The 131,968-nt window shown below is 40.4% G+C and overlaps 1 protein-coding gene across 1 annotated transcript; it reads left to right on the plus strand.

Moving 5' to 3' along the window:
• The first annotated feature begins 4,577 nt into the window (after nucleotides 1-4,577).
• FAM107A (family with sequence similarity 107 member A) lies at nucleotides 4,578-86,232 on the plus strand. Its single transcript, XM_063426864.1, has 4 exons — nucleotides 4,578-4,993; nucleotides 75,198-75,372; nucleotides 81,835-81,991; nucleotides 83,329-86,232. The coding sequence occupies exons 1-4, from the start codon at nucleotides 4,912-4,914 to the stop codon at nucleotides 83,434-83,436; spliced, it is 522 nt and encodes a 173-aa protein (XP_063282934.1). The 5' UTR covers nucleotides 4,578-4,911; the 3' UTR covers nucleotides 83,437-86,232.
• The last annotated feature ends 45,736 nt before the right edge of the window (nucleotides 86,233-131,968 follow it).

Below are 131,968 nucleotides of genomic sequence, written 5' to 3' on the forward strand. Positions count from 1 at the left end.
TACACAGCGTGGGAAAGTTCTTTGGAATTTTCCCACGCTGTGTAAAATGACACAGAGCACTGTTATTGGATGGATTTCAAGCCATCCAATCACAGTGCTCTGTTTCATTTTACAAGCGTGGGAAAGTTCCTTGGAATTTTCCCACGCTGTGTAAAATGACACCAACTTAAACCAACCAATCAGAGTGTTCTAAGCCTAATTGCAGGGCTTGACCCGCCCTGCGGAGCTCAGTACGCGGCGTGCCCTCTATGGGTGAACATGGATTCATTTTTTTTGGCGCTTTTTTTTTTTTTTTTTAAAGTGCGACGGGTATGATGGATTTTTATTTGGCCTTTTTGGGGGCTGAAGAAAGAAGAATTTAGAAAAAAGAAGACGTCAAATGGTAAGTTGAATTTTTTTTTTTACAGGTTAGTTATTTTATTCCCCCCTCACTATTTTTAGGGTGAGGGGGGTAGGTGCGGGGATAGAATGTTTTGGGTGGGGGGGGTGTGACTAGGGGCTTGGGACCCCTAGTCACCTTGATGGGGGGGGGTTCATTTAGGGCCCCCACCCACCGCTCAGCAGTGGGGGCCAGGGGGGGGGAGGACAGTAGGTCCCCCCTTATTGATTTATTAGGGCCCCCACCCACCGCGCAGGGGTGGGGGCCAGGGGGGAGGACAGTAGGTCCCCCCCATCTTTAACCCCCGCGCAGGGGGGTATTAGGTATTAGGTTTTTGTTTTTGTTTTTTTTACAGTGAGCAGCCACAGGCTGCTCACTGCCTACTAGACATGCCCCTACTCGCGGTATAGCGAGTTGGGGCATATTATTTACGAATACTAAGTAATCTTTACTTAGTATTAGTAAATTTGGCTGAAAGACCAGTTTAGGTCTTTCAGCCTTTTAGTAGATAACTCCCTGATACCGTGGGAATTAGGGAGTTATCTACTAAGCGACTGCAAGATGCAGACGCGGCAATGAATAGGATCGGAGTTTCATTCATTAGAATGAAATTCTGATACGAACAAAGTACCGAATTGCATCCTAACACGAATGGAGAAACTCTTCTCATTCTGTTAGGACGCAATTCGGCAGTTTTGCCGGCGTTCTGTCTAAGTGACAGGACGTTCGGCAATACTGACAGAAAGCATTGTGGGAACAGGGAGGAAAGCTAGGGATCATGGGAAAATTGCTCTGACCAGCGGAAATGAAGCACACTTTGCTCCTCCGCTGGTCTGAGCTGGTCAAGTGGAGAAATCCTCCATAAGACAAAGAGTCCCTACTTTGTCTTATGATTTTAAAGAAAACTAAAGAAGGCAGGAAGAAAAGAATAACAGATCCTGAGAGTGGGGGAGAAGAGGAAGAGATTGAGGAAAGGTAAGTTCGGCATGACAGTGCCGCTTTAAGCTGTAGTTGTCCTGGTGACTATAGCATCCCTTTAAGGCTGCAAGAGCATTATGGGAGATGTAGTCCACAATATCTGGCGTTCCAAATATAGCCTACCACAAACATAGGATTTATAGGGCTTAGACTTATATGGGTACCATTCCTCTGGTATATATCAGAGGGACTGTATAAAATGAATGAAGTAGGGGTTGTTTGCAAATATATATGCTGGTATATTTGTCTGATTTGAACAGGTAGCTGGACAGACTCTTTTGCAGCTAGTAAAATGATGTTGACATAGAAAAGTCTCTTGAAACAGGTAAATATGAACATCCAAATACCAATCGGTTGCTGTTCAACACTGAGTAAACCAAAAAAATAAATTTGTAGAGTTATTAATTTTATTGTGACTTAATAATTAGCATTTAATTTTCCATCCAGGGGCGGGGCCGGGCCGCCGAGCCGAGCGGTCGCAGGGAAGAGCAGCTCCTGCAGACCGAGTGATATACACGCTATAACCCGCGATTTATGGGGCACCCAGCGACCAACTACCTTGTATGCGGACTACCGAAGTCGGGGTGAGGCTCGCTCTTGAAGTTCCAGTCCCCCGGAGGCGGGATCCCTGCAGCACCAAGCGGGACCTGACCTGGCGGTGAGTGAGGTGGACGGCCGCCACCTCGCTATCCTGCCCGACGGAGCCGATCAAACGCACAACACATCGGCAGGTCCGGCCCTGTTCCCCCCCCACCGGACCGGGGGGGTGATCCCGGTCCAAGCCTTATGACCACACTCGGAGGCACTACTTACCCACCGAGAAGGCCTGAGACCCGCAGTCAAAATGGCGGCGGCCACGTGTGCGAGGCCAGACCGGCAGACCCAGAGGCAGACTACAGACAGGACCCAGCATGGAATACAAAGCTGCAATCCTGTGGTGACATATACCGGACAGCAACATCTAAACCCGGTAACTCACTGGCACGCATCACTCTACTCCTGGAGACGGAGCTACCTGTGGGACCACACACCCCTCTTCTGGGCTGGGCGCTCACCAAGAGGATCCCTTCTACAGCCTGCCATATCCCCCGGGGACAGACCGCAACCCGGCGGAACCCGGGGCCCACGATCCTGTTGATGGGATCAATGGCGCAAGGGCGCGAGCGCCTACGAAGGCCCCAGGCCGAAGGCTGGTGACCCATGGTGCTGGCAATGTCACAACGCCGGGAAATCCTACGACCAAGCAACTGAGGTACCACCGACCACCAAATATGGACTCCCTATAAGCCTACCCATGTTCTGGGCCATACAACCCGGATACCGCCCACAGGAACCTGTCTATGGGCTGCTTTGGACTACCTGACAGCCTGACCACACTTGACCCATGGTTCAACGGACAGAACCCATACACCCCGGAGCACAGCAGGCATATTCCACTGGACGATACACAGTAACAGAAGGGACATTTTTATTCCAGGCAGTCACCATGCATGCTGCCCTATATTTCAGCGATGTAATATATGTCTCCTCTATATGTCCAATGTCTCATGTATACCCTTTAACCAGTCCTGTCCAGCGATATTTTTAAGCTGCTTGCTGCTCACACTAAGGCGACTATGCTGGTGTATTCTGTTAGGCTCCTAACCCACATATATCTTACTGTTACTTGCCACCATACGGTGCAAAAACCATAGGCCACTCGAGCGGTACCCCTACTGGCGAACCGACTTGCTAATAGGCTGCTGAAACCAGTGTAAACCCTCTATCCCGGTCTGGCTGACATAGGCCGTTAAACACCATACCTAGGCTTAGCTGCACGAGACACTAAGTGGCATTTCATGCGATATACTGGCCTACCTGTTATCTGTTAGCATAACTAAACTAAACGACTGTTATAATCCTGTGGTCTCAGTTTAACTTGTGCCTATCTTGGTCTCCACGGCTCAGTTTTAACCTGAATCACTCACTTTAGATGCTCCACATGACAATACCCTTGAATGTAAAGCTTTGATTTGCTGTATTGCATCTATTTCTAGCTTGCTTACAATCGTCTTCACCGAACGACCCATAAGCGTACTTAAACTAATGTGTTACTATTGTAAAGCCCGATCTCTTTATGTTTTTACACAAAATATGTTTGGATGTATCAACGTCATGTTAATTAAGCAGGATAACCTAGACATACATTATAACACACATGTTAGAATGGCTCAATGTTTTAAGCTTGTTTATAAAAAATATATAAAATGAGGCGGATAACTCTTGGAGATTTTGTAACTTGATATGACGATATTAACCTGTGTAACCCCTGCAAGTCTCCCTCTCTTTATTCTGTATCACCATAACCCTATGCCTCAATAAAAGAAAGATTTAATTTTCCATCCAAAATAGCAGAACTGGAAACCACTGACTTAAAGGATTTTTTTTTTCCAATTCAACTATTTTGGTAAAAATTAGAAAATTCACTTTTGTCACCAACAAATCACAATTTATTGAATAACACTTTTTTGGAATGATTATACCATTGCATACTCAAATCGTGTTATTTGAAAGTTTCAGTGAGATGCATTACATCATACCACCTCGCTTGAAAATCTATAGCTTAAGTGGCATTGGGCAACACCTCAGCAACTGCTGATGCTTTAAAAAGAAAAGACAAAATACTGCAAATATGCAGATCTCAAACACTCTCAAAAAAAGAGCTAAATTACACACAGCAAATCAGGCATCCCAATCTGTGCCCCCAGTGTAAGAGAGATGAACAGCAAGTTTTCAGAGATCCCCTAGAACAGAACATTTAAATATTTAACTGCTTGTCTACCTGCCTGATATCATGCTCACCATCCCCCAATCGTACCTAAAATAAAATTAAATGAAAAAAAAAATGGAAATGTCCTTACATCATAATATAGCAGGGCATGCCTGACATGCTCCTGAGTGCATACGAAGGTGAGCAAAGCATCACATAGCATTCCCAGCACTCAGATGGGCTAGAGAAGAGAACCTTGAATATTCTCTGCATATATATGATTATATGTTTATATCACCCTTTATGGAGGCTCCCCTCTTGCTTTTTCCCCTATGATAGACCTGAGCATAAAGTCATCAACTCCTCTGGTTTATTATGTAAAGTAGCTGTGTGAGAAAGTGGGTGTGTTCTGCTACAAAGTATCAAGCACAGATAACAGAACACAAAGAGCAGCCGTTGGTTTCAGTAACGTTCTACACTCCACTCTCGCGGCACACAGGGTGTTAATTCCTCTGCAGTGTTGCAGGGGCGGCACGCAGAGTGTTAATTGTTCTGCAATGTGCAGGGTGACTGAGATATGGTTTGGCTTCAGCTGATGTTCTGTCAGCAGGGGAGGAGGGCACCACCAGCTAGAGTGGAATGGGAGTCACGTGACGCTCTCTCTCTCTCTCACTGAAAAAGATCTTGCAGAAGTGAATGCTCTTCCAATGGCAATGCAGGGCTGCAGAGCAGGATAAGGCATTGCACAGCACTCGCAGTCAACATCGTGGCAGTCTAAAAAAAAAACAGAGAGGGAGCAAGCACCATGTCTCAGAGGTGGTTTGACCGGGTGAGGGTGCCTGATACTGCACCCACTGGAATGCACAGAGCAATGTTGGTAAAGTCTGGTAAGCATGTGCCTCTTATTACTTCATCTAATCTCCCAAGGGGGGCAGGTGACCTGGGCATGGGGTGTTTCTGCCCCCCACCCTCTCCTCCTCCCCTCCCTGTGTTGGTGTGATTGCCATGACTTGGGTCTGTGGCAAATACCTGCATCGCCCCTTGGAAACAGAGAGAGAGACCTGTTAATCATTGTTGTGGTAAATCAGATCCTGCTGAAATGAATAGAGGGCACGCATTGGGACATCGTTTGCTTTCAGCATACATCACCCCATTTGCCTCTTGAGTGTGGGGTTGTTTGTTTTAGGATTTTATTTTTCATTTTAGTGGAACATGGCTCTAGATGATTATGTCAGGGCTTGTTTGTTGCTTTTGGATTAGTACAAATAGAAATATCTTACAAAGGTTAAACTATGTCTTGTCTTGTACAAGCACGTCTTCTGTATGGGGGGGGGAGGGGGATAGGATTTAAGAGGTTCTGCAGCAGCGGCACTGTTAAACCTATGTGTACATTATAGAGAGAGAGAACCTTTCTAGTGACTAAGGGGTTCTATATTGGCAAGTTTCACTATGAAGTTGGCAGTCCAGAAATCTAGATAATCATAGGAGTGGATGGATTATGCTGGTGACTGATTCCACAAGAAGAGGGCTATGAGATAAAACACCCTATAGATGTTGTATTCCAACTCACCGCCTATGAAATGGAAATTCCTATTCTCGGGATTACATACCATGTACTTTAGGATCATCTGTGAGACTATTTCCTGACCAGATGATGACAACAAGTGTAATTTGTTAATCAATGCAGAATAGCCATGCAACTAGCACTTAAAGGGTTACTCAAACCAAAAAACTGTGTTTTAAAGGGACACTACAGTCACCAGAACAGCTACAGCTTAATGTTTGTTCTTCTGGTGTCTACAGCCTGTCCCTGCAGGCTTTTTAATGTAAATACTGCTTTGAGAAAAGGTAGTGTTTACATTACTGCCTAGTAACACCTCTAATGGTAGTCACTCAGATGGCCACTAGAGGGGCTTTCTGAGTCAGTGATGTGCACATTTAGCATCTCCACGCTGTGCATGGAGGCGCCGAACGTTTCTCATAGAGATGCACTAATTCAATGCATCTTCATGAGGAGATGCTGATTGGCGCAGCATTTGCCACAAATGCTTAATAGCCTCCCAATGCTTTCCTATGGGAAAGCTTTGGATTGTCTGAGATCATCACGTTTGAAGGTGGAGCATGGTTAGAGTCAGTGACGATCGGACCTGCGCGAACATGGAGAAAGGTGAGTTTTATATCTTTTTAACCTGAGCCGAGAGGGGCTTGAGGCCTAAACTGTGGTTTCCAAACTATAGTGTCAGGAATAGACGCTTGTATTCCTGATACTATAGTGTTCTTTAAAAAAAACAAAAAAAAAACAATGATTTTGGCTGGTGTAACCTCCCCTAGCATTGGTCTGCCCCCTTCAAAACGAAATGCTAAAACCTACCTTGGTTCCAGCGGGGGAAGAGGCCAGGGTTGTCGGAAAGATGAAAGGAAAGGGATGGCATGGGCTTTCTGGCACCAGTAAGCTATACATGTTGCCAATTTTGTGCAATTTTGCACAGAATTAGCATTTGTTCCTGGCTAGCTATTGATGCTACCTGAGGTTGAATTACGCCTAGTAGGAAAGATGATTTGCAAATCAATTTACATCGTTTTATTAAAAAAATATTTTTATAAAAAATCAGCAACTTTGAATTAGAAATATTATGGGAAGCTAATACAACTAAAATAGATGCTAAACATTAACACAATTAGTTATTTGCATTTAGATTTAGTAACATAGTAATCTAAGCAGACAGTGTTCATAACATTTCATAACTTTAAATATATTCACAAAACTGTTTTAGTTACATGTTGACCAGATGGTAAAAACTTCTTTAAACATATGATTTTGTAAAAGTGCAATTTTATTAAGTATTTATCTTAGTAGCCCAATTATGCTTTAGAGTTTATGTAAAGGAATTTTGTCCCCCTTGTCAATGTAGCGATCTGGGTGCAGGGTCCTCTAGTTTTAACCCTGCAATATAAACCATTGCAGTTTAGTAAATACGGCAATGCTTATATTGCAGGGTTAAATACACCCTGTAGCGGTCTACCTGACACTCATTAGAGGCCCTTCCACTGTGAGACCTGAGTTGCGCATGCACTTTTAGTGCCCATTGGATTGAACCGTTAGATCCATCAGCGTGATGTCATAGGGGGCAGGACAAGCAACTGCAGGGAAAAAAAATAAAGAAGGACCCTGAAGTTTAATAAAGAGAAGAACACTGTAATGTTAAGACTACAGATTTGTATTACTAACGCCATAGAGTTGCTCTGTCACCTACTAGTCACTTAAAGGGACACACCAGACACCAAAGCAACCTAATCTAAGTTACGTTGTTATGGTGCCCAGAGGCCACTGGAAGCACTTATCTCAAGTGGTTAAATTGTTCTCAAATGGTTTAACCGCAACATTGCCACCAGCGGAGATGACCACTCACCCCCACCACCTTCCCCCTTCCACCAGCAGCATCCGGTTTCTGAAATTTCAGATTCAGGAGTGCTGCCGGGCAGAGGCTAAGAGCCCTCAACTTATGCTCTCAAGCAATCAGTGACTCCCCATTCACAAAACTGGCTTGAAAAAGCTTGTTTCTTTTCAAACCAGTTTTGTGAATGGGTAGTCACTGATTGGCTGAGAACATCAGCTGACCACTCTCAGTCATTCAGTGGTGCCCCTGCCCAGTGGCATGCCACACTTGCTGAAATTTATATTTCAGAAGCCGGATGCTGACAGGAGGGGGGGTGCTCATCGCCGCTAGAGGCAACTTAGGGGTTAAATTGTTAAAGAACGGTTTAACCGATTGAGGTAAAAGTGCCTCTGGGGGCCTCCTGGCACCATAGCAGCATCATTTAATGAAGTTATTGTGGTGCCTGGAGTGTCCTTATAAGGAGTATTTCAGAAAGATAGAATTTTGATTATGAAATACTTATGTTGACTGTGTTGGAATTTCTTTGAAATTCAAAAAAATATCATATGAAAACGTAGAGACTACATTGTTTTATGGGATAGGATGCAAAGAGAGTCAACTGTCACCTTTTGTTGGTTCCTATAGTGGTCTATGAATCCTTATACCTTGATTAGATAATTAAAATGCAGAATACTAAAGATTTGCCTTTATAATTTTTTTTTCCCCAAATAACATGCATAATAAGCAGAATGTGCAAGAATACATATAATCTGCATATAAAGAAACAATTGTTATTTTTGGGAAGGAAGTTTCTGATTCTGACAGTGCAATCAGAATGTAAGCACCCACACACTGTTGGCAGGGCACATCATGTACCTAGTGCCCTTGCTACCTCCTCCTTCCCAGAGTGCTTATCAACATTCCTGTACATCAAGCATGTCAAACTCAAAGGCTAACACGGGCCAAATAAACAAGGTTTATGTTTATGTGGGCCGCAAAAAAACAAAATCATCAGTTTTCATAGAAACGTAGGTTTATTTAGAAAAGTATAGTATAAAAAAAGTTGCCTAACTGACATTGGACTTCCTCATGCTTGTAGGGCTTCAAAGTAAACAAAAGAGCTAATTTATTTTAAGGAGACGTGTATTTGCATATAACCAGCGTTTCAGTCCAACTACCTTGACATATTAAGAAATGTTTGTTAATGGAACTGAAATGGTGAATGTATGCTGTTGCACAGCTGTAAAAAACAAATTACGTTATCTTGTTTATTTTTAAGTTCTATGAGTGTGTTCTTCACTTTGTCTGAGATCATCAAACTTGTAATACACTGCCCCTCTCCCCAATGTAATACACCGTCCCTTCCCTCTCTTAAATGAATACACTGCTCCCTCCCATTCACTGGCGTACATACCGTGGTCGCAGGGGTCGCAGCTGCGACCGGGCCTGGCCCACCAGGGGGCCCGGCCGCCCTTTGACCGGGTATGTATGCCAGTTTGCCAGCCTCTTCTCCTGGGGGGCCCAGGAGCTAGCCACCTCAGGGCCCCCTGAGGCTGGCAGTGCTGTCACCGGACGGACGGGCGGGCGCGCGAGGGACCATTCTCCCCTGAGTGCTCTCTACCCAGGTCCCTCGCGCGCACCGCACTGATACCGGAAATGAAATATGATGTCATTCCGGCTACTGTATCAGTAAGTGGCGCGCGAGGGAGCTGGGCAGAGAGCGCTCAGGGGAGAATGCTCCCGCGCCTGCCCGGTGACACCACTGGACCCCAAGGTATCCCCTCAGCACTCCCAAAGGTAGGGAGGCTGGCGGATTAAATAATAAATAAATAAAAATATGAGTGTGTGTATATATGTGTTAGTGTGTTTGTTAATTTTTGTGTGTCTGTGTGTTACTGTGTGTGTTAGTTGTGTGTCTTAGTTGTGTGTCTTATTAAGTGTGTGTCTGCTAGTGTGTCAGTGAGTGTGTTAGTTTTTTTGTGTGTGTTAGTTTGTGTGTGTCTGTTATTAAGTGTGTGTGTTACTGTCTGTGCCTGTTACTGAGCGTGTTAGTTTGTGTGTGTCTGTTATTGAGTCTGTTTGGTGTCTGTTAGTGAGTGTGTGTTTGTCAGTGAGATTGTATGTTTTGTGAGTGTGTATGTCTGTCAGTGAGTGTGTATGTATATATATAAAACAAAATACAAAATCCTTTCACTATATAGCTTAGTGGTAATACAATATCACCAATGTGACCTTGCACCAGGTGTGATAAATGAAGAAATGAATAAACGACTTTCCTCTAAATAGTAGATTTTAACCCGAAGATATCCTCAGATCTTCCATATAAACATGAAACCAAAATATGGGTCAATCCAACTATAGGGAAATAAAAAATAACATAGTGCAACTCTGTATGAAATTATTTAAAAAGTGATATGTGCCAAGTGGGTCACTCACACTTTTTCAGTGAAAATAAGGCGTATCACAACTCCTTGTTGTTCTCAGGTGTTGCTCTGCTTTCCAAATTATTCAATCTCATTGATGGAGAGAGATGCAAAAAGAAGAGACATCCAGAGTGAGAAAACCAGAAGAACTTGTGCAAAGTACAAAAAGCATTTATTACTCACATATAAGTTAGAATCAATCAGCTTAGGATAAAAGAATTAAGTCCACAAATAGTCCAACGCGTTTCTTCCCACTACAGGGACTTCCTCAGGGACCTTGCGACAGTGTGACAGGTTTGACAATGAGTGTGTATGTATGTCTGTCACTGGGTGTGTGTCTGTTAGCTAGTGTGGATGTGTCTGTTCGTGAGAGTGTGGTTAAAACCCTTTCAGCACTTACCTTTCTCCAGCGCCGGGCTCCCTTGGCGCTGGGGATCTCTCCGCCTCCAAGCTCCAAATGCGCATGCGTGGCAAGAGCCGCGCGCACATTCAAACCGCCTATAGGAAAGCATTACTTAATGCTTTCCTATGGACGTCCAGCGTCTTCTCACTGTGATTTTCACAGTGAGAATCGCAGAAGCGCCTCTAGCCGCTGTCAGTGAGACAGCTACTATAGGCTGGATTAACCCTCAGTGAAACATAGCAGTTTCTCTGAAACTGCTATGTTTTCAGCTGCAGGGTTAGAACTAGAGGGACCTGGCACCCAGACCACTTCATTGAGCTGAAGTGATCTGAGTGCCTATAGTGGTCCTTTAAGTGTATGTATCTGCATGGAGTGGCGTACATACTGCGGTCGCAGCCCAGCGACAAGGTGCCCGCCGCCATGTGCTGCGGCCCCGGCCCGCGAAGAGTAAGCGCGGGGGGGAGGCCACGGAACAATTTTCGCACCGGGGCCCCATGGATCGTGTGTACAGCACTGCTCCCATTAATACACTGCCTCCCTCCCTCAAACCCCTCTTCTACCTTACGATTTGCTGTCTGTCCTCCAGCTCCAGATGCTCCTCTGGCACTGCGAGCAGGAGGGAAGGGGGAGTGGTTGCTCTGGTCTGCTCTGCAGACACATAGCCACACTGCCCTCTTGTGGCTCGGAGAGCAAGAATCAGGAAATACTTTTCCTGTCTTGCGGCTGGTCGCAGTCACAGCTGAAATCGTCCCCAGGACAGCCGTGCCACAAAAATTAGCATTGTGTGGGCCACTTGTTTGACATGCTTACTGTACATATTGAGCCTGTAGAGGCTCCAGCACGCTGCATAAATTGGTGATATCCTTTGCACTCAGACAATGACTAGCGTGCTGGTGAAACTGTGTGTTTAACTACACATTTTGGGCCACTGCAAAAGTAAAGAGGAAAGCAGTTAATTATTTAATGTAATGTTGCTTTGCAATATGAAGCAAAACACATCAAACAAATGAGTGTGTGACAAGTAGGTGGAGTGTAAAAAAAAAAAATCTGTGAAATCTTAATACCTAAAGAGGAATCGTCACAATCTAAATTTTAGCACAATCTAATGGCTATCTAGAAGTTAGCAGTACAGGATTTTTCCACCTACACAAGTAGAAGCAACTTTTTATTTTTTATTTTTACCACCGCTGAATAATTAACTCAAGTAATCAATGAAATAGCCACTGGGGTGAAGTAACAAGGGAATGTCACTTCTTTGGAAGTGTCAGTTCCTCTTGCACACCATAACAACTTCATTGTTAATAAGTTGTTATGGTGGTAGCAGTGCTTGGGTACTGTCTTACTGCCAGGGCTTTAGCCCTTTACAAATGGTTTACCTCTGAAGTTGCCCTGCTGGGCACCATTAGCCCTCAGTCCTCCTTGGCTGCCACACAGTACAGGAAGGATTTGTCTTGGCAGCCAATGATAAACTGAGGGCGTCAGCCAACAGTACTGTTATTAGCAATGTGCGTCCAGTTATAGGCTGACAACATAAGGTGAAACTCTCAGCCCATCACTGAACAAACAGGAAAAAAACGTCTCTACTGGAGAACAGTTTAATCCCTAAAGGTAAGATTACGCCCATTGACTCTAGCCTCCATAACAAAGTAATTGAGATTAAATTATAGGGGCTTAAAAAGTGTTTCTTTCTCCAGTGTACAATATATGAACAAAGAGAAAACAAACAATAGTGAACCCTGTGTAACACAATTTACAGCCAAGGTCACAAATTAAAACTCAAATAAAATAGACCCATTAAAACAACTGGCTCTGGTTGAATAAATTACTGAACCAACAATGTGGTCTCACAAGTGTTGAACCTTAAATGGAAATATGTATACAGGATCTCACAGTAAATAGGCTGGAAAACAATTCAGCAGAAGTCATCAGGTACCCAGAAGAGGTGTATGGGTACACTCACATGTGTATGAGCCCAAAACACAGTCTGAAACTATTCACACAAAATTTAGCAAAGTGTTCAGAAAAGTGGTGTTTTATTTTATCATTGTTTTGATTATGTTCATAGTAAATACTATCATCAGTTCCAAATAAAGACTTCTGAATATAGAGTAGAGAGAAAACAAAGAACACTTTAAGGTAAAACAAACTCAGACTGAGTACAAGCCATTTTATTCAGCAACTGATTTATCAGAAATGATGGTAAGGGATCAAGAGGAGAAACAATGAAAAAATATAATATAACAAATAGCACAAAAACACTTAGTGAAAATTAAATACAAAAGATTCAGTAACCGTTTTCCTAAATCTGCACCAATGGTGCGTGAAATGTATATCTGCCACTCATTTAAAATTCTCTTTACATGGTTTTATAATTACTTTTTCTTGTTAGTAGTAAATGACTTCTAAACTATACAAATACAGATTGTTTTACTGTATTTTATCATAGCTAATGTCTTCAGAAGTATGGAGGGTGTCACCCTTATTGACACCATGATATTTTCTGTTCGCGCTGACGTTGTGGGCTCATACAAATGTGACGTGAGTTTACCCTTATATCTCTTAACCATCCTACTGAATGTTTACAGTCTATGCTATGTAATTCCATACATGTGTTACCATGTATGGTCCAGTCCACCATATGTCCAATGAGTGCAGCAACCTTATTGGCTCATATATCTAGTGTTTTATTGGCTCTAGTTTATATGGGTGTTCTTGTGACTTTCACTACATATATAAAGTGTTATAGATGCTTAACTATGGTTTGTTTATGTATTGTACACTGGAGAGCACTTCACCTATTTGTCATGTTTTTTGTTATTGGTGTTTTAGTGCTTATTGATCGTACTACTTGTTCAAATATCACTATTTTGTATAATAATTTTGATATCAAACCAAATCTTAACGTATCTATACATGTTGTTGGATGCAAAGTTGTTAATTTTCATGTGCATTATCATTTTCTTTTGATGATCCAAATGAATGATTCTGTGTAATTAACACCCCTTTGAGATGGTTTATACCTTGCAAATGAAGAGTTATGACAACTTTATACAGCTTGTCATGGCAAGTGACTTTTTTTTTTTAGATAAAGTGCATAAAGTGGCAGCAGGAGTACAAGAAAAAATTAGAAAAATACAATAATGAGAGAAACTGAATACATAGTGGACTTCGAGAATTTTTTCTAGTTGAGCTTCTTATATTAGAATTTCACTTTTAATTCACTTGACCCGAGAGTTCTCACTTTAGTTTAGCCTAGTAAGTGTAAGAAATTAGAACTGTCACTTTAACAGAAATCCCCTACCCCTTAAACCAGGGGTCCTCAAACTGTGGCCCTCCAGATGTTGCTGAACTACAACTCCCATAATTCTCTGGCTATTTATGTAATTCAAAGAATCATGGGAGTTGTAGTTCAGCAACATCTGGAGGGCCACAGTTTGAGAACCCCTGCCTTAGACTATGACTACAGTTATGCCCAAAAGTTTGCAGACCCTTGGAGAATTGGTAATACATGTTCCAATTTTAAAGAAAATATGAATGAGTAGGCAAAACACATTTTTATTTCTTATGGAATTCATATACAACTGTAGGGTATAACAGAATGGCACAATCATAAAACAAAACATGGCAACAAAGAAAAAAATGAAATGTCTTCATACTCTTCGTTCTTAATATTGTGTATTGCCCCTTTTAGCATCAATGCGAGCGTGCAGTCTTTTGTAATAGTTGTCTATTAGGCCCCTAATTCTTGCAGGTGGTATAGCTGCCCATTCATCTTGGCAAAATGCCTCCAGGTCATGCAAAGTCTTTGGTCGTATTGCATGAACCGCACGTTTGAGATCTCCCCAGAGTGGCTCGATGATAATTAGGTCAGAAGACTGTGATGGCCACTCCAGAACCTTCACTTATTTCTGTTGTAACCACTGGAGGGTCAACTTGGCCTTGTGCTTAGGGTCATTGTCATGCTGGAAAGTTCAAGAGCGTCCCATGCACAGCCTTTGTGCAGAAGAATGCAAATTGTCTGCCAGTATTTTCTGATAACATGCTGCATTCATATTGCCATCACAAGATTCCCAATGACTTTAGAGCTCACATCCCCCCAAACATCAGTGAGCCACCACCATGCTTCACAGTGGGGATGGTATTCTTTTCACTATAGTCACAAAGCAGAGGGTAATAAGCGCTCGCTATAGTAAGTGATGGGCAGGCAGCAGTGTACAAAACAAGGATTCCCAAAACCTTGTATGTGAAATAGAAATCGGAAGAGAGGAGTGTATACCGCGCCTAGAGGTATTAGTATAAAAAATTATAAAAAATTATACATACATATAGTCGATGTAAATTTTGACAATGGATGGTAACCTCAAAATAAAAAGCAAAACATAATAGTGCAATACAGTAAATAAACAAGAAAGGTCAAATAAAGCTATACACAGTCCACTCACATGGGGATGAGCTATAACAGAGCTCAGCTGTGATGCGCCTGGACGGTATAATCCCCGTCTCGGGATATATGGTGGTATTGCTTCAGGGATTTTCCAAGGTGCAGTGGTGCGTAGATCATAAAATCCAAAAATAAAAATATGGCAGCATATGGTGAAGTACGTACTGATAGAGTAGTAACAAGTATAAAAGGTATAAAAATTATACTTACAATTTCTAGAGCATATAACCTGCTCTAGTATAGACAGCCTAGGTGGTATAATCCCCACCAGGGATATGCAGGATCCAGGGAGTAGAAGGTAATAATAATAAAAATATATATATAAGTAGGCTAAAAGAAGTACTTTAATATATAAAACAAACAGGTATAATTACAAGTATAAATAAAAGTCCACTTTACGCGTTTCGCCTCACAGGGCTTCTTCAGAAGTGTGGATCATCTCCCTCATGGATCCGTTTATATATGGCTGTCAATTAGGAAAGTTAGTTGGTGGTATAGTGGTTTCTAGTTCCGGATTCGCTGTCCTGGAACGCTCGTTTCCATTTCCGGGTAATGTCTGTGGAACGCAGGTGTCGCCAGAATGATGACGCGGCACTCGCGTCGTACCGGAAATGACGTGATAGATGCGTCATTCCGGAATCTTGGCCAGAATGATCGTGACGCTTAGGTGGAACGCACGCAACGTCCGAAAACAGCGTGCGTTGCGTTCCAGAGCGTCTGTATAGGCAAATAACTGCAATAGAAAAATGAATGTGGGCACAGTAATCTGAATGCTTAACCACCATATTGGTTATGGGCATTGAGTATATTATAAGGTGTTACTAACATTTCAACGAATATTACATTAACTTAAAGCAATATAAAAGTGGGGTACTCTCAACCTTAGGGGTAATTTGATATATATATATATATATATCAATATATGGTGTAGCATAAGTATATAGAGCTAAAATTGCTTATAATAAATATAATGGAAACGTAAAATTATAAATCAAGGTCATCCTGTGTTATATTATTACAGGCAGGGTAATGTATATAAAACCAAGAATCATGCAGAACAAGTGGATATATAGAGGGGTGCTGATAAATGTAAAAAAGATCGAACGAAATGAAGACAAATAAATAAAATAAAATAAAAAATTGTTAGAGTAAAAATGTATATGAAATTAAAAAATAAAAAAATAAAAATAAGCAGATCTTTGAGAGGATTAAAAAACCATTAAGAGCTAATAAAAAATATATATAAAAATATATATAAAAATATATAATTATAGAAAATTGTAAAGATCAAAATCTGCATTCAGCCCATTAGGGTGTAGGGTGTCGAGCTGGTACACCCACTTCATTTCTATCTGGCCGATCTTTTTGACAATATCCCCTCCCCTCCAATGTTTTTTTACTACAGCTATACCAGTAAATGAAAGGTGCTTGGGGTCATTGTTGTGCAAGCAGAAGTGTGTGGGTACAGAGTGGGTTTTTAAACCTTTTTCGACGTTTCTACAATGCTCTGCTATTCTTATTTTTAAGGGTCTAATAGTTCTGCCCACATACTGGAGGCCGCACGGGCACTCCAGTAAATAAATGACATTTTTGCTGTTGCATGTAATGACGTCTTTTATATTGTATTTCTTGCCTGTATTATTAGATTTAAATTCTGTCACCATTCTTTTTGTTTTTTTAGTTTTCTTGCACGCTATGCAACAATTGCATTTATAAAAACCTTTATTATCCATAAAATTATTGGTTTTATTAGGACTATTCTTTGTAAAATTCTTAGTTAAATGCATCTTTAAATTTGGAGCACCTCTAAATACTATTTTCGGTTTATCTGGGATTATTTTTCCCAGAATTTCATCTTCTTTTAATAAGTGCCAGTGCTTGGTTAACATTTTTTTCAGTTGTTTGTTTTTATTATTATAATCTAAAACAATTGGTAGGGTAAAATCTGGATTTCCCTGGTTTGGCAGGGGTTTTAATTTATGTATTAGCTGGTTTCTATCTATTGCAGCTGTTTTCTTGATTGTTAGATCTATATTTTTTGCATCATATCCCTTTTGTGTAAAACTCTCTTTTAGTGTGTTTGCTTGTTCCAGAAAAGTTAATGTCTCTGAGCAATTTCTTTTGAGTCTCATAATTTGGCTTTTGGGGATGCTATCCAGCCATATCTTGTTGTGGCAACTGTCTGTACTTATATAGTTGTTCACATTTACATCTTTAAAATGAGTTTTTGTGTGTATTTTATTGTTCTTAATGTAAATATTTAAATCTAAAAAAGTAACCATCGAATTGCTAAAATCTGCGGTTAAAATGATAAAGATTTTCACTATAGGCCTTTGTGACAGTAATCACCATCACTGGGGATGGAAGGCAGACACTATGTGTGGGTCCCTAGATTTCTTTTGGGTTTTAGTCACCCTGTGCCCTTTATTGGTGCAGGGTATGTTGAATGTATTGCTCGTCTGTGCCTCTCCCCTCCCCATTTTTCCTGTCCTATTGTTTCCTCAGCAGGGCATTGTCCCAGGGACACTGCCAGACCAGTTTGACCTAGCTGCCCTGTTCCTCCTCAATCTCCCATCAGCCCTTGCTATTGCCTTACCCCACCCTTCCTTGTACTATAGTGCTCTTATCAACCTGTTGTATGTAAATTAGACTGTTGGTGGCTTAAAATATGTGTACAATATTCATTAAAGTTAGTTGTTGTTTTAACCTTCACCAAGTGTTGTCTGGTATTTGGGGAAATCTGCTGATGGGAAGTGCATCAAGGGCTATAAAAACAGTAGTCTGGTCCAGGGTGGAAAAGGCCCTCAGTGATCCCAGTCAAGCCTCGGCGACTGTGTCTGAAGTGCTCCAGGGTCCCTGATAGCTACGAGGAAGCAGACTTGGCGGAGGTACTCAGAGTACTGGACCTCTGTCCCAGCCTTGTTCACCCCTCTCCAAGCATACCGGTTAGGGTTGTTACCATAAAGCTTTATTTTGGTCTCTCCACTCCAAATTACATTGTGTCAAGGTGTTGTCGGGCATATTGTAAGCGGACTTTTTTGTGGCATTGGCGCAGTAATGTCTTCTTTTTGGTAACTCGGCCATGCAACTCATTTTTGTTCAAGTATCATCATATTTTGCTCCCTGACACAACCACATTGTCTTTTTCCAGAGCAGCCTGTATTTCTCCTGAGGTTACCGGTGGGTTTTTCTTTGTATCCTGAACAATTCTTCTTGCAGTTATGGCTGAGAACTTTCTTGGTCTACCTGAGCTTGGGTTGGTATCAAGTCATCCCCGAATTTTCCACTCCTTATAAGTAATTGAACAGCACCGACTGGCATTTAAAAGGTTTTGGATATCTTTTTATACCCTTTTCCATCTTTATAAAGCTCCATTACCTTGTTACGCAGGACTTTTGACAGTTCTTTTCTGCTCCTCATGGCTCAGTATCTAGCCTGCTCAGTGCATCCACGTGAGAGCTAACAAACTCACTGACTATTTATACACAGACAGTAATTGCAATTTAGAAAGCCACAGGTGTGGGAAATTAACCTTTAATTGCCATTTTAACTTATGTATGTCACCATGTGTGTCTGTAACAAGGCCAAACATTCAAGGGTATGTAAACTTTTGATCAGGGTCATTTGGGTGATTTTTGTTATCATTATGATGTAGAAAGGAGCCAAGCAACTAAAGGATAATAAATGGCTCCATATGATCACTAACCTTCAAAAAAAATTTTTATTTTTTTTTGCATGTTCAGTCATATTTTTAAAATCAATTCCAAAATATCACAGTTTCTGCCAGGGTTTGAAAACTTTTGAGCACAACTGTATATAATATTTTGTGTCAGAAATGCCTCTGCAACATGTTCTTGGAGGGGCCTGCTTGCCAGCCTCCTGCCAAAAGACTATGGGCCCTTTAAAAACACATGTGATTTATGTACTTTTGTACTCCAGAAAGAGAGATCGACCGTTGGCCCTAATTCCCTGGAACTGTTGACTTCCATGGAAATCCCGAACCCCTGAACCGATCTGGGTGATTTTTGGATATGTTGGTTCCCCAGATTGGTGCTATCAGGGGATATGACGTTTGTGGGGTTTCCATGTGTTTTGGGGATACTTTTGGGTTATTGTAAAATATGTTTTCTGTGCCTGGAGATAATTGAGTTTAGTACAGTTCCTGACTCGATTATCTCTCAGGCACAGGGGAGGGATTATCCTGTTTAGTGTGGGAGTATCCTGGACCTGAGAGCCAATGTATTTAATTACAGTGAGTACTTAGTCACAGTCCCCTCTCAGGTCCAGTGGAAAATGCGCCTGGAATATGTTATGGAAAACCCCTTGCATGGGGACTTGCATATAAGGCCAGTTGTGGCTGCCATTAAACAGTTCAACTTCACCCTCAACAAAGAATCTCGTCTCATGATTGTAGGGAACAGCTATACCAGCTATATTACTAGCTCTTGTAAGAGCTATCCTGCTATACTCTCTGGAGTAGGAGAGGTCTACCAACTGGAAGCTGGATCCCTGACTTGGGTATTGATTGGAAGGATACTTGTACTTTTATGGGACTCGTCTGCTAGAACCAAATCATATCAGCCTGTCTACATTCTTAGCTGGCATTTTCTGATACACGCAGACACTTTCCCTGGACACATTGTATCACTGTTTATGTATCCAAGTATACTTATTTATCCAGGACTGAGACACATGATTCCAATTTGACTTTTATTCAACACACTTAAGTTGGGTTTTGAATTTTAGCAGATGCATTTTTGTGCCATGTTTGCACCTCTTCTATTTTTAACTTTATTCTGAATTATATACATTATATTTATTGTCCCCTATTGTCTACATTATTTTACATCACTGGTTCATTACTAGAGTTTATCTAGATGCTTTTTCTCGTTTACAATCAAAAAGCTTCTTAGTGAGCACTGTTAAGAATTTAAATTAAAGTGTGTGTGTGTGTTTAATTATATATTTAGACAGCCATATTACAGTCCTGTCGTCCACCCATGTGTATCCTATTAAGGGTTTATAAAAGTGTAGCGGTTTATAAGAGTACTCCTGTCTCAGTGCCTTTTAGCTGAAAGCAGCCAGGTGAATAGTTAGTGTAGGATTCGTGGGAGGGGCACCAGGGCAAGTGCTTGCCCCGAGCAGCCGGCCTACATGAGCAAGAGAAGAACCAATGTTTTAGGCTAGCCCACTCCCTCAGCAACGATCCACACACTTTGCTATCCTGCCAACATTTCTCCCATGAGTTTCTCCCATGTGGTGTAGAGACCTATGTAGCTTATGAATGGCAGCAGCATTAGACAAAGGGTGAGAGTAAGGGTAAATTTTTATTGTATGGCTCAATAAATGTGTGTGTGTGTCCGTAAGTGTGTATGTGGATCAGTCCATGTGTAAGTCAGTCTGTGCGTCATTGTGTATGGATCAGTGTGTGTATGTGTGACAGTCAATGTTTGTGTGTATGAGTCAATGTATGTCTATATATGTCCATGTATGTGTGTATGTCAGTGAGCAGGTGTTTCAATGATTGTGTATAAGGGTCAGCATAATTTGATTTATTATTATTGGCATTTGTATAGTGCTTACTTATATAACACTAACTTCTATAGTGCTTTACAGAAATGCTATTACAAATTTAAACAGAAATGCTAGGTTATGAGGACCATGCGCGAACATGCTTACAATCTAAATATGATGTCTTTACTATAGGCCATCAGACTATACATTTTAAGTTTCTTATTATTATAGACTATCTTTAGAAGAAAAAAAAATCATATTGACGGTGTTAGAATTTCAACTAATATTCCAAGACACATTCTAAGACCACATAAGGACTACTTTGTCTTTTAGGCAAACCTGAGGTTAACCAAACTTGACAGATTTTGGCAGTTCGCACATCTGTCACTAGCAAGAGGTGTGAATACACCGCTGACATGGCTCCTGGCAGATGAAGCACCGAATGCTAAAGAAAGAAGATGGCAGCACCCATGAGGAAGAGCTTCAGGTATGGATATCTACGGTCCAGTGCTCCCCCAGGCCACCACACCCCAAGCAGAGATGTCAACCCTGGAGTTCTCTGCAAATTATGCAAAGACTCCAGAATGTGTAGAGATTCTTAACTTTTATAATATACATACACGTATATACATTCAGAAATCACACCAATATAGAAAGTAATAAGTATTTCAAGCTCTACAGAATTATTCACTATATTCCAAATTATAGACATGATGAATCCTCTGTTTTGACCTAGGTTTGGCTGAATTGTTTTAGTTTCTGTGATTCAGATTTTCATTTACTAAAGTTAGGAGATTAAGGAATAACCTTAGCCTGTTTTACAGTCTGTTCCCTTGGTGCCAAACTATCGCTCTATGATATATCCAATATGAAGTAGTGCAGTCATACGACTTAAAATTAACCCAATAACTTTTTCATTTTAAGAAGGCGACAACATACAATGTTTCAGTCCCTCTACCAAACATTTAGCAGCAGGTCCAGATAATGGGGCTGAAACAGTGATTGGAAGCTGTATGTTTATGCTTATAACAAAGCAGTTCCTTATTTTGAAGTATTTTGAGTGTTTTTTTTTTTTGCAATGAATTTTCAAACTTTTTTTTATATCCACGCATTGCATTATGCACTGGCTGGTATCATTTTTTTTAGGGGGGGCGGGGGGGGCTGTATTTTATTCCCAGTGAAACTAGCGAGATAGGGAGAGATATGGCTGCCGGGACAAACAGATTAGCCAGAGAGTACAAAGAGATGGGTTTGAGGAGACAGAGAGATGGGGAGAGATAAAAAATATAGAAAAATGCGACTGGGAAAGAGAGAGGATCTATTGGGCTCAAAGTAATGTGCAGGACATGTCATTGTATTACAGAGATCCATGACCATAAAATGCACAGGAAATGAACATAACACATTGCCTCACAGCAATAAAACAATAATTTGCATGGTGATTGTATAAGCGCCAGACATTTGTTTTCCTTTATGCTCTAAAAAAACTGTGGCAGCGCCCCTGACGATTCCAGTCCCTACAAGTGCTCCTCGACTCCCTAAGAGTCCAGGAGCGCATTGACATGGCAGGTGAGCTTACATTTTAATGGCCATCGGAGTTGTTCTAAAACAAATCCTGTTATATAAGTGTACCCCTGGAATTCGGGATAATGCTCCTGCAACTTTTTTGGGTTATTGTGCATTGATTTCAGAACAGACTTCACTCTGGAGCTTTAAAGGACACTATTTTGAAGATGACCCATTTTATGCAGTAAGTCGGATCTTTAATTTTAGTTCCCTTTCTCTCTGTCCCTACATCTGTCTACCAATTTCACCAAGTCCCTCTGTGGCTCAATCCTTCTCCCTGGTCCCAGTTTTGGCTAGTTGTATTCCAAAACTCACTTTCTACCTTATCCATGTCAGAACACTTACCTGTGAAGCTCTGAATGTGTCATGTTCTGTTATTTGAATTATATTTAATATTTAGTCAGCTGCACACAAATTACTGTGGTCGAAGAAAAGAGGTGCAATCAAAGAAATATGCCCTTGAAAAGATTCTGAGGTAACCAGCCCCACAGTTGGAACTTTTGGCCGTAAAGCCCCCTCCCCTCCAACCGCCTTTGTGCTAATGTCTTTAAATGGCTTAGACTGCCATGTTTTGATTGGTCCTTCAACAAATCAACATTGACAACTTTTATGTAAGCAAAGACTGAGAGCCATGCTCCTGTATACCAACACTTTCACTACAACTTCCAGAACACGACGACGTTCCAAACAGCTGTATTATTGGAACAAAATCATTAATCGCAAGCTATGCAGCAATTTGGTGAAGCTTTTATTGCATGGAACAGATCAATTGATCCTAAAAAGTTAATAAACCCATTTTGCTGCATTTTTATATATGGGAACTTAGGAGGAATGCAGGGGAACAAAACTTTTGTGGACTGTCTTGGTATGATATAGTTTATGTACACTTTGTGCACTGTGCAAGGAATTTTGCTTCTTCGATCTCTCTAAAATCCTTTTCATCATGTGATAGTGTGACATGTCTACTCCCTGTTACACTCACTGTATCCACCTCTTTCCCTGTCTCAGGCTGCATATCAGGAGAAAAAGTTGTTAGCAAGAAGCGAAGGAGAGGAGTGGACGAATAAGTCCTGAACAGATGGGATTAAGAGTTTGATTAGTGAGAGAGGAGCGGGGAGCTGTGGTGCTTTAAGATAGACTTGGTTGAGAGATGGAAGGGAGAGATTGGCATAGTGTATTCTTAAAATCCTGTAAGTGTCTCTCCAGTATCATCTCCGCCAGATACAAGACACTTGGGAGGTATGGCTGTTATGGTGCTTTGTACCAGAAAGATTCTGTAATTCGGTCCATTGTAATCATCAAACATTATAGGCTCTTAATCCATCCCTGCATTTAGCCCTGTCCATAGATTGCTTCACTGGTCTGTGGAAGATCCCAGTTAGGCTCAACACTAACATTTTGCTGCTCTGCAGATTTTTGTTAATCTCATGCACTTCAGGTTAGTTTGTCTCTTTAGGGAAACAACTCCTATGTTGTTACACATTGCAAAATAACAGAGTGCTCATACTGACAGTGTTTTAAGGAACGCCTATATTTCTAGGATGCCTACAGGCTTAGAGTAGTAGAGGAAGGAATGAGCACTGCACAGCAATTAATCTGGATGCCAGCCCAGGGAGCTTCCTTACAATAGCCACCAATAGCAGAAAAGTAAATAGCTGAGCAGCAACTCCAGATTGATTAATGGAGGAGATTGCAAAGCTGGCTCCACTTTGGTGGAATACAATCTCCTTTATTGATCAATAGGCTCAGAGCAGGCTGCCTCACTGTGGTACTAAGCTGGCCCCATTAGACCTGGTTATGCAACCTTTTCAGGTAGGGTGGGTGGCAGTATGAGGTATGTTACATGGGATCATGCTGGAATAATGTGAATTAACTTCTAAAAGTTCCAGAGCAACAGAATGAACCCCCTTACGTTCCATATCATTAATAAAACGGTATATTGAGATGACTATGAATCTTTTTAATATTGTAGGTGAGTAATAAGCACACAGTAAATTATTAAATATTGCAACAGAACAAAGTGCTGGTGAACTTGTTCAAAAATTATTTTCACTTAATGTTCATGAAAGCACTTATGAATGTGTACTGTTCAGATGCTGCATTCTCTCTAGTTGTTTCTGTGGTAGTTAATGTATGACAAAAGGCACTTGAAAAATCACATTTATTTGGAAAGATTGTGCAACGTGCCTATCTGTGCCAGAGCTTGCTTCTTGTGCTCATTGTTATCCACTACAACTGAATTACTTTATAGTCTAGGTCCTCAGTTCTGCATTTAAACAGTTTACAGAAGCATGCACAAACATAAACTATCACCTAGATGGAGATGTACCTGTTAAAGGGACACTCCATTGCCCAAATACAAAATACATTTAAAAAAAAAAAAAACTTTAATAGATATATCCCAAATGAAAACTTGCATGCATTTATTTCTATATATATATTTTTCATTGGGGTTGTATCTAAAAACAGCTTGTAAAAGCTGAAGTTCTCTTGTCTGCAGCCTTTTCAAGCTTTCCCCTTCTAACCCCGCTCAGACTATCTGTGGCTGTCCAATCACAGACTTCCCAATGCAGCTGAATGAGAATTCTTTGTAAGGCAGGTGCTCTGGGCAATTGCTTCCTCTTGAGTTCAGTGCAACTAAGCTAACCAAACCAGGAAATACCAGGACCAGTTACTGATTGACAGCCAAAGTTCATGTAACCCGGTTGATTTCTGAAAGTGTAATTTTCTATTGAAATATGAACTTTTGAAGTTTTTGCAAAAATGAAAAAAAAAAGCACACATTCTTCACATGTAAAGTTGTTTAGGTGTTTGGAGTGACCCTTTAAAAGGTATGAACTTGTCAAATTATTGATTGTATTGGTCCACCTCACGGGTAAGCAACAGGATTTACTTACTCGCCATCTCTAAATAGGACGTTATCTGAAACTGTTTAGATCGTTGTGGTCTTAATCAATAGAGAAAACTACCTCAATAAAAGAGATAGAAAGTGTTTCTTTACAGTGCCCAAAATGTAAAAGCTGCTCAACACTAAAAGTGGAATACCCCTTACCCACAATAAAAAACAAATATACAGAAATAAGGTATACAAATTATACCAAACAAGTGGAGCGCTCTAAACAGTAGAGGGGTTTACTCACCCCTTTGGTACAGTGACAGTCTTGAAAAACTTGAATGTACATATAAAAGGAAACAAAAAAACAAGAAACAAAAAAATATAGTGCAGATGTTCCAAAAATGGATAATTGGTAGTAAGTAATGACTGAAACCACTCACATGGACAGGAGCCTATATGGTATTGGCTCCGTAAAAGGATCCTTTATGCTCTTAGGGCAGCAACACACCCCTTTATCCCAGGTAGTATCCCTCCAGGAGTCTACAACGAGAAGAAAAGCAGAAAAACAAAAAAAACTGTGTAGAATTGCACATACAATAATGGTATTACGAGATGTAAATAGTTGTGCTCACCTTCTGCAGAGCCCTGAAATCCCGGCTCTGAGGTTGATAAACAATGTGCTACTTTAGAGAGGGAATAGCACTCTCCCCAATGGAGTTCCTGATAGCTAGAAAGGACTTTGGACTAAAGTATAAAATAGTAAATATACATTTATTAACAATGCATTAAAAACAAAATAAATAGGTACTTAGAAAGTAAAAAGATGCAATAAAAGTCCAATAAAAAGTCCGGAATAATCAGCTAAACGCGTTTCACTCTATGAGCTTCCTCAGTAGCTGCATGATAGCCTCAGGAATCCTTCTTTTTAAATGTTTGAAAGTCCTTGTGGATCCGCCTCTTGAAGTCACATGGTGTGGAATTAATCACAAATTGGAAAACAGGTTACACTCTACATTATATGTTACAAGAGAAAACATCTGTGGTAGAGAATTTCCATTTGTTGACAAAATTGTCAATCATCAGTGATACACACACAGGTTTTGAAACCTTTCACACCATTGGATATTTAAAATTATGTTACTACCAATGAACATTACGTAACTAAACATCACTGATGATTGACAATTTTGTCAACAAATGGAAATTCTCTACCACAGATGTTTTCTCTTGTAACATATAATGTAGAGTGTAACCTGTTTTCCAATTTGTAATTAATTCCACACCATGTGACTTCAAGAGGAGGATCCACATAGACTTTCAAACATTTAAAAAGAAGGATTCCTGAGGCTATCATGCAGCTACTGAGGAAGCTCATAGAGTGAAACGCGTTTAGCTGATTATTCCGGACTTTTTATTGGACTTTTATTGCATCTTTTTACTTTCTAAGTACCTATTTATTTTGTTTTTAATGCATTGTTAATAAATGTATATTTACTATTTTATACTTTAGTCCAAAGTCCTTTCTAGTCATCAGGAACTCCATTGGGGAGAGTGCCATTCCCCCTCTAAAGTAGCACATTGTTGATCAACCTCAGAGCCGGGATTTCAGGGCTCTGCAGAAGGTGAATACAACTATTTACATCTCATAATACCATTATAGTATGTGCAATTCTACACAGTTGTTTTTCTGCTTTTCTTCTCGTTGTATACTCCTGGAGGGATACTACCTGGGATAAAGGGGTGTGTTGCTGCCCTACGAGCATAAAGGATCCTTTTACGGAGCCAATACCATATAGGCTCCTGTCCATGTGAGTGGTTTCAGTCATTACTTACTACCAATTATCCATTTTTGGAACATCTGCACTATATTTTTTTGTTTGTTGTTTTTTTGCTTCCTTTTATATGTACATTCAAGTTTTTCAAGACTGTCACTGTACCAAAGGGGTGAGTAAACCCCTCTACTGTTTAGAGCGCTCCACTTGTTTGGTATAATTTGTATACCTTATTTCTGTATATGTTGTGGTACCCAAACTTTGCACACTCCATTCAATAATGATAACATGCATATAATATGACTAAATGGGTATACAAATAGGGGAAATCGCTGTCTGAACCTATAAAAAATTAATAAAACATAGTGAAGACTGTTACAAATATGAAATAACAGACACGTTCTTGAGTGCACTCACAAGATGTAGGAAGGCAAATCACTCTGAAATAGCCACCACCTACTCCTGTAGGGGGGTCACACTGAGAATTCACTGGATTTTGTAGATATTAGAATCCGGAAACCAAAAGTAGAGCAGGAACAAAGTATGGTAGAAAAAAGTATTTATTCTTAAATACAATAAAAGGCACTGGTCCAACGCATTTCGTTCAAACAGAACTTCATCAGGGACCTTTCAAGTTAAAAATAATCATACAAATACCATACATAAAAATTCCCGCTGTACCCTCCCTTATCCCACAGTCCCAATATAGAAGACATCTACTAATCCCATTGGTGGTGTGGTGGGTGTGTTCGAACTTGGTTCCGGATTCCTCAATCACTTGCCGACTCACAGCTGATCGTCAAATTCTTTTCCCGCTTCTCGGGTTTCCAAAGTGTCGCCGGAAGTGACGTCTGCGTTCCAAAATCACACTTCCGTGCGTTCCATCTGTGATTCCACGTCCGCGTGAAAAGTGGTCCTCGTGAGTCCCCATAGTTATGCATGCACATGCGTAATCGGCAGAAAGCCAAACTTAGACAAAAAATGGTCAGTAACTTGCTATTAACATAGCCCATTGGAAAAAAAAGAAAAAAGTATCAATATCAAGTCATCAAAATGTATCAATTGCAATCATTGCTTCAAATTTAATTAATATAGTGTCTATTTTCAATAGTTTTAAACCCTTTGATCCAATGTATAAATATTGAAAGATATGTATAATAATAATAATCATAATATGCACTCTGAATATTCAATAGTACGTGAATGAAAATATAAATAAAGCTAATAATAATTAACATAAAATCAAACAAAAATACTCCATACAGCTCAAACAATAATTATAATACTACAAATCCCTAGTCATCAAGAAAACAAATCAAATCAATGTCCACATTTAACCCCTTTGGCTCCAGTGTCTGTAAACAGTGTATCCAATAAGTTTCTTTCTGTCGAAGTCGTTTTAGTCTATCACCTCCTCTCCAGTGAGGGGGGATATATTCAATGCCCTTACACAAAAAATTCTTAAAATTAAATGCAGGACATGACTGACAGTGTAATGGAACCGAGTGGGTTGTGAGACGCTTTTTAATATTATTTAGATGCTCCATGAATCTGACTTTCAGCAATCTCTTGGTGCGTCCCACATATTGCCTGCCGCACGGACACTGCAGTAAATATACTACAAAATCCGTGCGACAGCCAATCAGGGATTTAATGGGAAATGAACTCCCTGTGGTGGTACTCTGAAAGGAATCAGAATCTAGTAGAGAGGCCGTGCCACATGCCACACATCCTCTACAGCCTCTAAAACCCTTTATAATAGTATTCGGGATTGGTTTATTAATAGGTTTAATATAGCTTGGTGCTAGCATATTCTTCAAATTTTTGTTCTTCCTATAAATCATTTTTGGATTGTCCGGCAACAATTGTCCCATAACGGGGTCATTTTGTAAGATAGACCAATGTTTCCTAAACACTTTTCTAATTTCATTATGTTGGGTATTGAATCTTGTCTTAAATGCAAAGTTAAATTTAGATGTTAAATTCTTCTTAGATTTATCCGTGTCCTTAAGTAACTCTTCTCTCTCCCCAATACCAATAATTCTCATCTCTTTTTCTATACTATTTTTGTTATAGCCACGTTTCATTAATTTTTGTTTAATATAGCCCGCCTGTGTTTGGAATTCTTGAGGTATAGAACAGTTGCGCTTGACTCTGATTAGTTGACTTTTAGTTATTCCTCTCAGCCAAGGCTGGTGATGGCAGCTGGTCTTATGTACGTAGCTATTGCCATCTGTTGGTTTGAAATAGCACCTAGTGTGAATCTTTTCTTGTTGACTAAACAGGACTAAGTCTAGAAAATTAATGGATTCCTTCTCCCATGTTGGAGTGAATTTCAGGTTTAGATTGTTACCATTTAAATACGTAGAAAAAAAGTCAAAAGAAATCCTATCGCCCTTCCAAATTATAATAACATCATCGATGTATCGCCGCCAGAGCACCAGGGATGCCCCCCAGCCATGACCAGCCTACACGCAATGATCTTCCCACTTCCTCATGAATGTGTTGGCATAGCTGGGGGCAAACCTGGTGCCCATGGCGGTACCTCTAATCTGTAAATAAAAAGAACCCTCAAAGAAAAAATAATTTTGTTCCAAAATAAATTGAACTCCTCTGATTATAAATTCTTTAAGGTCATCCGAAACAGTCTCATCTTTATCCATGTAATACCGAATAGCCTCAATTCCCTGATTATGATCTATAACTGTGTAGAGGGACGTTACGTCCAGAGTGGCCCAGCTATACTCATCTCGCCATTGAATATTTTCCAATTCTTGTAAGAGAGACTTAGTATCTCTTACGTAAGATAAAGCTTCTTGTGCATATTTCTGTAAATATGAGTCTATAAAAGCCGAAAGGTTGGCTGTTATAGAGTTGATACCACTGATTATAGGGCGGCCCGGAGGAAAAAATTTTTTTTATGAATTTTGGGCAAAAAATAAAAAATAGGAATCATAGGGTTTTTCTCCAAAAGAAAATCGAAATTTTTTTGGGAAATGACTTGATCAGTCACGGCTTTAATCAATATAGTTTTTAGAATCTCATTAAATTGTTTCGTTGGATCATTCTTAAGTTTACGGTATGTTACTTGATCATTGAGAATGTTTGAAGATTCTTGTAAATAATAAGACCTGCTCATAATCACTATAGCCCCTCCTTTATCGGCCTCCTTGTAAACGATATCTTCTCTTTTCATCATGGTTTTAAGGCAAGCCCTTTCTTGGTATGTTAGATTATCCCTTTGTTTCTTTTTCTTATTAATGGCTTTAAGATCTTTCTCTACCATTGTTTCGAAAGTTTCTAAATGTGACCCTTTATTAAACACAGGATAGATAATATGACTAAAATGGTTGTGGCATACATAGTTACTTTACCCATACCCAAAAAATAAAATAAAAGCATTACATTTACAATTCCTCTATAAAGTACATCATGTGAGCAAGCTGGTTTAATTAAAGGCTATGATGAAATGATTGGCATTGTTTAGTAGAATTAATTTAGCAGTATCTTCTTGCCAATCATCAGTAATAATGACTGAATAGAGATAAAAAAAATACAAAGTATTCGATTCTGTTCATGCTGTACTTTACTTCAGTTTTGGATCCCTATATAAAATGTATTGCAGCAGTTTTGTGTTTTGTAAAGCAAAAGGTATTTTCTTCCAGATTTCTCTATTGAATACTTCATATAATGGACTGTACCCAACAAGGATGCCCCATGTCAATTTGTCTCATTTGCTAATGGTCTTCTGCATTAGAACGTCTGGCTGTGAGTGGAGAGGACTCAAATATGCAAACTTTCACATAAGATCTTCTACTTGACTGGCCCCAGTGTGTTTTTTATCGTTCATGCAGAACCTTTTTTCATATTTGTATCCCTCTAACAAAGCATAAAGCTTTTATATTCATAATCCCTGTGTCTTCCATTTAAACCATTTCCAACCATGGCCTCTTCACAAACATATTGCATGAAATTCCTACACTTTCACCCTCTCTCTAGTGTCCAAGCCAAACCTACCTAATCAGCATGGTGGCCATGGGGAGGAGGATTTAGTGCAGGCGGGAGCCCAGGGACACAACTTTGCGGTAAACCACTTTAAATTGTTTATCCTTCTAGGATAAAGCATCCAGGGACCCCTGCACCCATACCAACTATAGATGCAGCTTTAATGGGGGTGGATTATCCTTTTAAAATCTCTTAATTCAGGAAACATGTTTCTTCACTGTCTATGTTCTAGAAGCACACCTGTATACTTCTTTAACTATTCCTTAATTTCTTCCACACAGGCAGCCCCTTACAATGCAGTTCTGGGTTCTGCTTTTTTTTTTTTTATAATGGAACTGAACAATGTAGTTAAAACCATTTAAGTATATCAATTTGACCTATCAGATCTGTTGACCAGCAGGGAGACAAAATGTTGGCGCCAATTCCAATTCTGATCTGGTATAAATTAATTCATTAGCTATCAAATTACAGTACTTTTTGCAAGATGGGCGCATTCTAATGCTCAATATTTATTAAGATCTTTCAGTTCTACTCTGACATATATGCTGTAGAAGTAGTTCAATCATGAGTGATATATATATATATATATTTTTTGGGGGGATACAGAAATTGTTCATTTTTTCAAACAAAATTGTATGCATCAATTTTGGCTCACTTGAGCAGAGCCTTCTCAAAAACCTCTTGTTTTGGGTATTGTTGAGTGTACGTCAGATTTAAATTATACTGCTATATCTCTCACTTCTACCAATTATTCTAAACTACTTGCAGCTCTGCAGGATATGTTGGCTTTTTTGATGATATAATAAGTACTAAGAGCTATTATAATGCATATGGCAACATGTTTATAGATGTTTACAGAATAAAACAGTAAAGTACAAAATAAAAAATTCTAAAAAAACATTAGATATGTTAAGATGTGAAGACATTCTTACAGGAAATAAATTATTGTTATTAGGTTAACTTAGTTCACTTTGCAAAAGATCCTGAGAACCGAATAGAAACACAGTGGGTATTATGATGCCTCCCGTGAAGTTCTGCTAGTTAGTACCCCTTCACACATTTCGATCTTTTTGTTTATCACCATAGGAGACATCCCATTGTTTTTCGGTTGCCAAACTCATTTCTCTTGCATTGTGTATGTGTAACAGATATGTGGTTTTTACAGCCCAACTGCATGAGAGAAAAGGCTTAGCCAAGTATCACTAATGTATATTAGCAACGTGGTACTCTAAGCATGTATTGGTCCTTCAGTAAGTGTTTGCTGCCTTGTGTCATTCTCCACAAATGACTTCAATATGATCGGAGATAATTTTTGCTTACGCCACTCCTTGCAAAAGAAAAAAAAATAAAGATTAGTAAAACTGTTCGAACGAGCCATGAACACAAGGCAAATAGTCAGGGATAAACCTTGTGTTACCATGGAGACATCTCACTTGTTACGCCACTCACCAGGAATCTGTTATGTGCTTTTCATTATGCCTGCTTTGCTTACAAGGTTGGCTGGGTTCTAGGTATCTATATTTGTCACAATAGCTATATTTCACCAAGTGCCCAGCAGGAAAGACTCTGCCCGAGATAAACATTCTCTTTTCATTTTATTTGTTCAAAAAGTTCTCACTTGTTATTTTCTGTGCCACCCGAAAAGGGATTCTTTCATAGGTGGAAGAAGCTGGCCAATTTCTCACTTTTTGTGCAGAGGGGATTGGACACTTCTTGGCACTGTGTGCTGGGTAGCAGTGCTGGCGGGAGTTGGATCATGTATCTCCCTGGCACTATGGGGGCATATTTACGTGACCAAGATTTGGGGTTGTTTTATCTATATATGGGACTAGGCGCTCCTCCTAGCAAAAAATAACAACAACAAAGGGTAAAAGAAACCCCCCACAAATTTCTGAGCTTTTGCCCATTTTCAGAGTTCTTATATTCTAAGTTAAAAGGGTTATCCATATATGGCCGGGATCAGTCTGATATGCAAATGGTATAGGTCTCTCTGTAATGGCACAAGTGAGCAATAACATTTTTGAGACCTGAGTGGAGACTAACTGAAGTATATTAAGAAGACTGCGAGAGCCTCCATAGATATCTTGCGATGATGCCTTATTCCCACAGCAGTCACTAGCGATGGCTGTGGAAAGTGACAAAACTTGGCGGTGGTAGCTCCACATCTTGTCAAGTTTTGTCATGAAATTCAAACAAAGTTTTTTTGAGCATTTAGCAAAGATTTTATGACAGACGCATTAAATGATTTCAACTCTCACACTTATTAGTCAAGAAGTGAAGTGGGGTTCATATGGTAGATTGTTCATTGGAGATGTGAGAGTCTTTAAACCAATTGTGTACCACGATTAGGATTTGGGCATACCTGTGGCACTCAAGAAGTTAAGCTCATGCTAGATAGTCTATCTACCAATATTCAGGATGACATTTCGTGGACACAAGCCATACTGCTACTCTTACCTTGGTTTATGGATTTATGACCAAGATAAAAGATAAATATGAGTTCATATGGTATCTCATTGTGCGATACACACTCAATTTCAAGTGGCTCATTTTTATTTGTGCCACCTGTTTTAAACACAGCTTTTGGGCATTACATTGGATGAATCTGTCTGCAGACATTAACGATAGTCCTCCAACTATTTGATATATTATATATGTGAAATAGATGTTACAAAAAGAAAAAATATATATTTCTCTTTTTTGCGTTTGACGTCAATATTTCAATAAGAATTTCTCTTTAATCCTAATGTGTAGGCACAAGTCTCCAGACACCAGTAAACAGTACAAAAAAATGTAACCTGTTGGGCTATTGTCAACCGGTTTAGTGTCAATAATGGCAGTTTGTCAGCGTGTACTGTTAGTCAAAGGATGATGTCATAAGTGGAGGAGGAGTGGGAGTAAAACAGGAACAGCACCTCTGCGTGATTTATTAACTAACTAAGTGCTAATTGCAAGCATACATCCCTACTCTGCAGCAGTTAGAAGATATTTGTGCACAAGATCCCTAAGCCCTGTGCTTCAGGCACTCGGGGGTTAATTGTCTCACGTACAGTGTGTACCTTAGAGAACCGATGAGTGAAATAAATTAATAAACATTAAGAACGATATATGAAAAGGAAAACACTACAAAAAATGTTTTAAGAAAAATAAAAATTGTTCAGACTAGCATGAAATTATTCCGGCTATACATTCTTACATTTTGTGATATTCGTATAACATGTCTATTTTTTTTTAATCTTTTTTTTTAATCTTTTTATCACAATTATTTTATTTAATTGCATTTGAAAAACAGATGCAATGCAGCTCAGTAGTTTTCCTTTTAAATGAATGAGACTGTGAAATAATTGTATAAACAAAATTATTATAGGGCATTTCTGTGTAAATTAACATAATTTGCAGTTTTTTTTAATTTTGGTAATTTGATCTGTTTTTTTTTTTCGTTAAGATTTTGTACTTACATATTTTTTAAAAACATATTCGTAATATAAAAAAAGAACAGTACATAGTACTTGATGGACGCAAGTCTCTTTTCAGCTATGTAACTATGTAATATCAGAAAATACAGTGATTTATTTCACTGAATTGTAGTAAATACAATGATTTTCAAAATTAACCCCTTAAGGTCACCGGCGACCCCACGCCGGCGATCGCGTTGTAGGGACGCACCTGGCATCCTAGGGAGTCCCCCTCCTTCCTTTCCGTTCCGTAGAATGATATTGATTAAATATATATATTTATATATAATATAAAATACATATGTATGTAGATACATTAACCCCTTAAGGACCGAGGACGGTTCAGGACCTGAACCGTCCTAACGGTAAGATGTACTTACCCGATCGCCGTCGTTCCCCCGGCGGCAATCGGCGGTGCTCCCGTTGTGGGGAGACTGCCTGCAGCCCAGACAGTCTCCCCGCGGCGGATTAGGACCCTTGGGGCCATGTGATCGCTCAACAGAGCGATCACATGGTCACAATAGGTGTTCATGTGTCTGCCTGCAGGGGGACTGTCTGTGCTGACAGGCAGTCTCCCTGCAACTGTAAAATCAAAGAAAAAATAAAGTTAATGTTAATAAAAAAAAAAATTATATGTGTGTATATATATGATATATAGACATATATTATATCTATATAATATATGTCTATATATTATATGTCTATATATATATATATATATATATATAAAATGTCATACCAAGTACATATGTACATATATTAATATAAAAATACACTTCTAATTAAATTACATACATATATATATATATATATATATATATATATATATATATATATATATATATATATATATATATATATATATATATATACATATACAGAATCCGGAGCCAGGCACTCCTCCTTGTCAGAAAACTCTCAAAACTCTCCTGTTTTGAAACACTAATATTTGTGTTCAGCAAAGTCTCCTGAGTTTGACAGTACCCCCCATGTACAGATTTTATAGCGTTTTTTAAAGTTACAGGGTCAAATATATGGGTCAAATATTTTTACATTGAAAATGGCCAGGTTGGTTACGTTGCCGTTGAGAGCAGGGACGGACCTGGAAAAAAATTAGGCCCGGGCATGTTTCAATCAGAACGGCCCCCTAAGAAGGGGGCAGGGCCAGAGAGGGTGTGTTTTGTCATCACTAATTACAAGCACGCCCCCTCTCAAAGTGAGCATGTTGGTTCAATGCGCAGAGCCGCGCTGAAGAGCTCTGGCATTAGAAAAAGGCCCTGAATTTGTTCTGCGCAGCGCAAGCAAATTTAATAACATGCTTGCGCTGTGTTTGCTTTTAAATTGTCTCTGGTGTCTCCACAAGTGGGATACCAGAGGACAAAAGGACCAGGAAAGTGTATGGTGCATGTGTTTGGAGCCTGCTTGAGGCATTGCGTGTGTGTAGAGTGTGGTGTGGTATTGTGTAAATAGGTCAATTTAATTTGTGTTTGTGGTGTAATATGTGTGGCTAGGGGCTGTAGAGAGTGTGTGTATAGGGTGCATAGTGTTATAGGGGATGTAGCGAGTGTGTGTATACGGGCTGTAGTGTGTGTGTATAGGTGACGTAGTGTGTGTAGGGGTTGTAGAGAGGGTGTGTTTAGAGAATGTTGTATGTGTTTGCTGACAAGGAATGTAGTGTGTGTGTAGGTGGTGCAGTGTGTGTGTGTGTGTGTGTGTGTGTGTGTGTGTGTGTGTGTGTAGGAGATCTACTGTGTTAAGGACCCAGGGTGTGTATAGGAGAGTGTGTGTGTGTGTGTGTGTGTGTGTGTGTAGAGGATTAAGAGTGCATATAGGGTAAGGGATCTAGCGTTTATCTGGAGCGTAATGTGTGTAGTGGTGCAGTGTGAGGGGTGCTGTGTGTGTGTGTGTATGTATATATATATATATATATATTTGGACGTATTGTATGTGCAGAGTGTGTGTGTGTATGTAAAAGGGGTGCTGTGTGTGAGGGTGTTTTTATCTGCCGTCACATTCTAGGTTTCTAATTTTCTTTGTTAACTCACTGAGGGTTATTTTATATATATATATATATATATATATATATATATATATATATATATATATACACATATATATATATGTGGGAGTGTTCTGTGTGTGTGAGCAAGGGTGCTGTGTTTCTAAGGGTGCGCTGTGTGCGTCTGAGGGTGCGCTGTGTGTGCGTCTGAGGGTGCGCTGTGTGTGCGTCTGGGGGTGCTGGCTGTGTGCGTCTGGGGGTGCTGGCTGTGTGCGTCTGGGGGTGCTGGCTGCGTGCGTCTGGGGGTGCTGGCTGCGTGCGTCTGGGGGTGCTGGCTGCGTGCGTCTGGGGGTGCTGGCTGCGTGCGTCTGGGGGTGCTGGCTGCGTGCGTCTGGGGGTGCTGGCTGCGTGCGTCTGGGGGTGCTGGCTGCGTGCGTCTGGGGGTGCTGGCTGCGTGCGTCTGGGGGTGCTGGCTGCGTGCGTCTGGGGGTGCTGGCTGCGTGCGTCTGGGGGTGCTGGCTGCGTGCGTCGGGGGTGCTGCGTGCGTCTGGGGGTGCTGCGTGCATCTGGGTGCTGTGTGCGTCTGGGTGCTGTGTGTGTGTGCCTGGGGGTGCTGTGTGTGTGTGCCTGGGGGTGCTGTGTGTGTGTGCCTGGGGGTGCTGTGTGTGTGTGCCTGGGGGTGCTGTGTGTGTGTGCCTGGGGGTGCTGTGTGTGCGTCTGGGGGTGCTGTGTGTCTGGGTGCTGTGTGTCTGGGTGCTGTGTGTGTCTGGGTGCTGTGTGTGTGAATGTATTTTTTAATTAAATTAAAAAATATATTTTGATATTAATAACTAAAAAAAAAAAAAAAGTTATATTCACCCCCCCCTCCCTTCTTACCTTTAGCATGGGGGGGGGGGCTTTCTGCCTGGGGGCAGCGGGGATCCTTGCTAGGGGTATGTCCAGTCTTTTTTAGTAGCCACTTAGTCACAAACACTGGCCAAAATTAGCGTTCAATTTATTTTTTTACTTTTTTCACACACAAACAAATATGAATGCTAACTTTGGCCAGTGTTTGCGACTAGGTGGCTACTAAAAAAGACTGGACATACCCCATATTGAATACCCTGGGTTGTCTACTTTAAAAAAATGATGTACATGTGGGGAGATCTTTGACAGATAATAGTGTTACAATGTCACTATTGATAAATTTGAAAAAAAATTATGTTTTGAAACCGCAATATCCTACTTGTACCTATAGCCCTATAACTTGCAAAAAAAAAGCATGTAAACAGTGGGTATTTTAAAACTCAGGACAAAATTTTGAATCTATTCAGCAGTTTTTTTATTCGCTTTTGTAGAGTAAACGATTTTTCAAGTAAAAGTAAAAAAACATGTATTTTTTTTCATCATATATTTTTATTAAATTAAATTACATGAGATTATATGAATAATGGTATGTAAAGAAAGCCTTTTTTGTCCTGGAATAAAACAACATATAATTTGTATAGGAACAGTAAATGAGAGAGCAGAAAATTACAGTTAAACACGAACACCACAAAAGTGTAAAAAGAGGCCTGGTTGCAAATGTACAACATCGCAAAAACAGTCCAGTCCTTAAGGGGTTAAACCCTTAAGGACAGAGCTTCAGAAGCTTGTCTTTCACTTAATGACAACAGCATTTTTTGCTGTTTGCGTTCAACTGCAATTTGCATTTTACTAATTTATTGCACTGACGCATATTATATACAGACAGAAAAGGCTTTAATTTGATGTAACACATATATACATAAATGCTTATTTATTTTTAAAAAAATTACAGAAAAATGCAAAAAAAATAATGTTTTTTTACAGTTTTGCAATAATAATGTGTGCACAATTAGTGCAGGTTAAGGAAAGTAATTAAAAATAAATTCATTTAGTTGTTCTGATTTACAGAATATATAAAATGTGTCTGGGATTTTAAGTTTTTTTTGGTAGTTACAGGTCACAAAGCACAAGGAGTAAAATAAACTTTTAATGTGGAGCGATTTTAGAATTTGGTATGTTTGTTTTGTAAGCTTAATAGCCATAAAAGAAAACAAAATTGCCACACAAAAGTATATATTTATATAAAGTAGACACCACAGGCTATTTACCTAAGGTTGTTTTGACACTTTCTACGTAGCCATTTCACCGCCAACCTCTGCTAAATATTGAAGTAAAATTGTGTTTTTTGGGGGGTTTTGGCACACAAACTTATAACAAAGAACTTCTCATGTGTATTTTGTAAAGTTGGTGTGTGCTATTCCTGTACAAAGTTTTATTTTGTGTTCAGTTACATCTGCTGAGTAAAATGACACCCCCATTGTATGTCTTTGGCACTATTTCGTGAAGCTACAGTGCCATATAGGAGACCTGTCCTTTTCAGTATTCACAGTTGAATTTTAATGAGCCTATGCTTCAATTTGGGGTATTATAGTAGTTTGACTGTTCAAAAAAAACCCACAAAGGCCTACCATTTGTAAAAGTAGACACTCCAGTGTATCTCATAAGGTGCATATTGTGCATTAACATGCCCCCATTATTTCACCAATATATGACAAAGTATGTGGTAAAAAATTATTTTGGGCATTTTTTTTTACATACGGATTGCATTTTTGCTGGGCATTTTGTATATTTCATATGTGCCACTAAGTTCAAAACCCCAAAATTATGCTCAGCTAAGTCTTCTGAGTAAAAAGACACCCCCAATGAATGTCTTTGGCACTATTTCGTGAAGCTACAGTGCCATATAGGAGACCAAGCCATATCAGTTTTTACCGAACTTTGAATTTTGACGCTGGGCCTATGTGCAATTTCCAAGCATCTTCGCAGGTTTTAAATTCAAACTACCCCACAAAGGCCTACCATTTCTTAAAGTAGACACCCCAGGGTATTTCAAAAGGCATATTTTGAACCTTTGCGTGGGATCATTTTTCCGCTAGCTTGTACCAGGTGCAGTGGTAATAAGCGTTTTTTCTGCCTTTTTGACACACAAAGTGATTTCGCACAGTATATTTTGCAAACCTTATGTGTGCTACCACTGTATAATACTTCATATGTTGCTCAGCTATGTGGTCATAGTACATCAATACCCCCGTATGTACCTTTGCCAGGTATATGTGGATGTTGAAGAGGTACATTTGAGATGCAGCCATTCAGTTTTTTTCTAACTTTGAAGTTTTACGCTGTGTCCATGTTCCAATTTGGAGTAGTTTAGATGGTTGGTTATTGAAACTTCTCCACAAACACATACTACCGGTATTTATTAAAGAATACACCCTGGGGTAATTCAAAGGGTATATTTTGAACCTTAGCGCGGGATCATTTTTTCTCTAGTTTGTTCCAGGTGTAGTGGTAATGAGCGTTTTTAAATGTATTTTTTAACTTTTTCAAACTTTTTTACTTTTTAAAACTATTTTTTAAACTTTTGTTTTGCTTATTAATTTTTTTAAACTTTCCTAAACTTCCTTAAAACTTTTTTTTTTTTTTTTACAGATTTAACATTTTTCTAAGCTTTTTTTTTTTTTACCGTTAACCCCTAACTAGCAGTAAGCAGCACCAACAGTAAATTCCCCATTTCCCCATAACTCCCACCCACCCCAGCTATCAAGATGTTTAATTATACAATATTTAAATTAGTTAATTAAATAAATATAATACTGTGACCTGTATGTTGATCACTGTAGGCAGTGATCGACTGGCAGGGAAGGGGTTATTTTTTTATTTGGACTGGGTAAAGGTTTTTTTTTTTTTACTTAAACGTTTATTCACGTAATTTTTTACTTTTTAAAACTTTTTTTAACGTTAACCCATAGTTAGCCTAACACCAAATCCCCCAATTCCCCACTTACTTCCACCCTCCCCAGCTAGCTAAATACATAATTTTAAAATACTTAATAAAATAAATTTAACCCCTGAGGGTTAAAAAAAAAATTAACCCTCAGGGGCTAAAAAAAAAAAAATTCAGATCATAGTGAAATGCAATCCCTGCCAATTGATCACTGTAGTCAGTGATCAATTGGCAGGGATGGAGTTAATTTTTTTATTATAATGGGTAAAGGGGGGGTGGGATTTTAATTTAACTTTATTTTTTTTTCCAACAGGGGGCAGGGTCACTGATGATCCGTCTCCCTGCACTTCACAGTGAACCTGGAAGTGCAGGGAGGTGGAAGGTAAGTATACTAAGCACATGTGCTCGCTCATGCTGTCAGAGCGAGCACATGTGCTGGGACAGCGCGAGTCGGTGCTCCCGGTCTGCCTCTAATACAGAGGCAGACCGGAGCACCATTAACTCAGATTGCGGCGACCTGGGGTTAATTTTAACGGGTGACGGACGAGGTCCGTCACTTGTCGTTAAGGCAATCCACTGAGTCGTTAAGGGGTTAAGGACTGAGCCAAATGTACACGTTGTGAACAAAACAAAACGTAAACAAAACCTGGCATTTGCGCTACATGTCTGTCCAACCGTAATTCACCTCTTTCATATTAAATGCACCCACCCTTATTATATATCATTTTATTCAGGGGAAACAGGGCTTTCATTTAATATCAAATATTTAGCTATGAAACTGTGATGTAATTCCAGTAAAATACAAGTTTAGCAGGCTAAGATTGCCACAAGGCATATGTATGTATATGTGTTTGTAGTATCAGTTAGTTAATAACACGTAGCTAAGATACTGTCATCACTGTACTGACCAGGTGCAGGAATGTAAGAACTGGAATTACGCGTCCCTCTCCTTTGTATCAGATGAGCCACGTGGTTAGACCGGATGGATGAGTTTAGACTCTATTCATTAAATAGGTTAAGGGTATGTGTGGGTGTAGTTAATTGTGGGAGGAGCTACAGTGCTATATAAGGAATGTACTCTATGTATTCAGTACTCAGACTTTGCTGTATTTTGGTGACGCTAGTCCCTCTGAGTCCCGATCGGTGATCCAATAAAGAATCTCTTCCTTCCTGAAGAAACCTGTGTCCATCTCTCTGTGCTTGGCTTCCGTCAGTTTCTCCGGTATCATTTGGTGCATTGGCCGGGAAGCTCATCGTTCAACGGTAGCTGAGAGGCAGAGGCGTGAGACGGTCTATCTTTGCCCACGTTCTCTACGGCTGCACCCCTGAACTTCTGCGTGGACCTCCCTTCGTCTCGGCGCCACTGGTCTGTTGTCCAGGAGATCATCGGCCTCTACGTGAGAAGTGCTGGGGTGTCCCCGTCGATGAGTGTGAACTCAGGTTCAGGAACGAGGAGGTAAGATAACTGCTGTTTTAGACGGCAGGACCCGCTAGGGGTATACCGATTGTGCGGTAGGCCCAAAGGGGTTTTTGAATCTGTATCTGCCCCCTCTGTCGGAGGGAAGGAGCGAAGGCGCACCGCTCGATCGAACGCTCTTTAGTCAGACCGTTTGATTTGGTTAGTCAGGCGGGGTCCTGGTGTAAGATAGCCCTAGCCGGACACCGGTGTCTTGTCTAGACTAGCGTTCTAGGGTGTATATTACGTTCGCTAGGTCGGAGGGACCGGGAGACTAAGCGGCGCCTGTGTAAATTCGGTTCGCTAGTTCTCATCCTATCTGGGCTAAGTGGGAAGGCGTGTAAATTTGGAACCCACTAGACTTTTGATAGTACGACTAAGAGGCGCCTGTGTAAATTCGGATCTCTAGCTCGTTGTATAGTGCGACTAAGAGGCGCCTGTGTAAATTCGGTTCTCTAGCTCGCTATGTATATGTGGTGATTGGGCAGTGTGGCTAACCAAAACGGGTGTATATAGTTTTAGGTAGTCCATTCAAGGTACTGGCCAATAGTTTAGTTGGGAATTGTAAATGTGTTAACGATTGTTTTAGTAAAGTGTATATCTTGTTAGATAGCGCGAGCTCAGCCGTCTAGCGAGAGTGTTAATAGTGTATTGCTGTATTATAGTGCACGGTACCATAACCCTGTATATTTACTGACATTATATAATAAGTACTAATCATTGTCGTCCATTGCATGTTTAACACCATAACCACTAATAATTGTATTGTGACCTTAACTTGTGCTTTGACCTATGCTAACCGTACTGTAACCGCTATTTGTAAAAGACGATGTTACTGGGGTGTGTTATAGACGGGTAATTCGTATATAGAGAATTATAGCGTGGGTGACTGTGTAGTTACGCCAAAGGGCATAATATTGATTATATAGTGACTGGTGTAGCAGCTGTGTGTGTACGGGAATTCCCTGAGTGTTTATTGTTATTGTGTACGTTTCACTTGGTAACCGTACCACGTGGTGCTGTTGCCAGAGGAAACGGGTGTGACTGTTGAATAGTACGCGTGTATAGTAATCGTTGTCGACGACGTTCCACTGTTAAATATGGGTGCGTCGCAGTCAACGATTCCGGATCCCTTAGGATGTATGGTTAAGAATTTTAAAAAGGGATTCAAAGTTTGTGATTTTGGGGTAAAGATGTCTCCTGTACGTTTGGTCACTTTGTGCACTAGGGAGTGGCCTACTTTGGTTGCGGCATGGCCGCCACGTGGCAGTTTGGATCCAACTCTGGTACAGCGCTTACACGTGGCTGTATCAGGTAGGCCTGAACTTTACGGCCAGTTTCCTTATATTGATTGTTGGAGACAGGCCGTAAATGACTCGCCAAAATGGCTCCGGACATGCCACGAGGAGCAGTGTCGCCTCATGGTAGCTAGGACTTGTTCGTCCACTAGGACTGGTGTTAGGCCCATTTTGGACACGCCCCCTGAGTCCGAGATCCCTTTGCCGCCCCCTTACTTTCCGGTAAGAGGAAGTGACGCAAATACAGGAAGTCCTGTAACCCTTCCCTCATTACCCTCATCCACTTCCGCTTCCTCCTCCAGTGCAGGATCCACCCCCCCTCGTACTAAATCCCCCCTTCCGGAACCAGATAGACCAACCTCCATTAGAAACGAATATCCTGATTTGGCGCCACTTCAGACTTCCGGTCAAGCTTCATCTAGCTCGGCCCGAAGTGTTCTATTTACCACCTTTTCCCAAAACCAACCTCCCACATCCCCATACCCTATCTCTCCCCGACCGGAACCCATGACTGACGCCCCTCCACGTAGCCCCATACAGACCCGACAGTTGACCGGTGCCCAACAATTGAGACACTATCAGATGCCTCTTCGTCTGAATCCCGGGTCAGCCTATATTAATGCCGCAGGTCAAATGGCACAAGCTGACCCTGTCTTCGTATATGTTCCCTTCACTACAACCGATCTTTTAAACTGGAAGACCCACAATTCCTCGTATACTGAGAAACCACAAGCCATGACTGATCTGTTCACCTCAATAGTACAGACGCATAATCCGACATGGGCTGATTGCCAGCAGTTACTAATGACTTTATTTAACAATGAGGAAAGGACAAGAATAAATCAAGCAGCCATTAAAGCATTAGAAGATAGAGCCCGTGCTTTGAATCAAGCTAATCCAGCAGCATGGGCCGCAACACATTATCCCAACACTGATCCCGATTGGAACGTAAATGGTGCTGATATGGTTCAACTCAGAGCCTATAGAGACGCTATAATTGCTGGCATGAAAGCCGGAGGAAAGAAAGCCATTAACATGTCGAAGACAGTTGAGGTGATCCAGAAAAGCGATGAAGCGCCCAGTGTCTTTTATGACCGATTATTGGAGGCGTACCGCTTGTACACCCCCTTTAATCCGGAAGACGCAGACAATTCCCGAATGGTTAACTCCGCCTTTGTCAGCCAAGCTTACGGAGATATTAAGCGCAAGCTACAAAAGTTAGAAGGGTTTGCAGGTATGTCAATCTCCCAACTAATGGAGGTAGCTAATAAGGTCTATATGAATAGGGAAACAGAAAGCAAGAAAGAGGAGGAGCGCAAGATGCGTAAAAAGGCTGATATGCTAGCGGTAGCGATCGCAGGCGTAGATAAACGGGGCCCAGATAGAGGCAATAATAGATGGAGTAGGGAGCCTTTGAGTAGGGATCAGTGTGCGTATTGCAAGGAAGAAGGGCATTGGAGGAACGAATGTCCGCAAAGAGAGCAGTACGAGAGAGACCAACCCAGGGCAGGCTACGGAAACTTTAGAGGCAGAGCGAGAGGTAGAGGAGGCCCCGGAGGGAGTAATGGGTATAGAGGGAGTAATGGGAACAGAGGAAGTGTTAGGGAAGATAGGTATATTCCAGCAGCGCAAAGGTCCCGCGATAGAGAAGGTAGGGACTTCGTAGGATTGGCTGACACGGTCATGGAGGACTATTGATACCGACCGGGCTCCATCCCCCTTGGTCGAGCGGAGCCTATGGTCGATGTATCAATAGGGGGAAAGAGGAGTGCGTTCATGATCGACACTGGTGCTGAACATTCAGTGGTGACTAATCTAGTTGCTCCTCCATCTGGAAGGACTATTACTGTGATAGGAGCAACTGGAAGAAGTGCTGAAAGACCGGTTCTTAAAAGTCGACTCTGTACATTGGGAGGCCACGTAGTAAAACACCAATTCCTTTATATGCCTGAATGTCCAGTCCAATTGCTGGGACGTGATATGCTATCCAAATTACAAGCGCAGATTACGTTCCTACCAGATGGAACAACATCTTTAAAGTTTAATGGACCTTCAGGTATTATGACTTTATCCGTACCAAAGGAAGAAGAGTGGCGACTTTATACAGTGTTGACTAGCCAAAACCCTAGGAGTGATGAGACATTGTTTAACATACCAGGAGTTTGGGCAGAGAACAACCCACCAGGACTGGCCCGCAATATTCCACCAATAAAAATTGAACTGAAACATGGGGTTTATCCAGTGAGCCTAAGACAATATCACATTCCGCAGAAGGCTAAGAAGAACATCCAATCCTATCTGGATAAGTTCATACGGTATGGTATCCTAAAATTCTGTACTTCCCCCTGGAACACCCCATTGCTGCCTGTTCAAAAGCCCGGCACAGATGAGTATCGACCTGTGCAGGACTTAAGAGCAGTCAATGATGCGGTTGTTAGTATACATCCAGTTGTACCCAATCCATATAACCTGCTTGCTTTAATTCCGGGCGGGGCTACTTACTTCACAGTCTTAGATCTCAAAGATGCCTTCTTTTGCCTCCGAATTGCCGCAGAAAGTCAATGTATTTTCGCTTTCCAGTGGGAGAACGCTGTAACGGGCTCAAAACGCCAAATGACTTGGACAAGACTGCCCCAAGGGTTTAAAAATTCACCTACCCTATTTGGTTCAGCCCTAAGTCAAGATCTATTGGATTTCGAGTCCATCCCAGGAGAGTGTGTATTGTTACAATATGTAGATGACTTGTTGATAGCAGCAGTTACAAAAGAAATCTGTCAGCAAGCAACGCACGATCTACTACACATTCTCTGGAAGGCAGGATACAAGGTGTCTAGAAAGAAGGCTCAGTTGCGTTTGCCAACTGTCAAGTATCTAGGATTCCATATCTCTGAAGGTCAAAGAATTATGGGGCCAGAGAGAAAAGAAGCTGTCTGCCAAATACCAATACCCAAGAATAGAAGACAAGTGCGAGAATTCTTGGGGGCAGCAGGCTTCTGTAGGATATGGATTCCCAGCTATGCGATACTAGCAAAACCTCTGTACGCAGCTATCAAAGGTACAGAGCACGACCCCTTCTTATGGACCCAAGAACAGCAAACGGCATTTGAAGATGTGAAGAAGGCTTTGATGAGTGCCCCAGCATTAGGTCTACCTGATCACACACGACCATTCTACTTATATGTACACGAGCAAAGAAGAATGGCTGTGGGAGTATTGACACAGTACTTGGGATCATGGCAAAGACCTGTTGCCTACATGTCTAAGCAACTGGATGCAGTGGCCAGCGGACTTCCACCTTGTCTAAGAGCCGTAGCTGCAGCCGCCCTGCTAGTAGCTGAAGCCGATAAACTCACTCTGGGTCAAGAACTTTATGTACGAGTCCCACATGCAGTACAGACGTTGTTGGATTACAAAGGAAATCATTGGTTTAGTAACAGCCGTATGACCAAGTATCAAGCAATGTTGTGTGAAAACCCAAGAGTGCATTTAGAGACTGTAAACACCTTAAATCCAGCTACCCTTTTGCCACAACCTACTGAAAGTCAACATGATTGTTTGGAAGTAATGGATGAAGTATTCTCAAGTAGACCAGATCTTCGTGATTTTCCCATCCAGAACCCCGATGTTCAATATTACACCGACGGCAGTAGTTATGTGAAAGAAGGGATCCGCTATGCAGGATATGCAGTGACAACAATAGACAAGGTGATAGAAGCTCGGCCACTGGCGAAAGGAACATCAGCACAAAAGGCAGAATTAATAGCACTAACACGAGCGTTACAATTGGCTGAAGGTTTAAGAGTAAATATCTATACGGACTCTAAGTATGCGTTTTTAACCACTCATGCCCACGGAGCTTTGTATAAAGAAAGAGGACTACTGAATTCAGAAGGCAAAGAAATCAAGTACGCAGCCGAAATCCTACAACTATTGGAAGCAGTGTGGGAGCCGAAAGAAGTCGGTATCATACATTGTCGAGCGCATCTGAGAGGAGATGGTGATGTAACCAAAGGAAATCGGATGGCAGATAGTGCAGCTAAGCGTGCTGCTGAATCAGGAAGACAGGAGTATGTAGGGCATATAGCTGCTCTTATACCAACTCCACTGTCCCAATGGACTCCAGTTTATACAGCTCAAGAAGAGGAGTGGTTAAAGACTGAACCGGGAAAGTATCTGGAGAACAAGTGGTATCAGCTAGAAGATGGAAGAATAGTTATACCAGCATCGCTAGCGGTAGAAATTGTCCAAAATTATCACAACGGGACACATTCTGGGAGAGACAGTACTGAAGAATCTCTTAGAAAACATTTCTACATACCAAGATTGTCCAACTTGACTCAGGCCATTGTACGCAGATGTGTAACGTGTGCTAAGAATAATGCAAGACAAGGACCAGTAAAGCCACCAGGAGTTCAGTTTATGGGGGGACTCCCCATGTCCGATCTACAAATAGACTTTACAGTGATGCCTAAGTCGGGTGGACATCGTTACCTGCTGGTAATTGTGTGCACCTATTCAGGCTGGGTAGAAGCATGTCCTACTCGTACAGAGAAAGCAGGAGAAGTTGTGAGATTCCTGCTACGAGAAATAATACCCCGATATGGACTACCCTGTTCTATAGGATCGGACAATGGTCCAGCTTTTGTTCATCAGTGCCTACAACAACTGACTCATATGCTTGGTATAAAGTGGAGGCTTCATACTGCATATAGACCCCAGAGTTCTGGTAAGGTAGAGAGAATGAATAGAACTATAAAGAACCAGTTGGCTAAAATGTGTCAGGAAACCCAACTTAAGTGGAACGTTCTCTTACCTATAGCCTTATTGCGAATCCGCAGTACCCCTACCAGAAGGATGGGCCTCTCTCCTTTTGAAATCATGTATGGGCGACCACCTCCCGTACTTGGTAACTTAAGGGGGGACTTGAGTCAGTTGGGAGAAGGAATTACTCGGCAGCAGGTTGTAGAGTTGGGTAAGACTATGGAGGAGGTACAGAAATGGGTACAAGATAGATTACCTGTGAATATTTATCCCCCTGTTCATAGTTATCATCCAGGAGATCAAGTGTGGATTAAAGAGTGGAATAATGTACCGTTAGGGCCCAAGTGGAGAGGTCCTTATGTTGTTCTTTTGTCTACCCCTACAGCGATAAAAGTAGCAGAAGTGACTCCGTGGATACATCACTCCAGGGTTAAACCAGCAGCAGTCGATTCTTGGCAAGTTACAGCAGATCCAGAGAATCCCTGCAAGATCCGGTTAAAACGCACTACTCAGTCGGAGTAACGAGGAATTATTGTGGATTACAAATTTTATTGTTACAGGTGTGAGTGAGAAGGCCATAATAAAGCCTGTCCGCTTACCATCACATAGTGTATAAGCCAGGAAAGTCTCGAAGGGACACCTGTGAAGATGAGCAGAACTCCATTCCCTGCAGCCCCTCACATCCTGGAAGCTGAGGCGCCATCGCACGGACGAAGACTGAGGATGACGGCGAAAGATGTGCTTTTGATAGTGTTTATTTATATGTGTTTTTATATTCAGGAAGGTAGAGGTACCGACACTCCTAGCTGTGAGGTATGCATTAAGACTACGAGAACAGGTAACCATATTTCCCAAACCCTAATTTGGCATTCACAATACGAATGTAAAGGAGATGTATCGAGATGTAGATACTTAAATATAGATTATAGTGTGTGCCATTTAAGAGTAGGAGAACCTAAGTGCTTCAGTCCGGAGTATCAGCCTCGTACAATCTGGTTGACTCTCAGGAATGGAGATCCTCAGGGGACCCTAATTAATAAAACGGTGTTAGAATCCGTACATTCTTCGGGTGTTCTGCTATTTGATGCGTGTAAAGCGATATCGAGTGGTAGAAAGCCGTGGAATGTATGTGGGGATCTTAGATGGGAGAGGACGTATGGGTCTAACGATAAATATATTTGTCCCAGTAGCAAAAATAAATATGTAAGTCCTAGATGCCCAAATAGAGATTATAACTTTTGCCCATATTGGTCTTGTGTGGGGTGGGCAACTTGGGGACAGACAGTAGACAAAGACATGATAGTGACTAAGTTGCCGACTAGCCCTTATTGTAAGTCTATGGAATGCAACCCAGTCCATATACTCATTAATAACCCCGACAAGTTCTTAGATAAGTATGGAAATTTATTTGGGTTTCAAATATACGGGACGGGTTTAGATCCTGGGACATTATTGTTTATAGGAATAGAGACTGATACGGTATCCTCCCAGACTCATCAAGTATACCATTCCTTTTACGAAGAGATGAGTATAGATAATAAGATCCCCCATAATGCTAAAAACCTGTTCATCGATTTAGCTGAAAGTATTGCCGGTAGTCTTAATGTTACCAACTGCTATGTGTGTGGAGGTACTAACATGGGAGACCAATGGCCTTGGGAAGCAAAGGAGGTAATGTCCGGTTCTGAGGCAGTTGACCAATTAATATCTACACAAGCCGATTATCATATGAGTGTTAGAGGTAAATCTGAGTGGAGATTAAAGACCTCCATCATAGGTTATGTTTGCATAGCAAGGAAAGGAATAATGTATAATACTTCTGTAGGAGAATTAACTTGTCTAGGGCAAAAAGCTTATGATGATGATACAAAGAATACAACTTGGTGGTCGGCTTCAAATGTCTCAGAACCATCTAACCCGTTTGCTAGATATGCCAATTTAAAGGATGTGTGGTTTGATCTATCCATCACATCTACTTGGAGAGCCCCAGCAAATTTGTACTGGATCTGTGGTAAGAAAGCCTATTCGGAGCTGCCACAGGACTGGGAAGGGGCATGTGTGTTGGGTATGCTCAAACCATCCTTCTTCTTGTTACCGATTGAAACAGGTGAGACTTTAGGTGTTAAAGTGTATGATGTGAATCATAGGAAGAAAAGGGGACCCATAGAGATAGGCGCCTGGGAAGATGATGAATGGCCTCCCCAGCGTATTATAGATTACTATGGGCCAGTCACGTGGGCTGAGGATGGTACCTTTGGTTATAGAACCCCTATTTATATGCTCAACCGTATTATAAGATTACAGGCGGTGGTTGAGATTATCACAAATGAGACATCACAAGCGCTCAATCTTCTAGCGAAGCATAACACCAGGATGAGGACAGCAGTCTACCAAAATAGATTAGCCTTGGATTACCTTTTGGCAGTAGAGGGAGGTGTATGTGGGAAGTTTAACCTAAGTAATTGCTGTCTTCAAATAGATGACGAAGGGCAAGCAATAGCTGAGCTTACTAGCCATATGGTTAAACTAGCGCATGTGCCTACTCAGGTATGGAAAGGGTACAATCCAAGTAGTTGGTTTGGTAGCTGGTATGAGTGGTTTGGAGGGCTTAAGGCAGTGGTAGGTGGAGTCCTACTGATTTTACTGTTGTGTCTACTCCTACCGTGTCTTATACCCTTAGTAGTTAGGTCTGTGCAAAGCCTGATAGGAAGTATAGCAGAGAGGAAGGCTGCTGCACAGATAATGGCGATATATAAGTATAAGGCTCTAGATCAGGGAGAACCAATGCAAGAAGATGAATGTTGAAGATTCACATCATAAGATAAGTCTGGTCTGGTTCATGGTAACCTGAGGTATATGCAAACCAAGGTTAAGTGATGCCTCAAGTAATTGTGAAATATCAGAGGCATCAAAGGGGGGAATGTGATGTAATTCCAGTAAAATACAAGTTTAGCAGGCTAAGATTGCCACAAGGCATATGTATGTATATGTGTTTGTAGTATCAGTTAGTTAATAACACGTAGCTAAGATACTGTCATCACTGTACTGACCAGGTGCAGGAATGTAAGAACTGGAATTACGCGTCCCTCTCCTTTGTATCAGATGAGCCACGTGGTTAGACCGGATGGATGAGTTTAGACTCTATTCATTAAATAGGTTAAGGGTATGTGTGGGTGTAGTTAATTGTGGGAGGAGCTACAGTGCTATATAAGGAATGTACTCTATGTATTCAGTACTCAGACTTTGCTGTATTTTGGTGACGCTAGTCCCTCTGAGTCCCGATCGGTGATCCAATAAAGAATCTCTTCCTTCCTGAAGAAACCTGTGTCCATCTCTCTGTGCTTGGCTTCCGTCAGTTTCTCCGGTATCAAAACAATTTAATATGAACAAAATGGGAGAAAATAAGAAATGTTGTTATTTTTTTAATTCTACATGACATTTTAACGGTCAATGTCATAATACTGTTTGCTTTTACTGCAATAAAATACACATATTTGTATTCAGCGATGTCTCACATGTAAAACAGTACCCCCTATGTACAGGTTTTATGGTGTTTTGGGAAGTTACAGGGTCAAATATAGCACGTTACATTTAAAATTGAAATTTACCAGATTGGTTACGTTGCCTTTGAGACTGCATAGTAGCCCAGGAATGAAATTTACACCCATAACGGCATACCATTTGCAATAGTAGACAACCCAAGGAATTGCAAATGGGGTATGTCCAGTCTTTTTTAGTAGCCATTTGGTCACAAACACTGGCCAAAGTTAGCATTAGTATTTGTTTGTGTGTGAAGAATTCAAAAAACGCCAATTTTGGCCAGTGTTTGTGACCAAGTGGCTACTAAAAAAAAGACTGGACATACCCTATTTGCAATACCTTGGGTTGTCTCCTTTTGCAAATGGTATGCCATCATGGGGGTAATTCTCATTCCTGGGCTACCATGCAGTCTCAAAGGCAACGTAACCAATCTGGCGAAATTTATTGTGAATAAACAGAAAAATGTAACATCCTATATTTGACCCTGTAACTTCCCAAAACACCATAAAACCTGTACATAGGGGGTACTGTTTTACACATGAGACATCACTGAATACAAATGTGTATTTTATTGCAGTAAAAGCAAACAGTATTATGATATTCACAGTTAGAATGTCATATAGAACTAAACAAATTTTAAAAATTCTTATTTTCTCCCATTTTTTCTTTTATATTTTTTTCATATTAAATTATGTTTCATACCTAAATATTTGATGTTAAATGAAAACCCTGTTTCCCCTGAATAAAATGATATATAATAAGTGTTGGTGCACATAATATGAAAGAGGTGAATTACACCTGAACAGACATACAGCGCAAATTCAAGTTTTGTTTACGTTTTGTTTTGATCACAACGTGTCCACATGTCATGTGTCCTTAAGGGGTTAAGGGGTTAAAGGATAAAAAAAAAGAAAAAAAGAAACTTACAGTGCTTTCATAAAACACAGTTTTTGGTTATAGTTACTCTTGCCCTGCTGGTGCATTACCAACCTCTACATCCCTACCTGCCAATTTTTTAAATAAACAGCTAAACCTTATATTACTCACCAAAGCCAAGGCCAGGTTCTCTCTCAGACTGATCATCTTCAGCTTACACTCCACCTTCATTATTAGTTGCTATTAAATTTGATTACTAACTCCATTTCCTGGCAATGATGATTTTCATCGCCAGAAGGAATTGTATTGACAAAGCTTTGTGATTAGGCAACAACATATCTAGATTTAAATGAAGCAAAGCTCTTTTGAGCTTAGAATCAATCACAGAATTAGAAAGTTTCAAAATATATTCAAAGAGCCTCGGCCATGTTATACTGATCTATTTATACGACCACATTTAGATATCCAGCAAACAAATGACAGCCTGCAATCCTGCTCCACCCCTCCTTTCCTATCCTATCCCCATCACCTAATATTAAACTATTTATAAGACTTGAAAGCACAGCTTCCAACCACGCATCGAAGCCCCTTTGGGAATGAGAGCCGGAAATCCTACTTACTTCCTCTCATACCGTGACATCACATGCACCTGCGCAGTCGATCACAGTTAGCCATAGAAAATCATAATATATAACAGCAGGTCATAACAGCAAAAGGGTGTTCTACTAACTACTAAAAATGCTTGCCATGAAGGGGTTGAATAATTTTGTGACCTGGAGAAGTGATTATAAGTTGCCTTTTCAGTTGAATTTGGGGAAACCACTTAAAGCATTCGTTTGGTTGAGTTATCTCAATTGCTTTTGTTTGATTTGTTCATTGCAACCAGATGAAAGTCTGTAAATGTTGACCTGATTTTCAATGGGAGGTCCTTTTTGTAATCTCACTTTCATGCCACCAACATAGATGTGAGGTTTGACGAGACCAATCTCGTCACTGTGCATTGGAGGAGCCTGGTTGCCCGCCTGCTGCCTTTAGACTATGGCCCCATGTGGAAACGCTTGATTTTCCCCTGCAAAGACACGAAAGCCGGATCATTCGGTGCTTGCCCTGTTTGAGCGGTGATACCCCAGATAGCTATGCCATGGAGCCCATTCGTATAATGAAAGACTATGGGAAAGACTTTGGCTCTCAGATCACATACATACAGTTCAATTGCCATGGAGCTATTCAGTAATAATGTGCGCTCAGATCTGAGCTATCTGGGGACATGTTGAATGTACCTGTTTTATGCAATGGCTGCACAGTTATATATTTTTATGTATTTTATTGTCTTTTGCTGCCATGTGTTCAATGGAGTTTTGCCTCTGTCCTTGGAGATAATTGGATTACTTCCCAATTATCACCAGGATAGAAGACTCTGTGGAACTGGTTTTGGGCAGAAAAGCCATGCTTCATTTGGTCACAAAGGACTACGATCTATCTTTTGAACCACTGGACCAATTTGTATGATTTTGACATATGTTTGTATTTGGAGTATGCTGATTCTGAAAATGTAAGTTTATGTGAATGTGATGCATACTTTTAAAGTTATGTGGAAAAACTGTATTTCTCTGCTTGTGATAATTACATTACCCATTGTGTAATTGTATCACAGGCAGGTAATTGTATCACAGGCAGAGGGGAGGATTTTGTGTGGGAGTGTCTGAGTGTATTGTACGTGTTTATTGGTTGTTTTCCAAAACCCTGTGGGTGGTACTAATGTGTATATAAGAACAATAAACCCACAGCTCTGTCTGTTCCTGCTTGACCCTCAAAACGGAGCCTTGTCTCGTTCTTGGGGGGGATTTATTATATGCTGTTCTAGTTTGACTGCTAGGAGTGTAAACCTATTCGTATGGTTTTTCCTATTCGGCTGTTTACAGCATTCGTATGTTGAGGGGCATTCATATGCTTCTCCGGTTCGGTGTATTGGTGTCTACAGTAGCTGTGCCTGTGTCTCTGGAAGGGAAGATCTACTAAACGGCTGTTAACCCCTTTTATGCCTGAGGAGACCTCTTCATGAGCCTCTGTGAATTTGGCTGGCTGGGGGTGATTGCTACGGCAGTCCTCTCGGTAGAGCGGCCGACACTGGGTGGCAGTAAACGCTCCAGCTGTTTCTGAGGTAACGCTGTGGAACGCAGATGTTCCGCCACCCATGACCGTTTCAGTAGTTGAAGCTCGAACTCCATGGCCAAGTGTGCTCCTGAGTCTAACCGCACTCTCAACACACATGTTGAGGGTAAGAACATGACTTTGTATAATTGTATATACTATATATTGATTCCTTGTTTTTCTTCAGTGTTGATTTTGCCATCCTTATGAAAGCTCCTGATGCAAGCTTAAACATTGATTTGTCCTTTTACACGATGAATTAAAAGTCCCTGGAGAGTGGTTATTTAGTGGGTTTATGGATTTGTTACCTGATATATATATTTAAATATAAAAATATATAACTCTATGGGCAAATGGAAAACAACTCTAGAAGCCAATTCCAGGACAATAACACAAGTGAACATCAAATGTGGCATATACCAAGGTAATGTGCTATTCCCGATGCTCTTCTACATATGCCTCAACTCCCTCAGTCAGATCATCAAGAAGAGTGGATACGGATAGAAACATAGAAACATAGAATGTGACGGCAGATAAGAACCATTTGGCCCATCTAGTCTGCCCAATTTTCTAAATACTTTCATTAGTCCCTGGCCTATACCACGCATGCTTAAACTCCTTTACTGTGTTAACCTCTACCATTTCAGCTGGAAGGCTATTCCATGCATCCACTAAAGAAATACTTCCTAATATTTTTAAACCTTTGTCTCTCTAATTTAAGACTATGTCCTCTTGTTGTGGTAGTGTTTCTTCTTTGAAATATAGTCTCCTCCTTTACTGTGTTGATTCCCTTTATGTATTTAAATAACAAAGTATTTAACCAGGAAAGGTACATTCAAATTACTATGGTTTTTAAGTACATCCTGGGAATGTTACCTTAGTCCAACATCCAGGGGTTGTTACTATTACCCAATTTAATGGTAATAATTTTATCTACCTCGGATAGAGGAGTCAACCCTGCCGGTATTTGAACTTTCGACCCAAGGGTTGAACAGATTCTACTGATGATGCATTAGCCCACTGAGCTGTGTTCCTTTAAAATATATAGGTTCATGGAAGATGATCAGAATACAGGTTCATGGAAGATGATCAGAAGGAAGATGATCAGAACAGAAGGAGTTCAAGTACCAGATGGACAAATAGGTGATGTAAAGAACAGCTACAGGTACTTGGGGCTACTACGAACACATGGCAACCATGAGGAAGGTGCAATGAGGATGGCAACATCCTAGTACCTCTAGAGAGTCAGACAGATCCTAAAGTCCCATCTCAATGGAAAGAACAAGATTCAAGCAATTAACGCATATGCCCTTCCAGTCATCAGGTACACAGCTAGAAAAATAACCTGGCCAAGAGAAGAGCTGGTCATCTTGGATGTCACGAAACTAAAACTACTCACTATGAATGTAGGATTCCACCCGAAATCTAGCACCCAGAGAGTGTACATCAGCCAGAAGACAGGAGGTCAGGGCCTGATGAGTATCAAGGCTACATTCCTGGATAAAACACAAAGCATTCATAAATACATCACTACGATGGCCCCCAAATATGAACTGCTAAGGGAATGCCTGAGACAACAGACAGAGAATACAGGAAAGGAGGAGCTTCCATGGCAAAACAGACCACTCCATGGGGTGTACCACCAGCAGATAGTGGATGTGGATCACATGACAAAATACTACTTGTGGTTGGAAAATGCTGGACTGAAAGACATCACTGAGGCATTAATCGTAGATAGAGGATGCAGAAAAGGAGGAGGTTCCATGGCAAAACAGACCACTCCATGGGGTGTACCACCAGCAGATAGTGGATGTGGCTCAGATGACAAAATACTACTAGTGGTTGGAAAAGGCTGGACTGAAAGACATCACTGAGACATTAATCGTAGCAGTACAGGAACAGACACTCAGCACCAGATCAGTAAAAGCAGGGGTCTACCACACCAGGCAATATTCAAGGTGCAGACAGTGCAAAGAGGAATCTGAAACAATCACATAGACTGGGATTATACCATCCGTGCCTTATCTAGCAGAGCTCTTAGGTAGCTCTGGAACATGTGAGTGTATTACCACCACCAGCACATATATATCTGAATTTACTTGTACTGTATTATACTATTTTTTTATGCTTAATTTTTTATTTATATGTGAAATATTCTGTAAGGTATACAGTCTACTGTTAAACTTTATTGCATTTGGCGCTGTGTTTCTCTTGTTCTATTTGTTTTGCGTATAGAGGTTTGGGAATTCCTTTATTATTCACTGCTGCCACTTCTGTTTATTATTGTGAGCGCCTATAAATCCCTTTTTTAAAGCACAAGTACTGACCAACCAATCTGACACTGTTGTGGTAGACAAGAAACAAAAAACTGCAGTCATGGTGAATGTAGCAATATCCAGTGACTATAACATCCAGAAGAAGGAACATGAGAAGATGGACAAATACCAAGGACTGAAAGAAGAGCTAGAAAGGATATAGAAAGTGAAGGCAGTAGTAGTCCCAGTTGTGAAAAGAGCACTCAAGACTGTGACTCCAAAGTTGTGGGATTCTAGGTGGAACACCTGAGATCGCTGTCCAGAATATTGCAGTTCTACAAGATACTGCGTAGAACCCTCAGACTCCCATGCCTCTGGTACAGGACCCGATAATGAGAAATAAATATGCTACCCAGGAGGTGTGAAAAAAATAAAATTTATATATGTATATACGTGTGTATAAACTACACACAAACTAAGCTGTTAATTGTCTGCACTGCTCAACTTCATAAATGTAATAATTAAATCCCAAACACAAAGCATGCTGGGCTCTGTGTTCCATGTCTGCTTGGAGTATGCAGTTATCAACCTCTTCTGGGAGGCAGTTCACTCCACTTTGAGGCAAATTGTGGGAGACTCCATGCCGCTACTACACCCCATCATACTTTGACCCTTATTTCCTGTTTAAAAAAATATAAAATTAAAATCACTAACCAAGCAGTAGCTCAATGCGGCTAAACTCTCGACCCCTGTCTTCTGGAGACAGAGAGGAACTCCAACAGTTCATAAGTGGACTGTCAGAGTTGAGGAGATTAGATAAGTGGGAGCTTTAACAGCTTCCTTATATGGAAGGTCTCATAAACGTAATGCTTTTTGAGTTTCCTGCCTGGATTTTGTGTTTAGAATGGAGCATCTGGGTTGAACATAATCTTTGAGTGTTTGAGGTGTTCCAAATGGGACCAATATACCTTAACTATTTGTATCCCTCTTTTTTCTCTCTTTTTGTTCAGTGCTGCTTTTCTCCTCTTCCTCCCGCACTCCTATTTGCCCACTCCTCTCTTCCTGACACCCATACCACATGGTGTACAATACATGAAGTGTAACTTAAGCAAATGGACAATATCTGTGTTTCACTTATGTTCTTTACTCAAAACAACAGCACATGGAGAGACAAAACAATATAAGAACAGCCAGGTGCAAACCATATAAGCACTCCCTCAAGTGCTTTAAATATTCAAATGTATATAGAATATAGAATGCACACCATAACAATCTCAAAAAAATATTACAATTTTATTGTGTACAAAAAAGTACCAGAATGTAAACATATAAGAAAACATGAATATAAACAAAGTAACAGAAGTAAAGGCAGATACAATAAAATAATAGTAATAAATTACCACAAAAATCCTTACAAGCCTCAGACAGAAACACGAGTCACCAAACCCCCCCACGTTTCGGCACCAACTGGCTTGTGAGTGTGAGTATCGCACTATGGCATCTTGTACTGCCGTCGCTGGGGACTTGCTGGACTTAGGCAGGCGGTATGTTCCATCTAGAGTGACTTTTTTGGCCTGTGCGGCCGGCAAGATGGTGGCCACCAGGCGCCTCACATAGTGGGGGAGTTCTTCTGGAGTTACCGAGTCCGGTATGCCCCTTATCTTAAGATGGTTTCTTCTGGACCTATCATCCAGTGTGGCTAGATGTATGGAGAGTGCTTTTTGCACGGTTTGTAAGTGGTGGACGGTTTCTTGTGTAGCATTCATGCCTTGTTTGAGGTCAGCAATATCCCCCTCTGTTGTGCTCCCTCTGTCATTGACGCTCTGTATATCTGCCTTGATGGCTGCCATGTTAGTTGCCAGTAGGTTTTTTATTTCTCCCACCAAGTTTTGGAAGTCCCTTTGGGTGACTGGGGCTGACCCATCCCCTGTAGTTTGTGCGGTGGGCTCTGTGCGGGGCTGGACTGGCTGTGTATTGGAGTCAGTCTGTGGGGGACTCTCTGGCGTTTCCACGGCCCTGTTGTACCCAGGCGGCGCCATTTTAGGAGCTGGCTGCCGCTGAAGCATGTGCCCGATGTGCTGTGCCCCTGATGGTGTGTGTGGGGGCGATTTTGGGGGTCTGCGTCCCATCTCGGCTGCTGTTGTGGCCTGCCCTGCCAGCCCCTGCTCACCCGCTGTACCTGGTGTGGTGAAGGCGCCAAACAGATCCTCCAGGTCCAGGCTCTGGGTAGCGTGGTAGGCCCAGGTCTTCCTCTTTTTCTTTGGGGCTTTGGCCGCTTGGAAGAACGGCATATGTCGTGACGGGTGCGTGATCTCGTCGGTGCCCTCGGTGAGTCGCTTGGTTCTGCGGGTATTTAGGGGTAATTTGGGGGGGGGGTTTTCTCCCCGTTTGACTCGGAGCTACCGCGGCTTGCGTCCGCCCACAACTATGTCTGGAATGTTATGAAGTACACCATGACTCTGACTTTGGAAAACGTGTCTCAATTTTGGTCTGTTTTCATGGTGTTTAAAAGAATTTCCTGTATTATGTATTTTTTTTTGTATTAATTATGATTGCTTGTTTTCCAATGCTCTGTAACTTCGTATTTAAATGGATATTATCATATGCTTAAGGACAAGTCTCTGGTCCTGTGAGCATAGTAGGAAAGAGAGCCGTACGTGCCTTTGTAAAGCCAGTAGTTGGAAGCAGGATAGGTTGAGGGGTTGATATCTGCCTGAAGGAGGAGGCAGATAGACTTGCGCACTGAGAGCTGCTGGGAGAGTTATAGCATGACCATGGATTCATGGAGGAGCCCTGTCTGAGGTGGCAGACCCACATTCCTGGTGGTTTTTCAGTCACATCTGCAAATACGTTTTGAGACCTGATTGGGGACTTCCGGAACTGCACTCTACACATACACATGTGTTCTCTCAAAATTTGGTTTTAGACCCGGATAATTCTAATTGTCCTGATTTTCATATATGTGAGATTAGATATGGGAAATATAGTTTCAATTTGTAAGTGTGTTTGAACTTGGATCCAAAGATCTTTTGTACATCATATCAGTATTAAGAATTCACATAGACTACAAATCTACCAGTGCATCCACATATGGGCTATTTGAGACCCATCAGATTACAAATTTATACCCATATGTGCAATTGCCATCGTCTGCCGTTTCAGTAGCTTGTGCATGCAGAACCAATCTGCTTAGTGAATCTCATAAGACAATTCCTTTTTTCTGCCTGGGCAGGGGGCCAGACAATTTTTTTTTTTTTTTTTTAAACAAGGACTAAACCTCTGTCATCAAGAAAAAATTTACCCAGGCCATTGAAAATAACATGAAAAGGGACCTTTTTCTTTTGGCTAAGAAAGCAGAGCCTTAAGGAATCTGCACTTTAGCATTTGAATAACATTAACCAGGGGAATACAAATTTATAACTATTGTTGCAGAACAAAGATCTGCTGTTTTAAGACATTTTAACTGCTGTGGATCGAGGGTTCATTTAAAATCATTGCATACTTTGTAAGTGAGTTTATTGGTTTTTAAATTGCAAAACATTATTTAAAATTATTTATCGTGGACAACATTGTATTCACTATTTTAGTCCAGAGAAATGGTCAGCAGACAAAATATCTAACGGGGTGAACAAGGTGAGGCAAAACAATGTATTGTTCGCTCCTCTGGCATTCGGATTGTTAAATTCCGAATGATGTGCAAAGGCATGCTAAGTGCCCCGGGAGGTTTATTGAAACCAAGAATGCTGTGAATAATACATTCATAGAAAAATGTGAATCTGTTATTGACAATGATGGGTGGTTTTGATTTCCCCAAAGAGGGCCAAATTATGCTTTTACAGAAAAGAGAATTTAGTATTGCTGTGTCTAATAAGAGAAAACTTGAGTATGGTAATCCTAAATTGACAATCGGAAAATAGGCATCTGGGTGTTTACCTGGCCAAGTTTAGTGGCTAAACGATTTAGACAACTTGTAACATTCTAGCTACAAGAAAAGTGGAGAATGGCAACCAGGCATCATGTAATATGAGTAAGTTTCTACTGACAACAAAAGAACAGACAGGGTGGGGTAGAGAATCCACCTACATAAAACAGGTGGAAAGTCCAACCCACTAAAATATACCTCCTAAAATAAAGCGTCACATAAATAGGGTAAATAAACCTTTATTAGAAAAATATATATATACTAAATACACCAAAACAGTGTGTGTAAATAGTGATAAAGTAAATACCAACACCAATAAAAACCTGGGCAGGCTAAACCTACAGGGTCACTTTGCTGAGTATAAGATAAAGGTGAATAAGTATTATTTGTCTTTAGGCAATCAGAGTAGAATCACCCAAATAGTCTCAGTATAAAAGTAAAAAAATGGTCTAGTCTAAAGGAAAAAGCATAAATGGGATAGTAGGTGTCTGGCAGTGGTTGTAGTGCCGACAGTGAAAAGACGGCAAGACTGAAATTATAGACAGGGGCGTCTAAACTAAGTCCTGAGATGTCTAGGAAAAAGAAAAACCTCACTATAAAGTGAAGAACAGGGGGGTTAAAAATGTAGAATATAAATCCAAGTTACACTCTTATTACCAATAAAGATAAAGGGTGAAAAAAATCCCTAATGGATTTAACCACAATGGGAATAGCACGTCCGATAGTATAATCAGTAAATAGAATAATCAAGACAGTAGTAAATCTATCCTTGTGGAAAAGAAAGTATCCAAGCGTGAAGTTAGAACCTAGTACGCCCTAGACAGACTGTCTAACCCACAACCACTCACTGCTGCTTCATGGCAGCCTAACGAAATCCATCAAAGCTTAAATCATAGTATTCGACGCATAGATAACGCCATGAGAGCCCAGGTAAATAAACGAAAAAGAGTAAACTTAATTAGAGATCATAGCATCGGCTACTAACAGCTCGACGCGCGTTTCGGCGTGTTCAATACGCCTTTGTCAAGAGCTACCCGGCAAATGAGATAAGGACCGCTTATAAAGGGGTAGTTACCCGCCCCTCCAAACAAGACCTCCAATCAGACGTTCTAATTGTAGAAGAGTGACAAAATTACTCCCCAGGAGTCCGGACCAATCAGGGGCGGTGGGTGTGGTAGCCCCGATCTCCGTGTCCAGAGCGGAGGGAGGAGGTGGATAAGGGAGGGGGGGAAAGATCATAGTCACTGTTAAATGGGGAAAAAATAAAGTGCTAAGATTGGACCAGAGCAAGATGTAATGAAAACAAAATGTAATGAAAACACAATGCAGGGCGGTAAAAGATGACTACATGAGTGAAATAAATAATATTAAAAATAATATTATTGAAAATTGTATATCAATTCTAGCTCGTTCAGAAAAAGGTTGTTACATTCACATTTGTTAACATTGTTGCTGTGGAGTTCTATGATTGTAGCAAAACATTGCAGAATCATGCAAGTAACCAAACAAGAGACAACTCATAAGGCAAATCAACCATTGAGGGAGTGTAAAAAAATATGAGTTGTAAATTAAAATAGTTATGGTTCACATAAAGCAAGAGTCATAGAGATAAAAAAAACAGTGACTAAGAAGAGGACCCTAAATTCAAATGCCAGAATAAAGGCTATTGATTTACCATAAATTGTATACTGGAAAAGATCACTATAATAGATAGAAAGGCCAGTTGACGAAAATGAATGAAAATATAGTATATGGACTGATTACAAGGTATGTAAAGTATAAGAGATAGATAGAGAACGATTATCAGTGGGTCAAATATATGGGGAGAAGGAAAAGCCTTAATTTAAGCCTCTTGGGTTAAGGGTGTTCAATTTGTAAATCCATCTGCATTCTCTTTGGCGTAGAATTTTGTCAAAATTCCCCCGTCTCTGTTCGCGTTTGACAAGCTCCAGGCCACAGAAGCGAATGTCTTTAGAAGACCCACCATGCTGTTCCTATAAATGTCTTGAGATGGGAGTGGCAAGTCGATTTTGGGGGGATCTGACGTGTTCTTTGATACGCTCTTTAAATGGCCGGAATGTTTTGCCTACATACATTAAATTGCAACTACAGGTACGTAGATAAACTACCCCTGCAGAGTTGCAATTAAAGAACTGAGTGATTTGAAAGTATTGTTTGCCTTCACTATCACGCACTTCTTTTGAGTCTCTAAGAATGTACTTGCAGGCTACGCATCTACCACAACCATATGATCCTACAGGGATTTTGCGTCCAAGCCACATAGTATTGAGGGATTGTTTAATTACAAAGTGGCTGGATACAAGGATATCACGAAGGTTCTTGCACCTCCGGGCCGTGATGGTAACTTGTGGGCCTAGGACTTCCTTAAGGTGGGTATCCTTCAATAGAATGGGCCAGAATTTTTGAATAGAGTGTTTTACCTCGTCCCAGCCAGTATCGAATGTACCGATCATCCTAATGGTTTTGTTGGTACTTTTATTTGACACTGGAGGGTCTGACAGGAGGTCAGCCCTGTCAGTTGTCAATGCTCTAAGGTAAGCCCTTTTGAGACCTCTGTTAGGGTAGCCATTCTCTTTGAATGGTTGTCTCAAGATCTTAGCTTTAATTTGAAAGTCCTTTACATCTGTGCAGTTACGTCGTAGTCTGAGGTACTGACCAGTGGGAATACCCTGTTTTAAAGGTCTTGGGTGGAAACTATCCCATTTGAGAAGGGAGTTTGATGCAGAGGGTTTCCTAAATAAGGTGGTCTTGAAGAACCATCCTTAGAGATTGAAATTGTGAGGTCCAAAAAATTCAAAGACAACCCACCAAATTCCGCAGCAAACCTGAGATTGTCCTCATTGATGTTGAGGAGCAACACAAAACTTTCAAACTCGTTACTATTACCCTGCCACACTAGAATGACATAGTCAATGTATCTGTACCAAAAAAGGATTTTGGACAGAAAAGGTAACAGGTGAATATATGTTTTCTTCCCACCACAGGCGGTACCCATTGCTGTACCCCGTATCTGGTGGTAGTATTTATTGTGGAACAAAAAATAATTGTGGGATAGGATACATTTCAGTAGTTTGAGAGTAAAAGTGGTATGTGCCTGTTGTTCAGGACCCCTTTCATCAAGAAAATATTTGACATGTTCGATACCCCTATGATGTGGGATAGAGGAATATAGCGCCTCAACAACAAGGCTACATAGATTGGCCGTAGGATCAATATGGAGGTTCGAAAGAAGGGAAAGTGCCTGTTTGGTGTCTCTAATGTAGGAGGGAAGAAGTTCAACAAATGGTCTGAGAATCTGGTCGATATAAAGACTGCCGTTTTGGGTTAGATTATCAACCCCAGACACTATAGGTCGACCAGGTGGATCTTCGAGACTTTTATGGATCTTTGGAAGGCAGTAGAAGGTCGCTGTCCTCGGATGACGGTTCAGAATAAAATAGTATTCCTCATCAGAGAGCAACCTTCCACTGCGGCCTTCGTCCAAAATATCCTTATAACTTGCAAAGAAAGTGTTGGTCGGGTCAGAGGGTAGGACTGTATAAGTGTCTACATCCTCTAGTATATTCAAGACCATACGTTCATAGTTGGCAATATCCATAACCACAACGTTTCCCCCCTTATCTGCCTGTTTTATAATGACATTGTCATTATCCCTAAGTGATTTTAGGGCGGTTTGTTCCCTTCTCGATAGGTTGTCACTAGGGAAAGAATAGAAGTGTTTACTGTCTATGCCGTCTATCTCACTTTTAACAGCCTCAAGGATATACAATTTTCAATAATATTATTTTTAATATTATTTATTTCACTCATGTAGTCATCTTTTACCGCCCTGCAATGTGTTTTCATTACATCTTGCTCTGGTCCAATCTTGGCACTTAATTTTTTTTCCCCGTTTAACAGTGACTATGTTTGATCCTTCCCCCCTCCCTTATCCATCTCCTCCCTCCGCTCTGGACACGGAGACTGAGGCTACCACGCCCACCGTCCCTGATTGATCTGGACTCCTGGGGAGTAATTTTGTCACTCTTCTACAATTAGAACGTCTGATTGGAGGTCTTGTTTGGAGGGGCGTGTACTTACCCCTTTATAAGCGGTCCTTATCTCATTTGCCGGGTAGCTCTTGACAAAGGCGTATTGAACACGCCGAAACGTGCGTTGAGCTGTTAGTAGCCGATGCTATGATCTCTAATTAAGTTTACTCTTTTTCGTTTTTTATTTACCTGGGCTCTCATGGCGTTATCTATGCGTCGAATACTATGATTTAAGCTTTGAGGGATTTCGTTAGGCTGCCATGAAGCAGCAGTGAGCGGTTGTGGGTTAGACAGTCAGTCTAGGGCGTAGTAGGTTCTAACTTCACGCTTGGAAACTTTCTTTTCCACAAGGTTAGATTTACTACGGTCTTGATTATTCTATTTACGGATTATACTATCGGACGTGCTATTCCCATTGTGGTTAAATCCATTAGGGATTTTTTTCACCCTTTATCTTTATTGGTAATAAGAGTGTAACTTGGATTAATATTCTACATTTTTAACCCCCCTGTTCACTTTATAGGGAGGTTTTTCTTTTTCCTAGACATCTCAGGACTTAGTTTAGACGCCCCTGTCTATAATTTCAGTCTTGCCGTCTTTTCACTGTCGGCACTACAACCACTGCCAGACACCTACTATCCCATTTATGCTTTTTTCTTTAGACCATTTTGTTACTTTTATACTGATACTATTTAGGTGATTATACTCTGATTGCCTAAAGACAAATAATACTTATTCACCTTTATCTTATACTCAGCAAAGTGACCCTGTAGGTTTAGCCTGCCCAGGTTTTTATTGGTGTTGGTATTTACTTTATCACTATTTACACACACTGTTTTGGTGTATTTAGTATATATATTTTTTCCACCACCTAACCCCTTTCTCTTTTTTCTCTTTGAGTTTCTACTGAGTTTACCATATTATCCGGTGAAAAATTAGATTGTTCATGCTTTCCAAAATCATGAATTGATGGGAAACAATCCGATAATTAGAGATTGTACATTAAATATCCCAATAAGAAAGATTATTTCACTTATTTATTTATCTAGCAATAATATTTTGGTTTAAAACATGAACTTCTCTGGTTAAAGGAACACTAGACCCCTAAAGCACTACAGCTTGCTGAAGTGCTTTATGTGTAAAGAGTGTGCCCTTTTTTTTTTCTTTACAAAAAGTGTAGATGTAATATTAATATATATATATATATTTTTTAATAACCTGATCATACCCCCTGGCAACAGGGGTCCTGTTACCTTCTGTTTTGGTTAGCTAAACTCATTAGGCAGAAATTACTCATTGAGCTGCATTGGAAAGTCTGTGATTGGACAGCCAGAGAAAGCTTGTGCAGGGTTAGAAGAAGAGGGCTTGCAGAGGCAGCACATTATATTAACTATTTTTAGATATATCCCTGTGAAAAATGTATAATTAAATGCATGCCTGTTCTGATTGGAACTAAATCTACTAAATAGTAGTTTTAAGTTATTTTTTTATTTGAGCAGTGAACGGTCCTTTTAAAGGAACATAACACATTCATTGAAATTAAGTGATGATTGTATCAGTGTGTTTGTATGGGTTGTATCAGTGTGTTTGTATGGGTTACTGTGTGACTGTCAGTATGTGCATTATTGTGTTATTATAGTACGAGTGTCATGCATTATGACCTTATGACCTTGCTATGCATCTAGATGATGTCCTTCTGTGACCCAGAAGCTCACCACTCCCTACATCCCGGTGATCTGATAGAAAAGCACTGGTGAGGCGCTCTGCAATCATCTTAATGCCTTGTGTATACCCAGCACAAGCATGTCTTTTAATATTTCCCTGCTTTGCTAATTGTGAAGAGTTCCCTGGTGTCACCCCATGCAGAACACCTGGAAACAGACCCAGGAAGGTGGGACAAGACCCTTGAACCTAGGGCAGTTGGGAGGTGTGTAGAAAGCAGCAAATGAAAATCACCCTGTAATTATTGTTCTCCAATGATTGCAGAAACTGCTCTGCTTTTGGTTTCACTGGGCCTGTGCCGGAGTAAACTCGGCTAAGAGAGTAATCTATCTGGCGTATAGATCAGTGTCGGCATCAGATATGATTAATGTGCAAACAGCCATTGCTTAGCAACAGTGTAAATGTCAGGGTTGAAATATGCCCCTTTCTACTTGGTTCCTAACATGTGGACAGCATTAATATATTAAGAGGTTTCATTTGCATTTTTCTTAGGTCTATTATAAAAATGTGTTTACAATTATATATGATTATTGAGGTATCATCAGCAAAGGTCTGTGCGAATGTGGAAGAAGGACAGCATGTTGGCAATTATAAGGTTCTTACTGTTTTTAGTATTTATGCACTGCCAATGTATTCCACAAAATTAAACATAGGGTTCAGATCACTAAAAAGCGAGTTATCAAGTGTCTTGCAAAATGTCCTCTAAGCAATTTAAATTAGAAAAAAAATCTCTACAGCGGGCTGTCGTGGTTATATTGTATTAATTATTCTTTAAGGAATCTGATTCACTTGTGATTAGTCTTCTGTTCCTCACGTTCTATCAACGTGTGCCCATTGAGATAAACAGCGCACCTGATTTACTCTTAATGCAATGTAGAGAGGAGCAACAGCCGGGTGGGCATCCCAAACGGTTTATCCCGTGAGGGTATGAATGCAGAGAGGCTCCTGGCTTCCTAGCAACTTATATGAGCTTACTTTTTTTTATGGAGGTTATGGCATGTTCCTTTACATTGACTACTTGGAGCAGCTCAAATCTCAGCTTAAAGTGACACTATAGTCACCAAAACAACTTTAGCTTAATTAACCCCTTAAGGACACATGACATGTGTGACATGTCATGATTCCCTTTTATTCCAGAAGTTTGGTCCTTAAGGGGTTAAGCAGTTTTGGTGTATAGAACATGTCCCTGCAGACTCACTGCTCAATTCTCTGCCATTTAGGAGTTACATCACTTTGTTTATGAACCCTAGTCACACCTCCCTGCATGTGACTTGCACAGCCTTCCTAAACACTTCCTGTAAAGAGTCATCTAAAGTTTACCCTTTCTTTATTGCAAGTTCTGTTTAATTTAGATTTTCTTATCCCCTGCTATGTTAAAAGCTTGCTAGGCCCTGCAAGAGCCTCTTGTATGTGATTAAAGTTCAATTTACAGAACAAGAGAAAAACATTTTAAGGTAAATTACATCTGATTGAAAGTGAAACCAGTTTTTTTTTTTTCATGCAGGCTGTGCCAATCATAGCCAGGGGAGGTGTGACAAGGGCTGCATAAACAGAAACAAAGTGATTTAACCCCTTAAGACCGCAGCCAAATGTACAAGTTGTGATCCAAAAAAACGTAAACAAAACCTGGCATTTGCGCTATATGTCTGTCCAACCATAATTCACCTCTTTCATATTAAATGCACCCCCCATTATTATATATCATTTTATTCAGGGGAAACGGGGCTTTCGTTTAACATCAAATATTTAGGTATGGAACATAATTTAATATGAAAAAAATATTTAAAAAATGGGAGAAAATAAGAATTTTTAAAAAATCTTTAGTTCTACGTGACATTCTAACTGTGAATGTCATAATACTGTTTGCTTTTACTGCAATACAATACACATATTTGTATTCAGCGATGTCTCGCGTGTAAAACAGTACCCCCTATGTACAGGTTTTATGGTGTTTTGGGAAGTTACAAGGTCAAATATAGCGTGTTACATATTTCAGTTTTTTTACATTGAAATTCGCCAGATTGGTTACGTTGCCTTTGAGACCATATGGTAGCCCAGAAATAAGAATTACCCCCATGATGGCATACCATTTGCAAAAGTAGACAACCTAAGGTATTGCAAATTGAGTATGTCCAGTCTTTTTTAGTAGCCACTTGGTCACAAACACTGGCCAAAGTTAGTGTTAATATTTGAAAATGCAAAAAACGAATTTGAACGCAAATTTTGGCCAGTGTTTGTGACTAAGTGGCTACTAAAAAAACTGAACATACCCTATTTGCAATACCCTGGGTTGTCTACTATTGCAAATGGTATGCCATCATGAGGATAATTTTCATTCCTGGGCTACCATACGGTCTCAAAGGCAACCTGGCGAATTTTAATGTGAAAAAACTGAAACGCAAACCTTATATTTGACTCTGTAACTTTTGAAAACACCATAAAACCTGTACATGAGGGGTACTGTTATACTCAGGAGACTTCGCTGAACACAAATATTAGTGTTTCAAAACAGTAAAACGTATCACAACAATTATATCGTCAGTGTAAGTGCCATTTGTGTGTGAAAAATGCAAAAAATGTCACTGTCACTGACGATATCGTCGTTGTAATATATTTTACTGTTTTGAAACACTAATATTTGTGTTCAGCGAAGTCTTCCGAGTAAAACAGTACCCCTCATGTACAGGTTTCATGGTGTCTTGGAAAGTTACAGAGTTAAATATAGTGCTAGACAATGTAATTCCCTGAACTTTTGGCCTGGGTTGGCAGGCAGGTCCTGCAAATTGTAATTAATAAAATGACCTAATTATGTAAAATTATTACATAAATATATGCGTAGAATTATTATATATATATATGTGTGTATATATATATGTGTGTGTATATATATGTATATAATTTTTTTAAATTATTTTTATTTATATATAGGTATATACATAGTGATATATACGTATATACTTATGTATATAGATATATATATTATTTCGTTCTACATGTATTTTGATATCAATATATATATATTAATTTTAAAATACAGTTAGAACGAAATTACGCATGTTTATATATTTTTTATCTATTTTTTTTTATTATTTTTGTATTATTTTTTTATTTATTTTTTTAACGTATTTATATATTTATTTATTTTTTATTATATATAAATATATATATAATGAAAATTATATATATATTTAATCAATATCATTGTACGTGTATTTTGATATTAATATATATATATAATTATGTATATATTAATATTAAAATACATGTAGACAGTGTATGCATATTTATGTGTATGTGTGTATATGTGTGTATATATATATACGGTACTTAGATCATATATATAATAAATATATATATGATCTAAGTATATATAATTTATTTTTACACTGTTTTAACATTTTTTTTTTTTTCCAGACAGCAGGGGGAGTACCTGTCATTACAGGCACTCCCCCTGCTGGCAATGCCTTGGACGGCTATGCCGTCCATGTGATCGCGGGGTCCTCGCAAGGACCTCGCGATCACATGGCCCTGGGCGGCTGAAGAGGACGCAGGGGGACTCCCTGGGCTCCCAGGTAAGTCCCCCATACCGCGATCGCCGGCGTGGGATCGCCGGCGACCGGGTAAGTACATAAGATCGCAGGACGTACTATGCCGTCCTGCGGCTTTTAGAGCCACCAAAATAAGGACGGCATAGTACGTCCTGCGGTCTTAAGGGGTTAACTCCTAAATGGCAGTGAATTGAGCAGTAAAACCTGAGAGGCATGATCTATACATTAAAACTGCTTCATTAAGCTAAAGTTGTTTAGGTGACTATAGTTTTCCTTTACAATACTTGAAAATGACCAGCTAAGTAGTATGTATTACAATGTTTTACACCAAATCAAGGGACAAGGGTGCTAGCTAAGGCTAGGGCTAGGGCTTCAAGCAGGCCCGGACTGGCCATCGGGCAAACCGGTCAAATGCCCGGTGGGCCGCGATGGCCACAGGCCGAGGAGATCGGTGGATCTCCCAGGCTGGTCAATGCAGAGCCGGCGCTATCCGAGTGCCGGTCCCGCTGTGTTCCATGATGGGCCTTTGGGTAGATGAAAGATCTCCCTTACCGGCCCACATGCAGTTAAACTCAGACGCCGGCGGGGGAGAGAGGGAGGGAGACAGCCAGGAGAGGAACCCGTGGCAACGGTCCGGGTCTCGCGAGAGTTAACTCTAGCCTCTGGGAACTCACCACTGCCTCCCCCCCAACACACAATCCTTCCATACACACACATCACCCTCACACAGCACCCTAACACACACACACACACACATCACCCTCACACAGCATCCTAACACACACATCATCCTCACACATCACCCTCACACATACACAAAACCCTCCTCACACATCATCCTAACACACACATCACCCTCTCACAGCACCCTTAAACACATCACCCTAACACACACATCACCCTTACACAGCATCCTAACACACACACATATCACCCTCACACAGCACCCTCACTCACACACAAATCACCCTAACACACACATCACCCTCACACAGCACCCTAACACACACACAGAACTCTCACACAGCACCCTGACACAAACAGCACCCTCGCACAGCATCCTAACACACACACACAGCACCCCTTACACACACACAGCACCCACTGCACCCCTTACACACACAGCACCCTCACACACACAGCACCCACACACACACCGCACCCACACACACACCGCACCCACACACTATACTCCACACAAATGCACACCCCTCACACATACACTACACCCTTCACACACACACTGCACACCTCACAAATACACACAGCAGCCCCCAAACATGCTGCAACACACACACACACACAATACTCTCAAACATATATGTATATATACTACAGAACCCCTCACACACATACTGCACCCCTAAACACATTATATTCCAGACAAACACTAGATTTCTTACCCAACGTTGGATCATCTACAGATATACACACACTAGATCTCTATATAAACTCTGAATCCTCTATACACACACACACACACTCACTAGCTCTCCTATACACACTCTGGGTCCTTCAAACACACACTAGATCCCCTACACACAGACGCTGCACCACCTACACACATACTACATTTCTGACATACACACTCTGGATCCCCTATGCACACACTAGATTCCATGTAAGCAAACAAATAGTGTCTCCATAAATGGGATACAGTGAGTACAAGTTTCAAGCAAACACAACACAAGCATGTTATTAAATTTGCTTGCACTGTGCAGAACAAATACAGGGCCATTTTCTCATGCCCTGGAAGAGCATTGAACCAACATGCTCACTTTGAGATGAGGTGTGCTTGTCATTGGGGATGACAAAACACACCCTTTTCAGTGGGCCGCTCTGAATAAAAAATGCCTGGGCCAAATTTTCTTCCCAGTCCGGCCCTGGCTTCTAATCAAATTATTTTGTCCTGAATTGTAAAATTCATATGTCAATTCTCCCCAGTTCTCAGTCTAGTGACAAGGTCCCCACAAATGCTAAAAGGTGGTTCTCTTCTAATGCTGTTTTAAACAGACTCTGATTTCTTAATTTCTTCAATTCTATGTCAGTCTATGTCAATTTAATCTGGCCTTTAAATTCACACCAGTACATCACAATATGAAATGAAGATTTCCGCATGCAATTATTTTCCTAACATCTTGATCTTTTACTAATTCCGAATTCTGCCAATACTGGGGGGATGGGCTGCAGTATTCCCCAAAGAAAAAGGAGATCGTGCCAATTTCTCCCACACACAAATTTGCAATCTGTACCATGCATCATTTATGACAGTTGCCTGGATGGCAAATTAAATGTCTAATACTGACACTAGTTAGACTACAATCCATTGGACCTCTTTAATAAGTAATGGCGATTGGTGACATTAGTAATGCGCCCTTGAATTTCTCTAAGTGTTTTGTTTTGCTGTGTCTTAGCCAGATCAAATAACCTGTGCTTCACAGAAAAATCTGGTTTCAAGTTATACAGTTATACATGGCATCATGGCTACAAGAGAGCAGAAAATAGAGAGACAGAATTGTGAATCGTCTTGTTTCAATACAGTATTGTATGCAGTGAACACACACACGTCCAAATTCAACTGGATTATGAACTAACCCATTAGTCACAGGGCAACATAGTTCTGTGATTCAAGCAGTTCTTAAAGCAACTGTCACTTTCAGGAGCTTTATGTATGTTGCGGAGACCCCTGAAGGTGACATCTTTGCCTTGTGTGTGGCAGCCAAGGGTTAAAGCGTAAGGTAGATAGATACTTACCTGAAACTATTCATTTTGGGAGCTGCCATGAGTTTCTTCAATTCCTGGCGCTTCTTCTACTGCCTTACTGCGGTACTCTTGTGCATGTGCCAGAACACAAATGAATCTGGGACCACATGAACTTCCAAAGACCAATTTGAACAACGTGCACCTACTAGCCTGGACAATACTCGTAAGTCAAAGTAGTCCCTGATTTGTCTTACATCTCCTGATTGCTTGAGAATTTCAGTGAAATTCCAATGCAGCTACAATAAGTATTCCAGAAAGATTGTATCGTTATGTAATAGTCATAAAGTGGCCAGAGATGACAAATACGCTTTAAAGAGCACTCTTGCAACACCAGCCTGTGTTTTCTTCAATCCTGTAGCTCTCTCGCATTTCCTGGTTCTAGAACATTTTTTGATCACATGTAATTTCAAGTATTCCCGTGTGCCATCCAGAAGTGTTTCTGTCAATGAATCACATGGATGGCTAGTAAAGCTACTAAGTAAATATTAACAAGGGATTCTAGTTTAATTCATAATACATCTAATGTACTATTCATGCATAATTAAAATTAGAAATAAATTACAATATTATTACCTGTTGAATTTTTTCCAAATAAGAAAATACTTCTTAAAGGAGTACACCCGGAACTAAAAACACTTCATCTCTTTGAAGTGGTTGTGGTAATTGGAGTTTCTGGCACTGTTTTATCTTCTTCTTGTGAACTATTTTCAGTTTTTTTAGATGAAGTGAGAAATATATATTTCCTTTTTTACTTTTCATAATGACATTAACAGTCAATTCTAAGACAGAAATATACGTAGTCAAACGAATACGCGAACATGGTACTTTGAAAAACTTTGATGAAGTGATGTCTTTCGAGTAAAACATACAACTTCATATCGTTTTTTTGAAACTGAGGGTACTTTCATTAAAGGACCACTATAGGCACCCAGACCACTTCAGCTTAATGAAGTGGTCTGGGTGCCAGGTCCATCTAGGATTAACCCTGCCTGCTGTAAACATAGAAGTTTCAGAGAAACTGTTATGTTTACCTATGGGTTAATCCTGCCTCTAGTGGCTGTCTCACTGACAGCCGCTAGAGGTGCTTCCGCGCTTCTCACTGTGATTTTCACAGTGAGAAGACGCCAGCGTCCATAGGAAAGCATTGCCGCGCATGCGCATTCAGCCGATGACGGGGAAAGGAGGCGGAGAGTCCCCAGGGAGCCCGGTGCTGGAGAAAAGGTGAGTGTTTAACCCCTTCCTCACCCTAGAGCCCGGCGGGAGGGGGACCCTAAGGGTGGGTGGGACTATAGACCCGAAAGTGCCAGGAAAACGAGCGTATTCCTGGCACTATAGTGGTCCTTTAAACAGCGTGTTGCGAGTTTAAGATTTATTTTCAAAACCTTAGCAGTTGGATCTTATCTACATGCAGAATCTATGTTTCGATGCACATTCCGTTTTGGCCAACAAAGTCAACAATACCTGTCAAACTGGATCTTTGTTGGAAACAAAGCACCCAGGTATACATGTTAAGAGACAGGCAAAGGCTCACAATGTTTGCCTGCTGCTTTTTTCCTGCTACTTTAATCTGCAGCCACAAAACCCCTTTGCCAGCTCTCCCGTGAGATAGAGAAAAGCATGGAGAGGGTACATGGAGTTAAAGGGTTTAGAAAGACAGTGCAAGGGAAAACCTTTTTTTAAAGCCACTAAAAGAATGTTGAAGAAAAGGTTCCATGTAATTAAATTCTATCAGTGCAGATCCTTCTCTTTCATTTTAATTAGCAATTTATTCCTGTTGGCAATCCATGAACCTGTTAAACTGGTTTGTAAACCAAACGGAAAACATTTCCCATATCTTCTACTGAATAGCAGCCAATCTGACAACAAGCAAATCTTCTCAGTCTCATAACTAATTGTCCGAGTAAGATTGCGAAAGGAGAAATTAGAAATCTCTAGAGGCGTATTATTGGGTTTTTTTCCCCCCTTTATAACATTCTCAATACCTGCTTAATTTCTTTATATATTTATTCATACGTTTCATCCACCAAATGTTTTACAGAAACCATCTCTATATCAACTAATACAGCTATGTTCTGGTACTGTTCTGGATGTTACCTTTCTTTTCTCTGTTTCAGAGCAATGTTTACATTTGGAATTTTTTTTTTTTTCAAATGTCTTCACTTTCTGTTTTATCAAGCGCAGCATTGTTAAGCTAAACACCTGTAATGCTTGTTATACAGAAGCATTGGAGTCCGTGCTTCTCTCTGAGAAACATTTTGATTGACCTAGTAGTAGGTGACCTTCAACACTCCAGATGTTTTGGACTACATCCCCCCTGATGCTTTGCCAGCATACTAGCTATAAGAGCTTTATGGGAGATGTAGTCCAAAACATCTGGAGTGCCGAAGGTTGGCTATCCCTGACTTAAACATTGATTGCTGCACATGTATCCTGTGTTCCAAATGCTTCACACTTCTCTAAAAGAGGCACTAGATTAGACAAAGAACATCTTCACTGATCTCACAGAATGGGTATCAGAGATAAAAGCGTCATGTCCTTGCATTACAGGTAAATGTATTTGTTTTTTTAACAGAGGGGGATCTAAATTAAACATAGTAAGGAACACATACATTTATTTTCAAAGTGAAATGGTCCCTTTAAAAGTGCAAAGACTTGGGATATACAGCGTGAAACCCATACATTTCAGTCTGCAATAATCACCTCACATTATATATTTTGTAGTTATTTATTGTAAAGTGATAAATGTTGGATACATTATTATTTAACTTGTCCCGTCATGAACACGGAGCGAACCAGTACTCAAACTCTATGCCTCTTTATAGCTTCCAGCTTATATTGTGTGTTAAGGGGTCATTTGCTCTCCTAGCCTCCTCGGCAACTCATCTGCTTAGATTGGACATTGAGGCAGATTGAAGAAAATCAGAGCTGTCAAACCTAGCTTTGAACTTGCAGATGACCAATAAACAGCTTACGTTTTCTTCAAGAGGTACCACTCCAGTCAGATAGTCCTGGTGCCCTTTGTAGTAAGCTCTCCAAATAGCTTTCCTTCCAGGCTGGTCACACAAGTAATGAACGTGAGAAAGCATTGACATAATCCACATTAAAGGAAAAGGAAAAAAAAGTACAATAAATGGATTACTTATCAGTGTGTGTTTTCTCTGCACAGCGTCCATGTACTCTGAGATTCAGAGGGAATCGCCCGACATCGGAAGTATATTGGCACATCCCGATTACTTGGAAGGAAACCCGGAGCTTATCAAGCCCAAAAAACTAGTTAATCCAGTAAAAGCATCGAGAAGTCATCAGGAGCTCCATCGAGAACTGCTAATGAACCACAGAAGGTCAGAATATTACTATTTACCACAAATTAAAGCAGCTGTGCTTTTACACAGGAGCCTGGTCGGCTGTCAGTTTTCACTTGTCAGTTTAGAATGTGAAGCTAAGTCTTTGCATGTCAGTGATACATCAATGGTGCACCCTCTTGACAGGCATACACCATTGAAACATATCGCTGCCACAATCATACCCATCCCAGGCCCAATTTATATTAAGCATATATGGGGTGTTATTATTATTATTATTGCCATTTATATAGCGCGAACAGATTCTGTAGCGCTTTACAATATTATGAGAGGGGGGATTTAACTATAAATAGGACAATTACAAGAAAACTTACAGGAACGATAGGTTGAAGAGGACCCTGCTCAAACAAGCTTACATTCTATAGGATATGAAGTATGAATCATCAACTCATGTAAAAAGTATTTTCCCCATTCTAATTAAAGCTGTTGAAATATATTTTTATGCATAAAAATCTACCTAGTTCGATTATTTTGGATTATTCCACTGACACCATTAAAATTAAAAGATTTTTGGCACGCAATTTATTTTTCGCATAAAAACCTACAGCACTACCATTAAAACTTGTAAAAAATAAAACAAAACAAAACAAAAACTTGTAAAAAAAAATGTTTTTACATTTTATATTTATTGCAGAAATTTGGATTTAGTGTAAAGTTTCTGTTTAAACTCAGATATTTAGCAGAAATAATGTAACCATTTCATATGGTTACACTCTGTTAATGTACAGAGACTACGTGGTAACGTATCCAGATCACTACATGAACTTGCCAAGTACAGTCTTGTAGGTCAGCAATCCTGGAATTCCTGATTACACAAAAGCCCACGGTTTCATTTACACAAAAGGTAAAGGCAGGTAATGAGGTCACAAGGGAATCCTGCCCGAACACTAACCTTTATATATACTGCTACATTCTCATCACTGAGTTTCAAATAAACTTTGCTTTGAACTTTCTGAAGTCCTCTGAAAGGAAAACTTAACAAAATGCTATTTGGAGCATATATCTTATTTACTGGGGAACACAACAAGCTTGACTCTTTTTAATGGATTATTAGTAATACACTAAAATACAGAAGATACGTACTTACATTTAAAGTTCCTGCATTTGTTTCACATGCCCAAGCTTTGCAGCCCAAAGTTTTTTTTCAAACTTGAAAAGTACATCAGATTGGTACATCAGGAACTAAAAATGTACATCTCCAGAGTCAGTTTTCCACATTTCCCAGACTAGTGAATAAGTCCCAATTTTGTTTCACATGGATCGAATTTGGATTAGTTAAAGAAAACAGGCATTGGACACATGTATTGAAATAATACATTAATTTTATTTAAAGGTACACTATAGTCACCAGAACAACTGCAGCTTAATGTAGTTGTTCTGGTCAGTATAATAGCTCCCTTCAGCCATTTTCATGTAAACGGCAGTGTTTCCATTGCCCCTAGGGACACCTCCAAGTGGCCACTCAGCAGATGGCCACTGGAGGTGCTTCCTGGCTCAGTGCTGCACAGTAAGCAGCCCTGCCATTCAGTGTCCCCACGCTGTGCATGGAGACGCTGAATTTTCCTCATAGAGATGCATTGATTCAATGCATCTCTATGAGGAGGTGCTGATTGGCCAAAATGGTGTTTGGCCCTGCCCCCTTGCCGATTTTAGCCAATTTGGCAAAAAATCTGCAATTTTGTTGTTGTCACTAAGGGGGTAGGGCCAGCACCCGCAGACCTGTGGAGAGCTGAAATAAGTTAAGTTTTAAACCATTCTGAGTGGGCTAATGGGAGGGGGGGGGGGTCACTATAGGGTCAGGAATACATGTGTGTGTTTCTGACCCTATAGTAATCCTTTAAAGGAACAATCCAAGCATGTTTACGGTGCCAGTAGTGCCCTAGTTCTTGAGAATAGTAATAAAAAAAAAATCAGTGTGGCTTGACAACTTACCTTGGTCCCCTGGGTGCCACGTAGCCATGGTGCAGGAGAAGCAAAAGGTTCCTGCAAAGTAAAGCCTGGGCAATGCAGTACGGTGCTTATTAACACTCAACTGATGCTCTTAGGAAATAAGTGCTGTCCTGCATAACCCTGCTTAGCTCTGTAAAGATAACCAGAATATTCTGCAGCAGAAGAATAGGATGCACTGCCTGTTGACCAAGCTTGGGCAGTGGGACCCAGGTAAGATGTCAAAATGTGACCAAAATGGTTTGACTACTTACTGCTGGAATGTGCCAGGGCACTCCTGGCTCTATAATTACCACAGCAGAATTTACTGATCATGGTACTTGGAGTGTTCCTTTTAAAAACAAAAAGCATTTGAACAGACTGATTTGAATTTCACACATTTAATTTCAAATAAGACTGTGGTTACAAATCCTTCTGACTCATAATTCACTTGGGATCATTGCTTAATATAGCTGAGAACGTGGTTAATGTCCTAATTTATTTAATTTACTTTTGTGACGGATCCTCGGGTAACCCAAGATGGATACATGTCTCCCCAACCACCACCCCTCTCTCAAAAGACTATTAGCACTTTCCAGCCTGCGCCTCCCAGCCCAGTGCTCCTTTCTAGCAGCTCCGGAATCACCACTGAAGTACGGTGCGCCAGACCAGGAGCAACCCTCAACTTTCCTGGAACTCTAAAGCGGATTGCAGAGTCACCGCGGTCCGTTGAAACTTCAACCAGAGCACTCTCAGTCCATACCTTAATTTAACTCATTATTACAAAGGGTTTAGGCATGTTACACCTGGGGGTGAACTAAAAACTAAACGGCCCTAAGCAATAGGAAAATATGGGGCCCCTTTGTGCCCACACACACACACCTCCCATATGTACAGTTTTGTGTTACAGAAAGGGTTGTAATATGGCAGTAAGGGGCTTTTGTTGGGGACTGGAGCTATAGTGTGTCTGACTAAGGCTGTTTTGTACATGTGGGGGCTTATGGGATGTAGTGGGGGTGATAGGGATTGTAACTGGGGAATAAAGACTGTAGTGTGATGGTTGAGTTTGCTATGAGTATCGCCCACATACACATCTTTGTGTTACAGAAAGGGTTGTAATGTGGCAGCTGGGGCTTTTGTTGGGGACTGGAGCTGTAGTGTGTGTGACGGGGTGGTTGTGGAGGAATATGGGCTGTAAAACAAAGTAAATATTTAGTCCCAATACATAATGGATACCATAGCCATGTTTGAAGAAATTTAATAATGGGGAATTTGTGTTCAGGTGAGATAGAACTCTCACTGTAAAACAGTTAGCTGTAGCCTATACTGGTACATTTAACCAATACTGTATTTTGCTGAATCTGATATAAAGCATCACAGCAAATTATTTGTTGTTTTTTTGATGGACTAGGCAATAAAGATGAGACATTGGACACTTTTAGATTATTTTTTTTGTGAACTTTAAACATTACAGAATAAACCTTTTAAAAAATTATTTAAAAAAATATTGAGTATTGTTAATGATCACAGCTTTTCAAAATAGGTATATAGACGTGTATTTTATGTACATATTTCTAAAGCAACGCCACCCTCTGCTGGCAAAATAATGCATTACAGCTGGTTCTGATTATTAGGGATCCTAATTGAGTTTCAAGATAAAGTTGAAGACGGCAGGATTTACATGTCACAAAATCCTAAAATACTCCCTAACCCCCCAAAACACATAAATAGGTATAATGAATTTCTTAACATTGGATATGGCAAGCCAAAAACATTTAAAAAAAAAAAAACTAATATTTGTAAAACATTGTAAACGTAAAAAAAAATCAGAAAAAAAAAAATCAACAGTAATATTTGAGAGTTATGAGTCAAATTACACAGCATGGGAAAATTCCAAAGAACTTTCCCAAGCTGTGTAAAATGACACAGAGCACTCTGATTGGTTGGATTTCAAGCCAACCAATCAAAGTGCTGTGACAGGTAAATTTGAAGAATTACCTGTCAGTCTCTTCATTTACCTATCAGAGTACTCTGGTTGGTTTAAAGCCTTTCCCCGTCCTGCGGAGCTTAGTCTGTGCCGTGCCCTCCATGGGTGAAGATGGTTTATTTTTTTAGCGTTGGGTTGTTTTTTTCTGCGTTTTTTATTTTATTTTCAAAGTCCGACGGGTATCATGGACTTTTATTTGGCCTTTTTGGGGGATGAAAAAAGAAGATTTTAGAAAAAAGAAGACATCAAATGGTAAGTTGTTTTTTATTATGGGGATTTAGTTTTATTGTTACCCCCTCACTATTTTTAGGGTGGGGGGGAGGTAGGGGTTTATTTTTTATTTTTTGGGTGGCAGGGTGACTAGGGGCTTGGGACCCCTAGTCACCTGGGGGTGGTTAACATTTTCATTTAGGACCCCACACACCGCTCATGGGTGGGGGCCAAGGGGGAGGACAATAGGTCCCCCTCCTATTGTTATTTAGGGCCCCCACCCGCCGCTCACGGCTGCTCACTGTTTACTAGACATGCTCTTACTCGCGGCATACTTTACTGAGTATTAGAGTGGTATTTCAGCCTTTTGGTAGATAGCTCCCTAATACCGTGGGAATTAGGGAGTTATCTACTAAGCGGCTGCAAGATGCAGCCGCGGCACAAATAGGATCGGAGTTTTATTCATTCGAATGAAATTCCGATCCGATTTGTTTCCTAACATGAACGAACAAACTGTTCTCATTCAGTTAGGACGAAATTCAGTGGGTTTGTCTACGTTCTGTCTAAATGATAGGGCGTTCGGAATACTGACAGGAAGCATTGCGAGATCACGGATCAAAGGTGAGAATTGTGGGAACATTTCTCTGACCACAGGAAATGGAGCACACGTTGCTCCTCCACTGGTCAGAGATGGTCAGGCATAGGAAACCTCCTTAAGACAAAGTAGTTCCTACTTTGTCTTATGTTTTAAAGAAAACTAGAGCAGATAGTAAGAAATGGAGAACAGATCCTGAGAGAGGGAGAGAAGAGGAATCAATTAAAGGTAAGTTCGGCATGACAGTGCCGCTTTAATAAGAGCGAGGGAGGGTGCAAACTCTGTCAAAAGGAGCAAATTGTGCCTGGAGAATTTATAATCTTGGTCTGCAGGATGCCTGCTGTGTGGGTGTGGTAGCTGACTGCCACTTGGAAAGTTGGGAAAGGGAGACATGTAAGAAGAGGGAGAGATGCATGAAAAGAAGAGGGAGGAGATATGGAAGAAGGGGGGAAGAGGGACAAGGAAGGAAGTAGGTAAGAGAGACATGGAAGGAAGGGGAGGAGAGAGACTTGGAAGGAAGGGGGGACATGGAATGTAGGGGGTAGAGGCACATGGAATGTAGGGGGAAGAGGGACATGGAATGAAGGGGAGGAAAGAGACATGGAAGAAGGGGGAGATACACATGGGAGGACGACAGACGAGATATGGAAGAAGGGGGGAAGTGGGACATGGAAGGCAGTAGGTAAGAAGGACGTGGAAGGATTATTTTGTTGAAGTAGGTAAGAGGGACATGGAAGGAAGAGGGACATGAAAGGAAGGGGGGAGAGGGACATAGAAGGAAGGGGGAAGAGAGTAATGGAAGGAAAGGGGGAAGACACCTGGAAAGAAGGAGGAGACACATGAAAGTGGTCAACTGCTCTTAAGCTTTTCCTATGTGAGATATTGTAAGTTGGCAGATGGGAAGTGATCCCTTCCTGTCCAATCTTACATACAGGATCTGGAAGAGCTGGGACAGCACTAAGTTTTATACCCTCTAAAAATGTCCCAGCAGGTATTCCTAAACTACAGTGGACACTATAGGGACCTCTAGTGGCTTCAATCAGGGCTACATAAATGAATCTTCTAGAGGCACACTCCAAGAACCAATGCAACTTTAAAGGACTTCTTTGTACACAATAACAATGTCATCTCAATGAGGTTATGGTGCCATGAGGTCCTGGGTGCTGTTTTGCCTTAAGGGGTTAAACCATTCATTAAACTTTCTTCTAGAGGCACACTCCAAGAACCAATGCAACTTTAAAGGACTTCTTTGTACACAATAACAATGTCATCTCAATGAGGTTATGGTGCCATGAGGTCCTGGGTGCTGTTTTGCCTTAAGGGGTTAAACCATTCATTAAACTTTCAAAGATTGCCCAGATTGGTCCTTTGGTGCATTAATTTGCTTTGATTGTTTTTTATTTGTATTTTGCTATGCTCAAATCTTTATTAATGTTTTGCAGAATGATGTACTATAAGCCTGTCTCCTTACCCAGACTCCCTGTATCCCAGAAAAATAGTTTCTTATTAACCACTGACAGCATTGAGACCATTAACCTTAGCCCCTAAACAACTCCTGTTAAACCGTTTTAGAAAGTGTCCCCACTTGTCACTTCAGAAAAGTGAACATTTCAAGAGTAGTTGGTACTTTTACAAAGTGACAAGATAGGCCCCTCCAAGGTATCAGCCAGCTAGCAGCCCTTCCTAACCTGCATAACAACATATACCTGTATCTTTCCCTTAGAGGTTTGGGGATTGACACAAAGCCAGAGTTGCAGCGAGTCCTGGAACATCGGAAGAGAGACAAAATCATTCAACAGAAGAAAGAAGAGGAAGAGATTAAGAAGCTGCAATCTCCATTTGAACAGGAGCTTTTAAAGAGGCAACAGCGGCTTGACCAGGTAACCCAACACTGGCAGGGGATTGTTTGTATTTTGTAGGAGTTTTTTTCAAAGAACAATGAAGTTGTTTGTTTGTTTTTTGCTTTTTGTTTTGTTTTTAAGTGGGGCTTGCCATGCCTGTTTCACCTCAGTAAGGTGAGAGGCAGCGACCTAACAAAAGCAAAGACAGGGGGATAGGAAGAGGCATATTACCTGACATTAAAGTGGCTAGGCTAACGTAAAAGTAGAACTATGAAATATCTGGACTAGACTAAGGGAATGCTACAGATCAGGAAGGGAACAAAATCCGAAAAATAGAAAAATACAATATACACAGTACCAGACACAGGCAGGTACCAGGAAAATGGAAACAAAGGAGTACTTGAGACGGGCAAGTGTCAGGAGCATGGAGAAGGGTAAGTTCAGCAAACAAGCCAGAGACTGGTACACAGGCCAGGTCGTCAGACACACAGGCAGGAGTGCAGAAGGATAGTCAAGGCTAGCTGGGTCAAAAGAAAAAACAAACAAAGTCAAAGAGGAAACATGGTGCACATATGGTGGTTTTGTCCAAAATTAACTAAATATTGGACGATGATTCATGTTTCAATTATTAAAGAGGACAAAGATATAAGTATCTTGACATCAGAACTAGCACTTTTTAAGAAATTCCCGGAGTCTGTTGCACAAATTTCCAAAATAATGATAGGCCACATCCTAATCTCAGCTACTTCATGTCTACCTCGATACCGGAAATCTAAAAATGTACCTACACGTAAAGAAATTTTGACCATGGTATTAGGTAGTAAAGCAAACAAATTGTCTTATAGAAAGAATACTCATTTATGTACAAAACAAACATATTTGGGAAAAATGTGAAGATATTTAAAAAAAACGTATTGCTTATAGAATATAGATTTTGTTAAGGTCAAAGATGTATAACTACTGTTTTGTACAGTATTCCATATGTGTATTGCTATGGATGGATCCTCTTTCCTATTTCCAAGTTTCCCTTCCCTTTCCTTCACTGAATATTATGTTTAACTATTCTTTATTATTTGTTGTGAGATACATTATAACCTTAATACAAATTATTTGAAAAAAAGAAATCTGGTTACAGGTGTTTTTACATAGTTTTTACAATGGTGGTATTTCCAATGAAGGAACTCTTGCTCTGTAAAGGGCACCGGTCATGATCCAACAAGACTGGTGCTTGTCTATTTTGCGCCCTTGGCAAGACCAGCTACATGCATTAAAATTTTTAACACGTTATATAGAACTTTTAATGCCTTAGAAAATTATCTGAATAAATGTGTGTGTTAAACTTTACGTTTACATCTTTTTTTTTTTTTTTCATTTAGCTTGAAAAAGAACAAGAAGCTGTTAAAGAAGATGGACACGCCCCAGAATTTATTAAAGTTAAAGAGAACCTGAGGAGAACAGCCACCTTACAAGAGAGAGTGGAGTAGACTCTGCCACGCCTGTATTAACATATCCCTTTACCAAGCAGGCTTTCTTCACTGTACTCGTTTAACGTTACAGCTATGTCTTCTGGTGGATGTATACTAATCACATGTACTCTGGCAGGAATCCAATTCCTGGGTTTGTGCTCCATAAGGATGCTTTAACATTTCCTTATCGCAGCGTTAGTACAAGATGCTTACTTTTAGCGCCAAGTGGAATAACCTGTTTCGTTAAATGGATCATTGGATTTGTCGCAGATTGTGGTATCTTTGTCATAATGGACTGTTTACAGCAGACCTTACAAGCCATGTGGTGTGCATATGCTTTTTATATGTCCCAAATGAAAGGTCAAACAAGCCTTCTTGTAGGAACCAATTAAAATTATCCTGCAGAAGAGAAGTAGATGCAACCTAATGAAGATGCAGCGTGCATCCACACGTTTAGAGGAAGATAAATGGACTGGAGCAATGTATACAGCTATTTTTTAATAGCCCGTTATGAATATGAACTGGTGTTACGTAAAAGTGCAAAAAGAACTACTGATATTGAGTCTACTACATGGTGTGTGATCACCATCACCATACATGTGTGAAGATAGCTAGCATGTGTGATGAGTTTCTTCAGTCTGTTGGTCTTCCTTTGCCATAAGGCTGCCAATTCGGATCAAAAATCTAACTATCACATTTTAAACTTAGCTGATCAGAACTTCACTAAGAATACATTCTACCCTGGAGTCTTAAAGTCCTATTTAACAGCTAAGTGGTCTTCAGTTGTAACTATGTCCTCAAGGGTGGCCAGGTCGCCTGCTTTTAAACTCGGTTTTATTTTTTTAAGGGACAGTTATGCATTGAGCTAAATTAGTCTCTAAACACATAAAAAAACGTATAGCGGCTCCTCACAAAAATACTGTTTTAAAGATTATTTTCTTAATGACTTTCTCTGCAACAGTTTATCTATGGTAGAAGACATTTACACACTTCACTTTCTGAAAAGTTAATTCCTGGTTTCTTCCCATCATAATTCTTTATAAAGTAAACATAAAGAGACTTAGGGATAAAATAGAGGTTAACAATCATGGGGAGGACTCCATCGAGGTCATTCAACTCATATTTGAGATTTTTATGATGGGCAGACATTTGAGGGTGATAAACTAGTTGGATCTGTAGAAGTAATTATATTTCTCTAATGGAACTTCAGTAGAAAACCTATGTTGTATTTGACTTCAGAAAAAAATCTCTAAAGAGAACAACTTCTGGGGCACAATTTGTAGCCAATGTCCAAATGTGAATTGTATTAACCAGTTATATAAAATTACACTTCATAACAGTTCAGGCATGTCACACTCACAAAATGTGGTATTATCAACTCACACACAAATACATATACACTCACAGCCATCATGATTTTTTTTTATTTATCTTAATTCATTATTAAGAAATAGAGATGTACACGTATATATCGAATATAACATTTATTTGAATGATGTAAGCATTAGACCAATTAACATACTATGTAATGTAGGCCTAGACAGGTCATTGGGCACACAGGACCTGTGTCAAGTGGTCTTGACTGATGGCCAACTGGGGAGATAAATGGATCTACCCAGCTGGCCCTGTGAAGTAGTCAACATGCAGTCTCCGGCTTGCACACCAGCGAGCCAGTTGCAGTTTCCTACTGTCCATGTTGCTGCTGCTTTTTGGGCACGATCAGAGGGAGTCATAGATGCCTCTGCTGCTTGCTTCATGGCGCTCTGATTATTCAGTTTGAAACAGGAAGCAGCACAGGTCTCTGTAATTCCCACACATTATTATTATGCAGCAACAAAGACTTCTAGTAAGATAATGTATGTTCACGGTTATACATTTATTTACTACCTATATTTAGAGCGCATGCTTTCAAGATCTCCTTCACGCACGAATATTATAAAATCAACAAGGGATACTCGGGTCTTGAGAATCTGCGCTCATATGAAAGCGTAAAAAATTGCTGTAAAATGGAACTCCTTACAAAATAAAGAAATGGGATATTTCTTTTTTGCACCTTAAAAAAAAAAAAAATACAGAACAACCTATGTAATTGCACTAAAATGAAAATAATGAGTGAAAATTAACATAAATCTTCATATATCAAGAAAAAAACATTTTAAAAGAGCTCCACCGTATTTATCTTTCATGCATCATGAAATAACATGTTAAAAGAACGTCACCATATTTATTTAGCAATGACATTAGCCAACATAATAAAATAGTTCTATTTTGTTAAGTTTATGTGCAGTTACGAAATGTATTTGTGACTTGCTAGTCCATGCTTTCTTAACTATAGTTACCCACCTTAACCATAGTTCCCCAACCTTACTCTACTTACCTCCTTTTTATTTGTAGTTAACATGGTTCCACAATACTGGTATCACGATCTAGTTGTGTCAATTCAAAATTTGTTTTGATCAACCAATTCGTGGGTCAAGCAGGATTGTTTGCACCCATGCAAATTCTATTGATCTGAAAGTCTCATCTATGAATTCGTTTTTTCATATATACAATATAACCCATTTGAAAAATTACCATCATTTGCTTGTTAACCAAGAGTTATGTTTTTCATCAGACATCCTAAATGATTACTTGGCGCTGAAAAATACATTCCTGTTTAATTATAGGTTTAGGAGTATCTGTAATATTTTTCAGAGTTAGTATGTTCACTGCAGGACATTACATTATGTAACCTACCAAAGTATATGACAATAGGAAAAAAATAAAAGCACTTAGGGAAACCGTTCAAAAGGTAAACCCTAAATGACCAGGAGTAACCCCAAAGTAATCAAATAAAACTTAGCTTTTAATAAATAATTAAAATATCTTATCAATGTGCAGCATATGTGCAAAAAATATATCCACAGAAAAAATCATAATAAATTGAAAAAAATATTATTATCATTATAATGATTTTTTCAATTTATTATATTTTTTTCTAAACGGTTTCCCTAAGTGCTTTTTCTTTTTTCTATTGTCAATTAGTACTGGGGGTTACCTGACACATTTTCCCTAGAAGGTCACTCAGTTTATAGTAGCTACCAAAGTATATATTCATGTGAGTGCACCCAAGGATGCTTTTTGCCTGGGGAACAACATTTTCGAAGATATTTAATGCACTCACTATATGGGTTTGATGTGACACGACTCTCTAGTGTTACACCATGTTCTTTAAAAGAATTGTCAATCTAGAAAATTTCTTAATAGTATGTGCGACGTGAGTGTTCAGACAAAGCAATTATTCTATTTTTTTAATGACTTTTTACAAAGAGAAAGATGAGTCACAAATACAATAGGCTGGTTCAAAGTGTCCTTTCATCAAAATATAATTATATCATTTAAAACACACAAAACAATAAAGAACATAGAGCCACACTCAGGCTGTAGGCGGAACTACAGCGATTGTTTTTGTAACTACAACTGAGGCATTTCTGCTATACCAAGAAACCATTTTGACTTAAATAGGACACTACACTTCAAGTAGAAATGGAACTCTGGTGAGTTCATGCTGCCCAATAGATCCAGGTACCATCTGGACTAGATCTAAGCTTCTGAGTAAATGCAGTTTAACTCAAAGACTAATGATCTGCACATCCGCACAATTAATGCTACTGTTGGTGTTATATTGATACCAGCGTTCTCAAGAGGTAATATAGCTCACAATCAACCACTTGTATGAGGCATGCAAGACACACAACCTTTAACTGACCTTCAAATTGTTCCTGTTTAATTCTGCCTATTCACTTGTTATTGATTTTATCTTTGCGTTCTGCAATGAAGTACATTATCCGCAGACATATTATATTCCCTGTGTTTCATCAATCAATACATTTTAAAAGTCAAGCATCACAAGAGAGACTGGACCTTTAGCACAATAATCAGGGTCAGACAAATCATTTTAGGTCACGAAGGGGCGAAAATGAAGGCACCACATGGTTCACAACCCCCTTACCCACATTATCAGAGCATTTGTTAACATTTAAAAAAAAAAAATATATATATATATATATTTCTATAAAGTCCTTATTTTTATATAGATATATAATCCTTTCTAAAAGTAGATATCCTACCGAATGGCTGGCACTTGAAGTGTTATTTTGACTCGCATGTCTCACGAAGGAGAGTTATACTTAGGAGAAGTGTGTTACTTAGGTGCCTTATTGTGTGGCTGCAAAAAAATATATATAATAGATGGACATATTTTTCATCATCTTTGCATTTTTTTAACTTTGAGTCCCATTTTATTTTTATTTATTTTTTGGTTGTAGAAAGCAGGAATGTATTAGTCATATACCACTTGTCATGGGTGCTTGTCACTTCACTGCATAACATGAACATGAATTACTTTAATTAGTTTCCACACATATCTATCAGCTTACATTGTAACAGGGTATTCATGATGAACAAACAAAAGAGCTCTTCTGCTAATAAATGTCCCATCCCATGCAACAGCAACGTAAACAGTGATTACTTTTTATTAATATTTTACGGTCCTTCTCTTCTTGTACAAATGGCAATATTTAGTTGTTGATTAAAAAGACGCTGACTGGAAGTACCCCCTAACTCTTTTTCAAAGCATTATAGTATTTGTTAACAAACATGCAAACAATAAAAAGAAAAAAAAAATACAGGTAAAACCTATATTCACCTCTAAAGATTTAAAGATGACAGCACTTGCAGAGGTAAAAACTTCCAGCAGATAAATCCCACTCACACCAGATAGATGTTTCACCAAGAGGGAGCCTCTCATTCAAGTCTGTGGACTTTTCCCTTATCCCATAAACTGCTGTGTAGTTCATATCTCACAAGTGTCCCTATTTAGGAGGAGCAGTCCTTATTCTGGACTTATCCTTATCTCCTTGTCCATCTTTTCTATCCAAATCCAAATGTCCCTCTTTTCTAAGAGCTCTATATTGTACTCCCAGTAATGTATCTTTAAACTCCAATAAATGTGTTTAGAAATCAGTCTGTGTAAATAAGATACATTGTTCTAAATTAAATTATAGTTTTATAAATTATTAGTAAGTCACCTAAAATTTCTCAAACAGCCCTGCCCCTGGACACACCCTCACTCGTACCCCTAAAATTAAAATGTCCCTCTTTGTCAATTTGAAATGTTGGGAAGTTTGGTAGTTTTGTTTGCATTCAGTTTTGTGACTGAAGGTGTAAGAGGAGGAGATGCGCTTGTCCCATGAACAAGCTGGGAGTAAGGACTGAGAACCAGGGGGTAGTGTTATAGCCACAGCAAAGTTTTGCTATTATAAAGTGCCGTGTGCCATGGTCTATGCAAACAGCATAAACCATTTTGATGCCTAGAGAGCCTTTAACATTTTTCTAATAATATCATCCTACATCATCTCCTAAAAAAAATCTGAAAGGGCACTGTAACATAAATTTACTGTTTAATGTTTAGGACCTTATAAATACTTAAGTTCCAGAAAAGGAAGTACATTATTTATGGTTATATTGGATCTATACAGAACATATTTTAAGAAAGAGAACTTAACGGGCCACACCAAATTCCATAACCACTAATCCACGCTAAAGAGTTTATTGTGTCAGGAGTGCCCTGGTGAGCCCCATGGTAAGTATTCAAGCTGTTTTACAATAGATTGAATACTTACCTGAGGTTTGCCAGGCGCCCCTTCACACCTCCTCTCAGGAGCTTCGGACTCAAGACAGAAGCTCCTTTTAAAGAGTTTCTGTTGTCTCTCTTGAGCAAGGCCCCACAGTGCAGGAAGACTTGGACAGGGCACCATTGATAGGCTGAGAGCATCAGTTGACATTCTAAACCTATCAGTAGCTCCCCATTGAGAAAAGACAGTGAAAAGGATACGTTCCATTTTCAGTGTCTTTACTCAGGGAGACCAACTGATAGATCAAGAGTCTATTCCGATGAAGTTGCTATGGTGCCTGGTGTGCCCCGTATATTGAAGCCTAGCTATGGATTATTTCTCCCAGAGATTCTGTTGTATTACATTATACAAAAGAATCCAAGCCCCACAGGATAAACGTCTGAAGGGTTTATTCCCCTCCCTAGAAATTGGACAACGAATTGGAAAACACCAATCTACTACAAGACTTATTTTACGATCTCTTGTTTTTCATGGGTTTGGATATTTAGTATAAAGGCTTTACTGTTGGTGATCTGTTTTCTCAAGGAATATCATGCTTCGAATATAAAGCCTAATGTTCTTGTTTACACTTTACTTTCAGATCTCTTGTGTTTTTTTTTTTTTCTTTTGAGATGTGTTTTGCAGTATTGTTTATAAGAACCTTATTCCACAGATGGCTGTTTATCTTCTTTTTTTTAATTTTATGATTTCTTGTGGCTGATAAACACATGTGTGACTTCAGTAAGGGTAGATTGGCATTAATCTGGCCACTCATTTCTTGAAACACTAATTTTCAACAATAGAGGACAGTCCTCCTAGACTGAGACACATGGTAGATCCGATACAAAATGGTAATTGGAACTCCCCTTTGTCTATTGTCCAAATTCAATGGTCAATCTGACCATGGACTGTGGTTTTACTGCCAATGTTAATGTTAACATAAAAGAGTGGGGTTTTAGTTGATTAATGTATTTTTTTATCTGCATGTTTATTAATGCGTATTTACATGTGTTGTTTTGCTCTGAATTTATCCAAGTTAATGTATGTAAATACAATGTACAAAGATCCGGCTTAACAGAGTTCTAGATCACTGGAATATATGGCTTATATTTTTGTGTGTTTATGTAAATATTCTGCTAATGAAATGGAATCTAGAACCCAGGTATCAAAGCTGGAAAATATTAATCAATTATTGAAACTATTTTCATATTTAAATGCACCTTATTATATGTGACACTTTATTAAGTATAGCATAATAACATGATGTACTAAATCAGGGAAACCATATGCACACTGGATTTTAGGTTTAAGGATCTGTATTTTGATTTTAAAAATGGATATGTCTCTGGGGAATTTACACCCAATATTTTCTTCATAATATGATTATTTAGTATCATAGATCCTATTGAAATACTCATGTATTTTATTTCTAAACATTATGATTCTAGTGAAGGTTACTAAACTATCAGAGATATTTATTAAAACTGTGATTTGTTGGGAATCAATCAGGAAAATGTAATTTAAGGCCAAACTAGCCAATATGGGGAACAGAATTAAAATATTCAACTCAGCTATTTTCCCACTAAGCACCATAACCACTATACTTTACTGTAGTGGCAATGGTTCTAGGAGTGCTTTGATGCTTTACCATTATAAGAAGTCAAACCATTTTAGATCAGTTTGACTTCTCACCCGAGGACTGCACGGTACCACTCTCTGCCTTGACTTCTAACATTGGATAGCTGGAAGCACCTAAGCAGGAACTTCTGATAGCTCTCTTGAGATAAGCCATGCACTTCACTGTTAAACCATTGGAAATGATTTAATGGTTGAAGGGAACATGACACCAGGGGAATCTGGGCACTATAACATTCAGTCATTGCCATGAAGTAGTATTTGTGCTTGGAGTGTTTCTTTAATACTTTTAATGCACTCTAATATCCCTCTCACTGGGGTTTAAGTTATGCATTTAAAATCAATATTTTTCATCATAGACATCTTAAATGGTAACAAGGAAGTATAATTATTTTTTGTGAGGTGTTAAAAATTAAATTAAATGTAGAAATCCACACATCTCCTGGAACTGGACACAAATTAGCTCTTCGTCAATCAAGTTGCCCTTTTCTGCCATCAAACATCGTTAGTAGAGGAGAAGAAACAAAGACAATTTTTCTGTTCTCTGCCTGTGCTTTGACTGAACTGCATACCTCCAAACATGTATTGGGATTAAATTGGGATTGGTGGGCGAGCATTCAGAGCAGCATTGCCAATGATACTACTTATTACAATGGTGATGCCCATATTTGGTGGCTTCCCAAAAACAAGTGTGTGGGCCCACCTACTTTAGGGGTGTACCAGCCTGCCGTCAATCATGCTAGGCTGATAGACAACAGCCCAGCAGGGCCCTCACATACAGGACTATACAGAGAGTGCTTTCTCTGCATGGTCCTAATTCCCACAATAAAATAGTGCTGTGCTGCCTGGAAACCGTTCCCTGGTGTCCCTGAATGTGGGACACCAGGGATCAATATTGAGATGGCAGGATTGGCACACATTGCACTGAAGGAATAGAAATAAAACATTTGGTTTATTTTTCTGCACCTCCAGAAATGCGTAAAACCATGAGTGACACAAAGTCACAATTTAGGCAATTTAAAACGGGTTGAATGGTATTGCTTTTTAAATTTAATTCAATTTTTCAGATCTCAAAACATATTAGTTAAATATAGTTAAATATAGGAAACAAGTTAACATTAGTGTGATGGTTCTTCTTTAAATGATGGTGGGTGAGTGTGGTCTGTTCACCCATCCATACCCCTGCATTATTCTAATTTTGTTTCTGTATAAAGTCTAACATTTATTTCAACTATTATGTTAATTTTCATTTTGGATACAAACATTACAAAGACAATGAAACATAAATCTATTTAAGAAACCATGATTAAATGAGATGTTTGTGGCTCTTTAATATTATTGTCTCTGACTTTTCTTTTGTTACCTACTACTACCTTGAAGTTAATCCCTATTTATGTTTTTTATTTTTTATGGACACTCGAAAATGTTAAGTTACTGTATATTCATGTTAAATCTCTACTGAATTTTAGATGTAATCTCAGTTGGGAAATTGTGGCTTATTCTAAAAAGATAAATTCTTAAAATATATGGTGTTGAAGGCAGCAACAATGAATGTTAAAAATAATTTGTGTTGATTTTTCTTTTTTTTTTTTGCTTTAACTGTGAAAACATTTCTGATGATTGTAATTAAACAAATTCTAATAAATGTTATAACAATGTATTCTACTTTTATTATTTGTTTATTTTATATTGACCTTTTCTAACACAGCAGTGTTGCACCTATATTATGCCAATCAGGAGATATCTTCTCAAGGGAAGCAAAATGTAGTATTTTGTTTGATATTGATGTAAATGATACAGATAAGAAGAAGAAGAAGAAGAATTAAACCATTGATCACGGGCAGGATTCTGGTTGCAGAAGCTGTTTATATACATGGCTGTACACCTTGTATTACTCCAAATCTGTAATGTCCTCACTCTGTTCTCATAGAAAGCCATTGCTTTACTTTGATTGGTTCCAATTTGGAAAGTGAAGAGCAAATAACAGACTAGCATCTAAGAAGCTGCTAGTCTGAAGAAAACACAATGGTAAAACTTCACAAAACTATTTTAACAAATGCAACGTAAAATATAAGGTGGATCAGTTTTATTCAGGTTGTTGCCAGTAAAAAGATCAATGTTCCCGTTCCAATGTGAACATCCTGAGCAAAGTTCCTTTGGAACTGAAACATTGATCTTTTTACTGGCAACAACCTGAATAAAAGCGAAGTTTTATTTTTTAATTTTCCAAAAGTCCTTGGAGTGCTGTCATTATATATATATAAAAGTATGTGTTTATATATTACTCAGTCATCTGGGGTGGCAAGACACAGCCATACATATTACTGGTTAATATATACATATTATATATATAACATAAATATACACACACACACACACACACACACACATATATATATAATTTCTTTTTTTAATATCAAATATCAGTCCTTTCAGAGTAAAACATTTAATTATATAGTAAGCATACTCACATGCAGACACAGACAATCTCTCTTACAGACACAAGATCATTGATACACAGCCTCATAGACAAACAATCTCACTGACACACACAGAAAAGCTTATTGGTATACACACACACACACAAACGTAGTACAGACAAACTGACACGCACAAGCTTACTACAGACAAACTGACACACACAAGCTTACTACAGACAAGCTCACTGTCACACACACACACATGCTCACTGAAACATACATGATCACTACAGACAAGCTCACTGACAGACAGACACATGCTCAATACAGACAAGCTCACTGATGCACTCATGCTCCCTACAGACAAACTCACTGACGCACCCATGTTTCCTACAGACAAGCTCACTGACACACGCTCACTACAGACATTTAAAAAAAAACAGAGTGAGGAAGATAGACAGATCTATAAGATTAGGCAGAAATAGGCTAAGCAAGTTATAAGAGCTTCCAAATCACACACACAAGAGAAAATAGCACAGTCAGTAAAAGAAAAAAGAGGACAAAACATTTTTAGATACATAAATGAGTAAAAGAAGGTAAAACAAGGATTAGTTAGATTAAAAACAAGAAGGAAGGTATGTAGAAGAGGATAAAGATCTAGCTGACTGCCTCAATTAATATTTTTGTTCAGTATTTACAGATGAAAATGAAGGAGAGGGGCCTCAGTTAGGCATTTGTTACATACGAGTTTACAGATGAAGAGGTTCTGTTTCAACTGTCAAAAGTAAAGACAAATAAGTCAATGGGACCTGATGGAATTCACCCAAAGTTATTAAAAGAGCTTAGTGGTGAACTAGCAAAACCATTAACAGATTTATTTAACCAATCTTGTATTAACAGGAGTAGTCCCAGAAGATTGGAAGTTAACAAATGTTGTGCCCATTCACAAGAAAGGTAGTAGGGAGGAGTCGGGCAACTATAGGCCAGTAAGCCGTACTTCAGTAGTGGGGATAGTAATGGAAACCATGTTAAAGGATAGGATTGTTGAACATCTAAAAATATATGGATTTCAAGATCAGAAACAACATGGGTTTACTTCAGGGAGATCATGCCAAACTTATCTTATTGATTTTTTTTTATTTGGGTGACTAAAATAATAGGTCAGAGTGGTGCAGTACACATTGCTTACCTGGATTTTGGTAAGGTTTAAACATTTAAGTACATGAAGGGAATCAACACAGTAAAGGAGGAGACTATAAAAGAAGAAAAACTACTACAGCCAAAGAACATAGTGGCATAGAGGCCAAAGATTTAAAAAAAATATCAGGAAGTATTTCTTTACTGAGAGGGTAGTGGATGCATGGAATAGCCTTCCAGCTGAAATTGTAGAGGTTAACACAGTAAAGGAGTTTAGGCATGCGTGGGATAGGCTTAAGGCTATCCTAGCTATGAGTTAAGGCCAGGGACTAATTAAAGTATTTTAAAAATTGGGCAGACTAGATGGGCCGAATGGTTCTTATCTGCCGTCACATTCTATGTTTCTAAGCCACTACAGACAAACTCACTGATGCACACTTACTCACTACACACAAGCACACTAACACATACACATGCTCTACAGAAAATCTGTCACGGTTCTCACAGCTCAAGTATAAGCCTGAAGTCCGATCTTGCCTTGTATCCAGCACTGGGGGCTGGACTTTACCTGTGACTGCGCCTGTCACTCATGGTCCACCTGTAGCTGATCACTAATTAGCCAGGTATAAGACACTGCCTCTCCCTGAGGGCAGTGTCAGTTCATTGACTCTGGTACCTGTGTTAGTGTTCCAGTGTTCTCCAGTTGGCTCCTGACCTTGGCTTTCTATTCCTGTATCCTGACTTCTGGCACCCTCTGACCTTTGGCTTACCCACGACGATTCTCCTGCTTATGTCCATACCTGTACTGCGACTTGGAGCATTATCCTGCACAGCCCCCATGCACAGACTTATAGGCCAGGTGAAGTCTTACCTGACCACCTTGGCCTGTGTTTAATTGCAAAGGTGAGCACATATCTCTGCATACCAAACTCCCACAAAGGTAAGCCGTGACACAAGCTCACTTACGAGCAGGCACACACACAAGCTCACTCACTAGCAGGCACCCACACACACACAAGCTAACTCACTAGCAGGCACCCACACACACAAGCTAACTCACTAGCAGGCACACACACACACACACGTTCACTCACGAGCAGGCACACACACACACAAGTTTACTAACTAGCACACACACAAGCTCACTCACTAGCGCACACACACAAGCTCACTCACTAGCACACACAAGCTCACGCACTAGCACACACAAGCTCACGCACTAGCACACACACAAGCTCACGCACTAGCACACACACAAGCTCACGCACTAGCACACACACAAGCTCACGCACTAGCACACACACAAGCTCACTCACTAGCACACACACAAGCTCACTCACTAGCACACACACAAGCTCACTCACACACAAGCTCACTCACTAGCACACACACAAGCTCACTCACTAGCACACTAGCACACACACACACACACACAAGCTCACTCACTAGCAGGCACACACACACATCATTGTCATGGCTGAAGCTTACCTGGCATTTCTGGGTGAAGTTGCCATTTTGTGGCCTTTCCTTTCAGCGAGATCAGCAACGTGTCTTGGCTTTTGTGCGGGAGGCAGAGCTATGTTCAGGAAGCGGGGCTTGCATGCAGGGAGACTGACAGGTTGCCCTCCGGCCACCAGCATCCTAATTGCGGCCGCAACAGCCCCCAGCTCCTCCCTCTTTACTTCCCTCGGACTGACACAGGCTGGCACAGCCCAAGGGGAAAATCATTTAAATTACATTATCCTGATGATTTGGGCTATCTGCCCGGCACCAGGTGCTGCGGCCCACCAGGAGATTTCCCGGTATCATGGTGGGCCAGTCCGACCCTGACTGGTATGTTATGTCACAGTATAATGTGGGGCAGAAATTGTTTATTAAATGATCACATAAAAAGGCTCAACATGTGAGCTACCCTAGTTAATCCATTTTTAATTTTATTTCAATATACATTTTAAATCCCAATGCATGGAATATCAATTATGTATTTAACTTAATAAAAATTAATGATAATCCTCTCTGCCGCAGGTGGGAAAGATGAACACGCAATAGTTTTAATTTCAATATTGTGCAACATTATACTGATTTTCACATGCAATTCCTGTCAGACATTGTGCACAAGTTTGCTTCCTCTAGTGTTCTGTTCTGCTGTTACCTGGTCTATTATGGCAACAAGCTCTCCGTGAACCTGGGTATGCAATTCAGAAATTTATTTTCAGTAATAGTTATACTTTACCATAGTAATACAACTATAAGGCCTAAAGGGCTGGCTTGGACATAGACTCCACAGGGCTTCTTGATTTTAAGTCTGAACCTCTCTTCTGGTGTTCTGATTGCACAACAGAGCAGTGCACTCAAGCTTTGAGATTGAAGCCACTTGCCTATTCTATTCATACTTGCCTATCCTTGAAGAGACCCACTGGAGCATTGATGGAAGCAGGGCTGTCTTTAATATTGACCGAACCCAAGGCAACCATTTTCTTGGGCTCCCTGGACCCCACATTCTCCCACTCCCTGGCATGCAATCATGCCATTCACCCCAATGCAGTGTAAGAACTAAAGTAGAAAGAGTCCTAATGCGAGTTTTTTTTTTTTTAGGGACCTCGTTCCGCAAGAATGGCCATAAATAGATCCCTATCTGTCGTGCAACTCTAACAATGCTTTGACAGCTTACAAATGCCCACTGGGTGGCCCTTAGTGCATGGGGCACCCGGTGGGCCTCCTAAGAGTGAGGGCACCCATGGGGAAGATAAATTAAAAGTTGAGGGCCCGGGGCAGCTGCCCCGTTTGCCCTGCGTTAAAGACGGCCCTGGTCACACTCAGTGTCTCTTGGCCAAGTGTCTCTATTACTCTTGAATCAAAAGTTGAGAATTGTGGCTGCTGCCTGGGAATGTAACTCTCTAATCTCAGGCAGCTGGTACATTTCATTTATGAATCCTGCAATTTACAGTGTTGTATAAAATTGTGCAATGCTTTTTATTCCAGCAGTTTAAAAATATATCCATTGCCAAATAACACGAAACATTAAATTAACATTTTAATAATAATAATAATACACCCTGAAACAAATTACATTTTGAATTAAACATACTTTGTTAAAGGAACACTCCTTAATCACAATTCACTTCTTCTGCTTACTGTGAACTTTGTGTCCTCTCTGTCCTATTTTATAAAAGTGCCCATTTCAAAAGAAATTAGCACTTTTCTAAAACTTTAAAATTGCACCATTCAGCTGACAATCCAGGCTTGCTTGTCCAAAAGCAAATGTGAGTGCTTCCCGAAGAAAAGAACTGGATTCAATGTTCTTATATTTGAGAAGCATTCTCTTGGTGCAGCATGACAATTGCCAAGTATACACAGTGGGGCCCAGTGCTGCTCTACGAGTAGCATTTGATTGGTTGGGATATCCTCCTTAGTGGTTATCCTTATTAGAGTACAGCTGAGCTGCAGTGAGAAGGGAGTAAGTGTTTGCTTGGGGGAGGGTGGTGTGTGTGTTTTAACAGAAACAGGATGCCCTAATTGTGAGCAAATACAACTCTCCACCTTTAGAAATAAATATATATTTATTTCTGAAACTGTTACTTTAAATCAATATTCCTACTTATGATACAAAATATTTGCTCTTGAAGAGAGATTCTTCTAATCACAAGTTGAGACAATACAAAGATCTCAGATGCTTAAAAAAAGTTTCAATTTATTCTGCTTAACTTGAAATAGAATACTTATTTCGTGACTTGGGCTATTGAGATCAACCAAATGGAACAAAGATTAGAGGTCACAGGATACTGTTTTAAAACAGTCAAATAAAACAATATGTGTGCACTAAGACTGCTGCAGATTTAAAGGTTTATAATTTCTTTTTAATTATACAGAAGATTATGTGACTCAAGTAACTCCTTGTAAAGCATTGATGAATGCAAGGGGCAGACAGATTTCTTAGATACAATGGTTTGTGTAAAATTAAGAAATTTAAAATATTTTTTTAAAATGTGCTTAAGTCTATGCTATTCATCACAATACACATATGTGAAAGCATAATAAAAAAAATAAGGTAAATCATATCATGTATGTGGCAGAACCAGCCTTGCCACTGGGCATTGGAGAATACTGATTGCCAGTCTCCTGCCATGTGACTATGGCCCCTGGGATTTATTGCCCTTTAAGGAACTGATTTGGGGCTTAGGGACTTGTATTGGACTAGGTATGGCCCTTTATTGAACTGTATTTGGGCATAATGGATTTTTATTGTGCTGTTTCTGGCCCTTTAAGTACTTTGGGAAAGGACCTGCAGTTTTGGCATGCCACTTCGGATGCAGCCAAAGTGCCGTAGTGGTCGAAGTGGCCGCCATTAGAAAACTGAACACGTGGCAGCGGCCATTTTGATTCATTCAAATGCAGTCAGCGGTGTGTGCCATCAAACTCATGGAACTAAAATCGGCTACAGAACGGCACGAACACCGCTGACGTTTTACCTTCCCTCGAACTAATGCATTCGACAGTTCATTCGACAGTTCAACAATTCGAATGGTTGTCGTTCATCTGTTTGAACTGACTTTAACATGGGAAATAGCCCGGCTGCACAGCCTGATTCTCTGGAACTGTTTTGGGCATGAAAATGTGCTTGCGGTCGGTCAAAGGTGACATATCTATCTCCCGAACGGCTGAACTGATTCGAATGATTTTTGGGTATGTTTGTATTTGAAATATGCTGATTAATAATAATAATAATATTATTGTATGTATAGTTTTAGAGTTATGAAAGTTGGGTAAAAAGTAGGTTTTAAACTGTACGGCTAATTGTGTTACCTCTCAGGCTAAGAAGAGGAGATGTGTGGGATGTAACCAGTGTGTGATTGGGTAATTCATAATTGTCTGTGGGCGTCTCCCTTGCACTGGAGAATTGCATAAAAGCAGAGTGTGTGTCATTAAAAACCTCAGTTCTACTTCACCCTCAATTTGGAGTGCTGTCTCTTATTTGGGGAATCTGCTACAAGGGATTGCTATGTTCTGCATATTCCCTTGCTATAATCACTCCTAAGCTCTTTTAAGAGCTTGTTCCTGCTTCACTCTGAAGGAAGAGAGGTTCGGCCTGTGGTGGTTGTGGTGTCGGCTAGAGTGCTTGGAGTCCTCTGGAAGCGCTAGGAGCATCCATCAACGGAGGAACCCAGTCGGGGTGCAGGGTGATCCGTTACAATGTACAAGCAACTATTTGACAGAAACTCACAAACTTAGTTATTCACTAAACCTGGGTTGGTCTAACGTTCAATTGATATCTACAAGTTGAACAAAACAAAATATTCTGTGACTGGGGACACACTAGTATACATGCATATATAAGTGCAGAGTCAACTCACCAGTGAGAAACTCCAAGAGTGTCTGTGGGCTTAACCCCTAAAATCCACTGAAAAAAGAAGAATGAACCAGGATATATCGTCTCACAAGAGTGAGGACAAAGCCTTCTGGATATATGACAGTGTCCTATCTGTATAAGTGGTAATTAGTTACAATATAAGCAACTGTAACAGAGAAAAAGTAGCAAAAGTAACTAATAAATAATAAATGGTAACAACTTAGCCTTATAAGGCTATTCCTTTGCCTCCCACTGTTCTGTTGAACGGCAGTCTAACTAATGCGCACCACCGACTTCATCGGCAATTTGGCCAAAGAGAGCATAGTGAATAAAACAGGTACATAAACAGTAATAAGTGTCAAGAACCTGTCCATACGGGGTTAGGTAGGTCTATCATATTTCAGAAATAGGAGTAACTCAAATAACATAGCGTACCAGTGGTTATCTGTACATATCCTCAAATTGGTATATACGAAGAGCATATCCAGAATTTTAATTATAGGCTCACAAGTGTACAAATATAGTGTTATCAAGTCCCAGTGGGTCGTATTAAGGCATAAAACCACCATGGACCACCTAGGAGAAAATATCTATATATTATATAATAGGGATGGGACAAGTCTCTCTCTTTTTAGAATTTATCTAGATAGGCAAAGGAAATAATGAGATAAAAGAAAGATTATAAACTCATCTTATCATATGATTCGGCATGTTTGTATGTCGCCAGACATGCTGTGCAAAAAAAAAAGTTAACAATGTGCCCAAAAATAAATAAATTAATATCAAACAAAATAAGGCGCTGTGAAGATTTTTCGCACAGGGTGCCCAAAGGCCTAAGGCCAGCCCTGTACATGGTCTGCAACAATCTCTAGGCAGGTGGTACATGTCAAAGTAACATCCACATGAAAGCCAGGACCCAAGGTTTCCCAGCAGAACATTACCCAGAGCATAACACTGTCTCTGCCAGCCTGCATTTTTCCCATAGTGCCTCCTGCTTCCATCTCTTCCTCGGGTAAATGACGCACATTCACGCAGCCATGAACCTGATCTAAGAAAACTTGATTCATGAGACCAGACAACCTTCCTCCCTTGATCCATGGTCCAGTTCTAATGCGTATGTCCACATTGAAGGAGCATTTGGCAGTGGACAGTTGTCATCATGAGCACTCTGACCAGTCTGTGGCTACGTAGCCCCATACGCCCCACAAATTGCAATACACCATGTGTTCAGATACCTTTCTTTCATGGTCAGGCAAGCTGGCTTTCTATCATGGTCAGGCAAGCTAGCTTTCGCTTCCCACATGCATCAATGAACCTTGAGCACCCGTTTTGCTGATGCCAGTTCACCAGTGGTCCTTCCTTGCACTACATTTGATAAGTACTAACCACTGCATACTGGAGCACTCCACAAGACTTGCCATTTTGGAGATGCTCTGCCCCAGTCATCTATTAATCACTATTTGGTCCTTGACACTCAGATCTTTTCATTTGCCCATTTTATCTGCTTTCAACACATGTTCACTTGCTGCCTAATATATTCCACCCCTTGACGGGTGCAACTGTTACAGTAAATTCAATGTTATTCATGTCATCTGTAATTGGTTTTAATGTTGTGGTTGATCAGTGAATTACCTGCTGTATTGTCCCCCTAAGACATCTTATAAAGCAACAATAAACAAATAAAAAGGCAATGGAAAATGAGGGAGGGTAACGCGTGGCTAAAGTCATGGTGTAGAAAGGAGGGTTTGGGCTTTTTAGAGCTATGGGACAATTTTGCACTTGGGTACATATAGCATCTAAATGGAAAAAGGTGTGCTGTGCTGGGGTGGACAGTAGGGGGGAGGGACACAGAAATGGAGATAGGACAGATAGGACTTTGGGCTTTAGTTTAGCACAAGGGGGGTCAGAATGGTTGCAGGGGCAAGATCAGAACAGCAGAGGTTTGTAATAGTAATACAAATTTACATAAATTTAAAGTTACTCATGATAACATCAAATGTACGCTTACTAATGCAAGGAGTCAAAATTACAAAATGGGCCAACAAGAGGCAATAGCGCACACTAAGCAATATAACATAATAGGCATAACTGAAACATGGTGAGATGAGACACATGACTGAGCAGTTAACTTACATGGTTACACCTTGTTTAAGGGTGAAAGAAAAATAGAAACGGTGGTGGGATATGTCTGTATGTCAACCATGCATTAAAGCCAAATCTTAAGCATGTGGAATGTGATGAGGAAAATGTGGAAGCTTTATGGTTAGATATCTGCTTGTGGAAAAAGAAGGGAAATCAATTATCGGTTGGGATATGTTATAAACCACCTAATATTAATATTGATGAGGAAGGATAGCTGTTGGAGCAAATTGGGAAAGTTGCACATCTGGGTAACGCATTAATTATTGGAGATTTTAATTACCAGGACAGAAATTAGGATACATGGGCGGAGCTAAGCAACCGAGCTGGAAAGTCACAATGCACATCAGCTCCTGCAATTTCAAACTCAAAATCACCAAAATCGCAAATCTTACATCACCTAACCGGCAACCTATCAGCCTCCCAGGCCAACCGGTACTGGGACAACATAATGGGACGCAAATCAAAGAAGCCAAAGCCAGATAACCCGAGACAGGGCCCAAACATAGCCGAACTCCTACGCCAAACACAGGGGGCATCCAGGCCCAAAACGGCCACTTACCCGGATAACTTCTCTGAACTCTCCGATGAATTCTCCTTGGGTGAAGAGACGATAGATCTCCCTGTGGAACCAACGCCAAGACCGGCGACCCAGAGGGCTGACACCTCGCCTGTGACTACGGTGGTTCTGAAATCACTGCTAGCCGATCTCCAACGCACCCTTCTATCTGACGTGGCATCCCTCCACGCCGACATCCACGGCTTAACGGGGAGAATCGGAGCCCTGGAGACATAATCCACTGGCCACGCTTCCCAAATAATGGCTCTGCAACTGGAGGTGCAAGGCCTCAAAAGCCAAAATGGGGGATATGAGCTCTGGTTCACAGCACTCGAGGACACAAGACGGGCCAATAACTTGAAAATACAGGGTATCCCGGAGGACACTCCAACGGACGAACTGCCACACTTATTGAGGCGCCTGTTGACAGCCCTGCTACCACCACGACAAGCAAACACAACGCAGCTGGATGGCTTCTTCCGTGCCCCAAAACCAGCCAAGGCACCCACCACAACACCCAGAGATCTTATCGTAAGATTCCAGCGCCACAAAGACAAGATGACAGTTGTGGTGGCGTCGACTAGGGAAAGCGCAACTTACCAGTTCGAAACGATGGAACTCTCATTCTATGCAAATCTTACTGGGAGTACAGTTGCATGGAGAAGATCCCTCAAGCCATTCATCGCGCTGCTGAGACAGAAGAACATACCCTACAAGTGGCAGATGACCCAAGCTCTATGGCTCCAGATGGGAGAAAACAAACACACAATAAGCACTCTCACAGAGGCAGCGGCCTTGCTACACATCCTGGGCCTGCCGAAAGACTCTACACCCCGCTACGACTATAAGCGCTACCACCTCGACACACAAATGGAACCCTGACCGGGTGACCCCCTTTGTCCCACGAGGACCGACCAGGGAACAATCTGAAGCGGCAGCAACCTGAAACTGACGGGCGAGAGCTACCACCTTAAGGACACTCAGCTCAAACACAAGTTTTGTTGTTACCATGACGACCTACCCAACACATAACCCATCCGACTATGGACTATGGGACACAAATCACTACCCCCCCCCCCCCCCCCCCCGCCTGACAGGAACACACAAACTACCCTGACAGAGCCAGGCGTAAAACTAAGCAAAGCATAACACGACATGACCTCCCACTACTGGGAGCATGTCACTTAAAAGCAACAATCACTAATGTACTGCCAGGGACATATTAGGTACACCCAACGAATCAGACAAGGGCTTACCAGCACGCATGCCAAGCACACATCACATTCCACCCAAGCCTTACCTCACCAGGTGCACAACAGAGACGATAAGACCCCACAAGAAACCAGGCACGTACTTCAAGCTATAGAGACTGCCCTGTTTACTGCGACCAAAACAAAAAATGTGCAAGATATGACAAGTCATGCAAATGTTATTGAATGTTTAATGACCTGTTGCACAAGCTGTTGTGGCAGTGTGACCTTATGTGTTAATATATGCACAACCAAAATAAAGAATTAAAAAAAAAAAAAAATTGGGATACGTGGACTACTAGTTCAGAAAGGTAAATCAGGTTTTTGAAAATGTTAAATGACACCTTAATGTCACAACTGGTACAAGCACCAACTAGAAAGGACGCTTGTCTGAGACATAGTGATCAGAATATGGTGTCTTTTAAAATAAATTAAACAATTAAAAGCACATGGGGTATACTAAAACATTTTTAAAAGGCCAATGTTAATAAGATAACAATAAGATAACAATATACAATATACAATATACAAGATACAATATATTGACTGGCATAAACGCTTTAGTGAAAAAACACAGAATAAATTGAAATATCTTCAAACAAATATTAGAAAGGAACATTTCTCCGTATTTACCTTCAGGAAATAAATATAAAAGAAACATATTGAAACCAATGTGATTTAGTGGGAAAGTAAACAGAGATTTTACTAAGGTGTTTAATACGGTTCCTCACAATAGGTTAGTGTTCAGACCAAAATAAATTGGTTTAGATGAAAATTATTCTTCTTGGGCAGATTTTTTGGCTTAAAGATAGAGTACCGAGAGTTGTCATAACTGGTAAATTTTCAAGCTGGACAAAAGTGGTAAGTGGTGTCCCTCAGGGTTCTGTTCTGGGACTGCCAGAACAGACTTCCAGAACAGGTATTTTAGATTTCTATATTTGTATGTAATGCAAACATTTAGGACCCAATTGATGTGAAAACAATAAATATGAACTGAGTAAATACCCAAGTGGCACTACCTGGTCAAGTTTAGAGGTACTACGTTAAATAGCTGGTATGGTTTGTAGTGGGTTTGTATGAGCTAAAAACTTGTTATAGAGCTGGATTAGGGTATTTTACTGTGTATTTACAGTGAATCTTGGTGAATTGAAAACCAAACCGCATAAATTCCAACTGTGAGAATATAGTTCAGTTAAAGCCATTTTTCTAAATCAGCAATGCCTCCCAACATATACCAGACATCTATGCCGCCATTCAAAGATTATCTTTATTGATTGTTAAATTATACTGACTGCAAATAGAGAGGGAGAGATAGTATTTAAAACACTTAACCGATAAAGTTCAAACACAGTTTAAATTTTACAATTAAAAAAAAAATAGCTTGAAATCTGAGCAATCCATTAATTACAATTTCTAGAAAGATGATTCCATGAATCCTTTCAATTAACTTTCTTATCCATCAACACGAGATACTCTATGTAGACAGATTTATTAATTGCCTTGTAATCGCTGGTTGAATAGGCTCCACTAATACAGTTCTCTAAACATTTATATGTGGGGGCGACAAGCGTGTAGAATCAGAAGGGTTGCAAGCTGTCGAGGGAGACATGAAGTTAATGCTGGCTCTGAGTGTTTGTTCTGGACTCATACTCCATCTCACTGACTCAGGTATGTTATTTTTTTGTACATACATTGCCATTAGCCGACATTACAACATTAAGAAATCTAAATCAATTAATAATTATACAGCATTACAATTATACAGCATTTGTGCTGAAGTTTGCAATAAACCAAATATACAGATATAAACCAAAACAAAACAACTCTACAAATATTGTTCATTGAAGTTCAGATCAAATGAGATCAGCTGTGTATGGAACTGCAATGTGCTACACTTAAAGAATTAATTAAAATTTATAATGAATAAACACACACAATGAGCTTTTCATCAAATTGAGAATTTAAAGTGAATTTTAAATGTAATGACACTGTAGTAAAACTGAAGGCAAGTTTAAATTTAAGGTGAAAATAGTTGATCTGGAATAATTCTCTGAGTCAGTTTATGCTTTCATTGTGGCCTTACATTTGAAATTCACTTTAAATTCTCACTTTAGTAAATAGCCTGCACTTTACAGGGTTGTTCACCAATGAGAGAATTGTTAGAAATTTAAATTGAATTTAAAATGAATTTCTCAAAATTTGCGAAATAGCTAAAGTGGAATTTTTTTTTTCTCCACTTTTGCTACTCTGGCCTTAAATTTGGACTTAACTTTGAAGTCCCTACATTTCTTACTTTGGACAATAAACCTGTTAATTTTGGCTAACTGAAAACTGAATTGCAAAATGAATGTCAAAATACCAATTCTGTGCCTAAATTGTTTTTTAATTCTGTTATAAAATTCACCACCATTCATACTTGTGAAAACATCTTAATCACATATTTGCCAAGTTTGAAATGTAACATGTCATTGTAACATGTGATTGTAGTGTCAGATTTTATATGAAGCTGGGTACATTAAAGTACAAAAGCATTTTCAAAGAATTGTATTAAAAAATTACTACATTTCATTAGAACAAAAGACCCTCCACTCCCCTCTTTGTCTATATTAAAACATGTACCCACCCCAAACACATAGATACACTGGAGAAACAAATTTAGCTTTTAACACCCGTACCTATGGTATCTGGTTGTGACAGACAAGAATCCGGTTTATAATTATTATTTTTTAAAATTAAACTCACCAGTCTGCAATTACAAGACCCTCCCTAACCAAAAAAAGAATGCCACTCCTTCACTGGGAACATCATTGATAGTCTATGGGGGCTGTGTTTACATCTTAAAGCAGAACTTGCCAATACTTTTATATTTACTTATCCCTATAGCTAACAAATATGTATTTGTGAGGGGTGTGAAAATAAAATTACATTTAGAAATCCACACCTTTTTATCCTGCAACTAGGTGCCTTCATCTTAGCTCCCTGTCAATCATTGTTATAAATTCTGTCATTTCCACCTGGCAGTCATCATAGGGAACACATGTAGAGAAGAGGAGAAATGAAAATGTTTTTATTTATCCTCTTCATTTGCAATGTTTGCCCAGGCTGTGCCTCGTCTGAACTGGGTTAGTCATTTGCTAAATCTTGAACAAAAACGTTCACTACAAGCTATAGGTGATTATTCAATGCTATAAATACTCTAAAAATTCTTCACCTTAACCTATCTCTAAAAATAGACACTAGTTAGGCAGTGATGGGCATCCACGCTCAATGAAGATGCCTGAAATACATGAAATTAATGTAAGATTAAATGTGTGTGTGTGTGTCAGTCTGCATGGGTCAGTGTGTGTGTGTGTGTGTGTTTGTGCGTGTGTCTATAATGGGTCAATGTGTGTGTGCATGTGTCTGCATGGGTCAGTGTGTGTGTGTGCATGTGTCTGCATGTGTCAATGTGTGTGCGTGTGTGTCTGCATGTGCGAGTGTGTGTGTCTGCAATGGGTCTGTAGCATTACTTACCTTATCCGGGGGCCGGCCGCGGTCCTCTCTTCAAGCCGTGCGCGGTCCTGCGGCTCATCCGACTCTCCTAACAGGAAGACGGGCAGTGACCGCGAGATGCGGTCACGTGTCCCGCCTGCAGCTTAGAGCGTGCCGCGAGTCTCGGGCGCGCTCTTAAAGAGACAGTGGGAGCCTAAATTGCAAAAAGGCTCCCATTGGCTCCTGTCATGCCAATCACCCCATACACTTACCTGTTGGGGGTGTGGAAGTGACAGGAGCCAATCACATTAGTTTGAAGGCTACTTATACTCACCCTTTTCCCTTAGTTCCTTGCCCTATCGTGGTTTCTGCTACAGTTCCCTTTAGTGCTTGTTGTGTTCAGTTGTGTTTCTCCGTATTTGACCTTGGCTTTGTATTCTGACTTCGTTTTCGCTTTATCCTTGTCTGTACTGTTGTCTGTTGTCTGCACTGTTTGCCGGCTTGCTGATTCCTGTGTACCAGACCCCGGCTAGTTCTCGTTTACGCTGTCTCTTTGTGCCCTTGACCTCGGATCGCTCCTGACTCTGTACTTCTCCTATTACGTCGAGTCCGGCCACTCTAAGGTCCGGTAGACGTATCTCTCCTCTGTGCTGTCTTCTGTTTGGCTGGATCCTGCGTGTAGGGGTATATACTCGTTACAGGGTCAGTGTGTGTGTCAGTTTTCCTAGGTCACAGTGTGTGTGCATAGGCGTGCGCACGGGGTGTGCCAGGTGTGCCTGGGCACACCCTAATCCCCGCGGCACGCCTATGCAGGGCCGGCCTTAGGGGTGTGCGAGCTGTGCGGCCGCACAGGGCGCCATGGAGCAGGGGGCACCGTGGATTTAAAAAAAAAAAAAAAAAAATTTTTTTTAAATTTGCAGCGGGGGCGGAGCTTACCGTGCGGCGGGGGCGGAGCTAAAAGCGCCGGAAAACTGCTGCAGGGGAAGCAGGAAGGAGTCCCTGCTTCCCCACCAAACAGTCACCAGGAGCTGCACTGCCTCCACAATGAACTCCACAGGTAACTGTGTGATTGTCAGGTGAGTGTGACTCTCTGCCTGTGTTTATTACTGTCTGTGTGTGTATGACTGTCTGCCTGTGTGTGTCTGTGTGTATGACTGTCTGCCTGTGTGTGTGTGTCTGTGTATGACTGTCTGCCTGTGTGTGTCTGTGTGTGTGTGTATGACTATCTGCCTCTGTGTGTGTCTGTGTGTATGACTGTCTGCCTCTGTGTGTGTCTGTGTGTATTACTGTCTGCCTCTGTGTGTGTCTGTGTGTATTACTGTCTGTGTCTGTGTGTGTGACTGACTGTCTGCCTGTGTGTGTGAGACTGTCTGCCTGTGTGTGTGTGTGTGTGTATATGACTGTCTGCCACTGTGTGTCTGTGTGTATTACTGTCTGCCTCTGTGTGTGTGTCTGTGTGTATGACTGTCTGCCTCTGTGTGTATGACTGTCTGCCTCTGTGTGTATGACTGTCTGCCTCTGTGTGTATGACTGTCTACCTCTGTGTGTGTGATTGTGTGTATGACTGCCTCTGTGTGTATGGCTGTCTGCCTCTGTGTGTATGGCTGTCTGCCTCTGTGTGTCTGTGTGTATGGCTGTCTGCCTGTGTGTGTCTGTGTGTATGACTGTCTGCGTGTTTGTCTGTGTGTATGACTGTCTGCGTGTGTGTGTGTGTGTATGACTGTGTGTGTCTGTGTGTATGACTGTGTGTGTCTGTGTGTATTACTGTCTGCCTCTGTGTGTGTCTGTGTCTGTGTGTATGACTGACTGTCTGCCTGTGTGTGTGTGTGAGACTGTCTGCCTTTGTGTGTGTGTGTATGACTGTCTGCCTGTGTGTGTGTGTGTGGATGTCTTCCTGTGTGTGTGTGTGGCCGTCTGACTCTGTGTGTGTGTGTGTGTGTGTGTCAGTCACATACAACCAATACATGCATATCACACACTGTTAATACACCCATTACAAATATCACACATAGCATACATATCACACACAGTCATCACACCTACTATCACATACACAGACAACACAAACATTACAGCATACATGGATGACGGGGGGGCGCTGTGAAGATTTTTCGCACAGGGCGTCAAAATGCCTAAGGCCGGCCCTGCGCCTATGTATTGAGTCCTGCAGGAACAGCGTTCCTGCACTTTTATTTGAGCAGGAACGCTGTTCCTGCGGGCACTCAGTGCCCCCAAATGCCCCCTTCCGGCCCCCATGTTCCCCCTGTCATGGCAGGGGGGGGCAAGAGGTGAAGGACACCCCCCCCCCCCCCAGTCGGATGCCTGTGTCCATCTCAGACGCGGCGAGGGAGCTGTGTGCTCTCTGCTCCCTCTCGCCGCGCGCTGTTTGCTGATGCTGGGAGCCGGAATATGACGTCATATTCCGGCTCCCAGCTACAGCAGACAGCCCGCGCGGCGAGAGGAAGCAGAGAGCACACAGCTCCCTCGCCGCGTCTGAGATGGACACAGGCATCCGACCCACTGGACCCCAGGGACAAGTCCACGCCAGCACTCCAGGTAGGGAGGCTGGGTGGACATTTTTTTTAATAAAAAAAAAAAAAAATATTTGTGTGTGTGTGTCTGTGAATGTATGTGTGTGTCTGTCTGAGTGTGTGTGTCTGTCTGAGTGTGTGTGTCTGTGAATGTGTGTCTGTAAGTGTGTCTGTGAATGTATGTGTGTGTGTTTGTGTGTCTGTGAGTGTATGTGTGTCTGTGTGTATCTGTGAGTATGTGTGTGTCTGAGTGTATGGGTATGTGTGTGTGTCTGTGAGTGTGTGTGTCTGTGAGTGTATGTGTGTCTGTGAGTGTATGTGTGTCTGTGAGTGTATGTGTGTCTGTAAGTGTGTGTCTGTGAGTGTGTGTCTGTGAGTGTATGTGTGTCTGTAAGTGTGTCTGTGAGTGTATGTGTGTCTGTAAGTGTGTGTCTGTGAGTATGTGTGTGTGTCTGTGAGTGTGTGTGTGTCTGTGAATGTATGTGTGTGTCTGAGTATGTGTGTGCACGCGTATTTATATCTGTGTGTCAGTATATATATACACACACACACGTGTATATTTTTTTTGGGGGGGGGGGAAAGAGTTCCCACACTTTATTCCCCAGGACTTCTCTGGAGATGTCCGGATCTCCCTTGACGGCTCACGCAGAGTCGGTGCTATCTGAGTGCCGGCTCTGCTCTTAGCCTCCATGGGCTGGCGGGGAGATCAAAGATCTACCTCACCAACCCACAGCAACACGGAGGGAGGCAGGAGAGGACACGGGGAGCTCTAGACAGCAGCTCTGCCAGGTTCCTCTCACGAGATCTGAGCATTGCCACGGCAACACTCAGATCTCGCGAGAGTTAACTCTAGCTCCGCAGGCTAGAGTTCACTCTCCACTGGACCACCAGGGATGGCACATGGCAGCAAGGATCCCCCCTCCCTACATAAGGTAGGGAGGGGGGATATTTACTAATCTGCCCTCACCTCCACAATCCCTCCCAACATACAGCCCACACACACACAGCACAGACACATACAGCACGCTCACACACACAGTACACTAACTGCACCCTCACAAACACACACAGCACCTTTACAAACACACAACACCCTCACACACAGCACACTAACAGCACCCTGACAAACACACACACACACACACACACAAACAGCACCCTCACAAATACACGACACCCACACACATCACACAAACGGCACACATCACACAAACGCACACATCACACAAACAGCACCCTCACACAAACAGCACCCTCACACAAACAGCACCCTCACACAAACAGCACCCTCACACAAACAGCACCCTCACACAAACAGCACCCTCACACACACAGCACCCTCACACAGCACAGTAACAGGACCCTAACAAACACACAAACACCCTCACACAGCACACTACCAGCACCCACACAAACACCCTCACCCACATAGCACACTACCAGCACCCTCACCCACACATCCCACTAACACCACCCTCACACAGCAGTGTATGTGTGTATATATATATATATGTGTGTGTGTATATATATATATATATATATATATATATATATATATTACAAATAGAATAAATATATACACATGCGGCGTGTTTGTGCTTTAGGGTGCACACCCTAATGCAATAGGCTGCGCACGCCTATGTGTGTGTGTTTGTCTGCATGGGTCAGTGTGGGCGTCAGTCCTCATGTTGCCAATATTTTTTAATTACATATCCAACTTCAAAAGCCTTTGAACTGTATTGTGTACTAGATGGAAATTCATATACCGTATATACTCGAGTATAAGCCGAGTTTTTCAGCACATTTTTTGTGCTGTAAAACCCCAACTCGGCTTATACTCGAGTCAATAGTCTGTATTATGGCAATTTGCATTGCCATAATACAGACAGGGGCTGTGGGGGCTGTCAGAGCTGTAACTTACCTCTCCTGCAGCTCCTGTCAGCTCAATCCTCCTTCAGGGAGGGGGGCCGAAAAAAATCTATAATAATAATAATAATTAAATAATAATAATTAAATTAAATTAAAAATAATAATAATAAATAATAATAATAAAAAATTAAAATAATAAAATTGCCCACCCCCAACCAAGGCTCTGCAACACACACACACACTGCACTCATACACATACACACACTGCACTCATACACACACACTGCACTCATACACACACTGCACTCATACACACACTGTAAATAAATATTCAATTAATATATTTTTTTTAGGATCTAATTTTATTTAGAAATGTACCAGTAGTTGCTGCATTTCCCACCCTAGTCTTATACTCGAGTCAATACGTTTTCCCAGTTTTTGGGGGTAAAATTAGGGGCCTCGGCTTATATTCGGGTCGGCTTATACTCGAGTATATACGGTATATTTGTTTTACTTATGTTATTCTCTTTTCTTTTATTTAACAACAACGTGCCTCTTTCCATATTTCATACTCTGACTCTAAAAATTCTTCACCGTAACCTTTCTTTAAAAATTTCCTTTTTTTAACAAATCAGTTAAAACATTGGTTCTTCTCTGTACAATTCCTGCATAACCTGTTAAACTGGCTTTTGGGGACACTGAATAGCCATTTAGCTATCCAGTGTCAGCCAGCTCTAGCCATTTAGATGAAGAATGCCATAGTTTTAATCTCAGAATTTTCAAAGTATACTCTATTTTTTTTTTTTTTATCCATTTGACATTAGAATTTTTATGACAGGGAATTATTACTGACATACGTTATAAAGTCTTGTAAAGTTTAATTTGATCTACTCCAGATTACCAAATTGTAATCTATTAACGCTTGAAGAGCACCATGTCTGCACCGAATGGATTGTTGTTTCAAACACCTGACCTCTCCAAACAGTACATAAAGATTTCTGCATAGCTATGTGCAAATTTGGTACCCATAGCATTTCCATTGAACTGTAAGAAAAAGTCTTCATTGAAGCAAAAAAAGTTATGTCAGAATAAATCTAACGGAACTCATTAAAAATTCCTGAAAATAGGTATCTAAATCTTTATCCCGCTCTATATTTTTAGTTTTTTCTTCAATATGAGTTTTCATAACAGGTATAAGAACACAAGTGGAAAAACTCTGATTAGGTTAGGTCAAAGAGTCGTGTTTGTAACAAGTCACGTCAACAATACACATGTAGATTGTACAGCATTACATTGTCGCTAGGTAGTAGCCGGTTATGCTTGTACATATAACATTGGTCAGTGAATCCATGCACAACCTTAGCTTTCCAAGGCAACTGTCACATTTGTAGCTTGATGTGGCTAGAGCTTGACTTACACTTGAAGGAAAGGGGGAATGGGGTACAGAAGAAAAAATGGGAGGGGGAAGGAGGTCAACATTAAGTATATATTGGTTGACTGATTGTCCCCACAGCTGTGACTTCCACCAGACAGGCAGGGAAGACAGCCAAGTCACCAAATGAGTGTGCAGTACTGATAATTAGTGTGCACCTGAGAAAAGACACAAAGTCTTTGGTCCAAATAATACATATGGGTGTAGCTCTTCCCAAGCCCATTATTATTATTATTGCCATTTATATAGCGCCAACAGATTCCGTAGCCTTTTACAATATTATGAGAGGGGGGATGAGCAACAGTTGCTTAAATGTGCCCATGTGGGCAAAGTAGTCTACACATGGTTGCCATGCGGTTTGGAAAAACTTGTATGTTGTGGGAGAATATATAGCCATATGTTCATATGTGTAAAATAAGTCTACTTTTTGAGTTTGAGGGGCATGTAGTAAGCTTCCAATTGAGAGCAATCAGGTGTCTGGCTGTCAATATAATTAAGGATCCTATTTGCTTGGAATGTTTGGGCAGTTTGCATTTTGATTACTGTTTCTAGTATGGAGGCTTTGTAGTAGGTAGCTATGTTGGGTATCTATGTTGGGTATGCCCACTCCACTCTGTTTTGGATGCCTCTGTAAAAGGCAAAGGGGTAGACGTGGCCTATCAGAGTTCCAAATGTATGTATTAATAATTGAGGTGCTTACACAGGGATGCAGGGATTTGAAGCGGCAGCATCATAAAAACGTTGACGTACTGTTGACCCCCCCCCAACCATGAAATTTTGACTGCTTTCTACTTCGAGAAAGTTGTGGTGCACAACTGTGGCAATGTTTTATAGTTTGACTTGTAAATACTTTGTAGTATGGGCCCAATTTTGACCCCTAAACAGGTGAGGTTAGATTTTCTCCAATCAAACTTATATGATTGCGTGAGGTGTTATACTACATTCACTGGTAAGCATATTGACTGAGCTTGAGTTTTGGAGTAATTTAGTTTATAATAGGAAAGAGCTTTATTCTTTTAAGAGCTAGAGTAGGGCAGGCATCGAGGTGATCGGGTCCTCTAGGGACAGTAATATGTCATCTGCGAACATTGACAAACATAATTCTCCGTTACCAACCCTCACTCCCTTAATGTCAGGGTGATGCATAATATTGAGGGCCAGTCGTTCCAGAGATAGAATGAACAATAGGGGGCACAGGGAGCAGCCCTGCCTAGAGCCATTTGTTATTTAAAATGGAGTAGACAGAAGCCCCACATTAGATACTCTAGCTTTTGGTTGGTGGTAGAGAGCCAACATATCCAATACGAATGCAAGGAAGAACATACCTCCCTCCCCTTTCACTCAAAAACCTCTCTTGGAGCGTTAGGTGGAACACAAAATAAAAAACAAGAAGTGGAGGGCAAAGATCTATTCGCATTAGAGGGAATAGTATGCTCTCTCCTCATATCCCACACACAAGTGTCAGTTTAAATGTACGATAGCAATAAGTGATATACTGATGAGAGATGAGACACATAGTCCATCCATGACATCCATATCTGTAAGCATTGCTCGAAATTACCTCTCAGCACCGCAGTCAGGGACTCCATGGAATAGATTTCCTCCACCTTTGCCATCCATTGCTGAATGGTGGGAGCCCACGACTACATCCGTATGGCTGGAACAAAGGACTTTGCTGCATTTAGAAAGATTTTGGTCAGCGATTTCTTGTATAATGACAGTGGAGATGTGGTATGAGTCAGTATCATCGCCAAGGGTTGTGTTGAAAAGTTGGTAATAACAGTTTTTGGAACCCCTGCAATAGCTATTAAAGTTTAAGCACAGTACAGCATCTCTTATGATACAGTAGATGATGGTTTAATAAAACCCTTCCTGAAAAACTATAAATACAATTGATTGCTAAATCTACACATAACTGACAGTTATTTGCTAAAGTGATAATTGTCATGAATGGAATTTCATCTTTAAGGCCATTTCAAATGGAATTTCATCTTTAAGGCCAAAATAGTTTTACTGGAAGCATTGAATTCCTGACATTGTGTAGTTGTAATCATTATAATGTCATGTGCAAACTCTTGCACCTATCTTTATATACTGTAAAAGCCAAGTATATGCTCGGTCTAATATCACACAAAGCAATTTAAAGCATTGTATCACACAATTAACTTTTGTTGCTTCTCCATCAGCTCTAATGAGAAAGGCTGAGGCTTCGGATTTCTTGGCTATACTTCGAAAAAGACATGAAGATGATGGACCCTGTGTAACTGGAAGGTGCAATCTTGAGGATAATAGTGATGCATTGGATGAGCGGGATCTAAGGGTAAGTAACAATTCGGGCAATTTCCAATGTTGCTGAACAAACAAATTATGGGAATGTTATTAGTTGCAGTCTACTGCATTTCATACCTCCCAATCTGGCATCCTAAGAAGTGGGACGTCGGTGGTAGAGAAATAAAGGGGGTGGATCGGTGATGCAATTGCACCACTGACTCCACTTACAGGGGACAAAAGTCCACCCAAATTACTGGCAGATCAGCCTGGCATGAATGCGCGTCCAGCTGCCTCCCAGTCATCTATGGCCAGCACACTTCAAGGAGAACCTGCTGGTTTCAGTGCTCTCTTGCAAGGTTCTAGTGCCCTAAACAACGCACGAGCATGTCAGTTGAATGATGCTCTCAAGCTATGCTTGTTGGGGATAGTTCCCTGGCGTCCCCAAAAGGGGGACATCAGGAATCTAAGAAAGGACGGCAGGACAGGACCCGAGCATCAGGACAGTCCTGCCAACATAGGGACGGTTGGGAGGCCTGGCATTTAGAATGTTCTAGGTGTAGCATCCCTGCGAGATTGTGGGCGCTATTACTGACAGTCATATAGTGTCAACATATTTGGGTGCACTTTTATTGCTGATACATAACAGAAAATAAAACAAATTATTACAAATGTTAACAGGAGCAAGAAGTTTAAGGGACACTCTAAGCATCATTACTATTACAGCTTGCTGTAGGTGTGCATTAGCAGTACTGGTGTGAACAGGGGACAGGAAAAGGTCACTGGCAGAGCAAAGTGACAGAGAAAGGGTGTGCCTATGCATTAGTGAAGACAAGTAAAGAGTTTTGAGAGAATTACTGAAGACTAAGTACCCAAGATACTTTTCTCCCCCAATCCCAATAATTATACATTTTTAGTGTGTTGGTCTTTTCAATCCCCTCCACTCACTGCCTTTTAGACCTGGCAGAAGATGAAACTCTTCTACCAATGTCCCACAAGATCTTCTTCTACAAAGAGGTACAGATAGGAGGAAGTAGTATATGCAACTTCATCCAGCCTGATGGGGGTCCACCCAAATTACTGACAGGTCAGCCTGGTGTGAATGTACTCCAAGCTGCTTGCCCACTGATGGCAGACCATGCTGGGAGCACTGTTTCAGGGCCACAGGATCCTGACCATAGTGAGAGCCTGTCTAACGATTCAAAAAACTGGGACTGTCATAGCGCAGTTAAGACATTCTGAGGTATGCCACTATATATTAGAAGATTTTGTACTATTTATATAATTTTTAGTAACATTGTTGAATATTATTCCTGAAATGTCTCTCAGGGACTGTCAGAGCATGTCTATCATACTTTGCAAAGAGACGTGTGTGAGGAGATATTGATCCAAGGAGATATCTGCCATTTTGGGGTCAAGAAGGAATTTTTTCCTAGTTTGTTGCAAAATTGGAAGCGCTTCATACTGGCTTTATTTCCTTTTTTTGGATCAACAGCAAAAACAAATGTGAGGAAGGCTGAACTTTAAGGACGCAAGTCTCTTTTCAGCTATGTAACTATGGGAATATTTGTTTTGAAAATTAACTATCCTGTTTTAATCATTATGTATTTGTTTCTTTTAACGTTAGGTTCGCTCAAGTAAAAGACTGGAATCAGCTTCCTCTGAATCAGCTATGATGCCCCAGGTATAAGCGTCACAGTAACAAACATCTACAATACCTATTTACATGCATTTTCTAGGACTGGAACAATTATTGTACATAATACATTATAATGTTCTGAGGGTTGAGAGGAATCTTTCATCATTTCAATTAAAATAGAAAAATAAATAAAAGCTGATCCATCCGAAGAATCCACAAAACAAAATATTTGCAAAGGTTCTTTGAAATTAATGATAGAATGTATTTTTTTTTCATTCTACTTAATCTACTGCAGAGCAGTTCCTGTTCATGTGCATAATAAGAAAGTAAATATAAATACGTGGGGTCTTCGTGAAGTAAAAGGTATTACAGATATGGACCCTTGCTCACTTTGCCTATAGGGGTATCTTTCACACCTAATTGATGACTGCTAATGGAGGTCAAAATGATTGTGTGGAGTTGCTGTATCTCTCATGCAGAGGGAACGTGCCTCCATTTTGTGTCTAGGCTTGCGGCATTACTCAGATACAAATTCTATAGATGCCTTATCAAACGAAGCTAGAGAACTAACAATAAGCAGGTTCCACTGACAAGCCAGCTAATTCAGTTAATTCACAAGATTTTTTACTGAAGTGAGAATTCAAAGTTAATTTCGCATTTAAAGCCAGTAGCCGAATTGAAAGCATAGCTGATTTTATCCCAATCCACTTTGAATTCTCCCTTTAGTGAATAACTCTGACAGTGTTCTATTGCTCCCTATTTGCCGTTAGGAGAAAGAAAGAAAAGCAAGGGTGTAGAGGTTAAGAGGTACAAGGCAACATAGGGAAGCTATAGAGATTTTCTGTGGAGGGTTATATGCTGGTATATATATATATATGTGTGTGTGTAAAGGCTTTGCTTCTAGTTGTGGTTGGGGCTTTTTGACCTATATAAGAGACTCCCCTCTTTGTTACCCTACCGTGATTGATCTGGCAATCTTTATGCCCCTCCACTCCCTTTATTCACTTATATTCTACTAGAGTGGGCCCACTTTATTTACTGGCCTACCGCAAACGTCTGCTTCGGCACACAGTCTTGCATTAATCATATTAATGTTGCCCCAAACAAAGATATCCACTGCTCAAATAAAACAAAGGGAACACAAAAATAACATCCTAGATCTGAATGAATTAAATATTCTTCTAAAATACTTTGTTCTTTACATAGTTGAATGTGCTGACAACAAAATCACACAAAAATAAAAAAAAATGGAAATCAAATTTTTCAACCCATGGAGGTCTGGATTTGGAGTCACACTTAAAATTAAAGTGGAAAAACACACTACAGGCTGATCCAACTTTGATGTTATGTCCTTAAAACAAGTAAAAATGAGGCTCAGTAGTGTGTGTGGCATCCACGTGCCTGTATGACCTCCCTACAACGCCTGTGCATTCTCCTGATGAGGTGGCGGATGGCCTTCTGAGGATCTCCTCCCAGACCTCGACTAAAGCATCTGCCAACTCCTGGACAGTCTGTGGTGCAATGTGACGTTAGTGGATGGAGCGAGACATGATGTCCCAGATGTGCTCAATTGGATTCAGGTCTGGGGAACGGGCGGGCCAGTCCATAGCATCAATGCCTTTGTCTTGCAGGAACTGCTGACACACTCCAGCCACATGAGGTCTAGCATTGTCTTGCATTAGGAGGAACCCAGGGCCAACTGCACCAGCATATGGTCTCACAAGGGGTCTGAGGATCTCATCTTGGTACCTAATATGGCAGTCAGGCTACCTCTGGCGAGCACATGGAGGGCTGTGCAGACCCCCAAAGAAATGCCACCCCACACCATTACTGACCCACTGCCAAACCGGTCATGCTGGAGGATGTTGCAGGCAGCAGAACGTTCTCCACAGCGTCTCTAGACTCTGTCACGTCTGTCACAGGTGCTCAGTGTGAACCTGCTTTCATCTGTGAAGAGCACAGGGCGCCAGTGGCGAATTTGCCAATCTTAGTGTTCTCTGGCAAATGCCAAATGCCCTGCAGGGTGTTGGGCTGTAAGCACAACCCCCACCTTTGGACGTCAGGCCCTCACACCATCTTCATGGAGTGTGTTTCTGACCGTTTCAGCAGACACATGCACATTTGTGGCCTGCTGGAGGTCATTTTGCAGGGCTCTGGAAGTGTTCCTCCTGTTCCTCCTTGCACAAAGGCAAAGGTAGCGGTCCTGCTGCTGGGTTGTTGCTCTCCTACGGCCTCCTCCACGTCTCCAGATGTACTGGCCTGTCTCCTGGTAGCGCCTCGATGCTCTGGACCCTACGCTGACAGACACCGCAAACCTTCTTGCCACAGCTCGCATTGATGTGCCATCCTTGATGAGCTGCACTAGCTGAGCCACTTGTGTGGGTTGTAGACTCCGTCTCATGCTACCACTAGAGTGAAAGCACCGCCAGCATTCAAAAGAGACCAAACATCAGCCAGGAAGCATAGGAACTGAGAAGTGGTCTGTGGTCACCACCTGCAGAACCACTCCTTAATTGGGGGGTGTCTTGCTAATTGCCTATTATTTTCCACCTGTTGTCTATCCTATTTGCACAACAGCATGTGAAATTGATTGTCACTCAGTGTTGCTTCCTAAGTGGACAGTTTGATTTCACAGAAGTGTGATTGACTTGGAGTTACATTGTATTGTTTAAGTGTTCCCTTTATTTTTTGAGCAGTGTGTGTGTATATATATATATGTATAGGGTAGGTATTGTAATTGCAATTGGAGGTTGGCTAAAAATAGCAGACAGCAGTATTAAAAAGGATATGTAATAATTGTGGCAGAAGAGGTGCTATTGTTGTTAATTGAAGAAACGCGACTAAGAGGTCTGGAAGAAACAGTAAATCCATTTTTCCTCTCATTTAGACATGGCACTCTACACTTATAATTTACATAAAATGCCAGCGGTAATACTGATCTATCAGGTATGATGACATTTATTTTACACTGCCAAAGTCTAGTTACCAGTGGGCTACCTCAGGGATCTGTACTTGGACCCATTCTCTTTAATATTTTTATTAGTGATATTGCAGAAGGTCTTGATGGTAAGGTATGTCTTACTAAAATTTGCAACAGGGTTGATGTTCCTGGAGGGATAAGCCAAATGGCAAGTGATTTAGGTAAATTAGAAAAATGGTCAGAACTGTGGCAACTGACATTTAATGTGGATAAGTGCAAGGTAATGCATCTTGGATGTAAAAACCCAAGGGCAGAGTATAGAATATTTGATACCCTGCTAACCTTAACATCTGAGGAAAGGGATTTAGGAGTAATCATTTCAGATTACTTAAAGGTAGGCAGACAATGTAATAGAGCAGCAGGAAATGCTAGCAGAATGCTTGGTTGTATAGGGAGAGGTATTAGCAGTAGAAAGAGGCAAGTGCTCATGCCATTGTACAGAACACTGGTGAGACCTCACTTGGAGTATTGTACGCAGTACTGGAGAGGAAGGCTGCGCAAGTCACATGCAGCGAGGTGTGATTAGGGTTCATAAACAAAGTGATTTAACTCCTAAATAGCAGAGAATAACACAGTGAGGCTGCAGGGGCATGTTCTATACACCAAAACTGCTTCATTAAGCTAAAGTTGTTTTGGTGACTAAAGTGTCCCTTTAAATACATAAATAGAATAAACACAGTAAAGGATGAGACTATATTTAAAAGAAGAAAAACTACCACAACAAGAGGACATAGTCTTAAATTAGAGGGGCAAAAGTTTAAATATAATTTCAGGAAGTATTACTTTACAGAGAGGGTAGTGGACACATGGAATAGCCTTCCAGCTGAAGTGGTAGAGGTTAACACAGTGAGGGAGTTTAAGAATGCATGGGATAGGCATAAGGCTATCCCAACTATAAGATAAGGCCGGGGACTAAGTAAAAGTATTTTGAAAATTGGGCAGACTAGATGGGCCGAATGGTTCTTATCTGCCGTCACATTCTATGTTACTATGTAACACATTGTATACGTGAAAGCAGGTTGCAACTTGTTACAATGTTCTCTGACCAAATGCTGCTCAACTGGCTGCTATGATTGTTCTATGTAAAAGTTTTTCGAAAAGTCAATATGCAGCATTTAAAAAAACATCAAGTGTCAATGTAATTAAACTTTTAAAAATTAACAGTGAACATTTAATGATAGTTGTACATTAACACTCCACATTTACACACACTTCCATTATATGAGGTTGTTTTTTTTTTACAGATATTCTGTTGCTTGCTTACTTAAAGGGACACTATAATCACCCAGACCACTTCAGCTCAATGAAGTAGTCTGGGTGCAATGTCCCTCAGGTTTTAACCCTTCACATGTAAACATAGCAGTTTCAAAGAAACTATTATGTTTACATAGCAGGGTTAATCCAACCTCTAGTGGCTGTCTTCCTGACAGCGGCTAGAGGCGCTCCTGCGACACTGGATGCGAAATTTGCATCCAGCGTACAGAACGTCCATAGGAAAGCATTAAGAAAGCTCTAGAACTGACGTCGGCGGGGGAGGAGAGGTCACCATCGCCGAGGGAGCCCAGCACTGGATTAAATGTAAGCTGCTGAAGGGGACCCTGAGGGTGAGGGTCCCCCAAGAATTATATAGTGTCAGGAAAACAGGTTTGTTTTCCTGACACTATAGTGATCCTTTGATTACCATTTTAAGGATGTATTTATTTCTAATGTCCTGACATTTTGTAGGGTTGTAAGATAATGTACAAATCCATTGTTTCTAGACATAAGGACTCCTAAAACTTGAATGACAAACAAAAAAGGATAAACACAATCATAACCCCAGCTTCTGTCTGGCAGTAATTCGTTACAAATTTATGAAAAAAATGGCTCTTTCCAGTCAGAGGTTCTGTATCATGTCTTATGTGCTGGTTTAAATCCAGAATGGAACTATGGAAAAGCCTATATTCCTTGAAAACGTGGTGTTTGGGAAGTTACTAAGACTCTCAAGGATAATACTTTGCAGGAATTACCTGTAAATCCTGACCATAGCACGATTAGTATGCATTCATCATTGTGTGCAGCTAGCATCCATGTTACATGATAGCATGCTGCATGTAATGTAATTTGTGTCCATCGTACCATCTTAGGTTGCATGTACAAAAAACAACCAATCTACCCAGCTAGGACTGCATTTGAAATTCCTACCTTTGCACAGGGTTTGTTTTTATAACCACATTAATAAAGATTTGCTTCTTTCCTCAAAAATCAGGTGGGAAAAAAAACTCCGATATTGGTCTCTGAATTGACAAACTTGTATCGGCTGACATTTCTCACATTTTATTTTCACCACTAACCAATGTTTTGTTAAACTGCATTTTGTACATGAAGAGACGTAGACGGGTTATAACATGGCTTAAAGCAGGTGGAATTGGGCTGTCCTCTAGATGCAGGAGAAACTTCTGTGAAGACTTGCTTCCATGTGATTTTGAGCAATTATTCTATGCTTGTGTTTGTGGTTTAACTGACCTAAAGATGCCTGAGCTCAAGATATGGTACAGGAAAGTTGAGTTTTATACATTTTATAATGTAAAATATGCATATATGTTTTACCCATTTACACTGCTGTGGGTTTGGGTGTAATGGATTTAGGGTTAGTTGGAGTCAATATGCAGTTAACACTCTACTGTATCTTAAGCAGAAATATAACGCTACCCAGAGGTGTAGCTATGTTACTTGGCTCCTGGTGCAGAAATGCATTTTGCCCCCAACTGTACATTTTTTTGTGTATTTCTCACTATGTACCCCCAACACACTTTTGTCAATGAAATGCACATACAATTGTATACACATACACTACATTTTAATTCTCCATTTGTTTTGTGCCAAATCTGAATTAACTCTTTAATTTGTCATATTTTAGGAGATTATTTTTCCTCCAACACCACCTGATGAGACAACCAAGTAATAGTGATGACATTTCGTGACAACTTCCACTGACAATTACCTTGAAGTAGAAGGCGCAATGACTGCTAGTTCTAGCCGTGTCCCATCTGTGCAAAATTAAACAAAAGTAGAATTATTATTATTTTTTTTTTAATATTAGTTGTCATGGTTAATAAAAGAATGACAAATACCTGTGGATTACATGTGTCTCTCAGTATTATTCTCTTTTTATATACCACATAATGTGTGATTACACTAGCCGACAGATTATTACGGTTTTCATGGATAAAAATGGCTGTTCCAGAATAAATCTAGTTATAAAATCAACCAAATTGGGCACAGAAGTGTTGTAACACCCACTTATTTTTGTTATGTTACATCATCATAAAGTTTGAATATACACTAGATGAATATACATATTTAATAATACTGATTGAAATAAATTCTAGAAAGGAATGCATGTAGAACAAAGACATATGAACTACATTATATAACATTAAAGAGACACTGTAGGCACCCAGACCACTTCAGCTCGTTGATGGATGAGATAACGAAATATAGTGAAACATCTAATAATAAGATAAATATAGACAAATCTGTGGTTATGTTTAAAAACGGTGATCCGGATGTAAAAAAAAGCAATATTGGATATTTATGGCTTTAAAGAAGTGAAGGGACCTTTGAATATTTAAGTATAATGTTATCGGATAAAACAGATAGTATAGTAGAAGATAATTTCTTGAAATTGATTAGATCAACAAAAAAATGGAATACTTTGCTAATGACTTGGCTGGGAAGAATTAACATCATTCATGCTTACATAATCCTTAAGTGGACCTATTTCTTCAAAATGATCCCCCTAAAGATTCCCAATAGCTAGCTAGAGATTAATTTAGAACAGATGACTAATAACCCTGGGCAAGGGGGTATACATTTCTCCAATATTAAAAAACACTTTGAAGCCAGCATAATCAACCATATTCAAATACTAACTATAAAGGAAACAAAAGACACAGGATGGTTTATATTAGAAACCCAGTAATTGAATAGGACGGACCTAAATAAACTTATCGGGCAGAGTAAAGGATATCTGGTACTGAAAAATCTGAAATAAAATTCTAGCACAAATTTTCCTAATATGGTTCAAATTTAGAAAAAATATGAAAAATACTGAAAAGATATATGGATTTATGGAGTTAGAAACATTGGAATCTCTTACAGATGACTAGATCTGTGGAGAGGGAAAAAAAATCAAAGATGTAATTAATATAATTAAGGAGGGAAGAATGAAAATGTTTGCATCATTGGTCCTAGAATATAATTTACCAGAATCTGAAATATACAATTATTTAAGAGTTAAATCACTTGTTTCAAGAAATTTCGATGAGGGGAAAAGCCAAAATTCTATATATATGAAGCAGGTTTTTGAAATAAAAAAAAACTTTTATCTAAGTGCTATATGCGGACTAGATTAATGGCGCAAATTACAATGCCTAAAGAGTTTTAAAAATGGGAAATTGAGTGTAATACTAATATCGATATTTATGTATGGGGTGAAACAAAGTTAGAACACAGAAAATTTTTCACAAAATGATACTGATTGAAACGTTTTATAAAGTATGTAATAGGTGGTACCTAGTGCCAACAAGGTTAAACAAAATGGACCCCAATGTTTCAAATTTGTGTTGGAGACGTATGAAGGCAGTCTGAAGTTACCTACATAGATGGTGAAGTTGTCCAAAAATGAAAAAATTATGGGATCAAATATATAAAATTCTACACGACTGTGATAAGATTCATATCAATAAAACTCTGATGACCGCTTTATTACATCTGGGCTGGCCGGATTTAACAGCATTTCAATATTATTTGGCCACACCAAGTTTTTTGGCTATGAAGATTCTTTTTGCCAGAAATTGGAAACAGCCTTTAGAAATTAGCTATAGTTGTTGGACAAAACAATTAACGTTACAATTAAAGATGGAAATCGGCTTCTGTTGGAGAAATAACATCTCGGTCAAGAACAAATTGTTAAGGGGGATATGTTTGGATCTTGTACTAACATTTACGTAAAGATTGAGTAAGCACTTTAGAGTTATTGTTTTGTTTAAATATAAAGTATATAAAGAACAGACAAGATTACCCTTGTCCGCACTCAGGCACTTATCCTTCACAGGTAGAAAGAAGTATGTATTTAGTAATGTCAGTTTTTGTCTGTGTAATGTCTTGTATTATTAAGTCTGTATGTTTTTTTTATATATGACGAAAATTGAATATAAAGAGTATTTAAAAATATAAAAAATGCATCAATAAAACACAGCACATATCATCTGCACAAGATTCGCCCATAGACAGAATAGACAACTGCATAACTGCTGCTATAAATGTGCCTTGTATGTATGCAAGCTTTGTGTGTATGATTTCTGGTTGATATTTTTTCTTTAGAATAACATCTGAGTATGCAACCAGTAAGAATGCATTTAGCTTTATGTAGTTTATATGTTATTACTAGGGTAGAAGTAAAAATTGTCACAGTGATTTTTCAGAAGACAGTTAAACTGGTGCCCACATCAGTTCCAATAAAGCATTCCCCCAACAGCAATGATCTGCTCCTTAACTATCCAACATATCTTAACTATCCAACATAAAATGCCAAGTATCTGCCAGGGAGCCCCGTAAAAATGGAGATTGGACAATATATTACTCAGTTATCCGGCAAACACAGCTAAACTCCTGCTGAAGGAGATAGAAAGATTGTTTGGGTTTTATTTTAGATGGGACAAAATGATAATATACATTACAGGACACCAGAGAACCAATCTAGAATGACAGGACAGAACCCCAGAATGAGGATTATCTCACATAACATTTGGGGATTTTGTTGAAGGTATGCAGATACAGCAGGAGGATATGGAGCAGTTAGATCTACAAGAAACATGGAATCTCTGCAAAGTAAAGGCCCAGTAACAATCTATCTGTAAGGTCTAAACTGCCTTAACACAATCCAAATAAATGGACCACCTTTTATATATTTTATACACAGTCCTTGCTGATACGGATTGTACTTGGGACAGGATGGGCATGCTGGGAGGAGGCAGAGCAGAGCATGCAGAGAGGAGCAGAGCAAGTAGAGAGGAGCAGAGCATGCAGAGAAAAGCAAGAGCAGAGGAGGCAGAGCAGAGAAAGAGCAGAGCATGCAGAGAGGAGCAAGATCATGCAGAGAGGAGCAGAGCATGCAGACAGGAGCAGAGCATGCAGAGAGGAGCAAGATCATGCAGAGAGGAGCAGAACAAGCAGAGAGGAGCAAGAGCAGAGAAGGCAGAGATGAGCAAGATCATGTAGAGATGAGCAGAACAAGCAGAGAGGAGCAGAACAAGCAGAGAGGAGCAGAACAAGCAGAGAGGAGCAAGAGCAAAGGAGGCAGAGCAAGCAAATAGGAGCAGAGCAAGTAGAGAAGAGTAGAGCAAGTAGACAGGAGCAGAGCAAGCAGGCAGAGAGAAGCAGGTTTTGTGGCCAGCGGCCTGTGCCACATCTAGGTTCTGAGAAAAGTGAATTGATTGCAGTGATTACAGTGAGGGGTGTGAGCAGGGCCGGTGCAAGGATTTCTGCCGCCCTAGGCAAAGATTAATTTTTCCGCCCCTTCATGTCACACACTCACTGACAAACATAGACACACACATACTCTTACTGACAGACAGACTCACTCACTGACAGACATACTCACTCACTGAAAGACATACTCACTCACTGAAAGAAATACTCACACACATACACAGACACTAACTGACAGACACACACAGGCAGACACTCACTCACTGACAAACACTCGAACACTCACCTCCCTTAGGGTCCAGTGTGGGGCCGCTCCTCAATCCTCCCGCCCGCTGTTTAGTACGCCAGGAGCGAAATTAAGTCATATTCCGGCTCCCGGCATCACAGAGGGCACGCGAGGGAGGAGTGAGAGGCTGCAAGAAGAGCCTCCCTCGCCACCTGCCTGCTCCGTCCCCCTCTCCTCCAGTCACCAGCATTTGATGGCAAAGCAGGCACCTGTCATCAAGGTAAAAAGGTGCCTGCTCTGCCATACGTTGACAGGGCTCCTCTGGGTGCCTGGAAGAGTGGCCCGGTGCTGAGGGGGGGCGGCTCTAGAGCCACTCACCCAGCGCTGCGGTTCAAGACAGGGGGAACCTACCAGGAAATATCCCGGTTGGCGCCCCCAGTAGGCTGGTGCCCTAGGCATATGCCTAGTTCACCTAACTGTGGTGCCTGGGTGTGAGTGTGACTTAGCCCTGATTGCAGACAGTGAGTGGTATGACAGTGACACTAACTCTTGAGATTGCAGACAGTGGTGTGACAGTGTCACCTTACTTACCGGAGATTACAGCCAGTTTGCAGTGCAACCCCACGTAAGGTGTGAATCCTTACCTACCTGAGAGTGCAGTTTGCAGAAGGACTGAGCGAGCGGAGCACACACTCTAGACAGTGGCATTACTACTGTAAGTAATGGGAACTTTAATTGAAACTTTTGAGTAAATGATATGTAAGTACCCAGGATTCCATATTGTGAGCATGAGAATGAAACAAGTAATTTTAGTTTGTGTCACCAACTATAGGTCAGGGCACAAACTTTAGTGCCAACCATTTTTAGTTGTTCATGGAGGTAGAGCTAAATCTGCTCTTCTTACAGGACAAGTTCATTTGAGTTAGCCTTTCAAAATAGAATTTTCTGTCACTTTAAAATGCTTATGCTGGGAGTGTAGAGAATACTCTGTTAAGTGACCATTTTCTAGATTTGTGAAATATTTATATAAAAGTGTTAATTTAAATTCCATTCAAATTGCATGTTATAAATTATTTTAGAAAAAATGTTTGATTTTTTTAAACTATAGTTTTGTAACCATTCTGGCATCATGAGATATTGTTACAATGGCGATGGCATATCTAAAACAGACAGACTTTAGCATATTTAACGAGGTTGCTGAAAATCAGAATTTTGTTAACTTTAAATGTGTGTGTGTGTATATATATATATATTTGTGTACGGCAAATTAGAGGACGTATGAAATAGTAATAAAAAGAAGCAAAATGTAGTAAGAGCAAAGTCAGTTGAGGTGTGCAGAAACGGACGTGAGGTTAGACCTGTAAAAGAGGCCAAAAATATAAGAAACTATACTTTAAGTGAGAAACCTTTATTAAGCAATTCATTATTTAGACATTTCACGAAAGCCAATCTTATTTCTTTCTCAGGATTGGGAATGTATCTGCTGTATGCAGATGATTTCCACTGACCCATATTTTTTAATGATATGTGTAGGTACGTGATTTCCAGAGGCAGCTGTGGCTGTTCCAATACGGAATGAATGGCCCGAGAAGGACTGTGGGTTATGTCCTAGCCGGAGTAATATCGTACGAATGTAAAGTATGAATTGTTTGGTGGTTAGGGGTTTACCTCGAATGGCCAATAGTGGGGAATCGGGGTTGGAAGTGAGATGAGTTTCCATTAGCTTATCCAAAACGTGAATTGGACACCATTTGTTAGAGGTAGGATAATATTTAATCTCTATTGGTGGACCAGTTTGGCTCGTTTTGGTATGAGTAATTGACAAAATGTAGTGGTCCTGTTTTTTAGTTAGGTGTTTCTTCTGAAGGCATGACTTAAAGTCGGACGCCTTCTCTACAGAAAATTCTCTGGGTCTCAAGAAACCATAGAAGGCTATGTAAGCCGCTGACTTGATTATTAGGTACGTGACTTGTCGAGATACTCCTGAACAGTATACTGTCTATGGGAAGTCTCTTAATGGGATTATGTACTGTTAGTCTCTGAATATCTTTAAGGACACTTTAAACTGGGTAAGATGCTAGAAATTGAGTTTTGTTGGGATAACTGGTCAACATGTAGTTGTACGCCTGTTAAGTAAAGTTTGATAGTGTTGTAAGCTAATTTAAAGGAACACTATAGTCACATAAATTACTTTAGCTAAATAAAGCCGTTTTAGTGTATAGCTCATTCCCCTGCAATTTCACTGCTCAATTCACTGTCATTTAGGAGTTAAATCACTTTGTTTCTGTTTATGCAGCCCTAGCCATACCTCCCCTGGCTATGATTGACAGAGCCTGCATAAAAAAAAACATGTTTCACTTTCAAACAGATGTAATGTACCTTAAATAATTGTATCTCAATCTCTAAATTGAACTTTAATCACATACAGGAGGCTCTTGCTGGGTCTAGCAAGCTACTAACATAGCAGGGGATAAGAAAATCTTAATTAAACAGAACTTGCAATACAGAAAGCCTAAATAGGGCTCTCTTTACAGGAAGTGTTTATGGAAGGCTGTGCAAGTCACATGCAGGGAGGTGTGACTAGGGTTCATAAACAAAGGGATTTAACTCCTAAATGGCAGAGGATTGAGCAGTGAGGCTGCAGGGGCATGTTCTATACACCAAAACTGCTTCATTAAGCTAAAGTTGTTCAGGTGACTATAGTGTCACTTTAAGAGAAATGTGGCAAAAAATTGTAAATGCGACCATAGTTTCTACGGAAAAAACATTTATTATACAATAATCACGAACAAATCTTTTAAACAAATCAAATGCTCTGGAATAGGCTTTTTTTTTATTAAGGGATAAACACGCCTGTGCGAGAGACCTACTATGGTGTAACAGAGTATTTAACGCATAATTAGGTCTGTGAAGCTTGGAGGTTCCCTGGGTTGCGAGTTTGCTGATGGATGAACTCTGAAAAATTCCTGCAAATTAGAGCGTGATAGTGCGACTGCATTATTTTGAATACATGGAACGTGAATACAAGTTATACAGAATTGAAGATTTGCTGCTAGCCATGTAAGTCTCCTTACCAAGTTCATAATCGTAAGGGACTGAGAGTGGCCTTTGTTGATGATATTACATGCCGCCAAGTTATCAGAAAAGAATCTGACCGATTGCCCTCTCCACTCTTTACCCCATATGTGTGCAGCTGCTACAATTGGATAGATCTCGAATAGTGCTGAGGTGATATTGAAATTATGTAGTGAGGTAGTCTCAATAGGCTAATAGTCGTGTACCCATTCGTTTCCAAAAATCGCTGCATAACCTATGGCACCTGATGCGTCAATCCAAACTACCGGGGAATCGTCAGAAATGGGGGGGAACAAATAGCGATCTTCCATTCCAAGAGGAAAGGAATAGATGCCACATTTTTAGATCAGCTCTAGCTGGTTCGTCTATCAGAGCTGTGGAGTTGTCGTCAGGGAGACCGTGCAAGAGAGAGGATTCTGGAAATGAAAGACCTGCCCTGTGGAATTATTCTCATTGCAAAATTGAGTGAACCGAGTAGTGACTGTAGCTGTTTCCTGGTGCAAGTGCCTTGTGACGTGCAGATGTTGATTTAAGAAAGAATTCTGTCAACCTTCTCTTGGGGCAGGCTGGCCTGCATAGAAACGGAATTGAGTGTTATCCCCAGGAACGTAATCTCTGTGTTGGGACCCTCGGTTTTGTCCAGGGCTACCGGGACTCCCAAATCTTTGAACAGAGTGAGCATGTGATTAAGGCTGTGCCGTGTGCGGTGGTGTGGTTCAATGGTGAGGAAGTTGTCTAAGTAGTGTATGACTACTGGACATCTGCATATGTTTAGTAGGAGCCAGGTTAAAGTTTCGGCGAAGATATCGAATATCTTGGGGTTACTTTTGGAGCCAAAAGTTAGTCTGGTAGCGAAATAGTAGCAGTTTTCCCACTTAACTCCATGCAGATGCCAGAGTGACTGATGAATGGGTAGTAATTTAAATGCGTTAGTAATGTCGGATTTACTCAACCAGGCAGCCTTCAAGGAATGAATGATGGCTTGTATGGCATTGTCAATTCTCGGGTACTTAAGGGAAAAATCTTCAGACGGGATCAGTGCATTCAAGCTAGGTGAGTCTCTTCTTATTGTTAAATTTCCCTGTCGCGATTCCTAAGAGGTTTGTCTTACAGGAGGTGAAAGGTGGTGGTGTGAAAGGCCCTATCATGAAACCGTTGGTGATTTATTTAAGTAAGAGTTCTTGTACGCTGCTGGAATCTGTGAGAGCAGACTGTAGGTTGGGGCATTCCAAAATATCTGTTGGGAGTGTAACAAACCCTGTGTGAAACCCATTAGTAACACCAGATGTGAGAAATTCTACCAGATGTAAAGAAGGATGACTAGACAGATAGCGTTGCAAATTAGGCACGTTTATTGGAGTGGAAGATTTTTTAGGGTACAGCCTGTTGGGGCACATTGTTTTAGCGTGCGCTCTGCAACAAAGTGAGCACATGTGAAGAAGTCTACAAGCACTATAACTACAACCACCGGCATTGAAATTATTGCAGACTTGTGCTTTACCCAGAAAAACAATTGGCCTGCCTAATTTGTCTCTCAATTCTCTCTGGGTTGTATTGGTCTGATAATCAGCGTTGGCGTTACTGGTAAATGGGATTGCTACGTTTTTAGGACAAAAATTTATCGTATGGGCTGCTGACGAGCATATGGTGCAGGAAGGTGTTTTGAGGCCCGCAAAATGCCTTAGAAACAGTTCAGAGTCTAACTGACCCTAGTCGGTGTTCGTATTGTATTGAGACAGTGATGCAGCAGATCTGGATGCAAAGGACTTATGATAATCGTACAAGGCATAGCCTCCGTATTTATATGCTAAGTCGATGACTTTGTGTAGGTACAGGTCAAGTTTTTCTCTACGGAGGGGAAAAGCCGTACAGATGACTCCTCTGTACAGACCGAATGCCAGAACAAATTCAGGGATGTTAAGTTTCCTATTTAGTCTTGGATCTCTAGACTTCATAACTACTGATAGGTCATCCAACGTATACGACCTGTTCTCGGCAACATCTTGAGATGCTATCAGTAACACGGTATATGAAGATAATAGTACAAAACCCCATTGACAGCCAAATGAAGTTCTTTGACACTAATGGTATTACATATTAGAAGATACTATCAATAGCAAACAGTTGCTGCTGTATAAGGGGAACGTAACAGCATGGAAAGCATGTGTCCATGTATTTCATTACAGCTTCTTATTTGTCATGGGGATTCTGAAACTTAATTTCTAAATGTGTGTTTTATAACCCCTGATAGCAATTAAAAGTAATGAGATGTCATATATAACTGGAAATTATTCCCTTTCCCTGTAAATATAAATATACACTGCTCAAAAAAATAAAGGGAAGACTTAAACAACACAATGTAACTCCAAGTCATTCACACTTCTGTGAAATCAAACGGTCCACTTAGGAAGCAACACTGAGTGACAATCTATTTCACATGCTGT

This window comes from Pelobates fuscus, chromosome 7 (genome assembly GCF_036172605.1).
Source record: "Pelobates fuscus isolate aPelFus1 chromosome 7, aPelFus1.pri, whole genome shotgun sequence".
NCBI classification, from domain to species: domain Eukaryota; kingdom Metazoa; phylum Chordata; class Amphibia; order Anura; family Pelobatidae; genus Pelobates; species Pelobates fuscus.

Excerpts from the sequence above, each read along its gene's own strand:
- FAM107A (XM_063426864.1), top strand. The coding sequence starts at position 4,912 with ATGTCTCAGAGGTGGTTTGACCGGGTGAGGGTGCCTGATACTGCACCC. Across the intron at positions 4,994-75,197 it reads AGCAATGTTGGTAAAGTCTG|CGTCCATGTACTCTGAGATT; the intron begins GTAAGCATGTGC and ends TTCTCTGCACAG. Across the intron at positions 81,992-83,328 it reads GGCAACAGCGGCTTGACCAG|CTTGAAAAAGAACAAGAAGC; the intron begins GTAACCCAACAC and ends TTTTTCATTTAG.